The sequence below is a fragment of the Scardinius erythrophthalmus genome (genome assembly GCF_964197995.2).
Source record: "Scardinius erythrophthalmus genome assembly, chromosome: 20".
Lineage (NCBI taxonomy): Eukaryota > Metazoa > Chordata > Actinopteri > Cypriniformes > Leuciscidae > Scardinius > Scardinius erythrophthalmus.
Window position 1 is genome coordinate 10397884 of NC_138240.1, and position 144179 is coordinate 10542062.

Below are 144179 nucleotides of genomic sequence, written 5' to 3' on the forward strand. Positions count from 1 at the left end.
TACTGCTTGACTGTTGTTTTCTTACCAATTAGCAAAGGAGTGATTTATGGTTATGACACAATCCCCAATGGATTTTAAACTACGTTTCCCCAGGCTCTTTCACGCTCCCATGCAAATACACACATATACCAGGGTGCACAGGGGTCAGTGATGAAATAAGACTTTGTAAACCAGTGAATCAAATATTTGATGTTATGAAAACTTTGAAATCCGAGCCAATGTTTCAGAATGCTGAGATGGATTCTGAAAGGCATGCACTGTTATTGATAATAAAAATACAGTTGTTCGTGTTTGTTCATGTTAGTTAACAGTGCGTTACCTGTTGTTAACAAATAGAACTTTTGATTTGAAATTAACATCAATGCTGTAGAAGTATTGTTCATTGTTAGTTCAGCTTAATTAATGTTAACAAATGAAACTGTATTGTAAATTAAGTGTTACATTAATTTACTAGTGTTTTTCAATATGATTATGTAAATATAAAAATGGGAAAATGAGCATGCACAATTAAGTATCCAATATTGGCAGACTTTGGAAAAACAATCTCTAATATTAGCAAATAACCAATATGGTAACAATAAATCACGCATTTCTACTTTTTGGGGGTCCAATCAAAGTAACTGGAAAAATATGAGCTATATGAACACTGCATTCTTCTATTATATTAGAAACTCGTACAAACCCTGCATGCTATATATTAAAACAGCATTGTTTTATGTGAAACCAATTCACTCATTACGCACACAAGGAAAGTGCCATGTGTCATCTTTTCGCAATATCGCCTAACCTCTAAAGCATAGCTCAAGAGTGCTTTGCGGTGAGCCAGCTGTGTGTTTAGTGTGACTTGTGTAAAAAAGACTGAATAGCCATTTGGATATTATTACAAACATCAGCCAAGCATCAGTCACTAATGACAGCTCCAGATGTTAGAGGCCCTACAGGTGGACTGAGTTTCAAGGGTCATTCACAGAAACAACACTGTGCCCAAATCGGTGCTCTCTAAAGACCTCTGTACACAGAAACATGTCAGTCATGAAGATATCTAAAGTTCAATATCAATCAAGTCATTTTTAAACAGTCATGTTTCAATTGCTGCTCTGCACATGCTCTTAAACTGAATGGCGTACACATTTAAGAGATATACAGAGAGACAGAGAACACAGAGCAGTTGCCCGAGAGGTAGATGTCAAGCCATCGTCTGCCTGTTGTCTTTGACTCTGTCGGCCCTCTGTAATGACTATTTAAACCCACATTCTGCCCTTTCTGCCCTCTGCATTTGCTTGACTGATTTGTGGGCTCATGGGACTCGAGATGTGCTGTTTTGTCCTGAGCCAGCAATCGACAATCTTTGCTTCCCTCGCTCCCTCCCCACCTTGGCCTGCCCCATATGCTTCCAGTCTTCCTCCTGTCGGTCTTTGATGTGAGATCAGAGAGGGCCGCTTTGGCACACACAATGCTGGTCACTCAGGTGCAGTGTCAATGTACTTCAGAGCTGTCTATCGCCTAAATAAGTCCAAACTGCTCTTAAACAGCATTTAATTAAGATTTTCTCTTGCCACACCACTATAGCAAAAACACGGGCTGTTAACTCTTTCCCCGATAGCAAAGTTGCCAGCCAGCAGCAGCATTTTTTATTAATCATGGCCCGCAGAATATTTAGTTGTAATGCCTGAACACACAATATATCAAAAGAAATAAGAGAGCCTATGCTTAAAAAAAATTCTAGCTTCATGCTTTCTTCTTTATCAACACTTAAATTTGGGTGAGTTTCATTTAAAAAAGCAACATTTAAAAAAAAGGTGAGAAAATATTTTTTTTCTACAGAGACTATCCAGATTGGATTCAGAATTATGATCAAAACATTGAGTCCATTATCACCCCCAAAGCTTGCACAGTCCTATACCTCTTCGTGGGTTCAACATTTCATTCAGTAACGTTTGGTAGTTTTGATTAATATGCTGATGAATGTTTTATGATCATGTTAGCTTACATGTGCGTAAGCAATGCTTCTATCGTTTATTTCTGCTTCTTCCTAACTTGTTTTTAGATCCAGAGAATCTGTACTCTTTCAGAAGATGCATTATAGCATCTTTATTACATAATGTCCTTGCATTCAAAAACAGATGAAAATAAAACAAACAATATATCGAATATATATATATATATATATATATATTGACTTCATCTGCTGCAATAATGTAATGTCTTATAATTACTTTGGGTTTCGTTTGAACAAATAATGATGGATGCAATTATGCAACTTGATTAATTAATAAGCATATTATTTAATTAAATATAATGCATTCCAAATAAAAATGTAATAGGATTTGCATAGGATTACTTAAAAAAAGTGGAAAGGTGAAGAAATTAGTTTGACGGCAGAAAGCTGTTATCGTAGCTCTGACTGAGCCTCCGGGGCTAAAGCCCCTATTTTATTTGTCTCACGTTCCCAATAACACATAAAAGCCCTGGGTGGAGTAGCGCTGCTTTAACAAGAGCCCCAAGAGTCTGTGAAGCTCTTAGACGACAAGCATACTGATCCTGCCAGTAATGGGCCTACAACTCCCTTGTTTGGCATGTTAATGAATCTGATCTGCAGTCAACAGCCAAAACAAAAAGAGATTTTTTTATGCTAGGTTATGCTTAAAAGGGTACGACTCTTATCTCTAAATGATAAAATGTTTGCGGTAAGGTGTTTGTCTAAGTTGCCAATGAAGAAACTGATGAGTCTCCTATTCTTAAGCAACAGTCTTGACGTATTCACGTTTAATAGCGGAATTGCTGCACAAGCACAAAAGTTTGCACATCTGGTTTCTGTTTGAACATCCGAAACATAGCAATTGAAACAGATTAGGCATTCATAAACCCTGAAACTGAACTGAATTTAAGAGTTATTGAGTTAAATATTTTAATTATCAAATGAACCTTACATCACTAGAAAAAGAAATACAATAACTAAACAGCGACTGAGAAATAACTGAGCTGGGCTGATTGGAGTTTGTTTGAAGACTGCTGTGATGTACAGTATGGGTGGTACACAGACCTCCCCTCTCTTTCACATTCCTTCCATCCGGAGAAGATGAATTAGGAAGAAAACAAGAGAAGAACATCAAGCCCCCCGACCAGGATGAAAGCTCTCCCACTTAAGAGAATATTAGGAGAGTAAACTACTTTAGCAGCGGGAGGTGAAATATCAAATTAGCCTCATTTAACATCAAACAGAATAAGTGAAAGTAAATGGCTACTTTTTTTTTTTTTACAAGATATATCACCTGCAAAAATAAATTCCACATTTGTATACATCATCATGTAATTATTTTATTGTAATTTATAATATAATATAATATAATATAATATAATATAATATAATATAATATAATATAATATATATAATATAATATAATATAATATAATATAATATAATATAATATAATATAATATAATATAATATAATATAATATAATATAACACAAGATTTTTTTGCATTACCTATTGGCCAAAATATATCTTTGTATATTCTCTTCAGAACCAAGCTAAATATCAAAATGCTGCAAACCTCTAAGTTTAAGGACAGAAAAAGGATGAGAGGAACATTGAACAGATCAATACAACACTGTGGCCGCTGGACAAAATCTCCAGATTTATGATCTCTATGGCAGCCAGTTGAATACAGTCCATCTGCAGTTCTCACAATGAGCCACCTTTTATAGCATCTGCCAGCTGTAGCTCATACATATGCTCTTTTTGTCCCTTACAGGCACCCTTAATTAGGCCGCCCAATCACTTTGCTTCATAAGGGCAGTACTGCCATAGAGACAAGAATCAACTTCTCTTGGCACTCTCGGGGAATAGAAGGCAAAGCAGTGATAACATTTTAGGGTCTGGGCAGATTTATAATGTTACCCTCCCCTACCATTCAGGTTTGATCATGGGGATTAGAGATAGAACCTGCTGTGTGATAAGAAACAAAAGACTTAATATTTACAATGGCAAATTCAATTCACCAGCCCAGGCAATAAAGTCAACCCACAACAGGGTAAGGTGATGTACACCTTTACCTTGGCCGTAGATTAGTTGGCTGCTTATTACGGCTCATCTGTACTAATAAGCAGCAATAAACAGGGCGTTTTTCTGGTTATAAATTATTCCGGTCAGTGGCACTGCCACTGTCCCACTGATAAGCTTTATATCTTCTGACTTTTGTTTGCCTCTGTCTCTCTCTGTGAATGAGGTGATCCATGCAATTTCCAACATCAATGAAAACCAGACAGCTTACAGCAGTCTCTGGCACAGAGAGAATACACGACAAATAGCTTAAATGATAAAACTGTCATTCTGACTGTGAATCACCAAATCACTAAACTGCCAGAAGGGTCCAAACAACCAATTAGAAATGAAATTCCAAACACTGACAGCTCTGTCTCCCATGGTTTCCTGGGAAAACCCTCCAAAGTTCAACATATTATGGAATGGCACTCATGCATTTCAAATTGGGAAATTGAACTTAAAGGCCATTTGTTTATTTTAGAACAATTGCCACAGAGCTCAGATGTGTTTCTATCAGTTCTACACATTCGCAGATTGCACGTCTAAGAGAAGGGGCAAATTCACCCAGTCTGACTGGTCCAGATCAACACATAACTTCAACACATGTTCAACTTTGAGGTAATTGATAGCAAGAACGTGAAACTCACGTTGTCAAGCTTATAATACTAAAGGTTTCAGCTAAAAGCCTGCTGATGACTTTGAGAGTTATTGACACAATATATGATCCCAAACTAAACCGGAACATACTGCCATACCGAAAACCTGATGTTTGCCACCATCACTGAAGATTTTTCTCTTGAAACAGACAAACAGATGGATGGATGGATGGATGGATGGATGGATGGATGGATGGATGGATGGATGGATGGATGGATGGATGGATGGATGGATGGATGGATGGATGGATGGATGGATGGATGGATGGATGGATGGATGGATGGATGGATGGATGGATGGATGGATGGATGGATGGATGGATAGATAGATAGATAGATAGATAGATAATGGCATTAATATAGAAAAGTATTGTGAAAACCCAGGCACATCTAAATTTAAACAGTAAAAAGCTACTTGCATTTACATTCTGAGTCTGACAATGCAAATTTCACAAGTACACTGTCTGAGAAAGTTTATGCCAAGCACACACTGCCTAAGCCCAGAAAGCAGCAGGGCACAAGGCATTTACCCACACTTACTGTTACTCTTTCTTTCTCATCAGCTCTTGACCAAAAAAATTTAAAATGCCTCCCGAAGGAAAATAAACACGATTCGGCCCAGTGAAGACATCTGTCCTTTGAAAAGAATATAAAAGATCTAACTGTTTAAACAGCTGTGAGGATACTCTGTCCTTTTGAAATTTTTTGAGAGACAAGCACTGAAATAACACAGTGCTTGGAGTCATGGCTCAAGGGTCAGATATCAGACAAATGACAAATCTCTTTCTGATGACACAACAGCATGTGTGTGAGGTTGTGTACAGGTTATCAGGCCACGTGAATCTAAACTCTGATTTACAGTTCATGAACCTAAATTAGTTCTCAAGAATAACACAAACGTAATAATTATGTTAGAAAAAATGCTTTAAAACATATAGATTCTTTTTAAAATCTTAATACAAATATAAAATAAATCTTAATATATATATATATATACAGTTATTTTATTATTTTATTATTTCATAATATTCTAAAATATTATACAATTTTATATAATATTTCTAAATTTTTCTGAAAGGAAAATGTGGCCAATAGGCAACTGCGTGTGTACACATACACAACCAAGTCTAATTTAGTGTATTGAGGTGTATGGATATGCATCCTATCCTCTGTCAAACGTATGTCGGTAACCCACTTCTAGATGAGGCAAAAACTTTTCTAAAAGAACCTTGATGTGGTGCTCTTTTTCCCAACAATATCTCTTCTACCTGTCAAAGTCAGTCATTATTTTTCCTATTGACATTCATTTCTGATAGTGTGTCTCATCAGCCACCTCTGTCGTGTCTTTCATGTTGCAGGTTCTACCCCTCCGCCCCCATGAGGAGTTCTGATGTCCTACGAATTTAAACTCGAGCGTCTTTTTTCCCCGTCCCGCCGCGCCACACGAACGTGGGGTCCTTCGCCTCGGCGGCCAATTACAGAGCAAGGTAATGAGCAGCCACGTTCTCCTTACAGCCCAGATTGACACTCTCTCCCACTCATTTGTCAACAAATCAGGATGGATGGCGTGGGGGCGATATTGAGCCGGAGGTGTCGCACTCAGAGACGCGCTTGCCGAGCAGCATCTCCTGCTCGTTATCATTGACAAGTTGTCTAGAGCTGAGAGATTTGCGAATCCTTCGCCTTTGTCATCTCAAGATCATTTGTTCGTGATTCGGTACTTATTCCATGCATAGCCTAACGGTTATAGCCTACTAGGTGAGACTAGACCTACTTTTGGCATTTGTCTGTGGACTGCATGGGACTTATATAACAAAATCAGGAGCTGTAAGTCATACTTAACACATACTGTAGAAACAAAACTTAGTTTTATGAAAGTCTTGCTTGTATGAAATATTTGCAGATCTTTGTGTCCTCTCAGGCTGATCTGTATTAACCTGTATATTGTTTACACATTCATAGAACTAATAATTATTATTATTATTATTTTAAAAAGTACATGCCAAGATGTGGAACAGTGGGACATATGCTCAGGATATATAAGGGCTCTTGGCTTTGCCCCAATCCCATTCTCCCCTTCCGTTCTCACCTTTGCTTTTCTTATCTGCACTCTACTGTCCTATAAGAATAAAAGCAAAAAGACCCCTAAATTTATAAAAATAAATGTTTTATTTTATATAATATATTTAATAATTATATATAATTGCATTTACTTTAATATAATATGTATAATGACATATAGTTATTACATAATAAATACTAATAATATATTATAATTATAGATTTAAATGTTTTTTTATCTTTTTTTTTTTTGCAACATTAATAATAATAATAAAGTTTTCCCCCTTTTTTTTGGGGGGGGGGGTCTTTTTGCATATACATATATATTGTGTGTGATACTTACTTGGTTCTTTGTGCTCCTCTGGGCCAGACGAACCCTCCGCCAACAGCCCAGACAAGCCAAAGAGCTTCTTCCCAGCATCCTCAGATACCTTCAGGGCATTTGGAGAGCCAGTAGGGACACGAGCACAAAAGTCAAAATCTTTTCCCTCTACATCAGTGTAGCGGAGGTGGGGTGATGCCTCTGGATCCATACAGCCCTTCATGCGCTTGGCAGGGAGGAAGGCAGACTGGTATACCCCTGGATCACGCTCCTCAGGTGGGGAGGAGAACGGTCGGAAGGCCCCCACCGCTCCATGGTTGAGCATACCCAGTGGGGAGCAGTCAAGATTGGGTGGGGCAAACTGTGGGTGAAGGTGAAGCAGAGGGGTGGGAAAGTCTCGAGTGGGAAAGCCTCCTTGCCGGTGGTACATGGAGGCGAAGGTGTATGAGCCGCTGGAAAACGGGAGGTGCATGTCCTTTTCCAAAGTGACTGGCACTCCAAACGGCCGATGGGGCTGGCAGGGTACAGAGGCATCTCGTCCAGCCTCGGCTGTTGATGCCAGGACCATGAGGGCAGGGGAGGTCAGAGGATTGGGCATGTAGGAGGAGTTCTCTATCTTAAAGGCAGTCCGATGGAGGTCCATTTGAGCAGTGGAGTGTCTACCCAAACTCAGTGTAATGTGATGAAGAGGCCTGAAGGGCACCGGACACAATGCTTATAGACTTAAGCCTTACAGACCAGTCATTCTCTGACAGAAAGCTGTTGGGAAAAAAAGTCAGTATTATGATCTTGAAAACAACTTCAAGTGGTCGAAAGAAAACAGTTATTTAAGAAACAGGCAAAAGGCAGAAATGTAAAACTTCCTTAAAGTCTATATTTCAGAGCATTTTTCTTTCTTTCTTTTTAAAGACGTGTCACTGAGACAGTAACACTAAGTTGCTAGAATAATTAAGAATGAGTCAGGTACAGGTAAATACAGGTACAGGTCGGAGGGATATTATTGTGTGAACTTAAACAATGAGATGTTATTAACAGAAGTAGTCTATCCTTTACTATTACCCTAATGTTGAAAGGTAAACAAAGATTGAGCTACTACTGTAAATAATGTAAAATAAATTTTCATGCAGAAAAATCACTACATATCAAGATTAGTTGTATTACTTTTGTTTAAGTGTACAGTGTATTAGAACTGCCATTCTGCGTTAATTAACACTTATCAATTTAAAAAAAATTGTTTTGTTCACGAAAAAAAAATGTCATATAGAGTTTGTCATGACCTCCGATTTTACTCGTCAATTCCACTTTATAGATTAATGATGATTAGTGAACTTTTCGGATTGCTCATTTTAAAGGAATAAAATAATAATAAAAAAAACACTAGAACTTATTAGTAATTAAACAGTCCTTTAAAAAATGAATAGGCCTACATTTTAAAGACCGAGCTTATTTACGATCTCGGTCATTTGGAAATAATTGCGTATTCAAAGACAACCATAACACCCCGTAATAATAATAATAAAACAAATATAAAATAATAATAAAAAACTTATGAATATTGAGATAAAGTTCATTCAAATGTGAATTAATTAAACAGATGGATGATTGTTTTTATAATAGAAATAAAACTAATAAAAAAATAATTTTTATAACAGTTCGCATATGTTGTGAGTGATTTTCTTTGAGACAGTGAACTAAGCTTTTAAATATTGCTTTTAAGACTTGATGTTGAGTCTCAAATCTGCTTTTAACTCAATTCGATCTAAAGAAAAAAAAAAGGCCTATTTCCTTTCGGTTTCTGCCAGATGTTACATTTATGTAAAAAGTTGAAGTGCAATTTTCTATTTTAAGGCTTTATAACTTGTTCGGGTCACATGTGTTGTTCAGTTCAATGAAAGATGTAGCCTAATTTATGCAGCGGAATGACATATATCTCTCGCAAAAAACGTTTCCTATAGTAAAACTTTCCTTGAACACCGCCTAATAAATTTGATGCATCTTACAATTAAAGTTTCAGTGCACTCTGGTTAATAATAAAGTTACAACAACAAACTGTAACTGATCCTTATAAAACAAAAAATCTAGAATAACACAAGAACACTTGCGAAAACATAATGTCCGCCACATATCACATTAGTAAAATATAACAAAGAAAGACTCATTATAATACTCACAATGTAGTCAAACATCTCTTAATCATCAACTGTTGTTTTATCCAAGCTCAGATGATGTCAGTCAGGAGAGTTTGCAGATGACTGAAAGAAAAAAGCGCGAAAAGACCGTTATAAGTTTTTTTCTTCTTTTTTGTAGATTTATAAAAAATAGTGGATGTTTAAAGAGTTGAGCTGTGTTGCGCGTGCGACCGCTGTGATATAGATTATGCAGATGCGCGTGATGTGTCAACACCCGATCCGCGCGCACTTCTACTAATGCGCGTGAGCCCCTCACTGTACCGCCACGCGCTCGCTCTCTCTCTCTCTCTCTCTCTCCACTCAGCCCGTCCCGCTCTGTTAACTTTAAATTTATCATCTTCCACCTCCCTGTCCGACTTGGATATTTTGTCAAATGTAGATCTCCATTCTGCGCCTCTACAGTGGATGATGTCAGTTCATCTGAGACATAAATTTGAACACCAAAAAATGCAATGCCTCAAACATAGGCTACATTTTTTCTATCTGTCTTAGTACGGACTCGATACGCTACCACGGGTGTCCATCTGCTGGTTAAACATCATATAGCACTTTTAGTGTTAGGGTCAATTCAATTCACTTAATCTGGCATCCTTCACACAATGTAAACAGTGTAAGCGTAACTGTGGCACAAATATAAAGCTGTGACAAAACGTGGCCTGTTGACTGTAAGACTGCAATTATATTATTTTAAAAGATGCTAACATGCTGTGCTCTTTGGCCTCAGAACAAATGACCCAAAGCCACCCAGACTGGTCAGAATCTGATCTGACATGATGTCCACAAGAATTATGCATGCAAACCAGTGCAAATAAGACACACAAACAGCAAGCCAAATTATTATAAAAAAATGTTTTCCTTGTATCAAAAGTTCAATTGTCGAAAGAACAATTCTAAAACTGTCCTGTATCACTTCTGTTTTGGAAAACATTCTCATTTACATAAGCATTATAAATCTAAATATTATAATACTTTATTATTATACAGCAATGATATATATAATTTGGTTAATGTAAACATGTAAAAAAAAAGTTAGCCTTTTTAACATAAAAACAAACACATTTATTGAAGATATTGGCCATTGAGAAACTGTTTGTATAGAGAGGGAAGATTAAATAAAGTTACTCTCTCATAAACAACTAAGGTATTAGCTTGAGTAAATTAAATCACAGTTTAATAGAGGTTCCAGACTGGCTAATTATGACTTCCAAGATCATTAACAAAGTCTTTTAAGTCTCTTGCTTCATAATCCGAGTCCTAAAATGAAAATAAACGAATAAATCAGTATGCTAGAAGGCACGTTTTTGAATATTGAGTCAAACTCTTTCTTTTTGAAATTCATTTATTCAGTGGTGAATCAAATTAGTTCAGTTAATTCTGCAAAGCCATGAACCTAATTGGAGTTTAATTGCTGTTTTTAAGTTTTTGGGACAAGCGAGAGAGCAGTGTGGGTAAAGACGCATCATATAATATCATGCATTGACAAAAAGCTTTATGTCAATATTACATTTTGGAGGAGTTACATATGAAATGTTATTTTCTTTTGTCATATATGTATGTATGTATATGTATGTGTTTGTGTGTGTGTGTGCTTGTTTGCTTTATGAGGACACAAATTTGTATAATGACATGGGTATTACACTGGAATTACAATGTAAACGTGGTTTATGAGAACATTTCCTGAGTCCTCAATTAAAAAAACTTAAAAAACATACTAAACAATGTTTTCTGTGATGGGTAACATTACGAGGTTTAGGGGTAGGGTTAGTGTAGGGGGATATAATCTACAGTTTATACAGTATGAAAATCAATACGCCTATATGGAATGTCCCCAATAATAGGTGCACCAACGTATGTGTGTGTGTGTGTGTGTGTGTGTGTGTGTGTGTGTGTGTGTATATAAATATATATATTATTATTATTCTATTATTGTAAGGTGTCCTTGAGTGTCTTGAAAGGCGCCCACAAAATAAAATGAATTATTATATATATATATATATATATATATATATATATATATATATATATATATATATATATATATATATATATATACATAAAATGAGAAAGACTCAGGATGGAGAACTATAGTGAATGTCAAACTGATGAGCTGTCTGCACTGCCTCACCATCTGTGCATATGTGTGCGTGTGAACTGAAGAACTCCCAAAACAGGCAGAAGGCTTGAGTGTGACAAGGAATACAGCGAGACGCATTATGGTGTCCATCATTGATCGCTTCCTCCCAGGAGTCTTGGCGCCTGCTGCAGGAAACAAAAGGTTAAAATATGATACTCCCCTGTTCTCTCCCTCTCAGTGTCCCATCAGCACCTCTGTTTACAAATTCACAGCGCATTCTCTTTCACTCAGAGTATCCCGCCACCACATTTCCACGACAGGATCGAAACAATATGAATGTTAAAGGTTCTTCATGGAAGCATAGATTCCAATAAAGAACATTTATTTTTAAGAGTGTATTTTCTAAACATGCATAAGGGTTTCTAAAAACAAGGACAAAGACGCAGCAAATCCTCATGTCTTTTTGGTCAAGGAAAACAGCCCGGGCGCACAGAGCTTAGGGGGCTGATCAGGAGTGTATGGGCTGTGAAGTGAGTAACAGTGAGAAGCAATGACAGGCTGAGACCCCCAAACCCACTGCCTCCTCCCTCTGTAAGCTCGCTCTCTCCTCGCCACAGGGCTGACATTGACATGACACTCCCAAAATAATGATCAACAAACGCTCCTTGCCTGAGTGCAAACGGTCTTCTCCCTTCCTCACAGTGTCAACAGTGATTAACAAAGACCCCGGCATCACTACAGACAGAAACAGCAAACGAAGGTCTGAGGTTGAAGATGTAATGCGCCAAACACACACAACGTGAACAACTTTCATAAACCGGGCTACTGTGTTCGTACTGTTACCCGAGGGGCTAAAAGCAAAAATATACAAGACTATATTGCTTTATTTTACAAATGCAGGAGAAGTGTATAGGAAAAGTCATTATCCTCACCCGTATTCATGTCTTCAAATGTCCTACAGACATACCGGGCCACACTTCTGTTCTCTGACTTTACATGTTACCTTTAGGACAAGGAGAAAGAACGATATTATGTCCCTCCACAATTACCAAGCTAAGCGAATATTAAAATGTCTGACTCCATCAGTCGGGGCGATCGTGATTGGTATTTTAACCTTTGACTACAGTACAAAGGAACCAGCTCTTGGAACCAATATTGGAAGGACTGAATCTAATTCTGGAATGATCCTTAGTAATGAGGGGGCTGCCGTGGGGGCTGGATAATGCATATATGAGATATTATTTTGGGGCTGAAAGTGTTGGGGCAGAGGGGGCTCTCTGAGAGTTGAATAATCACAGGCAATGAGGTGTAGCCGGCGTGATAGAAACACCTTAGTGTCTTGCCCGAGGACAGCACTCTTAAATCAAACACGAATGATTTTATCACATGCAAATACCCCTTAGGTTTTTTTGTGCGTGTGTCGTGGGGCTTTATTTTCAGATTTTCAGTGCAGAGTGAATTCCTGTTAGTGGACGGTGTGTCATTGAAGAGCTAAAAATATGAATAAAATCTTAAAGGTATGTGTAACGGTGTTAAATGTAACAATTTCAATGTTAAATACTTTTAACCTTGATTCCTATGAAAAGGATAATGTAGAGATAACAAAACAGTGCACTGTTTGAGCATACCAACCACTCTAATATAAAAATTGGCCTAACCAATGGAGTGGGTTTTGGGAGGGATTTTCTGTTTGTCCAAACAATGGAAGACAGAATTATTTTCGCAGTTCGATTCAGTGTTCTTGTAGTTACCTAAAATCAAAACTATTAAAAATAATTTCCGTTGATAGAAATAAATGAATAAATAAATAAATATATATATAAGATCACAACTTAATCAAAAATATTACAAATGTTGCCTTTGCAACTAACTGAATTAAAATAAGTTTGTTGTACTAAAATAAGTTGAAGTACTAAAACATAGAAATATATATATTTTTTAAACTAATAAACATGACAAAAGCATATAAAATCACTAAAACTTTATTATTAAAACTGAAAATATATAAAAAACCTAATTCTAAATTTTAATAAATACTATAATAGTAGGCCTATTTAAATAATACTAAAATAACAGTTCCATTTGGTGATGCTAATGGCTCAGAAATTACTTTCACCTTTGTTTTGTAATGTTTTGACAAAGTGAGAATGATGTTTGGAGAATAAAAACACTGACATCATTTAATCACCCTCATATAATTCGAAATATATGTATATATGAATGTTTCAGCGTTTTTATTTTATTTTATACTAAATCATTATATTTATATAAGCTTTCTGAAGCGAAATAATCACTTTGTATGTTGAACAGACCTTTATTGCCCCTCAAACAAATCAACAAATGTATACAGACCCTAAATCAAACATAGCAACACGTCAATGCCACAAAACCTCACTGGTTATTGCATGTCATATAACTTATCGTCATGACATAACAAGCATCAACAGAAAAACATATGAATTTAAAAAGACAAGGATGAGTAATTTATGAGAGAATTTTCTTTTTTAAGTGAACTATCCCTTTAAAACTCAAGTCTCCCACGCCCGCTGTCCCAATTAAACAATTCCGGCTGTGTGAGTGACTGGCGGGGGCAGCGGAGACAGGTCTGGCTCTGTTAAAGCCTCACTCGGCTAGTCTACCGTCGCCCAGGACCTTCGTCGACTCCATTCCCGGCCCCTAATCAGTATGTGAGCGTAATATCAGGCTGGGTTAGGTGTCACCATGTTAGAGGCGTTAATGGAAGAGCTCCATCCACTCAGCCGGGGGGACGGCATTACCGCGGGCTGTCACAGTCGGCTGAGGATTGGGACAGTATTACTGCTGGCTTTCATACAACGTTGGTCACTAAACTAATAGGGGCCCCGGCAGAGGAGACGGGGCTGGGAGAGATGGAGATGAGATGGAGAGGCGTGGGGGAGGAGGAGAGGAAATGAGAAGGCGGAGTGGTAAAAGAGAGGGACATGGAAAGGAGGAGAGGGTAGTCTAGCACCTTCTCCTAATTTGCAGGCTCTAATGTATCTGAGAGTGGGAAAGCTCTAGATGCTGAGAGATTCAATCTGATGTGTTTTAAGAGGGTGAATGAATAACTTTCTTGAGAGTGTCGAATCCCTGAAATGATAAATGTTGGGCCGAAGACACTTCAGAACATCCAGCACTTACCCTAACAGTTCACAATTCGGCGGCATCGGCCTCTGTGAAAGATATCTCTATGCAGGGTGCAGATATGCCAATTCATTTTGTGTCCAAAGATTTGACAAGCTAGACTGAGTCTGAACAGCGTCAGTCATACGCTCCGCTGCTGCCAATCTCTCTCTTCTCCTCCTCCTCCTCCTCCTCCTCTTCCAGCATGACTCCTCAATCTTCTTTTCTCCAGAGATCCTTAAGCCTTTCACCAAGAAATCGAAAAGTCAAGGCAGCAACAAAGACTGTGATATCGAAAAAAGAGCTAATACCATTTTAAGTATCTGGAATGAAATGAAAACCTATATATGCAGCTTCGGAGCGAGAGATAACACCTTGAGAATGGGTGACATCAAGTGAAAAAGAACTGAGGTGGCGGGGGGATCAGTGGTCTAGGCTCAGAGTTGAGGAACTGACACTGTCTCTAATACAAGTGTTTAAATATTTGATGCACTGGGATAAAGAGGGCTCCCCTTTGAATGAAATTGAATGTCTTCTGGAGAATCTATTACCTAGAGTCTGATGCAATTTGACAGTGGCAAAGCAGCCTGGGTGTTATTCTTCAATGGCTCCCCAATCTCCTTTCATTACTCCTCTTAAATGTTTCTCTGTCGTGCTTGACTTACTTCTGATTACAGCCTCTTTCAAGGAAGGAAAAGAGGGGGGGGGGGGCATCAGGAGGGGCCTGACCTGCCATACACAGGGCTTGCGATTGCGTAGACTGATTCAGTCAAACAGAAGTGCGGACATTTGTAGCATTATATTTTTGTGCGCAACAGATCTTCTCTGCAGCTGTGTTTTGTTGACTGTATCTATGGGACAACGAGGGGGGTGGGAGGGGTAAATCACACATACTACAATTCAAAAGTTTATTAAAAAAATACATTAAATTGATCAAAAGTGACATTAAATTCATTTGTAATGGTTAAAAGGATTTCTATTTCCAAAAAAACTGTGTATTCACCAAAGATTCCTGAAAAAATGTTTCACGGTTTCCATGAAAACACTCACCTCTTGACTTTCTGATGGCCTTTATGAATCTGTTCTTTTTAGTTGAATGAACTGTCCTTCATCTCGAATCCGTTGAAATGATTACCTTTTGAAAACAGTCACACTGTTACCCGTTTATCTGACCCAACACATCAAGCAAAACCAACTCATTTTATACAAGGACTTCAGAATTTAAAGTATTGTTTTAAATTACAAATGGCATGGCATGTCAATTACATAAATACTCTTAGACTATTCCCTCACATCACATAATTCTTCTTCTGGCTAACACCTTCCCTGAGAAATATCAACCATGCAAAACAGGAGCTGTCTGGTCTATTTGTTTCAAAATATATTCTTAATCCTGCAGTATCTTCATGTTGTGAATCTCTGGTGCTGAGAGTTGTTGTGCACTAACAAGCTGCTGCAATAAACATTACTTTGGATTTCTCCCTATCACCCAGCAGCACCTGCTGTGGCAGTTGGCGTGCAGTCAAGCAGTCTACCCAGGTGTGCATAAAAAGACAACAGCATCCTCCAGGACTGACACTGATGTATGGCTTGTTAACACTGGCGCTTTCTTGTATCCTTCCTGATACCCATTATGGCAGACTTCACCCAGTGCTGGCGCGTGAGTTGCCTTTTCTTCAGCAGATCAATAGTTAATGGCACTTTGTTCCACAAACCAGGAAAAGCAATTAAAAGCCATTGATCATGTGCCACATCACTGTCATTAATATGCATGTCTCCTTAACCTTCCATATGGAGGAGTTTAATCAGCCTCATCCTCCTCTTACCTTAACATGGTGATGCCAAGGACCTCAAAATACGATGATCTCCTTGCAAGAATCCCTTCCTTAATTATAAAGGCAGTTATATTCATTATCACACACACAGATCCATAGCAAAAAAATATTTGTGATAAATACATGTTGTATCATTGTACTAAAGTCAAAGCTAATTATTAAAATATTATCTGCAAAATACTTAATTTCAAAATACTCAGCAATGGTGTTGACTTATTAATTTGCATATTTGTTTTAAAGCATATTAAAAACACCACAGACATATACAGTATACAACATTAAAAACTTGATTTTCTTGAATGCGCAGTAGAGAGATCATGGGATCATCACTTTATAGATTGCATCCAGTTACATCCATACATACCTGTGGTAAATTACATTCTGCCAGCCTCTAAATTCCTTGCTGCTCTGGAGAGAGAGAGAGAGAGAGAGAGAGAGAGAGAGAGAGAGAGAGAGAGAGAGAGAGAGAGAGAGAGAGAGAGAGAGAGAGAGAGAGAGAGAGAGAGAGAGAGAGAGAGAGAGAGAGAGAGAGAGAGAGAGAGAGAGAGAGAGAGAGAGAGAGAGAGAGAGAGAGAGAGAGAGAGAGAGAGAGAGAGAGAGAGAGAGAGAGAGAGGTTAAAGCAGAGACGGCCTCTGAACTGCAACTTGCTACCTCTCAGCTTTGATTTTCTGCCTGGTGTCGCATCTGTTTTTACTGACGACAACGTTGCAGGCGGGAGGTGGCAGGCAATCAGAGAAACGGGGCGAGAGGAGAGTCAGTGGAAGCCAGCAGTATTGCAGGAGGCAGGAAGATCAAATGTGAGGGGATCTAAAAGATTTGAATCCAACGGACCCAAAATATTTGAACTACATGAAAACAGACAAGGCGAATTATACGGTTCATTCAGCCGTGCACAAAACAATGGCCGTGTGCATTATCTCCTTAGTGTGCAAATAGCTTTGGCAGTCCACTCTGATAAGTGAACCCTTAGCATGTTTAATTCATGTATAGAAAGACTGGTGTTGCGGTACGCCGCAGCCATTTTTAACCTTTCCTCTCTTTGTGTGTGACTAATGTAGCAGACATCAGTCTGCTGCTCTTTTTCAGGCTTGTGTAAAATGTTAAGTGGGAGAACGCAGCACCTAAGGGGGAGCTATTCCTGCCTAATTACCGCAGTACTAAGGACATCTGCATGTTAGCACATACAAGCTGCTGTGGCACATCACTTCACTGTCATGATGAAGCCCATGGCCTTTGCCAATGCCTGGCAAGGACAGCCTCATCCCACGTCACCACAAATTAGTAGAGGCAAACTCTGAACCTTAAGGCAATGTGAAAGAAGGGAGGGGGTTAAAAATGAGAACTGTCAGGAACCTTGTGGTGCACGCCATACTGACCTGTTCTTGTGCGAAGATCATGCAAAACCTGGGGTTTGAGGTATAGGTATCAAGACAACCAGGTGTTGAAAAGAGCACATGTAAAATCATGTAGCATATCAAATATAATTCTGACATTTAGTTATTAATACACAACTTTGAACAACAACTAATATTACGTATTAGAAACTGAAAGAAGTCACACTTACCAAATTGTCGTCATGTTCTTCTGCACTATTAGAACTATGAGTTTAATTGGGCTGGAGGTATAGTATATAAGAAAAACAACCTGGGTTCAGTTCCCATTATTGGATAAATTAGTTAATCCTTGTTTAATAATACAATTAAATGTACAATTTTCTCTCTTTAATCATAGCTTATTTTAATTTTAAAAATAGGTTAATATTTCATATTTTATAATATCTAGGCATCAATTGTATGACAAATTTCCATCAAACTAAACTGAGTAATCACAAAAAGGTGAACTTGAATTTATAATTAATGTATTTAATAAAATATTAACTTTTAAAACTTAAATTGCAAAGCAACTACATTTGATTTGCCATTGATAAAACAAATACTTACTAAAGTTAAGAATATTTAAATAAATCTAAATTTACGTTTGACAGGAATGCCATTAAAACCCCTCTGCAACTTTTTCCTGCTACTGTTGAAAAAACACAAGAAATGATTCCTCTTTCTGCCCTGTGGGTGTAATGCAAGTCATAACGGGCACCAAGAAATCCAGAACAGAGAGGACCATAGTGTCTCCTGTAATCCTGTGTCCAAGATAGGCGGCGGTTGAGGGGGAGGGCAGTGAGAGGCAGCGAGGCATCACATCTCCTCCATTTAATTGGCAAGGGAAATGAGTAGGGATATGGTTAGTATGAATCCAGTCAGTCAGTCACATAGTCGGTTACAGGCACACTGGCATTCCAAACTGGCTCTTACTGTCCTGATGGAGGTGTCAGGTCAGTGCCGAGCATGGCCCCCTCTAGCTCTAACGCCTCTGTCCCGCTCTGTGCTGTCCAGGTGACGGTGATTGTCTCCCGGATTCTCATGGCGGGACGACTCACCTGTCACTAACTGGTCACAAAGCATTTACCTAGTGACAGAATTCCAATTAGACTGTGATAGAGGTGACACCGGAGAAAGAAGGGCGGAGGTGAGATGCAAAGACGAATGCAGAAACAGAGTGAGGGATGGAAGAGAGAGAGAGCTTATGTTTACACACTGAAAATGAACGTGACACGTTACCCATTTCGCCAACATAAGCTTTCAAAGAACTAAAGCAAAATATCATGAGCTGAATTGCAGTAATCCTGTGTCTCTCCAAAGTATTGTTGACAGAGCGACTAAATAATCCTTTGGGACTAAAGGTGGCAATGGAGGCAATCCCTGAAGAGTGTTACCTCTATCTTTAATAGGCCTCCAGCGGCAGATGATGTTGATCCTCACCTCTAGAATGTTAAGACGTGTGTTGAGGTTTGTCAGGATATCATCTGGCAGCAAAGTGTCAGAGGTGAGCGTGCCTCTGTGTTGTGGACAACACAGTTCTAATTATATTAGACAGGATGTCATTACCTCACACAGATAGGGTCGTTGCGATGGATCATATGTTGATATAACTGCAACACATCTGTATTCTGTTGACCCAAGGACTTAAATGGACAGTTCACACAATTTCATTTCTGTCATTGTTTACTCACCCTAATTTCATTCCAAAGTGTTTCACTGTCTTTCTTCTGTGGAAGAAAAAAAAGAGAGAAGTTTATCAATATGTTAACATTCAGCTTTTATCCAAAGTGACTTATAAAAGAGGATCAGGAGCATATATATATACTGTATATGAAGAGTTCAGATGCAAAAGCTTCTAAGTGCCATCTGAAATTTTCTTCTAGAATGATCATTTTTATCAAGCTCGTATATTTAAGTTCAATAATTTCACTTAAATGGCAATGCAAATAACCTATTAATTGTCATTTAAGTGAAATTACTGAACTTAAATATACAAGCTTTATAAAAATTATCATTCTAGAAGAAAATTTCAGATGGCACTTAGAGGCTTTTGCATCTGAACTCTTCATATATATACAGTACCTGTACATCGTTCAATTTTTTTTTACGATTTTTAAATGTTTTTGAAAGGTCTATTATGTTCCCCATATCTGTATTTATGTGGTCAAAAATACACTAAAAACAGTAATATTGATTTTTACATTTAAAATGACTTGATTTTAATATATTTTCAAAATGTAATTTATTTATAGCAAAGTTTTTAGCAGTGATTCCCTAAGGTGTCTTAATTGTCACCTGATCCTTCAGATCATACTAATTGTGTGTTCAGGAATTTATATGACATAAATTTATAACATTATTAATTTCTTTACTGTCACTGACCCCAAATTTTTTACATTTGAATACTATTGCAAGCAAAAATACTGAGCTCAGGTGTGAACCGAAGAGTTGGTTAAAAAAAAAAAAAAAAAAACACTTTGAGAGCAGGAGCTACTATGTGGGATACTGTCTCCATCTCTTTTTTTCTGCCCTGGTTCAAGAACTGAACCATAACGGATACTCCATAACAACTGAAGAGAAAGAAGTATCGCTCCATGTCCAGATCGATAGTGAATTAGCCAGTTCGCTCATCTCTTCAGTGGACTGTTTTGGTGGATCGATTTCTGGCTGCGTAGGGCAGCCGAGGTGACGCTGGCCAAGAGCATTGTAAAACTTTCTTGAACAATCCACTGGCTGCATCCTGACCTCACAAGTGAGGGGAGTATGTTTACATCCCATTTCAGTTTGAGGAGAACGAGTTATAACGATTGCATCCGTCTCACCACACATGAATGAGAGCGTGAAAGTGAGCGAGTGTGACATTAAGCAATCCCGGCTTCCTGTGGTTTAGAAGCAAGCCAGGTGCGTGTGTGTTTGTGCTTGCATGTTGGTGGTTTGTGATGGATGAGCAGGACGGGAACTGATGGATGAGTCAGTTCTCTGTTGGGACAATATGATGAAGACTATGAGCCTACATACCCCAAGAAAGAAGTCTCATCTCTGGCCCTTCCCACAGTCCATTACACACAAGCATGCACTCTCTCTGCCCACTGGTGATGGAATAATGATTCACTGAGATGTATTGACAGTATGCTGGTCTGATAAAGAACAAGACCTGTGACTATACTCCTTGTATTAAAAATGCCAAACCAATCATTTTTAATTAATATTAAGTAGTTAGGCCATAAATATTATGGTCAAGTATCCATACATATTTCCAAAATTCTATGCAATTTAGATTCACAAGCTCTCGATTTGATTCATTTGGGTATTTTTCAGTTACAATGTCTATATTTCTTACAAACAAAATACACACACATGTGTAAATGTGTGTGTTCGTATGTGTTTCTGATTCAGATTTTAAAAAGTAACCCACCTATTTAAACAGCTGATTAAAATAACCAGCTCCTAAGAGTCATTTGTTTTCGGAACTGGACAACATTGGTCAAGTTGTAAGTTTTTGATTCACTAAAAATAATCTGTTCATAAGATTCACTTGTTTGTAAATTGGACTACAGGTCACGTTGCTTCCAAGGACAACTTAATAGAAAAGCGTTTCTTGCCATCATTTCATGGTAGTCCTACACGCTTTTTTATTATTATTATCATTATTATTATTATTGCATCACATTCGATTCACGCTTTGAGCTAACATTCACAACTCCGATAAAATATGATTTCTAGTGCTGTACAAATACATTTTCTTGCAGCCACTGAAAATAGAGTAAAAGATCGATCTTGGTATTTTAACAATCAATATCAGGATCATTCAAATGAAAACTGTGATTAATCAGAACATTTATTTTTAGTATTATACACTATCCAGCCCTATAAATACTGCTTGAAATATCAACTATGATATTCTTCCTCTGAATATTGAGATTTTTGACTAGTAAAACAAATCTGTTTTACGCATACAAGCACTGTGCACAAATGCAAAGAGTCAGATAAGCACTTTTATCTATAGTGGTGATAATGGCTTTTACAAAATCCCCCTGTTGCCCTAGATTAGAAATCCCGACAGGGGAAGTGTTTGCTATCTTCCCTTTATCTCAGTCACCTCACTGTGTCTCATGCCATCAGATTTCTCAGTGTCTTGGTGGCATCAGATTCCTCAGCCAATCTATTGTGGCCTCACAAGGGGAAGTGGAGGCCATTGTCCCATGTCGTTCTATCGCAGATTACTCTTCGCGGTATTGATCGAAATGCTGTCGGGTTGCTTGTCACCTTGGTGATAAATTATAAGTGTGTGTGAATATGTGCTATGTGTGTACATGCCCTTTATCTCTCTGAGAATTTGATAAAATGTGATTGATCTCTCTTGATGCTGCCAGAAGCTAAAGAGGCCCTAGGTGCAATTGTTTTATCATCTCATAATCAGATGATTCCCAAAAAGCAAATCAGGGAATCTTTTATCCCTTAAGTAGAAAACTGGATTAGTTAGGGAGAACAAGATAGGAAAGCCATACATTCAGCTATGCGGGACAGACTAAAACCCTTGTGGTTCTCAACCAGGGTACCAGGACCCATCATAGGCCTCAGCACACTTCTAGGGGGCCGCAATATGTCTTAAAATAAGACAAAACAAGCTTTAAAATAAGCTAAAGATGTAAACTAACATCATATTTTTTTTTTTTATTAGTTCCCTCAACAACTTTTTTCAAGTATTTTTGTCAAGCTCTAAAACATTTTATCTTGTATAAACTGCTATATTTGGGAGTTTTTCCCAACAGTTTTTCTAAAATAAAAATAAATAAAAAACTTCAAGAACGACTACAAAAATAAATTAATTTGTTAAAATTCTAAACGCTAAAGAACATTCAATTATTGAAACTTCTGGATTAATGGAATTTTTTATAATTTTCTGTAATCATTTTAATATATTGCTCTCCTAGTTTCTGTAAAGAAATGTCATTAAAACAGGGTATTAATCCAAACTAAATAAAATTGTAGAGGTTACTGTAATGTAATTGTAAAATTCTAAATAAGGCAGCTAAAACAGATTCAGAGCGGCTCAGCGAAGCTAAACTTCACTAAAGTCAAGAGAAACTACACAAATTTGAGATGTCCTGAGCAGAAAACATTTTGTGATGCTCCTTACCACTGACTACCAAAAATAAAAATAGAGCCAATTACTGCAACATCCTCTCTGCGGAATGTCATGATAGGTTGTCAATAGGCAGGCTAAGTGAATGAGTTTGCATTGTCAGTGCAATGCATTCTAATTGACTCCATCTCCTCCTAGTGGCAGTCTGATACTGAAGTGGGCAGACTCGAGTTTCTCATTATAGCGCAAGTAATTGTGGTCTGAGTGGGTCTGTGGATTCAGTCCTGCAGCAGTCTGACAACCTCTGTGCGCGAGAATGAGTGTGTGTGTGTGTTTTGTGGGACAGATTGGCTCTGCTGCAACTGATTGTGGAAGTAAATGAGTCTTCATCTACTCGAGAATGTCTGTCCCTCAGCCAGAGTGATAGAGAAACAAGAATGGTTAACTTTCCTCTTTCTGTTTGTCAAGTTTTAGGGCTCTGCTATGCAAATTGAAGCTTAAAATAAGCCATAGGAGATGTGCAGAACAGTGTAAAAAGTTAACTTTTTCAATATTATGTCATACTTTGTGTGTTTCTGAGTATCTACATGCATCTGTTTGACAAACAAGCACTCAACATGTTTATAAATGAAACAGATTTTTACCTAAAATAGCCATACAGCAATATTCCTCTCCTGAGAAGACAGAGACATTTTTTAACAGTCCTAAATCATAAAAATCCAGCTCAAATGCAGCTATATTTCAATAAACCACAAGCTAGTTTCAGAAAAACACAGAAAAAGCCTTCCCATAAACTCATGGGAGATGACAATGAAGAAATAAATTAAATTCTCTCAAACAGCGTGCAAATGGCATCACACCACGGCATAACAATAAAGCCTGGGCATGGATGTTGTTCAGATGGGAGATGCTTATGGGGTATGGATGTGGGGAGCTTCTCGCTGCTGCCTCACGGCCATGACTGTCATTTGGCTATTATTATGAAGAGTGAATGTAATGCCTGGCTGTATGAATAGGATTGTCGCGCTGATTGTGATGTATAGTTTTTCATTACCATTCCCTGGCCTTTGCCATCCAGCATGTAGGAAATCCTATTTATCCCCTAATTTGTAAGCCCCCCAACCTTGGCTGATAGCAATCAGAGCCTGTAATTGTGTGCGCCGCCAACGGACAACGTAAAGGGTGACAGCGCGAGAAGGCAAGGGAGGGGGCAGTGACAAAGAAATAGAAAAAGTGACAAAGAATGAGAAAAGAGAAGGGAAGCTGACCTATTTTAAAGCACACAAAACACTCTTCAAAAAAAATGGGTCTATTTGTAGCCCCTGTTGCTCACCTCAAGACTGTTAGAATAAATATTAGAGAAATATGACATCACTTTTGCAAAATTCAGTTTATAAATGTATTCATTTTTAATTTTTACTCACCCTTATGTCAATCCAATCCGGTTAGTATTTCTTTTTTTCTGTGGAACACAAAATTACATATTTAAAAACTAAAATAATAATTTTTAAGCCATACAATGGGGTCCAAAACAAATACTTTAGAAAATCTTCTTTTGTGTTGTTTTGTTCAGAAGAAATAAAGTCATACTGGATGAGTAAATGATGACAGAACTTTTATTTTTGGGTAAAATATCTCTATAATTTCCTGAACACACTCAGCCTTTAATACTGCGCACTTAGCCAGTTTAAACGTTTTTTTTATTAGTAGCTTTTTAAGCTATCAAGACAAACACTTTATGCAGTTCACACTGCACTTACAGTCTGCCTTTGCCTCTAATGAATACGTAATTGACTCATTTCTATGCACTGTGCCAAAAGGGATCTTTGCATTAAATGTGTGATTGCCCCTCTATTAGACATCATTAAACTAATTCCAGATCTGTCTTAATAAGACTTTATGAGCCTTTCTTAAAGCTCTAATTCTCCTCTCTGCCCTCATTCAATACAAGTCAAATATTCAAAAATATGAAAATGGCAAATTATATACTTATTTTGTAATCGTTTTTGTAATCGTTTGATAATGGACTGTGAATGTTAAAGTATAAAGATGGTGATATGAGGTTTCCCTGAAAGCCAATTTCTGCCACGTAAGAAAGTCATAATGAAAAAAAAATTAGATAAAAAGTCATAATTATGATAAAAATGTAGATAAGTAAACCTCGGATTTAAATCTCATAATTATGACCTAATGTGTCATCATTTTGATTTACCAAAGCAAGATTTATTTTTTATGTGGCGGAAATGAGCTTCCATGGGTTTATGATGTTATATTAGAAGCATGCTAATACGCTGTCCCAAAGAATCACAAGACTACACCTAATTCAACATGTAAGGTTTGCTTTGTTGACTGTTATAAAGAAACACAACCTTATAAAACCATGCACACACTGAATGAATCCAACCAACTGACGTGCATTCCCATTGCATCTTTTCTTTCTCCAATGCACCCTGAGCTGTAATTAACCTCTCAGCTCAGGATTCCAGCTGAACATATTGATTCTCTCACATAGGGAAGGACTGAAGATTACACTTTAGTGCCTTAAGTGAACTGATAAGTCAGCCCTGCTCACCTAAGGCTATGCCAACAACAATCTCTTTTTAAGAATAGACGGAAAAGCAATTAATATCATTGAATTTAAAAATGGAATTCAAATGATGTTTCAGAGATATGACAAAGTCTTGACAAGAGGTACCAAAGTCTTGCATACTTTATGGCCCAAGCTTTATTCCTGGGTTTAATCTCCTGCTGAAATTGACAGCAGAGGAAGAGGCCTGTCATCCGTGATAGCTCAACAGCATCTTGGGGTTGAATCCTCTAAATCTGCCACTTTCCTTGGGCTTAGCCCTGCGATAACCTCTCAGTGTACACACACAAAGCCAGTTTCAACCGCCAACTAAATTTCCACACACTTTGATGGCAAACGTCACCCTGGCTCAGACATTTTTGGGATTCAGTAATAATGGTTCTTAAAATTAGCAGCCTATAGGTTAGCAACTAGCATGAGTTGTTTTTACCTTCACTTCTTCTCACCGCACTTCAGTGCTCCTCCGCTGTGGCATCAGCTGCAGGAGCTAATGAAACGTCAGTCTGATAATTGAGGCAGTGCTGGTCAAAGGGATGGAGCAGAATAACTTCTCCCTGTCTTGCTCACAGCCATCTGGTTCATTGGCTTGGCTGCTAGATGGGACAGAAACAGCTTTCTCTCAATGAACTAAACAATGTTTTACTTAACAGTCTGAGTAAAAGCTTGTCAATGTCACTTCAAAAGCATTTCATTTATACTGTTAATACTTTCTAATGGTTAAGGCTCTTGTTTACATATATTTAATAGGGATGCACTAGTTATTTTTTAATGTTATGACCGATAGCTGGAAAATGGCCAATATTAAAACTGTAGATAAAATTCTGTTACCTAAAATGAGGTTAATGAGTGAATTTAGGCATAACAGCTTTATTATAAAAACGGATATTTGGTTTGAGATTCTCTGAAGATTACATGTACCTGTTATGAAATGATTAGTGTTTTTTAAGATTAAATTGAAGTGAGTGTAGATTATGGAAAATATAATATAAATATTTCCGCCTAAAAAGGGTAAATGAGCACGTACAAATAAATAAATAAATAAATCTTGTATATAAATAAAATACCCAATATAAATATATCTAATACAGAAAAATGTTGCATCCCTAATATATATCATACAATATACAGACTATGGTTCATAAGTTTGGGGTTGGAAAGATTTTTTAAATGATTTTGAAAGGAATCTCTTATGCTCACCAAGGCTGCATTTTCTATTTTCATATATTTTAAAATGTAATTCATTCCTTTGATGGCAAAACTGAATTTTCAGCATCATTACTCCATTATTCAGTGTCACATGATCCTTCAGAAATCAATTTAATGCTAGTTTGGTGCTCAAGAAACATTTCTTCTTATTATCAATGTTGAAAACAGTTGTAGCCTACTGTTTTCATGAAAAACGTTCTACATTTTTTTCCATGATACTTATAAGCTCAAATGAATAGCATTTATATTAAAACAGAAAACTATTGTAACATTATAAATGTCTTGACAGTGACTTTTGATCAATTTAATTGGCCGTTTCTGATTAAAAATACCTTTAAAAAAAAACATTCTAGGAAAGTGCATTTTGTCTGTCCACAGTTGTTTTCCCCTCATACCAAGGTGTCCTGTGCGAACAAGTTTTCTCCAGAGACACAGTGTGTCCCCATTTAATCACCTTCGTTTCCAACTGTCTTAAGGCCATGGATATGGAAACATTGTGCAAAGCAGACTGGGGTGGTTAAAACTGGCCGAGAGCATGACTAATAACAGGTGACTAGGACAGTAACCTCATCTAATAGGTAAAAAGAAGATGAAATGAGCTACACTGACCTTTCCCTGTAGACGCCCACTATTGCTTCAGTCAGCAAGGTCCACCGTAACCGAGAGAAACTCAAATAAAGCATTTCATTGTCTTTCTTGAAGATGAATTCCCCTAGGTTGATATTCAAAAAAGAAAAAGAAATGTAGCGATCAAACAATGATTTCTAAACGAGTTTCACCCTATCAGAACATGTACTTTGGAGTTCAATGAAAGCTCATTATCATCATCCGACTGTGATTGAGATCTATGCATTTTGATAGAGTGATGAAAACTGTATGAAGCCTCGCTCCCTCGATGACAGACCTCATGTCATCTTTTTCTTGACTAACTCTTCTCCATCATATCCCTAGCACATCTGCTTCTAGGCGTGCTCTCAGACAATGACATATAGCCACAATTAGCCCTGGAAAGACTTCAATTATGATAAAAACCCTTCACCCCTCTTAGGCCATGATTAAAAAGCTCTCCTCCACTCCAGTGCCTCTGATAAAGAGCTCTCGTTTCACACCATCACTTCTTCGTCGGGATAATAAACCACTCCGCCAGGGTTCTGCCCGATGCCTTTTACCTCTTACGTCTGGTGTCCCACTGAGGAGGAATGCTCAGTCATTTACATTTTCACATTTGTAGCATGGAATGGAATGACCCTCCCAAAGACACATTAACGTGAACGTAAGATTTTGTCGGCATTCCAGACAAAAATAAGCGTAAGAGAAAAGACATGAGACTGTTCACATCACCTTCATCCTCATTTGAGAATGACACAAATGTCCATACAAAATTTTGGAATGAGATTTGCTTAGTAACGTTTGATAAATGGATTTGCTGTAATGAGATGGAGCCATCACAAAGTCATGAAAAGAAACCTAGAGGAAGAGAGAGAGTGGAAAAGAGGGATAGTCTTTCGGCTGTGTTCTGTCAAGGGAGAAATTACACACTTACTGATTTTTTTTTCTCCCAAGGATGGCCACCATAGATCATACGTCGGGATTTACGAGCCAATTTCCAACATGAAATATAGACACCAAGAATCAATTTTACCACTGTTTTTCACTTTCTCTCCTCTCAACAGATCACAGCTGCTAGCTTTCCTCACCATTGAAGCTGCTTTATCTACAGTCAGACCAGAAAGATAAAGGGATTAATTCCTTTCCACTGGACACTATCACTTACCTCATATTTAAAATATTTAGTGAGCTTATAAAATAATTAAAACTAAAACATTACCAAATCCAGCTACTCCGCTAATCCGTGCGTAGCTTGGTAACCTCCAACGCCTAGGCTTCTTTATAAACTATTTACATTGACAGAGACTAAAAAAAAATAACTGGATTCATTTTGTCAAACTTTTTACTCCATAATAACTTATTGCGTATTGAACTGATGTATAAAAAAATCATATTGCTAATACGGAGTAACAGCCTTTCTACTTTGTGTGATATTGCTTAAACTATAACTATAAAACTTTAATAACCGAATAGGGAAGTCCACACCACAGCTATAACGATAACGGCACAGAGGAACGATATGGTTGGAATCACTTTTAGAAAAAAAAATAATAATTCCTGCTGATGAACAACAGAAACATCCTTTTACCAGCCTTTTAACTTAGTTACAAACAAGAATATATTTGAATAAAATAGAGATAAACAAGTTAACTTCTAAAATTAAAATGTCTTCTAAAATAAATTACACTATTCTTAATATTAATAAATAATTGTGTTCACAGAGATCTGTTCCAAAGAAAAGGAAACCTTTCAGTCAGAAGGTGTTTCGATGTTACTGCCTCAGTTGAAAGGCTCACTACAGCTCTTTAGGCCCAGGCTACTGCCTGGCATAAATGTATCACGGGTTATGCAGAGTTGACATGTAAATTATAAATGTTTCCTGTCATGTTCAATACTGTAATGAATTTACTGGAGATGTCTTTATCGCGGCGAATTCATGAAGTGGCGATGACGAGCGGCAGAGCTCGCGCTGTTCACGTTATTGATGCGCGCACTTGACAGCTAATTTAAAACGCACCGAGTGCCTCACAAATGCAGAGCAAAATACCCGAATCTCACGGAACAACTCAGCGCACGGATGTGTTTAGTTAATGCTGTCAGCTTCATTGTCGTAGTCAAATGATGCTGAAAATTTGCCCTTGGTTTACGTGTTTTTAAAATTCTAAACCAGTCCCTAACCTAAATATTGACTAGCCTATATTACACCGAATCATGGTCACAATATTTTCTAACTCCTAGATGATAATCAGTGGTGAAATACCAACATTTCCTTTTGTCTCCTTTCATTACACTTTAAAAAAATTAAAAGGAAAACACTTGGGAAAAACATTTATTAAACACAAGGACATTTTACAGGTAACAAGCTCAATGTACAAGAGCATCTATTTGAGATGGATGAGACTGTCTACAACTCTTCAGAGAAAACACAGGATTGCAGGTGAAAAACAGCACATCAGAATGTCAGACGTAAAGATAGCAGTTAGACAGCGACACCTCAAAAAATTGAAACATTTTTCCAGAGCCTGCTGTTTCAAGACGCAGCCAAAAACAAACACAATAATGTTCAATAAATTCCCCATCAGGATCCAGGCTCATACCAGCTGTCCAGCATACGTTCATTTCAGACAGACAAGCAGACATTCTTTTTTTCTCCCTCTACTTGCTTCTGTCTTGTTATGTGCCGATTAGCTCTCTCTGCCAATTTACAGTTCATCTGGGTTTGGGCTGCCTGGTTGGACAGAGGAGGTGGTGTAATGGAATAGGTTGTCAAGGGTGGTCTGTGTCATGGTACAGGTTTGGTCTGGAGAACGAAGAGAGGAGGGAAGCAGGTGGGATTGAGGGGTGGCGGACAGGGAGGGTAGTCATTGTGCTGAAGACATTAACAAAGAGAGCGGTCATCAAAAGAGCAGATAACGGATGACCTACAACCACAAACTCAGCCTCTGACCCCAACCAAAACAGGCAATCACTTAAGAGAGCTCCAGACACCTCTCTCTCCTCTTGTCCAAAATGTCCAATCGAGTTAACAGAGTCATTTATGTCACGGTTTCTTCACCTTCTTGATAGATGAGGAACTCGAAGCAGATTCTCTGCGTTTGCGCTGTACAAAGAGGAACATGAAGAAAACCATATTCAAATAATTATGCTGTCAACAGTGGAATATTATGAAAGATTCATTGAAAAATGCTAGTCAATTTAAAATGTCAATTTTATTAAAATCAATAGCTCAGCAGTTGATGTACAATCAAAGCTAGTATTTATGTGAAAATACATGAAAAAAATTAAGGTTTATAGCTGAATGCGCATTAACTAACGATCTGATAAGCATTATAATATTGGACATTTATAGTGTTACCAGTTACACTATAAATTTCCAGTTATCAGGATTATAAGAAGAATTCATGATAGATTATTTGTTCATAATAGTTTTTCTGTGTTGTCTCGTCATGGCCTAGTCTTGTGGTGGTCTATTACTAAAGTAGGCCTATCATAAATTACCAAGCCAACCATTAATTAAGTCATGGCAATTTACAGTTACGCATTAAAAAAAAAAACTCTGAAACTCACCGAATTTGGAGTGAGTGGAGCTCCAACCACATCAATAATCTGCTCTTTGGCTTCAGTTTTGATGTCATCAGCGCCAAGCCAGGATTGACTGTCAGGGGCTCCTCCGCTCTCGCTCTGTGGTGTGACTGCGCCCCCTGCTTTTAGGAGTGCGTCATAGCGGTGCCGCAGCATCTGCTGTTCGTACTCACAGTTACTGTAGGCCTGCTTCAACTCGTAAACCAGGACCAGGTCGCTGCGGAGTTCATTAAACATGTGCACTATCTCCTCTGTGGGCATAGGGTTGAGGTCTGCCGTGGAACGAGAAGAGATATGTTATAAGACTTTCTAAACTGAACTGTAATTATTACGGTTCATTTGAACAATCCCAATATTGATTTTTAAATTCTCAAGATCAATCGTTTACTCTATGCTAGCATGGCAAAATAAGTCATATTTCACCAAAGTTCAAATTGATTGTTATGAGGTAAAGGTATTGTTCTGTGAAATAATGGACAAGAATAGGTCAGGGTTTGTACACATTTTTACCAATAAATTTCCATTGATTTTGACCCAATATTTACGACCTAAAGTTCCATTTAAGTCTAAGTATACATGTAAAATAAGATTAAAAATTACTTGAGCACATCTTAAAGGATTAGTTCACCCAAAATAAAAATAAAATATTTTGTAAATAAAGTGGTAAATTATGGGGTGTTTTTGAGCAAACAAAGTAGATTGAGGCCACTGGAGTCACATGGATTACTTAAAAGATGTCTTTACTACCCCTCCTGGGGCTTAAAAGTGGTAGTCACTAAAATGAATGACTATTAATGACTATTTTAATGTGTTTGCTTGCTATTTGTTTAAAAAATAAGTACAAGCTGTGACTGTGCCAGCCATTACTCCACGGAGAGAACATAACATCACGTGATTGAATGCCCGAATGCCAAATATTGTAATTTAACCAGCATAATCAATTAAACAAATTCAATTATACAGATATTTGAGAAACAAATTTTCCAAAACTCTTCATTTTTTCAAAACATTTCCAAGGTTGGAAATGGCTTTTTTAGAGTTCCGTGACTTTTCCAGGTTTTTCATGACAGTACGAACCCAGAATAAGACACAGCATGAGGAACTCTGAATCAAATGACTCTTTCAAAGCAGTTCTTTTTAGTGAATCAAAAACATACAGCACAACCAGTGTAATCCGTTTCACAAACAAACAATCTGTTCATACAATGCACATTAATAAATTCCGAATTAATCAAAATCTCAAAAGTCTCAAATCTCTATCCTATTTAATGGTAGTTTATCATTTAAAATACCTTTGTGCATAGTTATTTTTTTTTTTTACAAGAAATACAATTGCAAAAAAATTGAATTAATATGCAAGTAAAATTGACATTACAACTGAAATTAAATTAATTAGAATAGAATTAAAATCAGAACTGAATCAATAGCTTATGAATCAGAATCAGTACCGTTTTTTTCAACTATAGAAATGATATGGTAGGTAGGAGCTCAGAAGTAATGCAACTTAAAGCGTTACTTACCCACTCCTTGCTCTGTCAGGATCTGTTCAATTGCTTTTATTTTCTTCTGTCCAACTGAGCTGGGCAGCTTCATCTAGACACACAAATTCATTAATTAACAAAATATACTACAGCTACAAATAAACTTCAAGTAAACTTAAGTTGTGCTTGTGTACTCATGTCTGAATCCATGAGGTCTGTGGAACTCTAGATGGAACATTAACACCTTTAATCTCAAATGGCTACATGGTAGAAAAAAGTGGGGGCAATGGAATAAAAATGGGGTCATCTTTCATTCATAATACCCCTGAAATGCACTTCAGAGAGGGCAGATCAAAACATGTTTATGCACCCGAGTCTGACTAACAGATGACCAGCCACATCTGAGTCATATACTACCCCAGTACCATCCTTAATGGGTTTTATATAGAGCGACCTCCCTTCATTACTCTTTAAGAGGAATGCCTTCCTGTGGGTAGATTACTCTACCTATGACTGTGTGAATCAATCAACTCCTGGCTAATGAGAGAGAAGTTAAATGCCACAGGCTCCTGTGGAGAGGAGGGATGTATCATAATATTCTGCATAGATCGTACATTAAGAAACGGATCAGGGGTCAGTTTTGTCGAAGCGTGCAAGTTGATCTTACTCTCTGGCTCCGTAGTGAAACACCAGCAGATTTGAAGTCTGGGAATTTGATGCCTGCGGTTTCCGGAACAGCCTGCCATTGGACAGATGAGAGGGCATTAGAGGAGAACGTGATAGCAAGTTTTAAAATTTACAGATGTAAAAAAAAAAAAAAAAAAAAATGAAAACGGTTTAAAAAATGCACACACACACAAAAATCACAGCGCTCATCCTAACTTTGCACTTTCTTTTCTATTGAAAATACCCCCCTCCCATCAAACAACTATTATTATCGCTGGCAGGTTAACTTTGAATTCAGACAGTGTGAATGGTAAATAAAGAGAAAATTACAGGTTTTTCCATCTCTCGTTTCTGAGGCAGCTTCTTCTTGGTGGCTTTGCGTTCAGCTCTGCGCATCTCTGTGGTCGTGTCAGCGGCTGTAATGAGCTTCTGGAGGTCCTGGGCCTTCTTCTCACGCTCCTTCTTGCGTGTCTCAATCTTCCTCAACTCCTGGACCAGGTATTCCTCTTCTGCCACCTAAAGGAAGGAAAAGGTACATATTCATGAAGTAAAAATTCTAAATGAGATAAAGCTTGTACTTAACTCTTTTCCCGCCATTGATGGAATTTTCCGTCATTTATAAAACAGCAGTTCCAGCCATTGACAGAATTTTTTAAACACTGGCGGGGAAAGAGTTAAAGAGACCATTTCATACCCTTTTACAGTATCTTCTTGATTTTGTTTTAGGAGTCTACTAGAAGGTTTCATGTTTGAATGTTCAAAAAAATATTTTTCACATATTTTACACTGTTGCAGCACCTCTCTTCCCAGTCTGTCAATAACGATCAGTCTCTATGAAGCTCCTCCTTCCAAAAGTGCAATGTGCTTTTATAGGTCGGCTGGACCAGTGTGTTGTGATTGGTCAACCGCTTTGAGCGTGTTTCGGAAATGTCACACCTTTTCCATAACTGCGAGTTTCAACACAGTGCTAACGCAACTCAACCAGGCTCCACTCCTCTATTTTGCATATGCCTTGAGTGAAAATAATTGTTAGGAAGATTGTAAAGTCTGAGCAGTCTCACCTGTTCTGGAGTGCGGCTGAAAAGTCTCTCGAGCTGCTCTTTCCTGCGTCTCTCATGACCAGCATCAAAGATGTAGATCTTGGGCTCAGTTCCCGTTCCAGCTCGAACCTTTGTTAGTTTGCCGCAAATGCAGTAATAACGCTCTTTAAGATCCTCCACAGAGCGCTTCTACAATTACATTGAAATCAGTGAAGAAATGTGATTAGAAGGGAGCAAAATGTAACGTGGTAAAATTACTATTTTATGTTCAGTTAGAAGCAGAATCATGAAGAGGAATTTACTCTGTACTGTTGGTGATCATAGCGATCGTGGATAACAATAAACCTCAGGTCGAAACGTTTACACAAGTCAAACAGGTGATCCGTTTCAGCTTTCGTCCATCCGTCGTCATGAAGATACATCTGATACTCCTGCTCAGAGTACACAGGCACCTGCACAGTCTATAAACAGGAATACGATTTTCAATAACATGCAAGGAGAGGAATTTCTATTTTTAAAACAAGAATATAACACAATCTCTTTCCTCTACTAATGTCATTTTAACAATCTTCTCTTTCCAACCTTGTTGAAGCGAGCAAATGGGTAGTCCTTTCCCTCCTCTGCTGCACGTCTCCAGTGATGGAAGATGGCTCCATCTTTTCTGGCTGGATTAGAAAAGGGCATCCACTTCCAGGGCCGCACCTTCTTACAGCCCAGTTTCGCTTTCACGGTCCGGTAGCCTTGCGTAGTATCACTCGGTAACAGGGGAGGGGCATCCCGACTGAAAAAAAGAAAACGTTAATGATATGTTTATATGTTTCAATGTAACAATATCAGCATCCATTGGCAGCATACAGGGCTCAACTACAAGGATTTTTTAATACAGGGCTCAACTATAATAATTTTTAATACAGGGCTCAACTATAAGGATTTTTATGACGGCCTAGTCGGACCAGTAGTTCAGATTTTTACTTGCCCTAGCCAAAATTTTCACTACCACAACAAAACAAAACATATTTAATTTTTAGTAACATATTTTTACGTGCAACTCAAGATATATATATGACATGGCTTGGTTGAATTCTAATGTAGAATGCGGTCTGTTATGTACGGGTTAATGCCCGACGAGGTGTCCATTATCAGGTTTTAATGGACGACGGCGAGGCGTGAATCATTGAAGTCCATTAAAACCTGATAATGGACACCTCGAAGGGTATTAACCCGCTTATACCATGGTTACTTACGAAAGAAAGAAATATTTAATCAATTAATAATACTTTAATGTGTTTTTGTTAGAATTTATTAGGATTAACCCCTTGAGATGTATCATCTCGTTTTCGAGGGGGTCCTTACAATGAAACACAATTACAACTTAGAGAACATAACAAGATTACAAATAACAATACATCAACAAACAGACAACAATAAAACAATAAAACACCACCCAAAAAAAAAAAAAAAAAAAAAAAAAAAAAAGGCAACAGTACACATAACAACAACGACAGTTTCAATGATAGCATGTGCAATCTACTTTAAAATAAGATAATAAAGATTGTTTGAACAACCGAAAAGAAGTAATGGATCTAATATCTACAGGTAAATTATTCCAGTCTAGTACAGCTTTAAACATAAATGCTCTCTTACCAATTGTTTTTTTAACACGAGGAACGAGAAAATAAGTCTGGACAGAATGCCTAACTTGGTAGTTTGAAGAGAAGAGTACAAAGTATTGTTGTAGGTAACTAGGATAATCAAAGTAAATACATTTAAATATAAATTGGAGCCAGTGAGTCTGCCTTCTCACATTCAAAGATGGCCACTGAAGTGCATCATACATTGTACACTGGTGAGTGGAAAAAGAACATCCTAAAACGAATCTACAAATTCTATTATATGCCGAATTAAAAGAGAATTTTAGAGTAAAAATCGTGAGGGTTTTTATTTATTAAGTCGAGCGCACTATTTAATATCTCCCGTATTAAATAGTATAATACTTAATTAATATCTCACGTTGCCAAGCAACGTGGCCACAGCGACCCGACCGCAGCAGTTGATCAGTGAGTTTGAGCCAGCGAGATCATTTAGAACTGTCATCAGGCAAATTGACGGGACGTCTTTCCTAGGTGTCCATTATCACTTTTTAACGGACACCCTGCAGCCAATCAGAATCGAGTATTCACTCAGACCATGGTATAATTCTTGATAACAGACCGCTGCGAAGTATAACAGACCGTTGCCATGAAAAACAGCGCGTTGCTATGGACGCGGAACAGACTATTTTCTTTGGCAGAAGCAATACATTCGTTTTTAAATCAATAAACTCCTTTTTAAATCAATAATTCGTGTCAAATTATTTATTTATTTTGTAGGTAGCCAAGTAATAAGCGGGATAATGTATAGAGAGGCGGTCGTTATAGCGAATAACAACCCCTTCAGGCTGATTCAAGACCCCTCCGCTTTCGCGTCGGGGCCGTTATTCGCTATAACGACCGCCTCTCTATACATTATCCCTTACATATCTATCTATCTATCTATCTATCTATCTATCTATCTATCTATCTATCTATCTATCTATCTATCTATCTATCTATCTATCTATCTGTCTGTCTATCTATCTATCTGTCTATCTATCTGTCTATCTATCTATCTGTCTATCTGTCTGTCTATCTATCTATCTGTCTATCTGTCTGTCTATCTATCTATCTATCTATCTATTGTTCAAAATTTTGGAGTCAGTAAGTTTATTTTTTTCAGCAAGGATGCATTAAACTGATCAAAATTAACAAGATTTTGGTCCCACTTTATATAAGGTGTCTTTAACTAATATGCAATAACATTTAAATGAATCAACTGATTCAATGCACTTATTGTGCACATACAAGTTTTGACATTGTACTTATATATTTTTTTTAAATCCTGCATGTAATTACAGCTGTAATTAACTTCTGTAATTACATCTTTAATTACATTGTTTACCCTTCCCTTATCCCAGCTCAGTAAGTGTTTTGCATGAACACAATAAGTACATTGTAGGTATTTTTGATGCAAGTACAGTAGTTAGACACCTAAACATAAAGTTTAACCAAGATTTCTAATTCAATGCTGTTCTTTGAACATTCTATTAATCAAAGAACCCTGAAAAAAATGTGTCACAGTTTGCACAAAATATTAAGAAGCATAACCAAAACAGTTTTCAACACTGATAAGACATTTTTCTTAAGCAGTAAATCAGAATATTAGAAGGATTTCTGAAGGGTCATGTGACACTGAAGACTGGAGTAATGATGCTGAAATTTCAGCTTTGCAATCAAAGGAATAAAATAAAACGTAAATATTAGTGGTGGGCCGTTATCGGCGTTAACGCGCTGCGTTAACGCGAGACTCTTATCGCGCGATAAAAAAAATATCGCCGTTAATCTATTCTCCAAGTTGGGTTGGGAGTTGGCTCAAGCTACACAAGCTATGATGACGCAATCTAGCCGCGGCCGCGAGGTACACCCGGCTGCAACGCATCATATTCGTCTTAAGTAAACACGGCTGAAAGTTAAAGCTGGTGTAAAAGATCGTGCAACATCCATTATTTGGACTTGGTTCGGATTTAAGCCGTCCGACGTAGACTGTGTGGTGTAACAGTTCGGTAAGTTAACACACGACTAATCCGTTCTACCACCTCAAATTCAAAACGAAACGTATGAATACCAGCGCGCGCGTATTATTCCCAATATATCTGAGTGGTGTAGAACATAATCTCTGTCTGCGCCCGATTTAAAGAATCGTTGTTGTGTTTCTTTTTAACTGAAAAGACATCAGTTAGAATATTCTAATTTTAAATTTGGGGTTTTATAAGCTCCAAGCCATAATAAACATTAGACCTACTTAAGTCTCTGCAGCTAGTGTACTTAAATTTTATTTATCTGCAAAATTATGTTGTATACTTACAGTTTTGCACAATATATGTTCTCAAAACTACATGCACCCTTTATAAAAAAAAAAAAAAAAAACATTTAGCTGTTGTTTAGCAGGGTCTGTGTAACCTGTTCTGAAATGGTTTTATTATAATATCGTTATCGCAAGAGGCTGCAATGTATATCACAATATGGATTTAAGGCCATATCGCCCATCCCTAATTGATAGCCTATAGTAGTTGATAATAACATAGGCCTACCTAATGTTGCCTACGGACGGTAAGAGTACAGTAGTAACTTTTTACAGTCTATGAGTAGAACAGCTTTCTCAAGCAGTTTGTGATGCATTTTGGAAACAGGAGATGAGCCCCTGGTCTAATGCGCCACCTGGCTTGAGAAACCCATTCTCAAAGACTTACTTTTATAGTCATTATTTGGGTAGCACACATTCTGAATGCCTTCAGCAGAATTCAAATGAGCCATTTTAATCTAGATTAATTTCAAAATTAATCTATATTAATCTAGATTAAAAAAATTAATCTATGCCCACCTCTAGTAAATATATATATATATATAAAAAAATATATATTTTAAAATGATATTAACAGTTCACAATATTACTGTTTTTACTGTATTTTCGATCAAATAGATTTAGAAGAGATTAGAAGCAGCCTTGGTGACCATACGAGACTTATTTAAAAAAAAAAACGGGGGAAAAAACATTACAGTACTGTTAAGTCAGTGTTGTATATTTAGCCTACTTCTCAAAAATAAATGTATTTGATTTTTAATTTGCATTTTTCAATAGCTAAAAATTCTGACAACTATAAACTCATACAATCCCTTTTGCTGTACAACTGATATAATATATAACATGTTAGCAACAAGATCAAACAATAAATGATACATTCAAACAGCAACAGAATCTGCCGCTTCTCATGGGAATAATTTTTTTAGAGGGCAATGCAAATAAAATCTCATAATATGGGCAATAAAACATTGAGGTGAAAAGGTTGAGCCGAGACAGCAATCTTACTTTTTGTCTGAATACAGCAAGGCATAAACTTCTCTGTGCATTCCTTCTGGTCTCTTGAAGGTTAATGTCTCTGTTACTTTCTTGGCTTTTTTCTACAAAGATAAACAGAATGAGAATTGTCTCGATACATAGCCAAGACATCTGTCACAGTAACATCCATCTATCTGAATTCAATAGTTTGCTACCTTGTCTGAGTTGATGAAGTCCTTCTTGCTGATGGGTCCTGGATCATTGTCTCCTCCTGTCAGCTCCAGAATATCCCTCACGTCAGCACCGGTAGTCATGATGAAGGACTAATAGTTTAGACAGAATGATTAGCAAAGATATGTATAAAATACTTATACAATGAAATGGTTGGTTTGCTTTTGAAAGCAGACAAATAAGCATAGTTGTTATGAGAACTGAATGAACCACTGGCAGCAGTACATCTGACAACGATAACAACAACAACATCAAACACAGACAATACATCAGGGTTAAATGTTCGAACTTGTTTGCTGGGTCTGTGTGAGCTGGTAGATAAAGAAATAAACTATAACTTAAAAACTGAGCCTGAGCGCTGACTCGTATCTCGGAATCAATGAGCCTACAGGCGGGAACCGCATTGAGCTCATATAGTACTTCCAGAACAGTATTTATGAACAATAAGGGTAATAGAAGTAACGTTTAATCTTACCTGAGAAAAATAAAGGCAGCCTGTGTTTCTAAAATATGTATCTTGTCTTTATTTGCGTGACAGTGTTAGCTGAAATGCTGCATCTAGCGGCGGATGCGATGCAGATCTCCTCTTCGACGGTGAGCTCCTCTGTGCTTCACGACACAGTTGTGTAAATGATCGCCACCTATTGGACAAAAGGATGTAGTGCCTTACAGTTACCTATGGTATATAAATCGCCAATGGATAAATCCAAACTACAAAATCACACGTTTGACAAAACATTTATTTTAGGAGCATGGCATTTTTGGGAATATAATAGAATTATGTGAAACCATTCTAGACACTGCAAAGAGGCAACAGCAATCCCTATTGTCTTTACCACTCTTACAAAATCAACATTTACCAATAAAATCCACATACATAAAGTAAAATTTGCATAAAAATGAGAGAAAATATCTTAAGTGATTAATAAAATACAGCATTTAACCACACAATACGTCATACAAGAAAGTTATCCCTGATAGAGTGGTGGCATACAATTTTATTAACATAAAAACAAAAAAACAAAGAAAACAATATACTGCAATAACAGTGATAACTAGTTCTACATCTTTCATTCATTGATATAGAGACAGACAGACAGACAGACAGTCAGACAGACAGACAGTCAGATAGATAGATAGATAGATAGATAGATAGATAGATAGATAGATAGATAGACAGTCAGATAGATAGATAGACAGACAGACAGACAGTCAGACAGACAGTCAGATAGATAGACAGACAGATAGATAGATAGATAGATAGATAGATAGATAGATAGATAGATAGATAGACAGTCAGATAGATAGATAGACAGACAGACAGTCAGACAGACAGTCAGATAGATAGATAGATAGATAGATAGATAGACAGTCAGATAGATAGATAGACAGACAGACAGTCAGACAGACAGTCAGATAGATAGATAGATAGATAGATAGATAGATAGATAGATAGATAGATAGATAGATAGATAGATAGATAGATAGATAGATAGATAGATAGATAGATAGATAGATAGATAGATAGATAGATAGATAGATAGATAGATAGATAGACAGATAGATAGATAGATAGATAGACAGATAGATAGATATTTTCAGAAATTCAAGGTAAACATCAATGGGCAGCTTGCATACAAAAAGCCATAATATGCAAATATTTACACTATTTTAAAATAGTGTTTAAGTAATGTGTCACTGTTTGAATGATTACAAAGCAATAATCGAAGAACTGTCATGCAGATAGCTGGATTACACCAGTTGAAAATTGTATCTAAAGAAATATAATTGATTATCATTACTGCTAAAACTTTTCATCATAATCTTTCCCCTTGTGGGAGAGCAGCACAAAAAATAAATCTATGCTTAAAAAAACCCCCCTAAAAAACTAAAAGCATTTCACAGTTTCACACATTACTTTCAGCCTCCAAATATGTTCTGTCCCTTGCATTACGAGAGGGGCAGTTGAATTTTTGTGCGGACGTGGTCTCGCTTGAGCTCTCTTTCCCTGAGATAGGCCTGCAGCTTGTCTGTTGAGAAACAGACCACAGAGTCGCTGTGTTTGGAGGGAGGACGGTCTCCTTGTATCCAGGGGTTTTGGAGGGACTCTGCAGCTGTTGGTCTTGCCCTGATGAAACATGGAGCCACATCAAAAACTGCCAACAGTACGTCCACATACTGATTCTGACTATAGTGCAATTTCCATATTTAATTTGACATTAAAATCATAATTTGCCTGAAGTTTAGAAGCAGGATATATTTAACAATTGTTTTTCTTAGGTCTATTGATGGAAAATCATGAATAAATATGATATGAAATCTCATTGTCTGCTATTTGGATATAAAAAATAAGCAGTCTATGAATTTTACCAGGCTTTGTTGCTCATGGTGTTCTTCATGAAGTTGATGGCTCCCTCTGAGAGACCTGGGTAACAACGACTGAACTGGACCTTTCCTTTTTTGATGTTTCGATCCCTCTCCCAATTTAAATCAGCATGAAAGGGACTGTCTGCACTCAACCTACAAGGGGAAAGTAAAGAACATTGAGGAAATCAGTTGACAATGGCTGAACAATAAGGATGCCCTAATGTCCATGTCACTATTCCTTATACGGTTCCAGTTTTACTGAATGAAAGTACTTACATTATGAAAGCCAAAACACCAACAGCCCAGATATCAGTTTCGGGTCCAACTCCTTGTCCGTCTAAGATTTCAGGAGCTTTAGGAAGGACAATATAAACTAACAAACAGAACAGAAAATATTTTTTCATAAACTAAATTGGTTTGTTTTTGATAAGATACTTGACACTTTTTCTTTAAAGACGCCAAGAAGCCGAGAAAATGTATGACACAGATACATTACCACTTTAAAGTTTGAGGGTAGTAAGATTTTTTCAAAGAAAGAAAATAAAATTTGTATTTTTATTCAGCGAGGATGCATTAAATTGATCAAAAGTAAGAGTAAAGACTTTTATCATGCTAAAATATCTATTTCAAATAAATGCTGTTCTTTTGAACGTTCTATTCATCAGAGAATCCTCACAAAAAGGTATCACATTTTCTAACAAAAATATTAAGCAAGTACAACTGTTTTCAACAATGATGATAATAATAAGAAATGTTTCTTGTGCAGCAAATCAGCATATTAGAATGATTTCGTAAGGGTCATGTGACACTGAAGACTGGAGTAATGATGCTAAAAATTCAGCATTGTCATCACAGGAGTAAATTACATTTTAAAATATATTAGAATAGAAAACAGTTATTTGGAACTGTAATAATATTTTACAATATTACTGTTTTTACTGTATAAGTGATCAAATAAATGCAGCCTTGGTGAGAGAAGAAACTTTCAAAAACATTTAATCTTCCCGACCCCGAATCTTTAAATGGTAGTGTATAATGATTGAATCAAGTGACGTGAAAATGTCTAGAAATAGATTTACCTTTATTATCTGTCATTTCTTTGATGTGTTCGATGTTCAGCACCTGTCCTGGAGTGAAGGGCTGAGCGGAGCCCAAATCGACAATCTTCACTACATTTCGGCCTGTCACAAGCATGTTGTCTGACTTTAGGTCCAGGTGTACAATGCGTCGGCTGTGCAGGTAATCCACAGCGCTCAGAATCTGCTCTAGTAGGTCTGTCACATGCGTTTCTGAATATAGATTCCTGTATACCATCAAGAGTAAATGGTAAGGTCATTTTTTTACTGTAAGGACTGTTAAAGATATTGATTTTCACTAGTATCTTTAAATGTGATGATATAATTGACCAGAACACTTGAAATAGTATTATTCCTCTCACCTTTCTGCAAGGTTATAAAGAAGCTCTCGTCCTGAGCACAGCTCCTCTATAAGCACCAGGCAGGTGGGGGTGAGGATGGCCGACTGCAGCTGGACGATCCGAGGGTGACTCAGCCGGCGAAGCAGTTGATATTCCCTCAAAACCAGTTGCCTCTGCTCTGGTCTGTAGTGGGTCATCTTAGCTGCCAACATCTGAGAGCTGCGACTGTCCTCACACTGCGTTACCACACTGAAACGGCCTCTGGCAAATTAAACAAGATTGATTGTGTTTATTTATTTACTTACTTGTTACTTACTTTACTTACCTGATGTCACTGTCTCTTTGGCATCAATAAGTATGTCTTAGTAAATGTAGTTAATGTAAATTTGCAACTTAAAAGGATTGTAAATAATGGCAATTAATGCTCTATAAGCAATACAAATTTGTTTTGCAGAGTTTAAATACTATAAAGGCTTATTCACACTGTCCCATCAAAAACCAACAGGGTTAAAACACACTGATCTAACTAAACCCAACTACAACTTTGGAAGTGTTTGGTGGGTCAGTGTGATCTAGTGGTTCTCAACCAGGGGCCCGGGGCCCACTAGGGGGCCTCAACAAACTTCCAAGAGGGCTTTAAGATGACTTAAAATTGCTTAAGAATTAGTTTGTTGTTTTAGCTCATTTTCATGCTTGTTTTGTCTTATTTTATTTTTTATTATTTGGTTATTTTTAAAATGAATATACATCCTTCTAGTTATGTCAAGCTCCAAAATAATTTATTGGGTAGAAATTGTGAGTGAGGGAGGCCTTCTTGTTATTCCCTTGAAGCCAAAAAGGTTGAGATCATCAAGAAGCTGCAAATGTTTAAATGCATATATGAATATGCAGTCAAGTACAGTACCTGTTGATTTCAGACAGGAATTTATAAGACTTCTCAGTGCCAAGACCTCCAGGTACAGTGACCTTTGACCCAATAGATTCCATTTGAATGAGAGGATTGTGAGACTCTGCAAAAATAAAAGTATTATGCCACCTTGATTTTAATTTCTTAAGTAAACAGTCTAATATGAATCTGTTATAATGCACATTCCATTTATTATAATAGAGAGATTGCATTATATTTAAAGATGTTAATTTACAAACATAAAGGTTGCTGTTTCAATCCAAAGTGACCCAGAAACAGGACGTTTATAGAGATCTCAATTAGGGTGTGTGGTAATAAATTGTAAGTCACTTTGGATAAAAATAAGAATTATTTTCAGAATGTTGTACCTTCATAAGGCGTGGCCATAAAAGCAGGTGGTGAAGGGTCACTGAAAGGTGCCAACCCTGTCTTGGTGTTATATGACACTCTGAATATATATCCCGGTCCTCTAGGAAGGGCATTAGCCGTGAAACAGCTGTCTGTGACATTCTCTGACAATGTTCTCCACTCCCCACCTAATATAAAGTAGAATAAATACTTTAAGAGGATTCATGAAAAAACAAACATGCTGAAACACAATACAAATGTTCATAACGCAAGATGAGTTTGATTTTAATCTCTTTTACAGAGTCTTTAAAATGTATTCTTACCATTTACACTGTACTGAATACAATATTTGACAAGGTCTTTGGACGGCACAGGTTTCCAGAACACAAGAGCTCCACCCACTGCTAGCTGAATGACATCTGGCCTGGATGGTTTGACAGGACTTTCTGGTAGAACATTAAAAAACAATTTTATGAACTTTAAACAACTTTATAAAATACACTTCCATTCAAACTTTTGGAATCAGTATTTTTTACTTTTGAAAGAAAGCATAGAATGATTTCTGAAGGATCATGTGACACTGAACACTGGAGTAATCGCTGCAGTCTAATAAATTACACAAACACAGCATTGGAGAGCATAAGAAACTTCTTTCAAAAACTTTACCACAAACCACAAACTTTTAAATAGTAGTGCATCTACTGTGATATATTTATATGGAAAAGTTTAGTCGTTTTTTTTTTTTTTTTTTACATTGTTGGAATTAATGATACACAACAAATTATTAAATGCAGAGGACCAAATCAGCCCAACAAACATTACCTTTGGTTTTCTTAAATATTGGCACTTTCAGCGAGAACAATTTGGACTTCTTCTGATGACTTTCCGATGAAGTGGCAGCAGGTACTGGGGCAGGGAGAGTAATTTTCTCTGGCACGACAGGTGAAGGGTTCTTCACAATTGGTCCTGCTAGAAAGAGTTTGAGATGTAATTATTATACACAATCAAATGATTTTTTGACAACTGAACAGTGAAGTATCTACTATTCGATATTATAAGTCTGTTAAAGCATTAAAAGTAGCCTACCACCTTTCTTCTTCTCTACGTCATCCTTGCTGCACTGTCGGGTGAACAGTTTCGTAATGCTAGATGCTGAAGCTCGCATCTTCTTCCTCAGGGTTAGAAGAGGGGTCTTGGGCTGTGAGGATGCTCCTTCTGCTTGTTTCTTTTCCAAGCCCTCTAGCTGAGGAGAAGAATGGCTAGCCCACGAGTGCTTGCGGAAGATCTTCATGAATCCAGGCTTGGAAGATTTCCCACTCGGGGGTTTGTCTTGTAGAGCTGGGGCTGAGGCATATCTTTGAAGCACCTCTTTGCTTTCTTGGCCTGCAACTGCAGCCTGGACAGGAACTGCCAAGGAGCTTCTTCTCAGAGGAATGTCACTCTTATGGCGCATCTCATTCAATCCAGAGCTTGAACTGTTGGAGCGCCGTCTTGGCGGGGCTTGCGGGATGTCTTGCCGAAGAGATCTCAGAATGCTCTCCATGTCATCATCCTCAGAGTCCTGTAGAAGAGAGCATGGAGATGTTTTTCCAGAGGATCCAGCGATCAAGATCTCACCGTGGTGGTGTTTGTGAGAGAGTTCTTCATATGAGCCTACCCTGCTAGATGCCTCTGAACCGTGGTCAAGCGAGCATGCTAGCGATGATAGCTGTGAGCCATCCACGCTCTCCTCATCACCTAAATGTGCTGCTTCTGTTTCCATGATCTGCAATTGGATGTCATCCTCACTTGAACTTTTCAAGACTGGCTGATGTCCTTCTTCGAGCTCATTGACCTGCACTCTCACCTTCCTCATAACAACGGGGCTCTTTTTCGACAAAAACGCAGAGCAACGGAAGAGTTTCCTTCTCACTTGGACTTCTTCAGTTTTTGCCTCCTCTTCGTCAGTGGCGTCTGGTTTCTGGCTAACTTCGTCATCAAGCTTGTCTTCTCCCTGCACGATTGAAGCTTGAGAACGTTGCATGCACACATCTAATGATCTGCTTCTTCTCTGGGTGTGTATGTTTGGATGGGCAGCACTCACTCCACTATCAAACGAGCTGGACTTGAGGATAGATGAATGCATTGATGCTCTTCTTTGGTTACGATTACCTTCTAAGTCTGGGGAATCTTCTACATACTCTATTAGGGGCTCGTTCAACCTGCCGGAGAGGCTGGCACGGAGGGGTTTACGGCCACGCTCTTGCTTTTTAGCTTGGATTTTATCCCGAAGTGTCATGTGACGAGCAGATATGGGTGAGAGCTGCTCGGAGCTGCAGTAAAAAGTGCTCTTGATGAGGCTATGACGTGGTATGGGAGGCTCACCAGCCAATACTTCATCTCCCTCAGAGAGGTGAAAAGAGGGGCTTCTGTCCCTTTGCTCCAAGCTTATCGGCTCCGGTGATGGTGTGTTCATGGGAATCACCAGCGGGCCACTGTGAACTCTGTCCTTACCAATAAGCACATCTTCCTCATCCCGTTTTAAAATTGTGGGCGTTTTTGACACATGAGCGTAGGGGTCATATTCATCCTCTTCTTCCAAATCATCTTCATCCTCCTGGCTCGCCTGCTGGAAGAAGTCCCAGGCATCAGCCTCATCATAATCTGAAGAGGATCCACTACTTAGCGAGGTGCTGCTGGGCTCCAGGGACTCCTTTGCAGCTGTAATCGAAACATCACGCAGAGGAGCCTCCAATAACTCTGGGATTGGTCTCAGAGTCAGAACCGAGCCAAGACATGTTAAAGAACGCTGAAAGAAAAGGAAAGAAGCATGGAAAAGAGTAGGAAGACATGAAAGAAGAATATTTTCCTGGACAATCAGTAGCAGAGGAGATGATTTAAAATCGTACCTGCCATTTTCTTCTTGAAATAAAAGATTTTAGATTTTTAGTATTTATGTCCTCTGGTTCTTCATCTTCATAATAGCCCTAAAATAATTACATTTATAATTTAAACTGACACTCAATTTAATTTGTGCACTGATGGTATTTGATGGTCAGATGGTATAGATAAATATGAAACCACCTACCTGAAACCACTCGTGACTCAAACACTCAGATGCAGATGGTCTCATTCTGTGAAGGTGGAACAAAATAACTTTATCAATTGCTGCTCACAAAAACAATTACACCCATGTAAACAGATCTTACTCTGGGTCTGGCTGTAGAACCCTATGTAGGAAGTCCTGTGCCTCCACACTTCTGTTTGTGATCTCAGGAGTGTCCCAGTACAGCAAACCCTCAGCAACTTTCATCAGTGTGGCACGGTCGTTCTCACCAAAGAAAGGACAGTGGCATGTTAAGCTTCCCAAAAAAAACAAAAAAACAACCACATTATTTTCTACCAATTTATATATATATATATTTTATTTTACAGCCACATCAAATTTCAGAAAACCTAAAAGGAAAATATCTGCTGGCTCCATGCCTTCAATGCACTTACCATAAGTAAGTAACCACACCAAGAGACCTGAAATAAATAAAATATCATTCACCAAGAAGTAAAAGACAGAACTGCATTTCTGAACATGACAAATTCTGTTCACCACAATTTGCAACAAGCCATAAAATTTGATACCAGATATCAGTGGCTACTGTCACAGGTTCTTGGTGGACAATTTCTGGAGCAACAAATTCTGGTGTCCCAAACACACTGTACTGATGTCTGGAGTTGTCAATTTCCTGGCAGAATCCAAAGTCACAGATTTTGATGTCTTCTCTAGCAGGGGACAACATTAGGATATTGTCTGTCTGCAGAGAAAAGATTTTGTAAAAGTTAGACAGAATTTAAGAAGGATGACCACAGGTCAGAAGATTTCTTTACCATAGACACCAATTGGTATGTTAGTATCCTATCAGTGAAATTTCTTGTAATATATACAAATTTAAATGAATGCCACTTAAAACAAATATTATAAAGTAAGTATAATAACTTACTTTGATATCAAGATGTAGAATGTTCATACTGTGTATGTATCCAATGCCCTCCAGAACCTGCTGAATATATAACTGAACCTACAAACAATGAATGATCATTATAACTTTTGCTTTATTTCTGTGTGAAAGTGTGACTGAAATTCAATGAATTATCAATATTACCTCCCTCTCTGTAACCGATCCCTTTAAAAACAAATGATCTAGTAACCCCTGTGTAGAACATCTGTTTAAGGGAAAAAAGAATGCTACATATTCCACATATTTGATTCAATTAATGATTTCTAAAAAGCAAAATGCTAATTACTGACTAATTTGAAAAAAGTAAGAAAACTTGAATCCTACAATTCTACAACCAACACCAGGGTGCGTCTTGTGGAGAAAAAGTCCAGGAGGCATGCGAGTCTGCGGTGAGCTAGACGGGACAGCAGGTCTCTCTCCTGGAACGCTCTGGTCCGTGTGCTGCTTCTGAGTGGAAGGAACTTGGCAGCAAAACATTCGCCACTCGCCCTATGTGTTACTTTTTTAACCACTCCAAAGGTGCCCCTGGTTATCCACAAAAAAAGCAGATAAATGTTAATAAGTTCTGTAGCGAATGTCATAAAACAAAATCAAATTATACATTAACCATTACATTCATGTTAGATTACATGAACCTCAGTTCAAGACTGAGTTGGTATTCATCATAAATCAGTGGGCTTTTAATACCTTGATTGAGGATATTACCTTCCTATTTCTTCATAAACTTCATATACAGAATGTAGTTTCCGTCTTTTTCCAAACTCCACTTCTTTCTCCTCCTCAATTTCATCTAGACCTGAAAAGGAAATTTAAATTTCATTTAAATTTACTTAAACACACTATTGGTTCCACATTCCACTACTGCTTCCACATTTCAAAATACGGCAATACATATTTAGGATTTGTAAAGATAAAATGGAAGAAAATAATACAACTCACTTGTATTAACACAGAGTTTAGCGTGGCAAGATGCTTGTCCTGCACTGTTGCTAGCTATGCAGGTGTAGGTGCCACAATCCTCCGTTTGAGTATCCAGCAAAGTGAGAGAGCAACGTGCACCACTTTGGACTATTTCTGTGTACTCATTGGATGAGATTTCCTTGTCATCCTGTAGAAAACCAAATATGTGCATTCTACTGCAGTAAATACAAGTTAAGGTTTATTGTGTTTCCATCCCAAAATAATTATATCAGTATGCATTGTTACCATTTTGTTCTTATAATACCTTAAACCATTGAATGTCTGGGGTGGGTTGGCCAGTAATAATTGCAGAGAACGTCGCAGCCTGACCAGGCCGGACTGCCAGGTTTTCAATGGCCACTTGCACAGCTGGAGGCTCTATGAAAATAAATGATGGATTGACAAATTTCTCTGGTGATAATGTTTCACACAAATTGTTTAAAAACCACATACAGTCTTTACCTGTCAGCAACTCCTCTGTGTTTGAGTAAAAGTGTTCCTCAGGATCCATGGGTCCCTCTAACTGTGCTGCCTGGACTTGCCTCTCTACATCATCCTGTTCTTCAAGAGTGTGTTTATCTTCAACGCCAGCAGCAGGTCTTCAGAAGCACACATTTTACCACAAGACATTAAAACGAGATTATCAATTCACCTGACTTTCACTGCCTTTATGTATAGTTTAAGTATACTGCATACATGCTGTACACTATGGTTCTTTATGCAATGTTTACAGCCCACAGATAACAAAGAGTGTATGCAAACTCACAGTTCAGGGTATCCAGGCTGAAAGAGTATATGAAACAGGTTCTTCACAAAGGAACTGGACCAACCTTCTGATTGGGGCTCTATTTGAGGCAGTTAGGCAGTCAACAATTAGGCAGTCAAACTTACTCTATTTGATTTTACATACACTAACATTCAAAGGTTTGGGGTCAATATGATTTTTTAAAAGAAATTAATACTTTTATTCAGCAAGGAAGCATTAAATTGATCAAAGGTTACATTTAAGACATTTATAATGTTAAAATGTATTTCCACAGTATATCAAATAAATGCTGTTCTTTCGATTAAAGAATCCTAAAAAAATGCACCATGGTTTCCACAAAAAAAAAAACCTGTTTAACACTGATAATAACAGATAATGAACTCCCGCACACTATCGTTACTTGCAATGAATATTTATTAACACAAGTGTGTTAATAAATATTTATTAACACCAAATAAGTAGGTCGTTTTAACAGATAAGGAACTCCCGCACACTATCGTTACTTGCAATGAATATTTATTAACACAAGTGTGTTAATAAATATTCATTGCAAGTAACGATAGTGTGCGGGAGTTCCTTATCTGTTAAAACGACCTACTTATTTGGTCTTGTTATCCTACGCACCTATCACCTGCAGGTGTGCGATGGAGTTTGTTCACTAATTAACACTGATAATAAGAAATGAGTAATACAAGTAAATAAATAATAAAACATAACTGTACTTTTACCAACAATACAACGGTACTTTTATTAATAATGCAACTTAATAATGCAACCTAAAATAATTCTATTATGTAAAATCTTTAAAAAACAAACAGTTAATTAATCACTAAGATCTGTGGTGGAACAGTCAGCTTAAAACAAGGAATGTAGAGGGATATTTGTTTGCAGTTCTTCTCTAAACTCAATTGTGAAATAACAAAATCACTTACCGTGAATATGGCAGGTTTAAAAACAGCGCAAGAAGTGTCATTGCCTTTCCCAACCAGTGTTTTTAAGTCACAGATCATATGTATAGATAGTCACATAGCCTCACAGGAAGTGCAAAGGGCCACTTGGCCCTATCTGCAGCAAGGCTTGAGTCTTAGCACAAAGCCAGCTTTGAAGATGGACGTGGCATGTTAGCGGAGCATGCACTGACGAGGAAACCGTGAGAACATGTATATAAACAGATATGAGGAATGGACAAGGAGAAGAACAGAGACAGAGAGAAAGGAGAAAAGGAGAGGACCATACATGCAAAATGTTGGGGCATCTTTGTGAAGACACTTACATGATGATTTTGATCAGATCTTTAGTCTCCTGCTCTGTGACTAAAAAGGAAATGGGATGGAAAGTGTGGTGTTAAGCAGGATATGGAAATGCACATGACAGACAAGTGTTCAAAAGCTGCTTATGAACCACTTAAAGTATGTGGCATAAATGAAAACATATGACCACATAGGTATGATATAGTAAAGAATGCATTAAAAATGTATGATATATGAAGTAGCATGCAGTTTCATTTAAACTCAAATGAATTAAAGACAACTAAAATTAAACAAACCATACTGTTCAAATTTTGGGGTCAGTAACACTTGTTTTTTATGGTTTTATTTATATATATAAAAAATAAATTAATACTTTTGTTCAGCAAGGACAAATGTAAATGTCTTGACTGTTGACTTGATCAATTTAATATTTTAAATAAATTGTGTTCTTTATACTCATCAATGAATCCTGAAAAAAGTATCAGTGTTTCCACAAAAGTAAAACCGTTTTCAACATTAATGATAAGAAATAATACGAATATTAGATAATAATAATAATAAGAAGAAGAACATTTCTTGAGCACCAAATTTGCATTTTAGTATGATTTTTGCAGGATCATGTGACACTGAAGACTGGAATAATTGTAATACTATTTTAAAATAATACTGTTTTTGCTGCATTTTTGATCAAATAAATATAGCCTTGGTGAGATTAAGAGAATTCAAAAACATTAAAACAAATCTTACCAACCTCAAACTTTTAAATAGTAGTGTATATATACACTAAAAATTGTATATTATAATGTAAGCAGATGTTTCCAATGACGATGGCCAATGATGTTTTTGATAGTTTGAGTGATCCCATTGTTCCAGACCACTGAATATGGGAAACAGCACATTATTATTAAACATATGATTTTACATATGATTCCATTCTACAGAGCTAGTTGTTAGAGTGAAATGGACATTTAGAAGATCTGGAGTTTCAGTGACGAAACATGAGGAATGGGTGGGAACGAGTGCAGTTGGAGGTGACTGTGGTATGTGCTCCTTCAAAGCCTATTAGAGCCCACCAGTTTTAAGTGGGCAAATGCACGCATTCTCTCCCTTAAATAGTAATTGCTGTCCACCTTCTCCTTCGTCCTACCTGGAGCTGGGGTGGTTTGTGATTGTTTTTGGGTGCTGACCGTCACAGCTAATGGAGCTGGAGGGCAGAGTTCAGCTTTACACTTGGCACTGCCCACTTCATTCAGTAGCTGTATCATAAACACAAATAAAGAGTATTGGGATTCATAAATGATACGAATACGTCATTGAAAAGTAGTAAAAGACTCTGGTACCTCACACTGGTATTGACCCAGATCTGCCTCTTCCACTGTCTTTATGGTGAGAGAGAGAATTCCTGTCAGGACATCAGATTGAATCTGATGTTTCCTGGTGTTTTCAAGTTGAACGCCATCCTTAAACCACCTGTACATATAGATTGTGTAGGCTCTTTTATAACCATATACGCCATTACATTAATTTGAGTGGATGAAACCAGTTTTACCTTATGGACGGTAAAGGAGCAGATTGTGTGGAGCACTTGAACTGCATATCTTGTCCCTTTACAAGCACTGAGTTCTGTAGTCTTGTTGTGAAACTTGGAGACACTTTGTGAAACAAAAACAACATGCTTTTTATTTAATTTTTGGTGATCCCAAACTTTTGAACAGTAGTGCATATGCAAGACATATGAATGGAAATACAAGCAAAAACTAGAAAAGCATGGCGTTTCTCAAAAACATACCATCAATCATGATATTAGCCAGAGTGCTTGCGTTCCCTGCAGGATTGGTTGCATAGCACATGTATTGACCTGAGTCCACCACTGTGACGCCAGTCAGTACAAGATAACAAGCACCCAACTGTCCTTCTGATGTAATGTGATGTTCGTCATCCTTCACAGGATGACCATCTGAGGAAAGCACATCAGCAGAACCCATTTATAAATTAAATGTAAACTGCCAATATTTATACACACACATACAGTACATAGTATTATTAACCTTTATACCACTTTATTACTGGTTTTGGTGTGCCAATGACTTTGCAGACCAGTTTTACAGTTTGTCCAAGCTTTGCTGGATAGTTAGTAAGATGTTGCTCAAAGCACGGGGCACCTGCAAATATAAACAAAGAGGTGTGGAAAAAATGCAATCATTTCATGAGGTCAAAACTGATTTATTCATAAGTGTGCTCTCCTGTGTCCTAACTTACTCCAAGCGGGCTGTTTGCTGCGCTGCTGCAGGTCTCTCAGATCTTTGAGCCAAGAGAGGCGGAGGAGGATTGATCGAGCTTGCAGAATGATTTTTCTCAGCATTCCCCGGTGCTCGTGCCAAAGACCAAATGACCTGTCATCTCCTTCCACTGTATCCTTTACATCAATATCACTCAACTGTGAAGAAAGCAAATGTATTTGGAATGGATGTGAAATGGACAGCAGTGATTAGCGCTGCCATGCTATACAAGATATTGCATATGCAGTGTCCTTTACATGAGTCTTCAAATGCAAGGTAAACTTGAAATTTAGCTATGTTTTCATTGGGATAGCATGTAGAAAAGACTGTAAAACTTCTTCACTACTAAAATGCTGTACTAGTAAATGTATAGCTGATTAAACCTTCATTTTATTCTTGAATATGTAGGCCTCGGTGTATGTGCCAAGCTCTCTCTTTGGCTTGCAGAATACAATACAATCTTTGAAGAGAAAGACGTGGCGGTGATGTCCTCTCTGAGAGACTTTGACCTCAGGAATCTCCTCCCATACTGTAAAATGGCCCTGGAAAAAAAACACACATAACACTATCATTAGCAGAATGATACCTTCCAATTCTTACTCACACTTGTCATCTTGTCAACCTGCAAACAAAAAGGTTTCAAATATGATGAGGCAGCACCTGTCTAATGGGTTCTCCAAGCCCCTTGAGAGGTGCCGGGTAATTCTCAATCATGGAAAGATGATGCAAGTTCTCGGCACGCCAAGGCAAGCTGGAAACCATGGCAAATGCATCCTCTAACAGGCAACAGTTCTGTTCGCTCTTTGCTTTGTTCCTGATAAGCTCCTAAAAAGACAAAAATGGAAGAGAATTACATGCTGTATTGAAAGCAATAATTATGGCTGATCTTTTTTGCTGTGTTTATACACACTACCATTCAAAAGTTTGGGGTCAGTAAGAATTTTTTTTTGGGATAGAAATGGATACTTTTATTCAGCAAGGACATTTTAAATTAACAGTAACATTTATAATGTTACTAAAGATTTCTATTTCATATAAATACTTCTCTTTTGAACGTTGCATTCATCAATGTATGTGTGGAAAACACACCTTTTAGGATTCTTTACGTACCATCACTGTTTTCAACATTGATAATAATAAGAATTTTTTTCTTGAGCAGCAAATCATATTAGAATGATTTCTGAAGGATCATGTAACACTGAAGACTGAGTAATGATGCTGAAAATTCAGCTTTGCCAAAGGAACAAATTATATTTAAAAAAAAATATTAAAATAGAAAACACTAATTTTGAATTGTAATAATATTAAACAGTATTATTGTTTTACTGTATTTTTGATCAAATAAATGCAGCCTTGGTGAGTATAAGAGACTTCTTCAAACATTAAAACATTACCAACTTATTTCCAAACATTTGAACGGTTGTAGAATATATATATATATAAATCATTTTATATAATGTGTATAAAAGAAAATGATAAAGCTCTCACACCTTAAGTACATTCTTGTATGTTTGAATTCTTTCCATGGGTTTCTGCAAATACGTGCTGACATCAAAGACCTGGGTATCCAAATGTGCCAACTCTGTGTTTGCATATTGCTGGAACACAGTAGAAGAATTGTTGTTTATTTACTTCACATCATTTAAAACAAGGAGCACTTTCTGCCAGACTGAAAACAGTATTTCCTCTTGCCTTGAAGAAATGCTGTGTGTTTTTGTCTGAGATGCAGGCCTCAGCTTGGGGAAGGCCGGTAATGAACTGGAGATACATCTCAAAGTCTGGTGCATAACTGACAAAACACTGGCCTACATCATCATCTGAGAAGCACATCTCCAGCTTGGGGAGAATACAACTGTGATGGAGGAACAGTGGGACAAATAAGTTAACCCACAATGTTAATGCATATAATATAATATAATATAATATAATATAATATAATATAATATAATATAATATAATATAATATAATATAATATAATATAATATAATATAATATAATATAATATAATATAATATAATATAATATAATATAATATAATATAAAAAAGAGATGTCTTCACCATTCATGGAAATTTGCAATATCCCTGATATTACGGAATATGTACTCTTTTTGACTGAGGATGGTGAGAGGAACTTGAACGCTCGTCTCTAAGTTCTGCAAAAAGTGCTCAACAAAGAAGTTCATCTCCTGCACAAAACTGTTCTCGCCATCAAGGAGTCCCTTGATCAACCGACTAGAAGTAAAAAAAAAAAAAAAAGAAGATAGTCAATTTAGCTTTTCACAAAACCTGCTAATATAGACAATAAAGCCATTGATCTTTGCATGCTTTCCAGTGTTGTTATTGTTAAACAAAAAATATTAAAAATCCTTTTCAGTCATTGAAATGAGGCTGAAATTAATTGATGACCAACCTAAACTTAAAATAGTTTAACAAATTTTAAATGTGTTGTCTTTGCAACTAACTGAAATAAACCTATTTTAAGTTGAAGTACTAAAATTACAACAACTAAAAAAATTAAATAATAAATATTATAAACTAATGAAAATGACAAAAGCACATAAAATTACTAAAACTTAAATGAAAATTTAAAAACTGAGACCTGAAAATATACAAATAATAAAGATGTATGAATACTATAATAGTAGGCAATACTGCTCAAAATATAAAAAATTACTATAATAGTATTTAAATAATACTAGCACTGCACATTCTCAAATTCACACAATTGTAATACTCTCTAGAGGTGTTTGATGAACTTCAGGTTGACATTGCCCCAGCCACATTCTAGAACTTTGTCTTTGTGTATTCTATTCAGTTCAGTTTACCTTTGAATCAAGCCATGCTCATCCTTTGTTAACATTGTTTTGCCTTTCTCAGGGGATTCTGCCTTTTCTGCTTCATGGGCCAATGAAAATATTTCCTTTGAGAAAACAAATCGAAAGATTATTAAAATAAATGTAAAAAACTTTTACACCAATGCATTGCTATTTAAACTATATACACACACACATTCACTCACCTTTGTCTTCTTTTCTAGGTACGCCGGGGATACCCAGCCCTGACGGGATGGTGTGATCTTGGTTGGCTTTGTACGGACAAGCCACCTCACAGGATGGGCTGAGTCCAGGACCTCCACAAACTGGCCTTCCTTTAGTACAAAAGCTTCTTTGTTTCCTCCCAGAGGATTACAATTGGTTTTGGCCACATAAATATCAAATATCTGCAGAATGTACTGTATATCAGTGTTTGTTTGTTGCGTTTACTTTCAACTTTCCACTAGTTTATTATTAAGAAGCTGAGTTAATACCTCTCCTCTGTCATCATCTCCATCTGACTCAGAGAATGACTCAGTATTTGCAGAGGACTTGTAGGAATGTAGGCGTTTGGGAGACGGTGTGTGACTCTGTGAATCGCAACCTATGCCAAATACAAACGCAACAATACAGAAGAGTACAGTATATTAAGCTTTTTAATATGCTCTTGAGTGCATATTATTTCATTATGTCTGGACTTTACTAAATGACTTCCAACGCCAAGAGAACTGACCTTTCCCTTTCAGCTGGTCTGAAGTCTTTCGAGGTTGTAAACTAGCACTTTTTTCTTCTTCAGAAGTCTTAGTAGGAGCCTCATTTTTTGACTTCTCTGCCTCTTTTTCCCTGTTTGAAAACATTCATTTAAATACATTGCAAAGTATCATCCCTGAACTTATAGTCAGGTCCCAAAATAGATAAATAGCCCTGGATAAGATGCAGTAGGCATTTTTGAGGAAAAGTACTTCAAGTGTTGTTTCTATGTGATTTTTAGGTGCTGAATCCATTTCTGCCGTATAACAAGTTGTAAACATCAGTGTTTTGGCATAAACAATAAAAACAAAATGGCTGCCAAAAAAAAAAGTTTTAATGCATTTATTGCACATTAGAACTAAAACTATGCATTCTCAGAATATTTAAACATGTAAACAATGAAAAAACAACATTAACATGAAAGGGATAGTTTTTAATGGCTGCTGGAATTATGCCAAGGAACACTGGGAAGCATATATCAGTGGAAATATGCAATTATGCCCAGCCCGAAGGGGGGGACTTGGAATACACATGACCCCAGGGGGCTGCATATTGAGAATCACTGGGGTGTCCAGCTGCAGGTGGAATATTTCAAACCCAGGGGTGGCAAGGTAGCTTGCCGAGGGAAAGACACATGCTCAGAGAGGCTTACAGTGGACTACACACGTGGGGGTCGCCCAGAGGCCGTGTTAGGTGTCGCCCAGCCTGCAGATCTACATATGTTTGTTAGCGAGGCGCCATGCGCTAGAGCCCAAGAGGATGCCACACTCCGGGTGGAGCAGGCCGTCACATCAAGGGGGCATGGTCGACCTTGCTGCTGGTAAGCCAAAGCAATGGCGTCCACTATCCAGTGAGACAACCTTTGCTTGGAGAGAGCCTTTCCCTTCAGCTTCCCACCATGACAGACAAAGAGCTGGTCTGAAGTCCTGAAACAATGCATCCTGTCTACGTAAGTATGGAGGGTGCGTACTGGACAGAGCAGTGCCAAGGCTGGGTCTGCGTCCTCCAAGGGCAGCGCTTGCAGGTTCACCACCTGGTCTCGAAAGGGTGTGGTGGGAACCTTGGGCACATATCCAGGCCGGGGTCTCAGGATCACGTAAGAGTTAGCCGGTCCAAATTCCAGGCACGCTTCGTCACCCGAAAATGCCTGCAGGTCCCCTACCCTCTTGATGGAGGCCAATGCAACCAGGAGCACTGTCTTCATTGACAGGAACTTAAGCTCCACTGATTGCAAAGGCTCAAAGGGAGCACTCTGCAGAGCAGTTAAAACCACAGAGAGGTCCCAAGAGGGAACGAGAGGAGGGCGAGGAGGATTCAGTCTCCTCGCTCCTCTCAGGAAACTGATGTTCAGGTCGTGCTTTCCAATGCACTTACCATCAACTGCATCATGATGTGTGGCAATGGCGGCACCATACACTTTCAGGGTGGAGGGAGACAACTTTCGCTCCAACCCTTCTTGCAAGAAGGAAAGCACGACACTGATTGGGCCTTTCGTGGGTTCTTTAAGTTTAGAAGAACACCAGTTGACAAAGAGGTTCCACTTCAACGCATAGGCATGTCTCGTGGACGATGCTCTAGTCTAGCGGAAGTGATGGTAGCCACCACCGCTGGTGGTAGGGTACTCAAACCTGCCTCGTCCCGTCCAGGAACCACACATGGAGGTTTCAAAGATCGGGACGAGGGTGCCATAGGGTGCCCCGTCCCTGAGAAAGCAGGTTCTTTCTCAGAGGAATTGGCCAGGGAGGTGCTGTCGCGAAGAGTACTGGTTCTTGGAACCAGGTGCGGTTGAGCCAATACGGGGCAACCTAAATTACCTGCTCCTCGTCCTCCCTGATCTTGCGCAAAGTCTACGTAAGAAGGCTCACTGGGGGCAAAACGCATACTTGCAGAGGCCCCGCGGCCAGCTGTGCGACAGTGCATCCGTGCCGAGCGTGCCCTTGGTCAGAGAATAAAACAGGTCGCAGTGGCAAGAGTCGTGGGAGGCAAACAGATCTACCTGTGCGTCCCCGAACTGATCCCAAATCAGATGAACCGACTGGGGATGGAGTCCCCATTCTCCAGCGAGAGGCCGAAACTGAGACATATCAGCTGCACGGTTCAGGTCTCCCGGGATATAAATGGCTCGAAGCGACCTCAGATGCTTCTGACTCAATATGAGGAGGTGGCAGGCGAGTTGCGACATACGGCGGGAGCGCAGACCACCTTGTCGGTTGATGTACGCTACTGTGGCGGTATTGTCTGATCGGACTAATACGTGCTGACCCCTGAGCAACGCACAGAAGCGGTGCAGGGTGAGACGTACAGCCAGCAACTCGAGGCTATTGACATGCCAAAGGCGCTGGGGTCTTGTCCAGGAGCCTGCGGCAGCATGTCCATTGCACATGGCGTCCTAGCCCATTATGGAGGCATCTGTTGATACAACAACATGCCAGGAAACTCATTCTATGGGCACTCCAGCCCATAGAAAACTGAGGTTCGTCCACGGGGTGAAGGCCATATGCCCCAGGAGCCTCTGAAATTCTTTCAGTGGAACAGCACTCTTGCCCTCGAACTGACGAAGGCAAATTAGCAGTGACTGCGCGCGCACGCTCATAAGCTGCACGCACATGGCGACCGAGTCGATTTCCATACTGAGAAAAGAGATCCTCTGCACGGAGCAGAGTTTGCTCTTCTCCCAGTTGACCCGAAGGCCCAGACAAGCTAGGTGTCGCAGCACTAGGTCCCTGTGTTCACAAACCTTGTCTCGAGAGTGAGCTAGGATCAGCCAGTCGTCGAGAGAAACAAGGGCTACCTCGACAACCTTCGTGAAGACGCGAAGAGACAGGGCTAGCCCGAAAGGGAGAACCGCGCACTGGTATGCCTGCCCCTCGAATTATATATATATATATATACTGGTATGCCTCATTTGCATATGTAAACATGACATTTCAGAAAACTTGTAATACAAAAAATGTCTGTCTCTATGTAAGTGAAAAACTGGAAAGGTTTTATGGTGATATCTATAACTTAAAATTTTTACCCTATCCACCTGTAGTGTTTTGGCTGTGAATAATGCACCTATTGTTTCAATGACAATTACAAGAAAATGGGACCCTTATTTCAATGTTATACGGTGGATCCTTATTCAGGAGACATTGAACTTTCTAAAAATGTGGTATAACAACTTTTCCTCAAAAATGCCTACAGGGTTACACAATCTTGAAGATTCGGACCTGACTATTATTCAAAATCCCTGACACCCCAAAATTATTCTACGCTGCCATCTTTCTTTATAATTAAGAGTCCTTGAAGTGTATTTACAATGTTAAACTTACCTAGATTGGCATTCAGTCTCAACATCAGGGGCTGTGTCATAATCTGAGTAACAGGATACTAGAGAGGGGACAGAATTACAAGAAACAAGCTCATCTACTATTGATGTATACATATATCTGCAGATATCAAAGACTTTATTGGCTTCGGTCAATATTAGCTATATTCCTCTGTTTTTATGTTAATATTACTTTTGCAGTAGTCTAACACTACTTAGTTAATCTTTAAGAAAAACGTTTTTAGCAAATCTGATATACATTTTTCATACTGTAAATTATAATGTTGTAAAGCCTTAATTTACTTACTTTTTTGATTTTTGTTTTTAGTGTTTAACTTTTACTTTATTTAGATTTTTCAATTAGCTGCCATTAATCGGTTATCTATTATGACATAATATTAAATAATTATACTTGTATTGGTCTCAGCCAGAATTTAATATTATTGCAGCCCTACTATTGCTACTATTATCTAGAATGATAAACACAACTCACTGGAGCTGACTGAAATTAGACTTCTCCTTTTCTCCTTGATCTTGCTGTAGGTGTCATCTGGCGGGAGATCATAGACGAGTCTCAATGACTCCTCTTCAGTGTTTAGGACTGGAGCAATCTCTTTCTCAGAGACAATTTCTGTATCTGGTGTTTGTGCAGTCTGAATTGTTTGTGATGGCTTCTGAGGTTTACCCACCATCACATTCCCATTGTAACTAATTGCTCCAAACTTGTTTGCAACTTCACATGTGTAGATGCCAGCATCTTTGTTTGTAACCCTGGAAATTTCCAGAAAACACCTACCATCTGCATTTTGGGTGATTTTGTACCTTTTCCCAGGCCTCAGATCTATTCCATCTTTAAGCCAGCGCATAGTGTCGATTTTACCTTCCACAACACACTCCAGGAATGCAGTGCCACCAAGATCAAGATTCTGGTTCTTGAACACTTCTTTGAAGACAAGACGCATGTCTTTCCTAGTTTTGTAACCTTTGAAAGCAGCTTGTATCTTAATGGCAGCCTCACGTATCTCTGGCTCATCCTCAAAATCTACGTCTATACCAGGGCTGTCAACATTATCGTGCTCAACTCGAGAACACTTCTGTTTGCCAGTATCCACACTTGTGATCTGCTCTAGCGTTGTCCCCTCAGGTTGAATTACAGATTCCCCAGAAACATCTACTTCAATAACGACTTGCTTCACATTTTTCTGATCTCCATTATCCATGTGTGGTAAGTTCGGCTCAACTTTCGGTGACACCTTCTGCACATCCCTAAAGGACACTGTTGTAGCTTCCTCTGCATGAATTATTTCTTCTTTGAATTTCTGGCTTTTAATGGCAATATTTGTTGCTTTTCCTGTAACATGCTTTGCTGCTTTTCCATCCACAACCTGCTTGACATTTTTCAGATCTCCACTATCAATGTCTGGTAAATTCGGTTCACCTACCTGTGAATCTCTCTGCATATCTCTAACGGACATTGTTGTAGCTTTCTCTGCAGAAATAATTTCTTCTTTGAATTTTTGGCTTGCGGTGGCAGTTTTTGTAGCTTTTTCTGTAACATGCTTTGGTACTTTTCCATGATGTTCATCCACAACCTGCTTAATATTTTTCAGATCTCCACAATCAATGTCTGGAAAATTTGGTTCACCTACCTGTGAATCTTTCTGCACATCTCTAACGGACATTGTTGTAGCTTTCTCTGCAGAAATAATTTCTTTTTTGAATTTTTGGCTTGCAATGGCAGTTTTTGTAGCTTTCTCTGTAGAATTCTTTGGTACTTTTCCATGATGTTCATCCACAACCTGCTTGACATTTTTCAGATCTCCACTATCAATGTGTGGTAAATTTGTTTCACCTTCTATTGAATCCCTCTGCACATCCCTAACGGTCAATGTTGTTGTTTTCTGTACAAGACTTATTTGCTCTTTGGGTTTATGGCCTGTAATGGCAATGCTTGGTGCTTTTTCTTTAACATTCTTTGTTATTTTTCCATGATGTTCATCCTGGAAATGAACCTTTTCAATTTCTGGTCCCATTTCAGACAGGACATTTTGCTTCTTGTGCATTTCATTTTCATCCAATGATTTCTTTTTTGGTTCCTTCTTTTCATTCATACTGACGGGATATTCACCAACCTCTGATGGCTTAGATATGGTGTCCACAATTAGCTCTTTTTTTGATTCCCTATTTACACTCGATTCCAATTTGATATACTCCTTCCTTTCATCTAAATTATATGGTTGTTCTTTAGATGCTTCAACGTGTTTGGCCGTTAACTCTTTGAAGACTGGTGGATCTAAGCCATAATCTGATATCTTTAAAGTGGTATCCACAGTTTGTTTTATGTCCATATCTTGATTCTTTGCTTCCAAAACATAGGGTTGCCTTTTGATTTCAACATGTGGCTGGGAAACCTTCTCCTTAGAGAAAGATGGTGTTAGGTCAGCATGTTTTGATGTTATTTTGGTCTCCACAGTGGGCTCCATTACAACATCTTGTTTCTTGCCCTTCTTGTCAACAGTTGGATCTTTAACACTCTGGTTGTTTGCTTCAAAAACACTGTACTGGTCTTGGTGTGAAACATCTGGATGTGTGGCCTTACTCTTTGACCGTGGTGGAGGCTGGGGAACATTTCTGGGTGGTTCCTTGCTCTGATCATTTGTATCTATGCTTGAAGTTTTCTTCTGAACTTGCCCTGAGATCTTTTCATTGTTCTGGTCCACAGAAATCTTAGTAACCTCTTTGGATCCAGTGTCCACCGCTTTTTTTCTTTGTTCTTCAGGTGCATCGGTTGTAAGAGTAGTAATTTCAGGTTCTTCCATGGTGCAACTAGACACGTTAACCATTTTGGAACTAGCATCTTTCCCGTTTTGTCTCACCAATGATTTCCTCTTGACGTCCTGGTCATCTGTCAGTTTCTCACAGAGATCCTGGAAGTGAACCTCTGATGACTCCAAGATAGAGATGTCTGATTCCTCAATGACCACAGCCTGTTTCTTATGCATTAGACCACTGTGTGTTTCTTCCATATTTTTTTGCCCTTTTGATCTTAGTGGGGCTTGAGGGATGTCTTTACTTCTAGGGGAAGCTTTTGGTGTAAATAATGGAAATGCAACATTACTTATTTATTTTGATTTTTAATTTTTAAAATATGGTAATAAATGTACCTTTTATAACAAGAAAAGCTGTTGTCTCCATCCTAGCAGCACAACATTTGTAGACACCACTGTCCTGACATTTTAGATCATGGATTTGAAGGTGTAATTCAGAGCCATCTTGTTTCATCTCATACTTGTTTCCTGGTTTTAGCAACACTGTTCCCTTTTTCCACTGCACAGGAACTCCAGGTTTAGAGAGCTCACAGGTCAAGAACGCCGTTTCACCTTCCTCAGCTTCAAGACTTTGAAGGATCTTGCAGAAGTATATAGGTTGCTCTGTACATGCAGAAGTAAAAATAAAGTTTGGAAGAAGTTCTACATGGACAAAGCATTAGAAACTGCAGATGTTGCACTAAAATAATATCTGTACCTTTCACTGTAATTGAACCATTAGTCACCAGGCTTCCAGCACAACATTTGTAAGTCCCACTGTCCTGAGCTGTTAACTCATGGATCTGAAGTTGTAGTTGATGGCCATCCTGTTTAATCTCATATTTTTTACTAGGCTTGAGTATCACTGCTCCCTTCTTCCACTGCACTGAAACTCCAGGTTTAGAGAGTTCACAGCGCAATATGGCTGTCTTACCCTCCTCTGCTTCTTGGTTTTGGAGCTCCTCAGAGAAGAACAATGGATGTTCTGGTGAGGGAAAACAAAAATGCTTATGTCTTTACACGCTAAACAGAAAAAAAGTACACATGAACAGATTAATGAATTAATTCCTCTATTCAAAAAAGATGGAAAACGACATTTTAATTAATTCCCTTACCCTTTACTACAAGAGAAGCAGTCGTCACCATGTTACCAGCACAACATTTATAAGAGCCACTATCTCCAATTTGCAGGTCATATATTTGAAGCTGCAGCAGACAACCATCTTGTTTCATCTCATACTTGTTTCCAGGTTTCAGCAACACTGTTCCCTTCTTCCACTGCACTGCAACTCCAGGTTTAGAGAGCTCACAGGTCAGGGCAGTCGCTTTACCTTCCTCAGCTTCAAGGCTTTGGAGGTTCTTGCAGAAAAATATAGGTTGCTCTGGATGTGGAGAAATAAAAATACATTTAATGTGTTTAAAATTTGTGGTTTTATTCACAAAAAGTGCTCTTAATGAATTATAAGAATATCCTGGTTCAATAGCAAGCAATGTTGTCAGAATGGTACGAGGAAAGAGTATTAGGTAATTCAGAAGTTTCTCTAAAACACATTCCATACCTTTCACTGTAACAGAGCAAGTAGTTACCAGGCTCCCAGCACAACATTTGTAGGGCCCACTGTCCTGAGCTGTTAGCTCATGTATATGAAGCTGTAGTTGACGGCCATCCTGTTTAATCTCATATTTTTTACTAGGCTTCAAAAGCACTGTGCCCTTTTTCCACTGAACTGAAACTCCAGGTTTAGAGAGCTCACAGTGCAATATGACTGTGTTGCCCTCCTCTGCTGCTTGGTTTTGGAGCTCCTTGGAGAAGAACAATGGCTGTTCTGGAGAGGGAAAACAAAAATATGTATGTCTTTACATGTTCAAAAAAAAAATGGACACATGAACAGATTCATTAAATATTTCCAATGTCATCCGTATGTTTAAGTTCAAAATGTGGAAAAATGCCATTTGAAAAAAATACTTACCTTTTACCTCAAGAGAACCAGTTGTGACCAGGCTTCCAGCACAACATTTGTAGGGCCCACTGTCCTGAGCTGTTAACTCATGGATCTGAAGCTGTAGTTGACAACCATCCTGTTTTATCTCATATTTTTTACTAGTCTTGAGTATCACTGCTCCCTTCTTCCACTGCACTGAAACTCCAGGTTTAGAGAGCTCACAGCGCAATATGACTGTGTTGCCCTCCTCTGCTTGCTGGTTTTGTAGGTCCTCAGAGAAGAACAATGACTTTTCTAGAGAGGGAAAACAAAATCATATATGCTTTTACATGTTCATCAAAAAACAATTGAACACATGAACAGATGGTAACACTTTATTTTACAGTGTCCTTGTTACATATGTTACATGTACTTACCATATTAATAACAGTAAATTATGCATAATTACATGCAACTAACCCTCAACCAAACCCTAATCCTTCCCTTAACCCTATAGTAAATAAATGTAGTTGCTTAATATTACTCAGTACTTAAATATATAATTACACTGTAACAATGACACCTTAAAATTAAGTTTATCCCTTTATCTTAAGTTGACGTAGTTACATTGTCCTTTCAGGTTTAGCTGATTTTAATACATGTTTTGTCTTATTTAAAATCATTTTAAGTCATATTGAGAGCCCCTTGGAAGTTTGTTGAGGCCCCCTAATGAGCCCCAGCCCCTTGGTTAAGAACCACTGACTTACCTTTTACCACAAGGGAAGCAGTTGTAACCAGGCTTCCAGCACAACATTTGTAGGGCCCACTGTCCTGAGCTGTTAACTCATGGATCTGAAGCTGTAGTTGACAACCATCCTGTTTTATCTCATATTTTTTACTAGGCTTGAGTATCACTGCTCCCTTCTTCCACTGCACTGAAACTCCAGGTTTAGAGAGCTCACAGCGCAATATGACTGTGTTGCCCTCCTCTGCTTGCTGGTTTTGTAGGTCCTCAGAGAAGAACAATGCCTTTTCTAGAGAGGGAAAACAAAATCATATATGCTTTTACATGTTCATCAAAAAACAATTGAACACATGAACAGATGGTAACACTTTATTTTACAGTGTCCTTGTTACATGTTACATGTAATTACCATATTAATAACAGTAAATGATGCATAATTACATGCAACTAACCCTCAACCAAACCCTAATCCTTCCCTTAACCCTATAGTAAATAAATGTAGTTGCTTAATATTACTCAGTACTTAAATATATAATTACACTGTAACAATGACACCTTAAAATTAAGTTTATCCCTTTATCTTAAGTTGACGTAGTTACATTGTCCTTTCAGGTTTAGCTGATTTCAATACATGTTTTGTCTTATTTAAAATCATTTTAAGTCATATTGAGAGCCCCTTGGAAGTTTGTTGAGGCCCCCTAATGAGCCCCAGCCCCTTGGTTAAGAACCACTGACTTACCTTTTACCACAAGGGAAGCAGTTGTGACCAGGCTTCCAGCACAACATTTGTAGGGCCCACTGTCCTGAGCTGTTAACTCATGGATCTGAAGCTGTAGTTGACAACCATCCTGTTTTATCTCATATTTTTTACTAGGCTTCAAAAGCACTGTCCCCTTTTTCCACTGCACTGAAACTCCAGGTTTAGAGAGCTCACAGCACAATATTGCTATCCTGCCCTCCTCTGCTTCTTGGTTCTGTAGCTCCTCAGAGAAGAACAATGGTTTTTCTGTAGAGGGAAAAAACATATATGCCTTTATATGTTCATTAAAAATAATTGGAGACATGAACAGATTAATGAATGAATTCTTATGCCAAAGATCAAAATGTTGAAAAATGCCATTTGAATAATTCACTCACCTTTTATCACAAGAGATGATGTTGTAACCAGGCTTCCAGCACAACATTTGTAAGTCCCACTGTCCTGAGCTGTTAACTCATGGATCTGAAGCTGTAGTTGATGGCCATCCTGTTTAATCTCATATTTTTTACTAGGCTTGAGTATCACTGCTCCCTTCTTCCACTGCACTGAAACTCCAGTTTTAGAGAGCTCACAGTGCAATATGACTGTGTTGCCCTCCTCTGCTTCTTGGTTTTGGAGCTCCTCAGAGAAGAACAATGGATGTTCTGGCGAGGGAAAACAAAAATATCTCAATAATGTCCAACTGAAATTTTAACAACTTCATTGCATAAAAATACACACCTTTCACGTCAAGAGAAGCTGTGGTCACCAAGCTACCAGCACAACATTTGTAGATGCCACTGTCCTGACTGTTCAACTCATGTATAAGAAGCTGTAATTTACAGCCATCTTGCTTAGTCTCATATTTGTTTCCTGGTAGAAGCAACAGCATTCCCTTCTTCCAGTGCACTTCCACTTCAGTTTTAGAGATCTCACAGCTCAGTATGGCAGTCTCACCTTCTTCTATTTCTTGTCTTCGGAGCTCCTCACAGAAATACAGAGGTTGTTCTGAATGCAGAAAATAAGAATGTTAATGTTAATTAATGTGTATTCTAGCAACTCGTCTACATTGAATATACTATACCTTTCACTTCCAGAGATGCTGAGGTCACTAGACTACCAACACAGCATGTGTAGACACCACTGTCTTGGCTTGTGAGCTCATGGACCTGAAGTTGCAGTTCACCACCATTCTGCTTTATTTCATACTTTCTTCCAGGCTTTAGCAGCACAGATCCCTTCTTCCAATTTACGGCAGCCCCAGGTTTTGAAAGCTCGCAGCAAAGAAAGGCAGTTTCCCCCTCCTCTGCTTCTTGACACTCAAGCATCTTGATGAAGTACAAAGGTTGCTCTGATGAAAAAAGAAATAAGAAAATATAAATACAGTATGTATTTCATTTTGGTTTTATTTTTTGAATACATATTTAATTGTTGTGCTTTATGTCCATGAACGGTCACTTGAATGCATTCATAGGTTTTGATCAAAGACCTGATGACATCCAGTGTAAAAATACAGAAAATCAGACGAGGACAAATACTTCTTCACAAAACCATAGTATGAGCCTCTAATGTCACGGCTCTCACCTTTGACTACAACTGATGCCGTGGTAACCAAGCTTCCAGAGCAGCACTTGTAAGTGCCACTATCCTGACGTGTCAGGTCATGGATCTGTAGCTGTGCTTTGCAGCCATCTTGTTTCATCTCATATTTGTTTCCTGGTCTCAGTCGTATTGCCCCCTTCTTCCACTGCACTTCAACTCCAGGTTTAGAGAGCTCACAGCAAAGGAAGGCTATCTCACCCTCCTCTGCCTCCTGGTTATGGAGTTCCACACAGAAGAAAAGAGGTTGCTCTGAAAAGGGAGAGTAAATTGATGTTAACTAACTTTGCAGGAAACTGTTTCATTTCGTCTTTTACTAAACATGCAGCATAAAGACAGATGAATTTCCATGCCTTAATTAAAAACCCAGATTATCATTATACAAACACTGTTGCAAACCTTTAAGGATGCACCGATATTAACATTTTGTTCGATACCGACGAACCAATAATCATTTTCATGTTATGGCCAATAAATAAAAACTGACCAGTATTAAAATTCTATACTTTTTTTCACATTAAAAATAAAACATTACAGTTCAAACAATCAAATATTCAATATCGACTGATGCTGATACATTTTTATATAAACCATAACTGTTATGGTATACTGTGCATACCTACCTTTGACAATTATATTAGCCCGTGTTTCTAGATTGCCAGCATAGCATCTGTAGATGCCACTGTCTTGACTTGTGAGGGCATGGATCTGAAGTTGTACTTCATTGCCCTCTTGCATCATTGCATACTTCTGTCCATTCTTCAGGAGCATTGCCCCCTTCTTCCACTGTATTGATACTCCGGGTTTAGAGAGCTCACAGCACAAGAAAGCCGTTTCACCTTCCTCTAATTCTTGGTTTTGAAGCTCTTCACGGAAAAACAAAGGGCACTCTGTGGTATCAGAGGAGAAGAAATAGTGGTAAAATAAATGTTGATTATGCAAATGCTTGTATTTAATGAATGGATCTTATAAAGTGCCACTGAATATTTTCACTAATTTACTGACATTCAGTTTATGCATAGATCAAATCCTCAAAATCAAATACAATATATACAGACAAGCAATTATTTTGGTTCATACCTTTCACAGTAATACTGGCCCTTGTCTCAATGCCATCGGCACAACACCTGTAGGCCCCACTGTCCTGACTTGTGAGGTCATTGATCTGAAGCTGTAGCTCACATCCATCCTGTTTCATCTCATATTTGTTACCCGGTCGAAGCAGAACTGCTCCCTTCTTCCACTCAACTGCAACTCCAGGTTGAGACAGTTCACAGCACAAGAAAGTAGTCTCACCCTCTTCTGCTTCTTGGTTTTGGAGCTCCCCACAGAAAAACAAAGGACGCTCTGAAATTAAGCAAAGAACCCTTAAGTATATGTGTCATTTTCAATAAATATTGTACAAATTCACTTTGTATACTGATTTGTAAAGAGTCGAGTTCTGATAAGAATAAGTAGTAACAATTTACAATAAGGTTAATGCATTAGTTGATGCATTAAATAACATTAACTAACTTTGAGCAATATTTTTTTACAGAGTTTAGAATTTAACTTTATTAATGTTAGTTAATAAAATTACAATTACTCATTTCATGATAGTTCACAGTTCATTAACTAATGTTAACATATACAATTTTAATTTAAAAAATGTACTAGTAAATGTAAAAATTAAGATAACTAAATGCTTCAGAAGTATTTTTCATTGTTAGTTCATGTTAACTAACATAGTTTACTAATGTTAACTAATAAGACCTTACTGTAAAGGGTTACAGAATAAGCATTACAACGGGTAAATCTACCATAACAATTTCCTTATCTGAAACAATACTTTTTTGTGACCGACAACAACTGAAATATGGTGGACTAGGAGTGCGACTTAAAAAATAAAAGTAGGGAACTATAAATGTATTAATTAAAAAATAAATATTTGAATAAATCACATTTTAAAAATATGACAACACATACTAAAATTGATCAATTCATTTATTTTTTTGAATACAGTTAAATGTATCACATGATTACTATTACTATAAATAATAAATATAATAATGATAATAAATTATTGTTAATGTTATTATCAAAGTATGTATAACGTTTAAATGGTGATAAATCAAGTTCAAATTAAATATATATATTTATAGTTATAATTTTCTAGTCTTTATAGTTAGAGCAAATGTGTTTCAAGCTGCTCCTACCTTTGACTGTAAGAGTAGCACTACTCTGCATGTCTCCTGTATCGCACATGTAAATCCCAGCATCCTCTTTTCTGACTTTGTGAATTAGAAGAATATTTCGTTTCCCATGTTTCAGAGGTTCATACTTTTCCCCAGGGAGCAGGGTTACATTATTTCGTTTCCAGGTTATAAGTGTGCAGGAGTCAGAAGTCACACAGCACAGGGTGGCAGAATCTCCCTCAAAAATGGTCATGTCTTTCAGGTTTTCTTCAATGAAAACTATAAAGAGAGAATGCACTTTATAGTGTAAAGTTAAATCAACTCATTGCATTTGGTATACTTTTCTATATTAATACTGTATTTCTGCTGTTTACACTAAAATTAAATGTCTTATAAAAAATAAATTGAATCCTTAAACTCACCTTTAGGTTTGCTGTTTACACGCAGATGAGCAGAAGTCTTTTCATTTCCCACCACAAAGGACACAACACCTGACTCTTCAGGTGTGGTCATAGTGAGCACCAACTGGTGTTCTTTGCCACAGATACTCATCTGGTTCATCTCGTTCTCCTGCAGTACATTGGAACCAAGCCACCAAACCCCGTCAAGGATGTTCTCGTGTGAAAGCTCACACACAAAGCGGGCGCTCTCGCCTGCAGTAACCATCAAGTCACGCAGTCCTTTCACAATCCTCACACGCTCTGTAAAGGTAACATTAATCGAATAAAGGAATGAACAGGAGTCCTTGAAATTCATTGTGTTTGAAAGCAAACTGAATTTTATTGTTGAATTTATGTAGGCTTGTTTTGATTTACTGTACCTATCACTCTGAGGGTTGTAGACGTCTTCTTGCCTCTGACGCTGCATGTATACACGCCAGCGTCCTCCATTCTCAGTTTCCTGATTTCAAGCTCCTGAGTGGCACCTTTACGGTGGAGGGTATATCGCCCACCCTGTGTGATCTGATTTGCATCTTTTCTCCAGGTCACTGGGGCATTGTCGCTAGAGAGTAAACAACTAAAGAGGACAGATTCCCCTTCTATTGCTTCTTGACTCTCAAGCTCTTTCTCAAAGAACACAGAGGCAGCAGCTGTGAGAGGTGTGAGAAGTATGATCTCAACAACAGCTCAAAAGTATCTGGAGTATTTTGCAAATAAGAAATTGTGTATGTTAACTGGTAGAGTTTATGATATGAAATGACACTATGTGTGTATGATGCTGTGATTCATGAAGGGGTATCATACAGGGTTTGTGAAAGGATCATGAGGGCATCAACAGTCGTGGAAATGGCAGAGGTTCAGTTGGGGGACCCTAATTACAGAAACGGGGGGATTTAAAGATTTTTTTTCATCATTCTAGGGGAGTTTTATTTGACCAGATTCTATTCAAATGGAAATACACATACATTACAATTTAAAAGTTTGGTAAGTAAGAAATGTTTTTGAAAGAAGTCTCTTAGGCTCACCAAGGCTGCAATTACCAAAAATACAGTAATATACTGTAGTGAAATATTATTTCAATTTGAAATACTATTTCATTATATTTCATTACTATTTCACTATATTGAAAAAAAACCTGTTAAATGTATAGCTATCTTGAGGCTACTGAATGGAAACTAAATCCTCTTAATTTCCCTTAAAATAAATGTAAACGGTTTGAATGCCCCATGCCCCTGCACCCCATCATTTCCAGCCCTGGGTATCATACATTGTTTACAGCACTGTTAAAATGTTGTCAAGATATTGGGTATAGACACAATGTTACCTTGTGTGAACTCAATGAGAAGGTCATTAAAGCTGCATTGGACCTACCCCTAACATTAACTTCAGCTGTTGTCTTCTGGTCTCCAACAATGCAGCTATATTCCCCAACATCCACAGGAAGGACATTTTTAATGTGTAATTCGGCAACCAATCCCTCCTGCTTGATCTTATATTTAGTTCCATTGCTGAGCTCCTCGTCCCCTCTCAACCATGTTACTGGTACCCCAGCCTTGGACAACTCACAGTGCAGAATAACAACACCTCCCTCAGGAGCCTCTTGGTTCTTCAGGTTTTGTTTGAACGTTACTGGCGTGGCTGAAGAGTAGCACATTAGCATGTTAGCTCATTGTGAGCGTAAGCGACAAAAAAGCTCAATTTTCTTTAAAACCTTTATCCATACCGAACACTCTGACTGTAGATTTGGTATTCTGCTCCCCACAAATGCAACTGTAGATTCCACTGTCTTCAGGGAAGGCTTTCATGATGATCAGCTCCCTTGTAACATCACATTCCCTGATTTGATACTTATACCCAGATCTGAGGAGCTCTTCCCCCTTTCTCCATTCAACAGGACATCCAGCTTTTGAGAGCTCACAGTGTAATACAAGTGTATTTTCTTCTTCAACTTCCTGATTTTTCAACTTGGCTTTAAAAGTGATAGGTGGAACTGGAAGCATCAACCACAAGAGATATGCCTGATTATTTCACAACACAACCATGCAGGCCCTCAAAGCACAGCGAAGCAGAAGACCATAGCACAAGAAGCAATAATAAAAAACAGCAAGCCAAAAAAGACCAAAATGCGCCAAGCCACCTCTGCAAAAAGTCTGCATGCCTTACCCTTATGGGTTAGCTCAGCAGTCGTCTCAGAATTCTTGGTTTTACATGAATGGCTCCCAAGAATAGCAAGCCAAAAAAAGACCAAAATGTGCCAAGCTGCCTCTGCAAAAAGTCTGTATGCCTTACCCTTAACGGTTAGCTCAGCAGTTGTCTCAGAATCCTTGGTTTTACATGAATAGCTCCCAGCATCACTTGCTTCAACATTATGTATGACCAGTTTGGTGAATGTTCCCTCTTGCTTCATTTCATACTTGTCATTGGGTTTAAGAATAATTCTTCCTTTTCTCCAGTCTACTTGAGTGCCGGGTTTAGAGAGCTCACATCTTAACACAGCTTGACCACCTTCTTTAATTACTTCGTTTTGGAGTTCTTGTTTAAAAGTGACGGGTAGAGCTATGAAAACCATGAAAAATGTGTTCAAGTTAAGTTTGAGAATGATTTGAAAGAGGAAAGCTATTACTAAAGAATAACAATATCTGATCTTGCAGTAGTAGAGCGTACCCTTGACTTTAACTTCTGCTGTTGTCTTTTCCTTTCCCGTAGTGCAGCTGTAGGAGCTGACATCTTCAGAGTTGACATTCTTGATAAGTAGTTCAGCAATCCTTCCCTCGGTCCTCATCTGGTACTTTTCTCCAACTCGCAGCATCTCTTCACCCCTCCACCATTTCACAGCGGCGCCCGGTTTGGAAAGCTCGCAACGCAAAGCAACAGTGTTGCCCTCCACCACTTCTTGATTTCTCAAGTTTTGTTTGAACGTGATTGGGAAAGCTAAGAAATCATAAATATATTTGTGTCACCTAAGGAGAATATTTGACAAAATTGGCAATTATAAAATCGTTTGATTGAGTTTTGTACCATTGATTTTAACCGTTGCTTTGGATGTCTGATCAGGGCACACACAAAAGTAGACTCCACTGTCTTCAGGTATGGCTTTCCTGATAACAAGCTCCATTTTAGTTGCAATCTGTCTCATCAGGTACTTTTCTCCAGGCTTAAGTACTTCTTCTCCCTTCAACCACTCCACATCAGCACTGGCTTTTGAGAGTTCACAGCGCAAGGTGACGTTGTTCCCTTCTTCACCCTCTTGATTCATAAGTTCTTGTTTGAAAGTGATGGGGAGAGCTATACAAAGCAGATGTTCCATATCTAATCATGTTTTTGATAAAATCTTTTCATAGAATATTTCTAGCAAAAATTGGCTAATGCTCAATTACAGGAACTTGAAATTGAAAACATCCTGGAACACATTCATACCATTAATTTTGATGGTTGCTTCTGTCTTTTGATCTTCACATACACATCGATAAACTCCACTGTCTTCTGGTTGTGCCTTCCTTATTAGCAGTTCAGCTTTTGCTTCTTTGTGTCTCAATTGATATTTTTCTCCAGTCTTGAGCATTTCTTTTCCTTTCCACCACTCTACTCGAACTCCTGCCTTAGAAAGTTCACAGTGCAAAGTGACACTGTTCCCCTCCTGAGCTTCCTGGTTCTTCAGAGTTGCTTTAAAGGTAGCAGGGAGTCCTTCAGAAAGCCAAGAATTGAAAAAAGCCCGTTTTCATGTATTGAAAGTTATAGGCTCTTCAAAAGTGTGAATGTTGTGTCTTCCCACCAAAGTGTTACAAAAAACTTACCAGTAGACACTTTTTGTGCTCAATCAACTTTAATAACTACATCAGGCAAAGTCCTAAATGATTGGGGTTCATCTATCATCTAAATTAATTGGGGTATATTTTATTTATGCGTTATGTACACCAACACATTATAGCTCTTCATAACCAGCCAATGCTGTAATGAATTGGGCAAAATCCAGACAAAAGCTGCATTTCTATGTTTTTATCAACCAATATTATATGAAGGGATTTGTCATATCAAGACTCTTCTGATGCCAAATATGGAGTGTAATTAGAGGGTATGAATTTAAACATCATGTAATGAAAATCCAACAGTGATTTATATCACTGTTGAGAGATTAATTAAACCTGTGCAGTGGGCTTGTGTAACGCCATGATAACATGCTATAGACTTTAATCAGGGTAGCACCAAATTTAATTTTAGACAGGAATGAAAATAAGGCTGTGAGGGTTAGAACTTAGAAGTGCGTTCAACATGCTGATTGTTCAGTTGACCAAAAGTCTTTTTGACTAACAGTTTTGTAAGTTGTGAGAAACAGTTTTGAAAATGAAGTGATCTAATGCCTTTATATAGTGCCTTCCAAAGTAAAGACTGTAAGTCGATCCCTCACAACCTCGATTTCATCCTTGTTAAATTCAATATCGCATAACCTGACTAGGGTCAATAGCTGTGGTGGAAATGGCCATTTTAAATGAAATGTAAGAACTTGATCACTCAGAATAAAAAAAAAATCACATGGTCATGAAAATGAAATGCATATTAAATCCATAATATCAAAAATTCAGCAGTAATTCGGAATTACCTTGAACCATCAATTTGGCTGTTGATTGTGAATCTTTGGTTTTGCAGGTGTAATTTCCTGCATCATCCTCAACAAGATTATTTATTACCAGTTTGGTTAATCGTCCCTCCAGTTTCGTGTGATATTTGGCTCCAGGTTTCAGAATTACTCTACCTTTCCTCCATTCGACTGGAGCACCAGGCTTTGAAAGCTCACAGGTAAATACTGCACTTTCACCCTCTATAGACACCTGGTCCTGAAGCTCTCGATTGAATGTAATCGGAAGAGCTGCGAAAATATTGACATTTTTGGTCTTTTAATATAAACCATTACCTCACAAGCAGAAATCATGATATATACGCTATCTTTCAAAAGTCTGTAAGATTTATGGTGTGTTCACACTTTTAGTTCAGTTGTCTTGGTTGTTTTGGTCTGGACCAAAAAAGAAAATAAATAATTTAGTTCTGGTTCGCTTAGTGTTCAAACTGTCATTTTTAACACTGAACTTAAAGATACAAAAAAAAAAAAAGCTTTTACAAGGTTTGAATTTGTGACCATTTTGGTGCTGAAGACTGACGCGAAGAGAAATCAGACAAGCCATCAGAGAAAATACTGTACCAGGCACAAAATATATGCGCAAAATATAAGAAGAAATATATAAATATTGAATTAGGGGTTGGGGTTTATATGAATGCATCTCTTAAGGGAACTGATTGTCTTCAGAAAAACTTTGATGCCAATTTCTTTCCCTCATATCTCCATATAAAGTAGTATTTATTAGTGCTTATTTGTGTACAGTTTACTTTAAATCCTATAATTAAATCTAATTTAAATCAAAAACGACTGCTCATGCTACATGTGTGTACCATCTTTATCATCATAATTAAAATGCAGTGGTGCATCTAATTTCAAAAGGCTACAGATATTTTTTAAGACCAGTTTGACCTGTTATATAGCAAATAAACAAAAAAACGAATTTGCTTAAAGAAAAAAAAAGAAAAGAAAATGGCAACCGTTATTGGAATCGGCATGAAAAATCATGATCGGTGCACCACTACTGTTTTTATTTATCTAAAAAAAAAGTTTTTAGCCCTGTTTTATAACATATGTTTTGAGACAGAACTTACTGAACATCCAAAATAAAACTGTGTGCGTGGGCTAAACGCACTTGTTGTATGTCCTTACATATGATGGTATTTTTAGCAGCTGAGAACTCTTGAAGAGCTTATAAAACGTGTTGAGGAGTCAAAACAGCAGCAGGAATTCCTCTGTCACACACACACACACAGATCTGCTGCAGACACTGTTCTGACACCTGTACCATTCTGAGCATTCTGTCCTTTTTTAGAGTCGTATCTTGTGAAATCACGTCCAGTTTTTGTTCAATTTATATGTTGTTGGTCCTTGTTGAGTTCATATTTCAGTCGAACCGCACCAGAGTTCATTTGGAAGTGTTTACACATATTCAAATGAACCGCATTAACAGAGCAATCGCACTAGAGTTAGTTTTAATCAAACCAAAACTGGCAAGTGTGAAAACACCCTAAAATGACTCTTATGCTGATAAAGCCTGCATTTATTCGATCAAAAATAAAGTACATTCTGTAATATTGTGAAATATTATTGCAATTTAAAACAGCTGTTTTCTATTTTTAAAAGTTTTAAAATGTATTACTATGATTTCCAGTGGTGGACGAAGTACACATACCATGTACTTGAGTAAAAGTAAAGATACTCAAGGTAAAATATTACTCAAGTAAAAGTAGAAGTGCTGCCTTTAAACATTCACTTGAGTAAAAGTACAAAAGTATTTGCCTTCAAATGTACTTAAGTATCCAAGTACTATGATTTTTTTATGGCTATAATGTCCTATTATAATTTTTGTCACAAGACTCTTGCTTAACTCAGTCTATGTGAAGACTCCAATGTCACTCTTGGCACATCAATCTATTAATAAAATGACATTAATTAGTCTCTATATATATTTATATTATATATATTTTTGAATTGAATACATTTTTTGTGTGTTTAATTTTGGACGGAAGGGGACTGTTCCCATAAGGTATAATACATTTACAGTATTAATGTATATATATTTTCACGAGCATCTATGGTTATAATAGGCCTATTATAAACATCCTAATGTTATGATACATTCACATAAACCTGCACAATACCATTAAATACACACACACACACACACACACACACACACACATTTATACACATACACATATATATATATATATATATATATATATATATATATATATATATATATATATATATATATTTTTTTATTTTATTTTTTTCTACGTTATGGGAGCAGCCTATTTCCTTCCAAAACACCAAAACGTATTAATGCAGTGTTTCTGCTACTCCCCAGAAAAAAAAATGCTATTATATGCAAGTAATTTTAGTGTCAACGTAATAAGCAATGCTCATTATGCGTCAATATTTACCGATAATTGCTGCAATAATAGTAATTATAATAAAATAATTAAAATAATTGCTCTGCCCCGCTTAAAATCATTGGCAACGCGATTTGTTTGGAACTATTGAGAGCTACACGAATCACGTGACCGCGCGGCGGCGAGATCACAGCGGCTGCACACTGCACAGACCATTCGAATGATATTAAAATACTGCGAGATCGATTAGAGTGTACTAGTGTAGTAGACGGCTCTGTATGCTTTTCAATCACTCTCGCGATGTCATAAACTGATCGGTCTGTGCAGCTCCGGTTCAAGTCGAACAAGCCTAGTGTGTCGCAACCTTATACTGTCTATGGTCGCAACTCTCATATTTAACAGCTCTGGTTCACGCAGAAAGCGCCAAGGCAAGTTCAAAACAAAGCACGCACGTTGTAGGCTAGTGATTGGTGGCTCGTTTGACCAGTTAAGTTTTTATCCACTCATAAATAAAAAGGAACGACTGATTTTGAAAATGTAGTAGAGTAAAAAGTAAGATATTTGACTTCGAAATGTAGTGGAGTTAAAGTAAAAGTCTTCCAAAATTTAAATACTTAAGTAAAGTACAGATACACAAAAAAACTACTTAAGTACAGTAACGAATTACATTTACTTCGTTACTGTCCACCACTGATGATTTCAAAGCTGAAGTTTCAGCTATTACTCCAGTCTTCAGTGTCACATGATCCTTCAGAAACCATTCTTACATGCTGATTTGGTGTTCAAGAAACATTTCTTATTAATATCAAAGTTGAAAACAGTTGTGCTGCTTAAAGGAACACTCCACCGTTTTTTGAAATAGGGCTTATTCACCTTATTTCCTACATTTAGATACGTGGGCAAATGCATTTTTGTCTCAGTGCATGCATTGTTTTAGTTTGACAGGGTCGGCGCTAGCTTAGCTTAGCATAATGAATGGAATCCTTTGTTGCCAGCTAGCATGTCCTGAGTAAAAGTGAAAAAACAAACAAAAAAAAAAACACCTAATTACTTCTTGTGGCCTGTGTATTCACAACAAGTATAAATAGCGATGCAGATTAACACTAGGCGATTTCCTAGGCAGATATTGACTTATATATTAAGGACTATATTAGGGGGAAGCACAGGCGAAGCACTGCTACTTGGGCATGATATCTCTGCGCCCAAGTAGCAGTGCTTCGCCTGTGCTTCCCCCTAATATAGTCCCAAGTCAATATCTGCATAGGAAATCGCCTAGTGTTAATCTGCATCGCTATTTGTACTTGTTGTGAATACGCAGGCCACAAGAAGTAATTAGGTGTTTTTTGGGGGTTTTTTTTACACTTTTACTCAGGACATGCTAGCTGGCAACAAAGGATTCCATTCATTATGCTAAGCTAAGCTAGCACCGACCCTGTCAAACTAAAACAATGCATGCACTGAGACAAAAATGCATTTGCCCACCTATCTAAATGTAGGAAAGAAGGTGAATAAGCCCTATTTAAAAAAACGGTGGAGTGTTCCTTTAATATTTTTGAGTTAAACGTTATAAAAAAAATCAGGATTCTCTGATGAAGAGAAAGTTCAAAAGAACAGAAATCTTATATAATATTATAAATGTCTTTACTGCCACTTTTGATCAATTTAATGCATCTTTGCTATTAAAATGATTAATTCAAAAAAATCTTTAGAGTGGTAGTGTATATATTTTTAACATTCTTCAGACCTTACCTTTGACTTTCACTTCAGCTGTGGTCTTTTGGCCTCCAGTCACACAGCTGTATATTCCAGCATCTTCAGAGAAAATATTAGTTATTTCCAACTCAGCTGTCCTTCCATCCAGCCTCGTCTGGTACCGGGGCCCTGGAAGGAGCGGTTTATCTCCTCTCCACCATTGCACAGGTACTCCAACTTTGGAGAGCTCACAGTGTAAGGTTATAGATTCCCCTTCCAGAGCTTCTTGGTTCGTAAGTTTTTGTTTAAAAGTAGCAGGAGCACCTGGGCAACCAACATATGTGTTTTATAATAACATCAATTTTGTATCAATAACAAAAACTCAATGAAACAAAACCTTACCAACAATTTTGATTGTAGCTTTGGTCTTTTGGTCTCCACAGACACATCTGTAGACTCCACTGTCTTCAGGCACGGCCTCACAGATGATCAGCTCAACTGATGTGTCTCGTTGTTTCATCTTATACTTCTCTCCAGGCTGGAGCAGCTCGTCTCCATTCCACCATTCTACTGGGACACCGGTTTTGGAAAGCTCACAATGCAATTTTATCATCTTCCCTTCCTCGGCTACCAGGTTTTTCAGCTTCTCTTTGAAAGTGACAGGTTGACCTACAGAACAAAAAGAAGCAAGTAAGTACATCCTTATTTACTTTGGCAAACGAACAGGCGAAAATTGAAAACTAGCATTCAACATTAAGTGTGAGAAAGTTTCGGACCAGCTGACTGCAGTCACTTGTCCAAACCAATGCTGAGTTGCTACAATAAATAAATAAATAAAACATTAATTGATTTTGACAACCATTTTTATTCTTAGCAAATTATTAGATATTTATTATTATTATTTGATTTTTATTTAATTATTATTATTTTATCTAGCTGGATAAAGTTTGGGGGGGGGGGGTGACATGATTATACCTGTATCATTTCTAGCTTGTTTCAAAATTGTACATAATATAATTATTTATACACACACATACTGCAAATACATGTACACACACATACATATATTAACACACCTGTATATACTGTGTATAAAATCACTCTTATAAACAGCTTCTTAATAGTTAACACAAACTTTTTATATATGTTCTATATAACATTATATATGTATAATATTAAAAACAATTAAAAAGAAATCAAAGCAGTAAAGAAATTAATTAGTGAACATTTTTGTAAAGTATACTTAATAAATATAAATATATATTTCTACATATATTTTTAGCAAATATAAAAGCATTGTTAAATGATCACTATTTTGTTTTAGTGGCAGTGAAAAATTGGCAGGTCAAGACACAAACCTACTGGGCAAGCATTAAAAAAAATCCTTATTTTGGATGATTGATTGACTTGTGAATTGAACTAGCTTACCACTAACAGTAATGTTGGCTGATGTCTGAGCAGTTTCACTTGCACAGCTATAGACTCCACTATCCTCTTGTGTCAAATTGAAAATCTTCAGCTCTAGCATGCAGCCTCTATGCCTGATCTTGTACTTCTCTCCGGACTTGAGCAGGTTGTTCCCCTTTCTCCACTCAACAGGGGTGTCTTGTTTGGATATCTCACAATGTAAGATTATGCTGTTTCCCTCCTCAGCTATTTGATTTCTTAACTTCTGTTTGAAGGTGATGGGTTGAGCTAAGGAAATATAAAAGAATATATAAGCTCCATTTTCAGCATTCAGAACATTGGAGAAGCAAAGTCTTTATATTCAACATCTTGTCTTACTTCGTATTTTGATAATAGCTTTGGTCCTTTGATCTTCACACACACAGATGTACGTTCCACTGTCCTCAGGCACTGGATTTCTGATTACCAGCTCCAGTATGGTGACTATGTGTCTCATCTGATACTTCTCGCTAGGACAGAGAGTTTGTTCACCTTTCAACCATTCCACAGGGATTCCAGCTTTAGAAAGCTCACAGCGTAATGTCACATTTTTACCCTCCTCTGTCTCTTGGTTCTTGAGCTCTTTAACAAATGATATAAGAACCGCTGGAAAAAAGGGAATGGTATAAATGAAGCTACAAATCAAAGACAAATGTTATGAATTAATTTTCATAGCAATCAGTACCATTGACTGTAACAGTAGCCATAGTTTTTTGGTCTCTGCAAATGCATGTGTAATTCCCAGAGTCTTCCGGCATCAGATTGTGTATTGTAAGAGAAATGCAAGATTTCCTCTGCCTCATGTGGTACTTCTCACTATATTTTAGTGTCTCAGGCCCTTTGCGCCAGACAAACTGGACGCCGGGTATAGAGTATTCGCACGTCAGCGTCACACTCTCTCCCTCTTTGGCATCCTGGTTCTGAAGCGCTTTTGTAAACTCAGCAGGGATAACTAATGTGAAACAAACATAAAGATGATGTAATTTTAGAAAAAGTAGTAAAACTAAAACCTCCCATATGGTAGAATGTGGAAATGAGACATCTGAAATACCTTTAACAGTCACAGTGGCTTTACTGCTAACCGATCCTGCATCACACTCGTACACCCCTGCGTCACTGTCTTTCACATCACGGATGGCCAGCCTGGCCTCATTTCCAGATCGACTAACTAAGTACTTTGAGGAATTCCAGATTAAACAGTCATCTTTGTACCAAACAATATGACATGGCTTTGAGGTCTTGCATAACAGCACCACACTTCCTCCTTCAATTGCTTCTGTGTCCTCCAATGCTTTAGTTATCGTGGGGCGTCTCTCTGTTATTCAAAGAGGTTTATTACAAAGAAATATTTCAGATTTATGTTGTACATTATTCTGATCTGCACTGTTTTTTCTTATGTTTCACATATTTCCTTTTATGATAGACAACATAAAGACAAAAAAGTTTACACATAAGCCTCTTTAAAACTCCTTTTCTGTTCTAAACCTCAAAAATTATATATTATATATAACATTATGTATAATAAATCATATGTATCATGTTCTATTTATAATAACAAAGCAGTAAAAGACATATTGACTAGTAGTCCCAAAATGCCTTCTTATGAGCATTATTAACAGCAATCCGCTATTTCAAGCTAACAGTATATGCCACATGCATCTTGTCAAGTGTCATGATTTATAATAGTTACCCCTGACTAATAGTGACGCATATGATCTTTTGTCCCCAGCCTCGAAGGAGATGGTGCCGGTGTCTTTACGTGCAAGCTGTTTGAAGGTAAGAGTGTGGTAGCCACCAGGCATCATCTTGATCTCGTTAAGATCATTAGTGTAGAGCAAGGTCTCATCCAGGTACCATTTAACGTCAGTGTAGTCACTTGGACAGATCCGACACTTAAAGACGATGGTATCTCCTTCTAGACACTCTTTATCTTCTAGCTCATCCACAATGACCACTTTTTGACCTGAGAGCCAGATGCAATAGAAGCATAAAAACTTTTACAATCCATAAAGTGGCTAAAAAATAGTTTTCCAGCACTTTATTTTTAGTAACCCATCTCAGATTCATTTTTTAAAGGTATATAATTCTGAAAGAATTTTAAAAAATTATGTTGTTTGGCTACCTTGAACTGTAAGTAATGCCCTGCTCTGCATTGTCCCAACGTCACAGGTGTAGACGGCACTGTCACTCTTTTCCAGACTGAAGATGGTCAGAGTGAGGACGACATCCTTTTTCTTCATCATGTACTTTTGTCCCGAGCTGAGCACCATCAAGCCTTTTAGCCAGTTCACAGTAGTGGCGGGCACCCTGGTTTCACACTCCATGATCACTGTGCCCTTTTCCTCTGCGCGCAAATCCTTCAGTTCCTTTGCAAATGTTTGTTGCAAGTCTAAATGCATTACGACAAAAGAGAGAGTAACAGTGTAAATGACATTCAGCCGAATGAAATGAACTTGATCGGTCAATCACTAAAAGAGCAGTTGCACTGGGAAAAATTAATAAGGAAGTGTATAAAATGAGCCAACTCAAATTTATAATAGTGAGTAAGGAAGTATTTACCTCTGACATCTAATCTTGCCCTTGTAGCAATCCCATCAGCCTCACAGCAGTACTCTCCTGAGTCCATTATGGCTGCATTATGGATGATGAGCTTCACCAAATAATCCTTTTGGGTAATTTCATATTTTGGGCTGACTCTAATTAGTCGTCCATTTTTCAGCCATTTAACTGTTGCATCAGGTTTGGTGATCTCACAGCTGAGCTCTGGATCTTCACCGGGTGTCGCTTTAACATTTAGCATTTCCCTAAATACTCTCACAGGCTTCTCTGAGAAAACAGAAGAGACACTGTGTAAGCAATGCTGAACTTGGAAAATTGCATTATTTGCAAATTTAAACAATCACCTTTGACGAACAACATAGTCCTGCAACTGAGATCTTTGATGTTAAAGACCACTTCTCCGGCATCAGATATAATAACTTCCTGAATGCTCATTGTGTATTTGCGCCCCTTGTTAGCGACTATGATCCGTCCATTGCTGACAATCAGTTTGCCATTCAAGATCCACAATGCTTCATCGATAATATCATGGGACAGGATACACTCAAAACTGCAGTTTTCCCCTTCCAGCACAGTTGTTGTCCTTATGCGTTTGGTAATGGTAATGCGCAGGTCTGAAAAAAGTCCCTCGGTTTGAATAAAATGTATATTTTTATTAATTTTTTCAATTAGATGAAATTAGAGATTATGGAACCTACCACGAACTATGACTTTCGCTTTAGTTTGGCTGCAGCCAATATCACAGCTGTACTCCCCTCCATCGTCTTTTCTCAGCTTGCGAATTATAAGAGCCAATGACTTTCCCACATGGAGAATCTCATACTTCTCATTGGCGGTCAGAATATCACCATCTTTCCTCCAGACAGGAGTTACAGATGGCTTGGAAACCTCACACTGCAGAAGGACTTCACCACGCTCCTCACCTGCTACATCCTCCAGTGACCTGAGGAACACTGCTGGCTTCTCTAAGGGACACACATAAATGGCCGATATTAGAAATCTATACCAAAGAAAATGAACGCTCACTTTTGCATGCTAAAGTGAATTTAGGCATCACAACATTATGATAAAAGCTTTCCTGTAGCTCAAACAGTAGAGCGTAGGTGTTTGCAACGCCAATGTCATGGGTTTGATTCCCAAGGAAAGCAAGAACTGATAAGAATGTAAATTTGTACCTTGAAATGCAATGTAAGTTGCTTTGGATAAAAGTGTCTGCCAAATGAATAAATGTAAATGTAATGTACAGTAAGAAAGACTGAAAAATGTATGCTATTGAAACTGTTTGAATTAGAAAAAAAATCATAATAATAAAGGAGGGATGCTAAGGGACATAGTGATGGAAAAAAAACACGAGATGGAAGGAAAAGTTATGTATATATTAAAAATGTATGCTTTTGAATTCTTTCGCAAATGTTTTGCATTCCCCTGAGTAATTTTGCATTCACTCGCAAAACTTTTGAGTTCTTTACGAGTAAAGGCACATTTTCTCAGGGAATGTAAAAGTTGTGCAATGTAACTCAAAGGTTTTGCGAGCAAACACAAAGTTTCTCTGGGGAACGCAAGAGAATGCAAATGCATTGAAATTTCCATCTCATATTTTTTCCATCAGCATGTCCTTTTAGGGGGTTCATAATATGCTGGTTGGATAGTCCCTAAACTATGGTTTAAAAATAGACTGGAGAGTATTATAACCACTGGATTTGAAAGGTTAGTTAATTACAGCTATTAAAGTTGATTATGTTTGTGTGGCCTGAAATGTGTTGTGAAAGTACAACTCATTTTATGCATGAACTTGTAAATGGAAAGAAATAGTGCTCTTATAGGGTTAAATCTCTACCATAATTTATTGCTATTCCTTTACGAATGTGCTGTGCTGGGTATAAACAATTATATATACGATATCTGTTGTAAATTCTTGTACATGTGTCTCTGCTTTGAATGTAGAGACTTTGGACAGCAGATAATTCAAAAGTCATGTTTTCTTAGTCCCACGGTAACTGAAAACCTTACCTCTGACTCTGAGGAACGCAGACTCGCTGATATCAAAGGTTTTGAATGTTACACGGCTCTCTTGAGGAGCGAGTCGCTTTAGAAACAGACTGTACACTTTTCCAGAATTCTGGATTTTGTTTATGTGGTTGGTGTACAGAACTCTGTCATTGAGAAGCCACTGGACACTGGGAGACTCGTGACTTAGTTCACAACTGAATACAGCAGATCCATCTTCCTCAGTTTCTACTTGTTCCAGGTGTCTTATGATCTTCAACCTTTTAACTGCAAGAAAAGAAAAAATATTTCTAATGTACTGAATGTGTCTCATCTGTGCTCTAAAATGCTTCATGAAAAGCTACTCGTGCAAATGGAAGACTATACCAGGGAAGACAATGCAGATTGTGTCTTATTTTGATGATGTGTTTAAAATTTACAGGTACGTTAAACACCATTATACTGTAGCTAAAAGCAGGTACCTTCCACACTGATTCTTCCTCTTGTCTCCGAGCCACCAGCCAGACAGCGATACTCTCCTGAATCTGCTGCTTTAACACCCAGGATGGTCATCTCAACCCGGTTCTTTTCTCGCTTCATTGTGCACTTATTGGAGGCAAACAGGGGGGTCCTACCCTTGAACCAGCGCACCACTCTGGGGGATGGACAGAACTCACAGCTGAGAGTAACTGACCCGTTCTCCTTCACCTCTACATCTGAAATGGGCTGTTTGACGATCAAAGGCCGCTCTATTAGGAAAGTATAGGAAAGCAAGATTTCATAAGGCACATTAATCACAAGCCATATAATACAAATGCATGGCTCTATGCTCTGATATAGGGATGCACTGATATTAAATTCCTGATAAGATAAGCAGATTTTTATTTTATTTTTGGTATGGCCAATTAACGATAAATGGCTAATATTAAAATAAATGACTAGTTTAAACTAAATCAAAATAATGTTGTCAAAAGTACTGACTTCCGACTACCAAGTCGGTACTAAAATGTTTAAAATGTGACTATACCAGCATTTCCCTCTAGCATTTTGAGCGCTGTTGAACGGATTCTTGAACACCTCTGATTGGCCATTGTGTTCACGTGCTCAACATATATGTCTCTGATTGGCTATTGTGTTCACAAGCTCAACATGCATGTCTGTGATTGGCTACAATGATCAACACTTCAATAACATGTTGTAAATAGACGCTCTTCACTGAGAGCTTACACAGATATTACACACATATATTAGAGATCCGCTGATAGACGCCTGCTTTCAAATGCTCCTGTGTGTATGTGTAAGCGTTTGGTGAAGAGCATCAAAGACGTCCATTAACAACATATTACAACGTGCATACAGGCGTGATTTTTGTGTTTACACGCGTGCAACAAATGCCGATGTGTGTCAAATTTTAGTAAAAAATTACATTTTTGGAGCCAGTGCAAACGCGGCCTAAACTCAAAAATAGTTGACATGAGCTTGCACAATTAAATAACCAATACGCTGGTACCAATAATAAAGAAAAAACTTGTCCGATAACTAATATGGCACCAATTTATTGTGTATCCCTACTCTGGATATTTGAGATTGACCAGATAATTACCTGTAACTGTGAGTTGAGCTTCTGACTTGCTCTTCCCTGAGGTGAACTGCACAATGCCACACATGCTGCTGTCAGTTTGGGTGAAAATAAGTCTGTTCGAGGTTCCTTGCCTCTCAATCCTGATTTCTGGACAGGGACATAACATCTGCCCATTTAGGGTCCATTTTGGTGCCCTCTCTAATTTAATACTGGTTTCCACTTTAAAACGAGCCTCTTTAGGCTCCATGACCTCCACAGAACTGAGTCCTTTCAAAATGCTGATGGCCTGCTCTGTAAGATAGATCAAATATCCAGTGCATAAAAGTCTTAGCTAACATTTTGAAAGGATAGACTAACTGACTAAATTAATAAAAGTAGACTAAGAATGAATCTGTTATATCAATGATAATATTGAAACTGGATAAGTAAAATGTATTTAAATTATGATTAAATTTAAGGAAAAAAATGACTTCTCACCCTCTACAAACAGTTGGCAGGATGTCCTCTCATCAACAGCATCACAGATAAAAGTGTCTTCATCTGAGGAGCCCACATCATCTATGATGAGCTGTCTGTACACACCTTCACTGATAGTTTGGTACTTGCCGTTTGGCACAATTTCATGGTTTCTTCTGTACCATTTAACCACAGCATTGTCACGGGAGACCTGACACTCCAGCAAGGCACGGTGTTTGTACATGGCAATCTTCACCCTCAGGGGCTTCAAAAAATGAACTGGAAGCTCTGCAATGATCATCCTTGGTAAATTCAAACACAATTGAAGAAATTTTCAATGCAATGCAAAATCAAATGCGATGCTCTCATTTTTACCTTTAACTCGTAGTGTTGCTGTTGAAGAGACCCTCTCGGCAGTGAATCTGATTTCACCAGCATCTTCTGGTTTGACTGATTTATAGGTCAGGGAGTGTATTTTACCTGTTTGTAAGATTTGATCAAATTTGAAAGAGCTGCTGAAAATTAGATTCTAAAACAAAATATTATCATTTTCAGTTAAAGACCTTTTCGGTCATTCTCAAAAAATTGTCATATTCTGACATACTTTTTTTTTTCTAATTATTTAACACCAGTATCTAATTTAAATTAACTAAATGGAAAATGTAAAGGTAAATAAATTTTTCAACATTGTGCACAGCTACATACACAGCTTTTTGAATTTTAAAAACAATAAAAAATACAAGTTTTTAACATTAAAAACATCAATGGAAAGAAATCAAGGGACAAATTGTTTTTTATATCAAATACTTATTTTTTTTTGCGTTTTTGCAAACTTGTTATAGTGCATTAATGCTTAATTTGTTTTGTCAAATAAATATGCTAGACAAAGGAGATAAAGACTTTTTATGCAATTGACAAGCTCAAATATCTATTTTTTTAACATGCAAACCTATATGGCATAAAACTATGTAATTTAATACATGTTGGGTTAAATTATAGGATTATGCTTTTCATATGAAGTTTGAAATCTAAAAAGTCAGGTGAAATGTTTGTTAGCATATTTTGAGAATGACTCTGTTATGAACATACTGACATCCACCAAAAGTCATAGTGTCGCTAAACTTTTCACACATACCCTCACATCTTATTTTAACATTGTCCCTAGCTCTCAAACGGCTGTCGTCCTTGTACCACATCCCATCCACATCTTCCCAGTTGACCTCACAGATAAATGTCACACTCTCCCTCTCGGTCACACTGGCATTCTGAAGATCCTTCACAATCTTTATATCCCTGGCTGAGAAAAAGGAAACAGGAGAGTAGCAAACTACTATCACAGGCAGCTTGTTTGGCAACATTTAAAATGTCAAAAACACTTCTTCTACTGTAAATGTACATTATAAAAACATTTAAGATCTGAGGCTTCCCTATCACTATCACACAGAGAAATTACTTTATATGGCATTAACCCTCTAAAGCCTACTGTATCATAGTTCATATGCACATTTCTAAGGCCTTTAAATCAACATGATCAAATCTTTGCTAAAAAAAACTCTTTTACACAATCTACATGCCTTCTGTCCTCTTTTTTGGCAATTGAAAGGCCTTTTAGTATAATTCTAAAAAGTCCCCCTTCAGGTTGTGGTAAATGTCTTTTTCTCTGAAATTTTCTTTACTTTTTTTTATATATATATAAAAATATTTATATTTTTATAAAGTAAATTTAAAAATAACTTTTAAATTGTTTGTAATATTTCAAGATGATCACTTGTTGGACTGAAGCAACTTAGGTTTAACTTGATTACCCCATCACTTTTTTTTTTGAAAAATCAAGTTATAACATTAGTATCAAATTCAATACAGTACATCAAATTTGATACTGTACATCTTTTGAGGAATGCTTATTTGTACATTGCTCAATTGTGTTGCATTGCATCGTTTTTTTTTCTCCCCACAATAAAAATACAGAGCTTTGTTAAAAAAAACTAAGTATAATTTTATAAACATAAATAACATCATTATATATATATATATATATATATATATATATATATATATATATATATATATATATATATATATGAGGGATCACAAAGAATGCATGTTATTTTTATTCAGTACTGTCCTGAATAAGATATTTTACATAAAATATGTTTACATATAGTCCACATTACACACAGTATTAAGAATCAAGGGTATATAAACTTTAATTTGAACAGGGTAATTTTTATAAAGTCAGTTTTTTTTTTTTTTGTCTTGTGGACTATATGTAAACATCTTTTATGTAAACTATCTTATTCAGTACTAAATCAAAAATAACATGCATATTGTATTATCCCTCTTATTTTGTTAAAATTAACATTTTGCAGATTCTGCAATGTGTATGTAAACTTATATATTCTAAAGGTTCAATAAACTGTTCCATTTAAAAAAAAAAAAATCTGACCATTAGTATTTCATATGTCAGGCTTTACAGGGTTAAAGACAGGTTGCACATTGGTGGTACCTGTGACTGTCAGCATAGCAGAGCTTTCGAACCCTTCAGCCTTAAAGCTGATGACTCCCATGTCAGAAACCGTGACACGCGTCAGGGTGAGTGTGTGTCTTTTCCCCTGTGTGGCAATTCGACACACAGGCCTGGATTTAAGTGGGAGTCCATTCCTGGTCCATTCACCCTGGACGTACGCATGACTGAGGACCACTTCAAATGTACAGACTTCTTTCTCACACAGCGTCACGTCCTCTAGCCCTTTCACCAATTGAATTCTATTCACTTTAGACAAAAATAGAGGAATTATCAGTGTTTCTTTTTTTGTAACAAATACTGCGTACTACGGATCCCCCAAAGTGACATTTGCGGGGGAATAGCTTTCGCGCGAGCACTCCTGCTCATGCTCTCTAGTGCTGCGTTCCAGTCCAAAATTGTCATGCCCTTCACTTGCTAACTTCCCTTCGTCTCGTTCACTCGGATGTACGTCATTGCGAGTGCCCACTACTGGCGGAAACTGCAATGGGCTGAATTGGAACGTCCTAAGCCCTTGATCACTTGGAATCAGCTGTGGAGTTGATTTATTATTTACATTTTTTCCCTTTAAGAATTTGTTTAATGCAGCATCCAAATGTTTATAGGTGTGTTTGGGTGTTTTAAATTAAAAAAAATATATAATTAATATATCATAGAGTTGTCTGTGTGGTGGTGATTAGACGAGATATGCGGTGACGTCACAATCGTGTTGCATTGTGGGACATATAGGTGCCTGAAGTGTACATTTGAAGCAGACTCGCTCCCTCGGTCATAATCGAGGGAACGAGGGTCTGTGCATATAAACTTCCCTCGTCCACTTCACGAAGTGGAACGCACTTCAAAATGGCGGCAGGGATTCCCCCGAGGGGAAGTGCTTAGGGAAGTTCGCAAGTGCGTGTCTAAAAGTGGACTGGAACGCAGCATGGCTTTCCTTTGATCGTGTTCGCGCCAAAACGAGTCCCGCGAATGTCATTTAGGGTCTTCTTTGCACTGCTAGTATAAAATATATCATGATGATATACAAATATTCAGAATGCTTGATTAAGAAATTATTCTTACATGCCATATTTAGGAACTTCAGTATTAGCCTACTCTCACAAGCCTTTAGGTACGGCCAGCAACTTCAAGTTTTTTACTCCAGGTGAACTCTAAAAAAAAGTGTCTTTTGTTACTCATGAGGACTGAAAAAGAATTGTTGTTATTTCCGCATGTGCATAATTTATGTATTTTTTTATGTTTTTACCTAATTAACAATGCATGTCTAATTTGATGTCTAAACACGCCTGTGACAGAAACAGATCCTAATAGTGAATAGAAAAAACCTGTGGTTGGCTAAGAAATATGAAACAGACAAAAATTTTCTTACACTCTGTGTAGGCTTAATTGGTTAATAACTTGGCATGCACTGATGTCTCTGCCAGTCTATCTTATATGGAGAGGTTATGTCCATATGTGCAGATACAACTGAAGTTTGTCTAAATCAAATAAAGACAGACTAACTCTGCACACTTCTTTCTCACATTACAAACAAACGCCTCTCCCAGTTGTTGCAGTATGTCTCAATTGCTCAATTAATAGTTGGCCTCAAGTGTATATAATGCTTTGAAACATGACACCATCCTTGCATCCTTGAGATTAAAAACATGGAATAAATAATGAATTTCTTAGCTTGTTTGTATTAAATCAGACTATAGTCAAATAAAAAAAAATGGGATCTTATAAAACTGGAGTAATTGCATTACTTTGTTAAGACTTTATCAAATCGTTTGTTGTTGTTGATCATGCACCAGAAAACTAGATATTTAAACAACAATATGAAATCAGTCAACATTCATACAGACCAGACATTATAGGGAAGAACCAACTGATCTTCCATTCCACTCACCATTAGCTGAATTTGACATTTCCCTCACATTAAAGTCCATAAAAGACCCTTCAAACCATAATATTTGAAACTAATAACAAAAATACCAGAAAAAAATCAAAGTCCATCTAGGCTTTTCTGTAGTTCACGTAAATTCCTTCAAGATTATCCTCCAAACTTTGACCAAAGATACCCAGGTCAGTGTGCTATCCACTGTTTCCCTTGGCAGACAAGCAGCTGAAAGTGTTTTTCTTTTTTTTTTCAACTTTCCCAAAGGCTAATACCAAACAGCTGACATATCTCCAAAATAGCTGTGCGTCATTATAGACAAAGATAGAAACATCTTGGCTACATGGAGCAAGTCCTGCCTGTTAGCATTGTTTTCATCCACAGATAACCAACCATCTACCTTTCACAAAGGATGGTTTGGTTCATTAGCCTTTATTATCTCTCTTAATTGACTATATATACCTTAACAAATTCTCAGGCTTTATTCAAAGTTGATTCCCAGTGAATGAATGTTTCCTTTTATTGATTAACGTTGTGCTGACCAGAAGTTATTCACAGTAGCAGGTTCTGAGTTCATGAATCATATTTCTCTGAGAGATGCCAATATAACTGAGTTGGAAAGGTCACGGGAGATTAAAAGTTCCTGTCATTCAGCTGTGAAATCACTTGTTAGATCTGAATGCCCATACTGCAAGACTCTCCAGTCCTGGTAAGTGGCATTCAAGCTGTCATGTTAAAAGAACAGGATTCATTCTGACAACTAAAGAAGTCTCAACATGCATATTCTCAATTGACAATTCAAAAATTATTTGAGACTTAAAACATCTTTTTTTTTTTTTGTCTATTAAGCACATCGCATTATCAAATTTGAACATCTGTCAGCGGACATCTACCCACAAATTTGTCCTGAGTTATCTTGATGCATGATGTTCATACATTTTTATGTTAATAGCAGCATCAAACAGAATTGATTTGATACTCCAACTGGCTGGATAATAATTAGCTCAACCATGGCATGAGTTTGGGTGAGGAACTACCTGTTTCTTCCAACCAATAATAGACAGAAAGTAGGAAGTGTTTGAAAACTGTCATTCTTTTTGCTATTCTGTTTGGCGACGAAAGAAATTATGCACCTCACCTTCAAAACTTAACTTTTACCTGTTTCCACTGAATCAACCTGAAAGCCTGTTGCAGTTTGCCAAAGGAGTCTGTCAAAGGAGTTGCAGACATCCACCATGCATGTGTACAAGTAGTCTCAACTCAAAGTGATGGGGATGCGATATCACTGATGGCCCGAAGACGCCGTATAAATAGTAATTTGTTAAGGAACCAGAACCATGTGAGGATATGTTAGGTGAAATTAGAACTTGACGAAACAGCTGAACACTTCACCTAAGCTCACAGGTCCTTGTTTGGAGCCCATCTCTGCAAGTTTCACATGTCCGTTGGTTTTGTCTCTCTCCACCCTGCTGACAACAGATTTATCGAGAGCCATAAATCAACTCGAAGTCACCTTACTGCTCAGTGCTCACACTACTATATTGCTTTCTTAGCAGTTCAATTTGAACATATCATTTGAATTAATAGAAGTAGATACAATCAATAGACACATAAATCATTTGCAACAGTGTTTTTCAATTATGCTTTAGAAATATAGCGATTTGGCTAAATTCAATCCATAGTACCCATGACACAGTTGGCACGTGAGTTTAGAGAGAGTGAAAACAACATGACCTTCAGAATGTCAAATGACGTTGATGCTATTGTGCAGCTTGTTCCTGCTTTGCTTTACTTATTATAAGTAAAATGAAGCACCAAAACCTCAATCCTAACTTTGTGAAATCACACAAGTTCTACTTTGATGAAATATGCAGATGTACATGTTTACCAGCACTGAGATGTGTTTCTTTGATAGAGTGCCTGTCCATTTGTTGATCTGAGATAATCCTTTAAACCCTAGTCTGGGGGCTGTCTCAGTTTCAGCCCAGACCAATCACAGATCCACATGTCTAACTGGGGCTTCAAAATCCCCTTCTCCCATTAGTTGTCCTTGACACATCTAAAGCACATACTGTCTTTTCACCTCTATGTATGGACCCCAACATCCCACAGCAGACACAGGGAAGAATTCTTATGCAGGGAAACTTGTTAGCTTCACTTCAAAAAAAAATTCACAAATACATTTTTAGCAGACTGGTGCACTTGCGGAGGTCTTGCCAGCAAATTGCAGCTTGAATATCTATACAGTACTTGAATTTGTATGTGCACTACCTTTCAAAAGTAAGTGTGTTTTGTACTTTTATTCATCAAGGATGCATTACATTGAAAGTAAAGAATTTTCAATTGTTACAAATACATTCTATTTCAAATAAATCCTGTTCTTTCTGAACGTTCTATTCATCACAGAATCCTGACAAAATGTATCACGTTTTCCACAAACTATTAAACTGCACAACTGTTTTCAACATTGATGAAATGCTTCTTGGGCATCAAATCAGCTTATTAGTATGATTAGCATGTGACACTGGGGACTGGATAATGGCTGCTGAAACTTTGCCACCACAGGAAATAAATTACATTTTAAAATTCTTAAATAGATTAGAAATAGAAATCGGTTATTAGGGGCCAAGCACCGAAGGTGCGGAGGCACCTATTGTTTTCGTTCCCGTTCTTATTATTAGGGGCCAAGCACCGAAGGTGCGGAGGCACCTATTGTATCTGTTCCCGTTCTTATTATTATTCTTCTTCTTCTTCCGCCATGGGAGTCTATGGCAGCCCATAGAACCGATTGCGGGAAAGTTGTTTTGGTTTGACATTCTGATAGAGGACAGTCCCAACATTAACCCTCATGTGGTGTTCAAAATCCTATAACACCTATGATGTTCCCGGTCAAAAATGACCGGCCTATAAAAAATAGCTTATAAATCACTCATTATACTATATTTTCACCCAATATTGGATTCAATCTTTTTGTCAACTTGTTCTCTTTCAGTTAGGACTGGTTTTATATTTCTATTTGCATCTGATTAATCGTAGGCCTCATTTATTTGATAGTAGGCATCTCATTTTTTGAGTAAAAAAAACATTATTTTTGAATAATTTTGGAAATATTAAATAAAATCTGAAAAAAATTGGCACTGTTGATCACACTAGTCTACTTAAATTTTTCACCTGGAATTTTGTTTTGAATTTTTTTTATTTTGTACAATATGGAACATTGTCACACTTGTGGTGTTCCCGGTCAAAAATGACCGGACTACAAAAAATAGCTTATAAATCACTCATTATGCAATATTATCACCCAATATTGGATTCAATCTTTTTGTCAACTTGTTCTCTTTAAGTTAGGACTGGTTTTATATTTCTATTTGCATCTGATTAATCGTAGGCCTCATTTATTTGATAGTAGGCATCTCATTTTTTGAGTAAAAAAAAACATTATTTTTGAATAATTTTGGAAATATTAAATAAAAAATGAAGAAAATTGGCACTGTTGATCACACTAGTCTACTTTAATTTTTCACTAGGAATTTTGTTTTGAAAAACTTTTATTTTGTACAAAATGGCACAGAGTTACACTTGTGGTGTTCCACTGGGCCATTGAGGGCCATTGTTTCAATTGGCCATTGAAAGTGAATGGGAAAGACATGTGTTAGAAGTCCATGAGGAATATCTTTAGATCTAAGTGATGGATTGTGGTGAGTTTGGGCTCTTTTTAATCTTAACAATCTCATGTAAATAATGATGTGCCATTTTCCACAATTTATGCATGCTTCATTGAGTTATGAGTTAAAACGCGACATTAGTGCTAGGCTACATCTATATTCAAGGCTCTGTGTGCGCCTGATGGGGTTTGTGTGTTACAACTCTATTAGGAATATCTTTAGATCTGAGTGACGGATTATGCTGAGTTTGGGCTCTTTTTAATCGTGATAGTCTGCTGAAAATAATGATGTACAGTTTTCTACGATCTGTGCATGCTTCGTGAAGTTATGAGCAAAAACCATAGCGAGTGCTTCATGAGTATATACTTGGCTAGGTGCGTCTGTGGTATTTTCTGTGTTAGAACGCCATGAGGAATATCTTTAGATCTGATTGATGGAATATATTGTGTTTGGGCTCTTTTTAATCGTGAGCTCCTGCTGTAAATAACGATGTGCCATTTCTCATGATCGATGTATGTTTCATGAAGATACGAGTAAAAAGGCCAAGTCTAAGCTACCTTGCTTGGCTACGTGAGTCTGTGGATTTTTTTGTGTTAGAACTCCATGAGGAATATCTTTAGTTCTGAGTGATGGATTATGTTGAGGACTCATTTTAATTGTAAGCATCTGCTGTAAATAATGATGTGTCATTTTCCACAATTGGAGTATGTTTCATGAAGTTACGCGCTGAAATGTGTCTAAAATTTAGCATCCATATATGGTTTACACATGGGTCTCTTGAAGGGCTTCTTTTACAAAAACCTCACTCGAGTTTAGAAAAAGCCTGAAACAATTATGCTTGTTGTATTCTACTCATTGAGACCTTTCAAATGACATATGACACAGGACTATCTGAGCTGTATGATGTATTTGACATATTGCTGAATGTAATACAAAAAAGTAGTTTATAAATTATGAAATTATTTTTTCTATTTATCAGCAAATAACTCAGCACTACTTATGAGTTTATCAAATTGGCTACATTTATTGTAAACTTCAGACTCCAAGCTTTCAAATGACACCTATTTTAAGTTGATCAAGGTAATATTTTTGAAAAATATTATGATTATATATTTGGCAGCTAGGTGGCGCCTGCGGGGGGGTACACTCCGTTTTAGAGTGATAACTCAGCACTCGTTAGAATTTTATCAAAGTGATTAAATGCATTAAAAAGCTGAGATTCTAAGCTTTAAAATGATACCTATTTTGTGTTGTTCCATTCATTGATTGCATTGGTCTCTCCCATTCACTTTCAATGGCCCATTGAAACAATGGCCCACAATGGCCCTCAATGGCCCAGTGGAAGACCACAAGTGTAACTCTGTGCCATATTGTACAAAATAAAAGTTTTTCAAAACAAATTCCTGGTGAAAAATTAAAGTAGACTAGTGTGATCAACAGTGCCAATTTTCTTCAGATTTTATTTTATTTTTCCAAAATTATTCAAAAATAATGTTTTTTTTACTCAAAAAAAGAGATGCCTACTCTCAAATAAATGAGGCCTACAATTAATCAGATGCAAATAGAAATATAAAACCAGTCCTAACTGAAAGAGAACAAGTGGACAAAAAGATTGAATCCAATATTGGGTGATAATATTGCATAACGAGTGATTTATAAGCTATTTTTGGTAGTCCGGTCATTTTTGACCGGGAACACCACAAGTGTGACAATGTTCCATATTGTACAAAATAAAAGTTTTTCAAAACAAAATTCCAGGTGAAAAATTAAAGTAGACTAGTGTGATGAACACTGCCAATTTTCTTCAGATTTTATTTTATTTTTCCAAAATTATTCAAAAATAATGTTTTTTTTACTCAAAAAATGAGATGCCTACTATCAAATAAATGAGGCCTACGATTAATCAGATGAAAATAGAAATATAAAACCAGTCCTAATTGAAAGAAAACAAGTTGATAAAAAGATTGAATCCAATTTTTGGGGATAATATTGCATAACGAGAGATTTATAAGCTATTTTGTGTAGGCCGGTCATTTTTGACCGGGAACACCATAGGTGTAACAAGGTGAAAAAAACAACACAAAAAAAGTAAAAAAAAATAAAAAAAACATTTTGGACAAGTTGTTATAGTCTCTGTGAACAAAGTCACTAAGTTTCAGTTCAATGCGATAACATTAACTAGTATTTTCAGGAAAAAGAAAATCTTCTACGGTCAAAAATGACCCGAACACCACATGAGGGTTAAATACACCAATTTTTGTGTATCTAAGTCATTCCCTCTAGCGCCACCACCTGTCCAAATTTTCACTTTTATTTTGCTAATAACTTTTGAACCGTAAGGCCAATCAACAAAATTATTTTTTCCTCTGATTCCTGAGCTCATGCCAATTCAATTGCACCCTATGACGTCATTTTCCGTCCTATAAATATGGCCGCCATTTTGAATTTTCTGAAAAAGCTACTTTTTCGAACTCGTCCTAGACGGTTTGTCCGATTTGCACGAAAATTGAATCGGATCATCTTCAGGCAGTGGTGACAAAAAGTTATTAAAATCTTGTTGATTCGTCAAACCGTTTTCGATAAACGCTCGAACAAATTTTACGTAGCGCTTGCAAAAACAGTCGTAAGGCTGTATCTCCGCAACGGTTTATCGTATTCTGGCCAAACTTGGTACAGGTCATCACAAGCATGACCTGAGGCAACATGCTGCGTTTCGGCGCAGCACCACCTACTGGTCCGGAGATATGAAAAATGCCTATTTTTGCTTATAACTTCTGAACAATTTGTTCAAGAATCATAAAATTGGTCTCGTTAGATTCAGGGCAACATGTTGAGTTGACTGATATCCAATTTTGCCATATCGGCCATTTTGACTGTCGGCCATTTTGAATTTTGTGCTAAAAAGCTGTATTTCAAGAATGCATGAACGGATTGTTACGAAACTTGGTATGGGTCATCAGCACAATGTCCTGAAGGAGCTTGAGAAGTTTCGAAACAGCGCCACCTAGTGGTGAAATTTTTTTTTCAAATGCTTATAACTTTGGGTGTGGTTGACTTATTTTCACGAAACTCATCTCATTAGACTCCTGAATCGTTGCCGAGTCCTACGATACCAAACATGCTAGGTTTCACCTTACGGTTTGTGTAGCGTTGTGATTTAGCGCTTAAAAAACATTTGGCTATATCTTCGAAACCGTTTGTCCGATCGAGACGAAACCACCATCAGAAGTTTGAAAACATAGGTCGATAGCTATACGCCAATGCCCAAATGCAAAAATATTGATGTTTAGGGGTAGTAAATTCCAATCAAAGTCATGTGTCAGTCATTTTTTACGTGTTTTTTCATATAAATGTGTATAACTCAGAAGCGAATTGAGATATTTGCACCAAAATTGACACACATGTGTATGGGCTCACTCTGAGGACACATAAAAATAATGGTGGGACTGAGCCTCTTGGTGGCGCTATAATAGAACAAAACATGAAATTCCCATTGACTTCAATACAGTTTTGGCAAATAAAATTATATACTAAACAAATGCATTGGTGTAATATTACAAAACTCAGAATGTGCCATCTGCACCATCCCCTGAAGGTACCCAACATATTTAGAAACAGCACCACCTAGTGGTCAAAAGTTATTTCAAAATTTCCAAAATTGCTAATAATGTTTGAATAAATTGGCCTATTGTAATGCAACTCATCTTAGTAGATTCCTTGGGTCAAGCTGAGAACATAGATACCAAGTTTACCTTATTTGGCCTAACTTCCTGTCCGCCATCTTGATTTTCATTCAAAACCTACTTTTTCGAACTCCTCCTAGACCGTTTGTCCGATTTTCACCAAAATCGAATCGTATCATCTCCAGACCGTGCTGACTAAAAGTTATGGATTTCGTGTCGATTGACGAAACCGTTTTCGTATAGCGCAGCAGCAAAGTTGAGGCATGATGCTAATAGCACTATTCAGGCTTTATCTCTGCAATGCCTTGACATATTGACACCAAACTTTGTATGTGACATTGTCACTTTACTCTGACCACATCACATCAGTTTTGTAACTGCGCCACCTATTGGTCAAAAGTGATAATCCATTAAATCATATTTTTATTTACTGTTTCTCTGATTTTTCAGGCATTTTACCTATAATCCTTTTTAAATGTCTTTAATTGCTCATTGTCGCAGTTGGTCTGACACTTTCAGCAATGTTGGCATGTCTTGTCATCTGATTGTGCTTGGCCCCGGTAATGGCTGCTTGCAGCTATATTTCGGTCTTCTTCTGACTGGGAGTCTATGGCAGCCCATAGAACCGATCGCGGGAAAGTTGTAATGATTTGACATTCTAATAGAGGACAGTCCCAACATTAAATACACCAATTTTGGTGTGTCTAAGTCTTTCCCTCTAGCGCCACCAACTGTCCAAAGTTGCATTCATGTTTATGCTAATAACTTTTGAATCACAAGGGCTAGAAACAAAATTCTTTTTTCCTCTGATTCCTGAGCTCATGACGATTCGATTGCACCCTATGACGTCATTTTCCGTCATTATAATTTTTCCGCCATTTTGAATTTTTCAAAAAACCTACTTTTTCGAACTCCTCCTAGGCCGTTGCTCCAATTTCCACGAAAATTGAACCAGATCATCTTCAGACCATGCCGACAAAAAGTTATGGAATTCGTGTTGATTCGTCAAACCGTTTTCGAATACCGCGCAAACAAATTTTATGTAGCGCTTGCGAAATTTTTTTTTCAAAAAACCTACTTTTTCGAACTCCTCCTAGGCCGTTGCTCCAATTTCCACGAAAATTTAACCAGATCATCTTCAGACCATGCCGACAAAAAGTTATGGAATTCGTGTTGATTCGTCAAACCGTTTTCGAATACCGCGCAAACAAATTTTATGTAGCGCTTGCGAAAACAGACACAAGCCTGTATCTCCGCAACGCTTTATCGTATTCAGACCAAACTAAGCACATATCATCACAAGCATGACCTGAGCCTACATGCTGCGTTTCGTCGCAGTGCCACCCTCTGGTCCGGAGATATGAAAAATGGCTTTTTTTGCTTATAACTTCTGAATGGTTTGTCCAAAAATCATAAAAGTGGTCTCGTTAGATTCAAGGCATCATGCTGAGTCGACTGATATCCAATTTTCCCAGATCAGCCATTTTGGCTGTCGGCCATTTTGAATTATGTGCTAAAATGCTGTATTTTAGGAATGCATGAACGTATCGTTATGAAACTCGGTATGGGTCATCAGCACGATGTCCTGAAGGAGCCTGAGAAGTTTCGAAACAGTGCCATCTAGTGGTGAAATTTTTTCCCCAAATGCTTATAACTTTGGGTGTGGTCAACTTATTTTCACAGGACTCATCTCTTTAGACTCCTGAATTGTTGCCGAGTCCAACGATACCAAACATGTTAGGTTTCGCCTTATGGTTTGTGTAGCGTTGTGATTTAGCGCTTAAAAAACATTTGGCTATATCTTTGAAACCGCTTGTCCGATCGAGACGAAACCACCTTCAGAAGTTTGGAAACATAGGTCGATAGCTATACGCCAATGCCTAAATGCGAAAATATTGATGTTTAGGGGTAGTAATATTCAATCAAAGTCATGTGTCAGTCATTTTTTACGTGTTTTTTCATATAAATGTCTATAACTCCGAAGCAAATTGAGATTTTTGCACCAAAATCGACACATATATGTATGGGCTCACTCTTAGGACACATAAAAAAAATGGTGGGACTGAGCCTCTTGGTGGCGCTATAATAGAACAAAACATGAAATTCCCATTGACTTCAATGCAGTTTTGTGAAATAAAATGCTATACTTAACAAATGCATTGGTGTAATATTACGAAACTCAGAATGTGCCATCAGCACCATCCCCTGAAGGTACATATTTAGAGACAGCGCCACCTAGTGGTCAAAAGTTATAACAACATTTCCAACACTGCTAATAACTTTTGAATACATCGGCCTATGTAAATGCCACTGGTCTTAATAGATTCCTTGGGTCAAGCCGAGAACATAGATACCAAATTTTCCTTATTTGGTCAAACTTCTTGTCCGCCATCTTGATTTTCATTCAAAACCTACTTTTTCGAACTCCTCCTAGACCGTTTGTCCGATTTTCACCAAAATCGAATCGTATCATCTCCAGACTGTGCCGACTAAAAGTTATGGATTTCGTGTCAATTGACGAAACCGTTTTCGTATAGTGCAGCAGCAAATTTGAGGCATGATGCTAATAGCACTATTCAGGCTTTATCTCTGCAATGCCTTGACATATTGACACCAAACTTTGTATGTGTCATTGTCTCCTCACTCTGACCACATCACATCAGTTTTGTAACTGTGCCACCTATTTGTCAAAAGTGATAATCCATTAAATCATATTTTTAATTACTGTTTCTATGATTTTTTAGCCATTTCGTCTAAAAACCTCTTTAAATGTCTTTAATTGCTCATTGTTGCAGTTGGTCTGACACTTTCAGACATGTCGGCATGTCTTGTCGTCTTATTCTGCTTGGCCCCGGTAATTGCTGCTTGCAGCTATATTTTTAAATTGTAATACTTCATAATAATACTATTTTCAATGTATTTTTTATTTAAAATAAATGCAGCCTTAGTGAGCATAAGAGACTTACCGGCCCTAAACGTTTGTACAGTGGGGTATTATCCATTTAGATATAAATTTTCAGGGCAGGTTGTGTTTTAGAACTAATGAAGTGGAGGACCATCAAAATGGGAGCCATGTAAAGGTTTGTAGAGACATTGGCCATTTTCAAGCCACCAGAATAAGAATTTTACTCATTACAATTATTGAACCTAAATTTATCCTGAGATCCCCATTTTAGCTGCCATCATAGCTCTCATTGTTATATCAGATTAAAGTATCATCATTACTTTGCTTATGAGGCTTTCTCGAAAGTTATAAAAAAAGAAAATGTGCAGGCTATATCCCAGTTTGTTAAGGGGAAGTGCAGATACGATGTGATACTCTGTTCATGTTTTTCACACTGTGGTTTACATGCTCTTAAATGGAGATGGTATCTGTGTATTTATAGACCCACAAACCCTTGTCCCACCCCCTCAATTTGGATTTTCATTTACAACTGAACAAAAATATGCATATTATCATAAGATAATGATGGCATGAGCAAATCAATATTTATTGGTCAAAGCAGGGAATCTGCTACTGTGGTTGATCATGTTAACTCTTATCATATTGTTACTTTTTTCCTTTCTTCTTGCCACCTTTGCCTCCTTTTTTTGGGGACTCTTCATCACCCTCTTTCCCTAAGGCAGCTTTAATTCTCTTCTTTCCAAGGGGAGTCTTGGAATACCAGTTCTGTGAAGAAGAAAAAAAAATGAAGACTGGAAATAAAATGAATATCATTAATATCATCTTTTCCCTCTCAGGTTGAGACTATCAACCAAAAACATACTATCTTATTGCCAAGTTTGCTATCAACTTCAATGTGCAGTGGGAAGCCATGCTATCTGACATTTGAGAGATTATACTTACTTTTAGCGACTCTTCTTCTTCCTGAAACACTGGGTCAATTCTAGCAAGTGGAGGCACAAACTCTGAAGCAGTTAGTGGACGTTTAGGCAACTGTTGAATGCGCCGTTCAGTCAAGATGCTACGTACCACCTGCACCATGTGACCCTGTGTGTAGCCATCGGAAATCTTTGCCAGAGAACTGAGGTCCAGGACGCTGGTCAATTCTCCTCCATTCTTTTTTATCAGCTCTTTCCACATGACTGTGAAAATATGCAGACGTATGATTGGAAACACTGACATTTTGCTTATTATTCTTTTATATATACACTATTATTTAGATATACACTTTGGGGTCAGCAAGATCTGTTTTTTAAAGAAATTAATACTTTTATTCACCAAGGATGCATTAAATAGATCAAAAGTGACACTGAATTGATTTCTATTTTAAATAAATGCTGTTCTTTTGAACTTTCTATTCAGAATCCTGAATATATATATTCATGTATATATATATATATATACTGTATACACACACAAAAACATCTCATAATATATAAAGCCTCACTAATGATTTGCTATTTGCTGACAAAAATCTAGAAAATTAGCTTACCATATCTTGATGCATAGTCCGGTCGAGGTATGAGGATGATCTTATTGTAGAATTTGCACAAGGATTTCAGGTCTGCACTGTGTGGATCACTTGTCGTACCTACGATTAAAACACAATCTTCTCCTTTGATGGACTTGAGGATTTTGGGCAAATCTTTCTTCAGACGCTTCGGATCTAACTGTTTATGCAGAATTAAAACATCTCATTAATTTTAATTTCACCGCTAAACAGATCACAAGTAGGTTACACACTTTACCTCCTTCTCATCTTTTGGTACTTTTTTGTAAAACATCTTTTCAGCATCTCCAATCCATATTACAGAGGGCTGCATCAGTCTGGCAACCTGCACCGAATACAGAGTACATCAAATATCAATACTTAGCAGGCCACTTTCACAGATTTAGGCCAATATCAAACTAAAACCTTGTTTCATTCAACCTTTACCTTAAACACCAGATGCAGCATCATCTGCAATCCACTCTTGCCAGGATATTTTCCAGCAATATTTAAAGGTGAAAGGTCGAACAGATTGGCCCCTGTCTCCTGGCAAATGGCATGGACCAACATTTTCTTACCCACCCCTGATGGCCCTACTAGCAAGATGCTCTTTACCAGGGGAGCCTTCTCATGAACTGCTTGGGAACCTAGTATAGAACAATGTTTTTTTATGTTTTTTGTTTAGCTGGCCATATAAATCCAAGACATGAAGAAGTTTACTGTGTGTTGAAGTGGCATTTCTGAAGTAAAAATATGTAAATCCAGAGTGATTAATTTACTCACCTAATGGTAAGACAGCATAAAGGGCTACAACTTGCCGGACATCAGATAATGACGGCATAGGCTCAATATCAGACTGTCGTAGAGTTGTGCCAAGGTAGCTATAGTCCCCTTTAATGAGAGCAGATGTGTCCAGATGTGTTATAATGGTTGTGAGTATGATTAGTAAATTGTATATACATGTATATACATTTATGAACCCATTTAAACTTCTGAAAGGGCCAAACAAACATTACAGAAGAAGTGTTTATTTCTTTTTTTTCAACATAAACTGAAACATTACCAAGATAATCTTTCAGTTTAACATTTTCTGCCTTTTTCAGCAATTCCTGTTCAACCAGCTCTTCAAACAGTGACTCTGTGGTCCTAAAAAAAAAAAAGAAAAAAAAAAAAAAAAAAAAGAGTTAGATTAACATAGTTCAATACACACATTCAAAAGTCTGGTGGCAGTAAGATTTCTTTAAATGTTTTTAAGTGTCGTGCTCACCAAGGCTGCATTTATTTGATCAAAAATACAGTAAAAAAAGGTATTATTACAATTTAAATTAAAAAGCAGCATTTTTCAGCAGCCATTCCTCTAGTCGTAAGTGTCAAAAATCCTCCTAATTTGCTGATTTGTTGCTCAAGAAACATTTCTTATCATTATTATCAATGTTTCTTTGTTATAGTTCAATATACACTCACCTAAAGGATTATTAGGAACACCTGTTCAATTTCTCATTAATGCAATTATCTAATCAACCAATCACATGGCAGTTGCTTCAATGCATTTAGGGGTGTGGTCCTGGTCAAGACAATCTCCTGAACTCCAAACTGAATGTCAGAATGGGAAAGAAAGGTGATTTAAGCAATTTTGAGCGTGGCATGGTTGTTGGTGCCAGACGGGCCGGTCTGAGTATTTCACAATCTGCTCAGTTACTGGGATTTTCACGCACAACCATTTCTAGGGTTTACAAAGAATGTTGTGAAAAGGGAAAAACATCCAGTATGCGGCAGTCCTGTGGGCGAAAATGCCTTGTTGATGCTAGAGGTCAGAGGAGAATGGGCCGGCTGATTCAAGCTGATAGAAGAGCAACTTTGACTGAAATAACCACTCGTTACAACCGAGGTATGTAGCAAAGCATTTGTGAAGCCACAACACGCACAACCTTGAGGCGGATGGGCTACAACAGCAGAAGACCCCACAGGGTACCACTCATCTCCACTACAAATAGGAAAAAGAGGCTACAATTTGCACGAGCTCACCAAAATTGGACAGTTGAAGACTGGAAAAATGTTGCCTGGTCTAATGAGTCTCGATTTCTGTTGAGACATTCAGATGGTAGAGTCAGAATTTGGCGTAAACAGAATGAGAACATGGATCCATCATGCCTTGTTACCATTGTGCAGGCTGGTGGTGGTGCTGTAATGGTGTGGGGGATGTTTTCTTGGCACACTTTAGGCCCCTTAGTGCCAATTGGGCATCATTTAAATGCCACGGCCTACCTGAGCATTGTTTCTGACCATGTCCATCCCTTTATGACCAGCATGTACCCATCCTCTGATGGCTACTTCCAGCAGGATAATGCACCATGTCACAAAGCTCAAATAATTTCAAATTGGTTTCTTGAACATGACAATGAGTTCACTGTACTAAAATGGCCCCCACAGTCACCAGATCTCAACCCAATAGAGCATCTTTGGGATGTGGTGGAACGGGAGCTTCGTGCCCTGGATGTGCATCCCACAAATCTCCATCAACTGCAAGATGCTATCCTATCAGTATGGGCCAACATTTCTAAAGAATGCTTTCAGCACCTTGTTGAATCAATGCCACGTAGAATTAAGGCAGTTCTGAAGGCGAAAGGGGGTAAAACACAGTATTAGTGTGGTGTTCCTAATAATCCTTTAGGTGAGTGTATACTGTAGTTCAAAAGTACATAGGTTTTGTGAAATAGAAATCTTTTGTAATGATTTCAAATATATTTACTGTTACTTTTGATCAATTTAATGAATAAAAGTATTAATTTATTTTAGGAAAATCTGACCGCTAGCTTTTGAACAGTAGTGCATTATTTAACATCTAAAGGGAAAACTTAACACAAAATGAAATTCTCATTTTATACTTATGTACTCATACTCATGTAACCTGTATCTAACCTGTACCTGTACTTTCTTCCTTCTGTGGAACACAACTGGCATTCTTCCGTAATGAAATTGAATGAGAATCATAAAAGTGTGTTATACTGTATATTAAAGTATTTTAAATAAAGTGCAAAAGTCATACAGTATGGACCACTTTTATGATGCTTTTTTGTGTTTTTTGAAGCTTGAGAGTTGAAAGCCTTAGTCATCATATATGGCATGAAAATGAACATCTGATACAATTATTTGAATTTTACCCTTCTGTGTTTCATGTAAGAAAGAAAGTCAAATCAGTTGTGAAAAATGTAGTAATTAAAGGCATGAACTATCCCTTTAATGGTAGAGAATTCCAAACTTCCAAAAGCAAAATTTCAAACAACTAAAACAATAACTAAAAAAAAACCTATCGGCTGTAAGGTCTTTGTCCTTCTTCTTCTTCTTTCCGCTTTTTGATGCCTTCTTTTTCTGTGTAGTCAGAAACAAAATGTACATAAAGACAGTATAATAACTGTGTTGCAAGCAGAGGCAACATCATTTTCAGTTTCTTCATTTACAATGTGTAACATAAGACATCCAGGCAATCTCTCTGATGTTTAATAAATCCATGTAAACAGAAGAGGTTTACTGTACTTTTGCAGCACCCTTGCCCTTTCCGCTTTTTTCTTTATCCACAGCCAGCTTCCAATTAGCCAGCTCCTGTCTCATCAGTTCATCCACCTGAACAAGCAACAAAAACCAACGTCTCTAAAAGCTAGGATTAACATTAAAAAAAATTACAGTAATTGTGAGGAACATGTGGCCTTAAATGTCTGATCATAAGGAAACTTTAAAAAGAAAAACGGCAGCCAGTGAAAAACAGCATATACACAAAGAGCAGTTCAACACTAGTAGGCTAGCCATCTTTTACAACAAGCTATAAGACATTTAATGAACCATCAGTCACCTGTTTTCTTATTTCCACTTCAATCTCTTTTCTCTTCTCTTCTTTTATCAGCTCCAGCTCGTGCCTTTGACTAAAATTCTTGGACTCGTTTCTGTTTTTCCAAACTTCTGCAAATCAGATAAGACAGTCAGTCACACCCTCTCTCTTGACACCGATATGTTGTTATTGTAACACTTCATTCTTCAATTTTCCTTGCCAGAAAATGTCTTGTATTCCCTCTCAAGATCTGCCAGATAGGCAGATGGTAGCATCTTCAGTCCAGGCTCATCCTCCTGTGACAATCCAGTTATATGTAAAATATCAGAAAAAACAAGGAAAACTACTCTCAATGAGAAGTACAGTAGTCATAATTGGTACTCATACTCCCTTCAGTGATGTTCTTTTCAGTGTTTTCCTGTTTACAATTTTTTTCTTTGGTTTTCTGTCACTTTAAGTCCTCTCCTCAATTCTTACCTCGTCTTCTACATTCCCTTTCTTTCCTTTTTCTTTTATCTCCTCCTTGCCCTTTGGCTTTTTGTTGGCATCATCCTCCTCCTTTGCTGCCAGTTCTTCAGCCAGCTTCAATCCAGACATGGACATGACAGATTTTGTCAATGAAAACATGACAAACGCTTCATACTGTATATTCCAAATTCATTTGATCATAATCATAAGAATACTAAACAGGATGGATAAAGAACATCCCAGAAAAATGTTATTATTCTGAGCCTTTTCAATACATCGTTTTTGGTCAAAGATGAACATATATTGACATGTACTAATTATGTGAACATGGTTACCTCCTCAGGTGTTTTTTCTGCAAATATAAGAGCTGAACCTCCATCCTCCTCCTCTGGGTAGTCAGGAAATGAGCCTGTTGCATCACTATTCACAAGTACTCATGTTAAATGTTGTTAAAAGATGCTCAGTAAAACCCTAAGGTAATGGGTGTTATACGCAACCAACTTCCGTATTCTGTACGACAGGTTGCATCGCTTGCGGTTCAGGTCTTTTGTATGTGCTTTGTTAAATAAAGAGCTGTTTTACTCAAGATGACTTCAAAGGAGCAACCATAGATGAGCATAACCGATGTCAATCGCATATGCAGATTGATATCTAAAAGTTTTTATATTTTTCTTCCTCTCACTAAATCGCCAACAAACAAAAAAACTAGATAGGTTACAGTGTTTCCCACAGAATTAGATTCTATTTGCGGTGGTGTGGTATTGGGGACGGGGGGGGGGGGGGGGGTGATTAAGTTAAATATATCATATATATATATATATATAATGTTTATATATATATATATATATATATATATATATAATGTTTATATATACATCATATATATAAACTTTATATATATATATCATATATTTTTATTGACAAGTACACATTCCCATTGCCAACACTTAGTGTCAGATAACTTAAAGACTTTGCCATTGCTACACTTTCTATGCTATGACTGCTCCACAGACTTTTTGTTGCAAATTTTGCTCACACACAAACCTGGAACTGGACACACACACACACACACACACACAAACACAAACTCACAAACTTACTGACACACTCAAACACACACATTCAAAAAGACTCACACACAGATTCAAACACAGACACACACTCACACACACTCAGACCCAAACACATACTCAGACACACACAGGCTCACAAACACACACCAAACTGGACCTGGAGGTGGACACACACAGACTCTGACACACACACACACACACACACACACACACCTGGAGATTGAGGTGGACAAAAACCAACACACACCAACCTGAACCTGGAGATAATAATAATATAATGTCTAGTCTGGTGGCTGTGATATGAACCTACCAACGTCCGTTGCAATGATTTTTGGAATGACTGATCGCGAGAGGAACAAATTACGTTTTAGTTGCATAACATCGGTTAATGGAAACGCCGTCATTTCGCAATAGTTGTAACGGATATTTAGAAAAAAAAATCGCAAAAGTTTTGCGCGAATCTGTAATGAAACGCGACAGCGCTTAACATCTAGACAACTTCTCAGAGTTATGTGGAGCAACAGTGTTCATTATACTAACCATTCAACTCCGGATTGATTCTGGAATCTTCGCTGGGGGAATAAGCATTAAGCACCGGCAACAATCCGCCCTCTACATGCTCATGTTTTGATTCAGATCGTGCGGTAAGAGAAGGAGGGGCTAGTCGTGCCTCCATTGTCAGTTTGTGAGAGAGAGGGGGAGCAAGCAGCGCGAATAAAATACAATTTTACCCATATTAAATAGTTAAAAAATCTGAATCAATCCGTGGCGGTCAGCGTTGATATGTGGCGGGCCGCCACAAATTAATGAATGTATGGGAAACCCTGGGTTAGCTGACTGCCTTAAAGGCACACTATGACGATCTATACGATTTGTACCTTAATACAACAGCTTCAAAATCATTTCGATGGTAAACGAACTCGTAGTAGGGCAAATCATCCTGATAGCAAAGCAGGGGGGGACCAACCACTCAACACTGGCAAAACCAGCAATGCAGGTTTGAGAGGTGGCAGCCCGCCAAATCTCGCAAGAATCACGACTTGCTTTACGGCACGATGTCAAATATATCAACAACATATGAAGCAGCCTCTATGGAAGACACTAGCACGCAATTCAGACATGAATCATGGCAGAGTCGACGAAGAAAACAAAGAAATTACGGTCGGAAGTGTGCAGAGACGGCTCTGCGGGAGTGGTATTTACGACAGTAACGTTAAATACAAGTAATCCACTGTTTGAGAAAAACAACTGCATAGTGTGCCTTTAAAAGTCCATTTACATCACAGTCAGTTCTTACTGTTCATTAACACTTTCTCCGACAAGCAGATGCAATGAGACCTGTTTGTTCATGTGATGTTTGACATAAACCTATATGATTTTATGGTGATTCATGGTTATGTGCAAACACTGGCGAGAGATCCCACTCACCGGCACTCTATGAACCACTGTCTGATCTGATCTTTCATGGTCTCCTTCATTTCTGGGCCTTCCACGTCCCTGAGCTGATAAATAACAGATACGATGGACTTCTGATAGTCATCCTCATGTTCTTCTTGCCTGGTCAGCCTGTTGGCCTTGTTGTTCTGGGCAGCCAGCTCGTTTTGGGATGGATAGGACAGTTTTGGATCCATGGCCTGATGATGGCACAGCCATAGAATCACATGAAACAGTATTAGAGTTCCATCTACTGGTGGCAACATGATGGTGGCATACTCAAAATGTAGACAAGCTGTAGAATCACAATGAATCTTTATTTATGACTATCAATACAAAGCACATACCTTTGTTAATGTGCTTTGCGTGTAATATAAAGTACCATACAATATAAAGGGTAAATACACAACTATTACAAAATATGGGGTCAGTAAGATTAAAAAAAATAAAAATTATTACTTTTATTCAGTAAGGACCCATTGATTTGCTTCTTTCAAAAATATAAAAAAATCTTATCACCCCCAAACTTATTAACAGTAGTGTACACAATATCTTACCATTCCAAGAAATATCATTTCCTCTTCACGCAGCCTTTTTGTCATTTTCCTTTGCATGAAGCCTCTCCACACCTAAATAGAGATTTTAATTATGTACTGCATTCCTAATAGTTATATATATTAACTAAAATATAACTATTTTGTTTTGACACAATAGTATATTGTACCTTCTGGATACAAACTGCAGCCTGGTCAGTGCTTACTGCCTCTTGTTCGTCAGCTTTCTTCTGTCTCTCAGAGTCTTTGTGTATCTCCCTCATGAATTTTGCCCTCAGTCGGCCTTGCCGTGCTCTTTCAGCCACTTGGATGACTTTAATGGCCCTCTCCAGAGTCAATATACGCATTACATTAGGCTGGGAGAGGCAAGAGAAGTCATGTTAGAGAATGAAACAATCCAATTATTTTTGTTTATGATTAAACAAGCAATTTAACTTACTTCTGTCTTTTCTGTAACATCCATTTGGTTTAATATAGCAGCAAACAATCTTTCTCTGTCCTGCAGCACTTTGTTTCGCTCGTGAATGAAATACCTGGGAATTGGAATCTCAAGGTCCTCCTTTGACAAATGTGAGATTGAAATGATGATTTATAGATTAAATACACTTATAAAGTTGTTTATACCCATAAGTGACACTCTAGTCAAACTCACAGGGGTTAATTTCAGGTCTTGAATGATGTCATCCATATAGTGGTACTCTGAAAATTCCTTATCCACCATTTCGTTCTTGATCTCTAGAACACGACCCATCACACCCTCCAGCACCTGCCTAATCGCACGCCTCTTTTGGGGGTGAACACTTTGGTCGTAGGCCTCGTCCAGCTTCCTGAAGATCTGAGCATAGCAGACATACAAGGTGGCAATCCTCTGGAAGAACACCACTCTGTCTCTCTCAGGGCGGAGATGTTCTTCTGGGAGTTCTTGGTCCAGCAAACAGCTGAGCTCCTCATGAGCTTCAGACCAGAGTTTATTGTATGTGCTGCTGGAGGTAAACTGTGTCTTACTCATTGGATTGTTGTGAACAAGCTAAGGTATTAATCATTTAATAAAGTTAAACATTATCTGAAACTTAGATAAAACATAATATTTATATTTAAAAATATTAAGAATTACTGACAGAGATTTTACAAAATATAGGCTAGTGCTAAATCCATAGCAAGACTGCGAGAATTTCATTTTTTGAGACAATATTTCCTTGAAATCACATTTGAAAGCACATTTACTGTGTCTTTAGCCTACAAACCTGTGGGACATCGTTTGATAAAACTCGCTAACGTTAAACGGTTCCTTCGAATCGCAGGATGTTCAAGTCTGACTGTAGCTTGTTAAAACATTCACTTTTCTCATATAAAGATGAAGTTAACAGCTAGAAGAACACTTCCGAAAACAAGTAAAGTGAATCTTGAAATAAACACATTTCTACTGCAGACATTCGTGTGCACGTCTGACTAACTTGGCTGAAAGTTGTTGTCAACTTGTTTCTACGGTAACGCTTACGCAGAACGGAAGAAGATCAAATGTCGAACAACGTTTTATGCGTTTTACCCGTGGTTTTACCTAACAGGCGTCATTCCTATACACAAATAAACAAATATATAAGATCAGATCAAATATAATTTGTATAGTTTGCTGTATGCGTATTTATTCCATTCCCTTTATTATAATATAATATAATATAATCAGAGGTTAAATTGGGCAGGAGCGCACCGGAGCGCAGCTCCGCCTCGTCAGGTCCACAACACACCCTGACAGAGCTCAGCTCCGTCTCCTTCAGCACCAAATATTGTTTTTCCACTTGAATTATTTTTCATCTCCTGGCAAATACATGGCATATATGAGACTGCATAATTAGCAAGACTACACAGAGACAACCAGGCTGCATGGAATTATCAGACATCATAATGCATTAATCTCGGCGTTCTCTGGTTCAGCACACCGCCCAAAGCCAGAGCCCGTCTACGGAGAGCCTTAGCACTTCCTATTAGCCCCATTGATGGTTGGTTGCAGTTCCATTAGAATTCCACTGGAGGTGATCGCGGGCGAGTGCAGACTGAATGGGAGTCAATGGGGCTAGACGGCTAAATGTGTCTCTTTCACCCGATTGCCTTTGAGAAATCTCAGATTTTATTGTAGATTTTGCAAGTTCAACATGGGTTATAGGTCGAAAGTTGAATCAACGAGTACTTATTTCTTTTCGATTTCTTACAGGTTGAGTTGTTGTTGCCCATAACACGCTAGCATTCTGCTAATGACGTCATCATTCTGACGTCATTGACATTTTAAAAGACTTTTTAAACCAAATAAGTGACTCTAAAAAATCTACCACCCAGCAATGTGTAGTTTCTTTGCATCTCCTTTCGAATACAACATTCAAATTACTAGACAAAAAATGATATCCAGAGAAAAGTGGATTTTGAGGGTTTTTCGCCATAGACCTCCATTCATTCTGCACTCGCCTGCGAGCGCCCCCGCATGGACAGAGACGTGTTACTGCAGCCAGTCCAGAAACCGGAAATAAGCAGAGAGTGCCAATAGGGGTTATGCGGAACGCCCAACGTTCGAACCGGAAAACGGGTATAAACATTTCCGGTTTGCATTACCGTACGCATCTGCAGCGGTAGGTGATCTCTGAGGTAACTTATTTTGCGCTTTTTTTAGAATACAATTCTTATTTCTGTTTTAGTTAAAAAGTCACGAATGCTTAAGTATCAGAAATTTTTTTTTTATAAAAAAATAAAACGCAGTCTTCATTTGATTGTTTTAATCGTCTGCAAGCAAATATAAAAGGTTAAACTACTATGATAGCATACAAGTCTAAACGAACTTACTGATAGTTAGCTAACTCTACATCGGGTGCCATTACCAAAAGCTACATATACTAACTTACATACCTTCATAATCATGAATAAATGAGGAGGCTTAAAAACTTAAATCCTTTATTTAACGGAGTACTCGGGGCTCTGGAAGTCCGTTTGGCAATACGATGTACATCTGATATGGATAGAATGGGTAGCTCCTGTAAACACCTGCTATAAAAGGTCACCATTCCTACGCTGTGTTTACCTCAGTAGCTGACGACCGGAAGTAGTTATACCCGTTTTGTAGAACCCGGAAGTATGTTGCGCATAACCCCTATTCTCTTCCTTCTCTGCCACAGCCATCAAAGGAAAACTGTCACAATTGACCTTTCGCCGGCCCCTCCCCCAAAACGGCCATTGTCCAATCACACATCATAGCAACCGTTACTATGTGAGCAGGTCCGACAAACATTAGCAAGATGGTGAAGCGTGCGCCCATGGCGTTTGTAAATCGGACACTACTGTAAGAAAAAATGATGTGGACATCGAAGATCTCAAAAATGAAGTTTATTGCAGCTTAGCAGTGGCAAGGTACACAAAGCACCTTGGGTTCACCGGCGTCAGAATGAACCCCGAACATACCCAATCCTAAACCTTTTATCCTCTATTTCGTTTGTCTTCCCCCTCTACATGTAAATGAAGCTCTGTTTTTAAGTGTAATTTAAGAATAACAGATTTGTCTTCCCTCTCAGCATGAGGCTGAAACACTGTCTTAAATGTAAATTGAGGATCTTTCCTCTGTGCCCACATCTTTGATGTTCTGTGAAATCAGAACAGCAAAGGTTAAGGTGATAAAATCTATCTGAAGTGGATCTTCTGTTAAAACAAGACGGTCAAATGTTTAAGGTGACAAGCTATTTGAAGTCCCTGTAATCAAGATGGTTGTTGGTTGCCCTCTGTGATACTATTTACATATTACTGAGATTGGATGTAATTTTCTCCATATGATAATTAAACTCTTTTAAGTGAAGGAACATTTTGATATATATATATATATATATATATATTGGAGTGGAAGTTTTTGGGAACAGAACATAATTTCTTACACTACATACCCCGAGAGATTGTCTGGAGGAGTTGTGTTCTTTCCATTCCCAAAGCCGAAAACACAAACAGTGTGGACGGCACTCCCAGTTAAATGTGTCGAACATTACGAAGCATAAATACGTCTGCTGGCTGTGGTATCGATATACTTAAAGTTTTTTTTTTTTTTCTGATCTGAAATACTATCCTATCTGTAACTCAAAAAACATAATATTGTCTGAACCGCGAGTTTTAAGATCCGTTGCCCCACTAATAAATATTGTGGTAAGTGCATTATGAAAGACAATCAAGGAAAGTTATTTAGATGCAAATTAAGGCTATGTCTGGTTAAACAGTTATTGTGTGATTTCGTTTATTGTGCTTTGTCAGAGTGGCACTGACCCAGGGAGACAGAGTGGCACTGACCCAGGGAGACCCAGCTTTCAGAGAGTTTTTTTCTTTCACACAAAAACACAACAGTAAGTGTCTTTCAATGCTTTTAAACACTTGATTCCTCGTTCTTTGTCATATCACAAATGTGTGGACAGACTGGACACCAGTAAGCAAGCCTCGATAGAGACGTAGTAGTTGTGTCTCCTTCATTGCGTATTTTTATATTTTAAATATATCCCTCCACTGCATACTGTAACCCCTTTTGCCTCGATCTGGAGGATATCGCGGAGATATTGCTCCAAAAATGATCTCTGACCATAGACTGTAAAAAATAGTCTCTGACACTCACGGGTATACCTCTTTCCGTCATGGCAATCTGTCGCGCTGGTCGTGTTTGACCATTTGTGGCGCCATGATACAATCCTGACGAAACTGGCCAAGATCCTGGAGGGCTGTAGGGTGGCAGCAAACCAGTCACCGGCAACAAGAGAGCATGCCCTGACAGGATTTGTAAAGCCCGGCGGTATACATCTATTTCCTGAGAAGAAGAGCAGCATGCTCGCACCTGGTAAAGAGTGGCAGATGCTGGCAGATCTTAGGAAACAGCTGGTCTTTCCAAAAGAGATCATGACTACCACTCTCCGACCAGACATAGTATTGTGGTCTACAGTGGCGAAGCGAGCCCTCCTCATTGAGTTAACCATCCCCTGGGAGGAGAATATGGCAGCAGCCCACGAAAGGAAGCACCAGAAGTACGCCGAGTTAGCAGCAGAGTGCCAAGATGCTGGCTGGAAAGCAACGGTTCACCCTGTGGAGATTGGCTGTCGAGGCTTCGTGGGCAAAGCAGCAGTCCAGCTGCTACACGGAGTGGGCGTAACAGGCTCAAGGCTGAGGAAAGCCACGGGGGTGCTGGGAGAGGAAGCGGAGAAAGGGAGCTACTGGCTTTGGTTGAGGAGGAAAGAAATGGGGTGGGGAGTATCACCCCAGTGTAGGCAGCTGCAGGGGGTGGTGGGGAGACGTCCCCAGCATGCCACCGGCCCCCCCGCCTGGAGATGTACTGGTCATGGGGGCGAAACATCTATGAACGGCGGTGTCCAGCTGATGACCCTGCAGCTGTCCCAATGGCACCGGAGGAGGTGCGACAGGCTGGAAAGCCAGAGCAGGTAATGCCAACTCACCTGTACAACAAACTGTCAACTTGAAGCATGAATTTGAGAAAGAAAATCATTTTTGGAAGAAAATGCACCACATACTTTTGTCAGTTATATAAGTTATAGCTAAAAGATTGTAAAAGCTTTCAGTTCACCCTGCTGTAGTTGAAAAGTCAAATTAAGCTTGATTAATGATATAGTGACTGATCAAATAAACTACAGCATTGGGAATATAAAAACACACATAAGAAATTATTGCTGACAGCACTTTTATTTTCAGAGAGTTTTTTTCTTTCACACAAAAACACAACAGTAAGTGTCTTTCAATGCTTTTAAACACTTGATTCCTCGTTCTTTGTCATATCACAAATGATGTGTGGACAGACTGGACACCAGTAAGCAAGCCTCGATAGAGACGTAGTAGTTGTGTCTCCTTCATTGCGTATTTTTATATTTTAAATATATCCCTCCACTGCATACTGTAACCCCTTTTGCCTCGATCTGGAGGATATCGCGGAGATATTGCTCCAAAAATGATCTCTGACCATAGACTGTAAAAAATAGTCTCTGACACTCACGGGTATACCTCTTTCCGTCATGGCAATCTGTCGCGCTGGTCGTGTTTGACCATTTGTTTGTCGGACGTAGCAACTAAGGGGGGCGGGGCTCGGCGAAAGGTCGTAACAGCGACATTACCATGGAAACGTACTCGGTTACTAACGTAACCTCGGTTCTCTCTAGAAGAGGGAACGAGTACTGCGTTTGAATAAACGCTGCGGGAAAAGTCTCTTTTCACGAAATACTGAAGCAAAATTATCCTTAATTTTCATATTTGTAAAACGCATTGCAGCAGTGCACAGCCATGGCGAGACGGCTCGCTCACTCATTGGCTGTTCTGCGGCAACTGCATGAGCCTATCGAGCGAGGGCTGATGCAACATCAGACCAATGAGAGCGCTTCGCGCGCTCCTCGTCACATCCCGCCGAAACGGGTGTGGCCATCCCCTATAAAAGGAGCTCGAGTAGGCTGATTCAACTGGTTTTCATCGCCGAAGCGAACCAGAGCGAACCGCGCGCACGGCAGGGAACGCAGTACTCGTTCCCTCTTCTAGAGAGAACCGAGGTTACGTTAGTAACCGAGTACGTTCTCTTACGAGAGTTCTCTCGTACTGCGTTTGAATAAACGCTGCGGGAACCACTTGTAAGACGCCGTGCGTGCTGGGATGAGAAAACACCGACCACTGGAAGCTAGTCCAGGTATACAGTGCATAATCACCCGGTAGACTCGGAGAGTCTGGAGGGGGGGGGGGACAACCACCCTCAGATAGCTGCGTCCTAAGACGCGATATACCATCACATAGGCAGGGGAAGGCCTGGCTAATGTGGGAAATGTGGGTCTTACGCAAATTTGCCCAGATATATGCGCCCTTAGGCGCAAAACAGCGCCACATAGGCAGGGGAAAAACCTGGCTGATGTGGGAGATGTGGGTCTTACGTAATTTCGCCCAAATGGATGCGCCCTTAAGCGCGATACAACGTCACATAGGCAGGGAGAGCCTGGCTGATGTGGGAAATGTGGGACTTACACACTTTCGCCCAAATAGGTGCGTTCTAGACGCGATATAACATCACATAGGCAGGAGGGAGCCTGGCTAATGTGGGAAGAACATGGGTCTTACACAATTCTGCCCGAAAACTTCGGCGGCGCTGTGCGTCTGCGATATCAGTGCCGTGTTTAGACAGCTGACTCGAATACACCGAAAATACTTGGCTTGCAAGTGCGGTGAAGTCTTCGGTGGCGTTGTGCGCCTGCGAAATCAGTGTTGTGGTAGACAGCTGATACGGCTAAACCGAAAACAACCTGGCCTGCAAGGCGGGAACTTCTAGGTTGTAGAACCTTATGAATGTAGACGGCGAGGCCCAGCCCGCCGCCGTACATATTTCCTGTAAGGAAATCCCGCTAGACCAGGCCCACGATGAGGCAACGCCTCTTGTGGAATGCGCTCTAATGCCCAACGGGCACTGAAGGCCCTTGGTAGTATAAGCCATTGTTATGGCGTCAACCACCCACCTGGACAGGCTTTGTTTCGAAACAGCCGTTCCCTTGGAACGTCCACTGAACGAGACAAAGAGCTGCTCCGTCTGTCTGAAGGCAGCGGAGCGGGACACATAAGCTCTTAAAGCCCTAACGGGGCAAAGACAGCTCGAGTCCCCTTCCTCGTTTGATCCCGGCAGGGCAGACAGGGAAATAACCTGAGCCCTAAACGGAGTGTTGAGGGATTTCGGCACGTAGCCGTGCTTAGGTTTGAGTATGACTTTGGAGTCATTGGGCCCAAACTCCAAGCACGTTGGACTCACAGAGAGCGCGTGCAGATCGCCTATGCGCTTCACCGAAGCGAGGGCCATCAAAAACACCGTTTTGAAAGACAGATGTTTGAGGCTAACAGATTGGATAGGCTCAAAGGGGGGACCTTTCATGGCTGCCAAGACCGTAGAAAGGTCCCACACCGGGACTGAGGGAGGTCTGGGGGGATTCAGCCTCCTAGCTCCCCTGAGGAAGCGGATGACTAAATCGTTCCTTCCCAGTGACTGGCCTGGCGTTGCTGTCGAGCACGCTGCGATAGCCGCCACATAGACTTTGAGCGTGGAAGGGGATCTGCCCTTGTCCAACAGCTCTTGTAGGAAGGAGAGAACCTCCGTCACCTCACAATCGAGGGGTGACAGGCCCCGAGCTGTACACCAGCTGGAGAAAACCGACCACTTCGAGGCATAAAGCCGCCTGGTGGAAGGCGCTCTAGCCTGAGTGATGGTGTTCAGCACTCCATCCGTGAGGCCAACGGGTAACCGTTGAGCGTCCACGCATGAAGGGACCACAGCTCTGGGTGTGGGTGCCAAATCGAGCCCCTGGCCTGCGAGAGGAGATCTCTCCTCAATGGCACTGGCCATGGAGCGGAGTCTGCTAACTGCATCAGGACTGGAAACCAGGCTTGGTTGTCCCAGAACGGTGCTATAAGCAGTACTGGGCATTTCACTTCCCTGACTCGCTCCAGCACCTGAGGTAGGAGGGAGACTGGGGGAAACGCGTATAGCGGGCAGTGCGGCCACTTGTGGGACAACGCGCTGTCGTTCTTTGAAAAGAACACGGGGCAATGAGCGTTTTCTGGGGACGCGAATAGGTCCACCTCCGCCCTGCCGAATCTCTGCCACAACAGCCGGACTGTTTGTGGGTGTAGAGACCATTCGCCCGTGGGAACATTGTTCCTGGACAGCCTGTCTGGACCCAGGTTGAGTGTCCCGGGCACATGCACCGCTCTCAGCGAGCTCAGGTTGCGCTGAGCCCATATTAGGAGGCGCTCGGCCAGCCTGTAAAGGGAACTGGATCCGAGACCGCCCTGGCGATTTATGTAGGACACCACGGCCGTGTTGTCCGAGCGGACTACGACGTGTTGGTCCTTGATGTGGGGACAAAAGCGCGTCAGCGCGTTGTGAACTGCTAGCATTTCCAGGCAGTTGATATGATGGAGCTTTTCTCGTTCTGACCAAAGGCCAAAGAACGGCCTGCCCTCGAGCAGCGCTCCCCATCCCGAGGTGGATGCGTCCGTAGACACCACTTTCACTCTCGAGGAAGTCCCCAGGCTTACACCTGAACGGTACCAATCGCCCGCCGCCCATGGTCTCAGGGCTGCTGCGCAGTCTTGATCGACTTTGAGGCGCAATCGGCTGAGTGCCCACGCTCCGCGTGGCACTCGCGCTTTCAACCAGAACTGCAGAGGGCGCATGCGAAGCAGGCCCAGCTGGAGAACTGATGATGCTGAGGCCATGAGGCCCAGCATCCTCTGAAACCGTTTGAGCGGGATAATCGCACCGCAGCGGAAGGATCTCGCTGCGTGCTGTATGCGCAGCGCGCGCTGTTGCGACAGCCGCGCCGTCATAGAACGAGAGTCCAGAACGATGCCCAGAAACGATATAGTTTGACTGGGGTTCAGGGAGCTCTTCGTCCAATTGATCGTGATACCAAGATTCTCGAGGTGATCGAGTAACATGGTTCTGTGCTCCACGAGCTGAGATCGTGATTGAGCTATGATCAGCCAGTCGTCCAAATAGTTCAGCACTCGCATGCCCCTGAGTCTGAGGGGGGCGAGCGCTGCGTCCATGCACTTCGTAAATGTACGGGGTGCCAGGGACAAGCCGAATGGCAGGACTGTATACTGGTATGCCCGACCCTCGAAGGCGAATCTCAAGAATCGCCTGTGGCGTGACGCTATCTGTATTTGGAAATACGCGTCCTTTAGATCTATCGACATAAACCAGTCTTCTCGGCGAATGTGCGCGAGGATTTTGCTGGTCGTGAGCATTTTGAAACTGCGTTTCACTAAAGCTCTGTTTAGTCTAGTATGGGTCTGATACCACCGTCCTTTTTGGGGACTAGGAAGTATCTGCTGTATAGCCCCCCTTCGCTTTGAGCTTGGGATACATGTTGTATCGCCCCTTTGCTCAACAGTTTTGATATTTCGGCGCGAAGTAGGTGTGCTACTTCTGAATTCACCGTAGTTTCGACGCGCACTGTGAAGCGTGGAGGGCGCCGACAAAACTGTAGCGAGAAGCCTTTCTTTATAATGTCTAGCACCCAGTCCGAAACCCCTGGAAGCGCGGCCCATGCGTCTGCATGGCCGGCTAGGGGTTGGATGCGAAGCGCGCTCTGTTCGCTGTGCGACGGCGGCGCTTCGGGGCGCGCTAGCATAGGCGTTACGCCTGTGACATTTGAGGCGGGGAGCGCGCGTAATACAGCGGGCAAAACGCTCATCCTCGACCCCGCTACAGTGTTTATCTGAACGAGGGAGGTCTGAGAAGGTCTCATGGGACTCATGCAGCCTACAAGTGAACGTGGGCGGGGACCGGGCACGTTTACTGCTTTGGCCGCGCTGTCTGCTTGAACAGAGCGGGCGCGCACAGGTCCCGTTTTTACAGGGAGCCTGTGGCTTGCCAGACATAGCGTTTGTGGGCACTGGGAAGTGGGCACTTTGACTATGTTTGTGGCGCGATCGAACTGCGTCGATCTTATGAGTACGGGCCCTGTGTGCAGGGCTGTGCTTGTGTGTAGGGATGGGCACAGGGAAGTGGGCATCAACACTACATTTATAGCACCATCGGCCTTGGCCGGGACACCAGAAAATACACTCTTTTCGGGATTTATCTGGGTAGCCGTAAAAACGGCTTTTGTGTGCAGGCAAGCGGGCAGCTGTGCGGGCTTGTGCTCTGCTGAGAACGCTGAAGCAGTCGCAATTCCTGGGACTGAGACAGCGGTGCGCTTTGGTGAGGGCCCGGTCGCAACGGGGCTTACACACCTGCGCTTTCCTAGGCGTGCTAGGACTTCTTTGGGGCTTCCGGCTTCAACACAACCCTTGGTCGCGGCCCGCGGTGAGTGGGGCGGCGGCTGGTAGAGCGAGAGCGAGGGCGTGAGCTGCGCTGCTGTCGCTGAGAGGGGGCGGCCGGAGGCTGAGGCTGTGAGCTCCGAGGGGCCTGTTTCTCACGGCCCGCTGCGGAACTGGAGCGCTTCGGCAGGAAGTGCTTGAATGCCTGTGACGCTTTCTGGGCTTCGGAAAATCTCTCCACGAACTCGGAGAGAGAAGATCCAAAGAGGCCAGCGGAGGATAGCGGGGCGTCGAGGAACGCGTTGCGCTCTGCATCAGCCATCTCCGTGAGCGTCAGCCACAAATGCCTCTCGGCTACGGTAGCGGAAGCCATACAGCGTCCCATGGCTTGTGCTGCAGCCTTGGTAGCGCGGAGGGAAAGATCCGACGCGCTTCTCAGGTCCGTGATGCAGATAGCTTCAGGTCCTATCTCGTCCAGTTTGCGGAGGAGATCGCCTTGGAACACCTGAAGCGTGGCCATGGTGTGCAGGGCCGATGCCGCCTGCCCAGCGGCGGAGAAGATCCGCGCGAGCAGCGACGACGTCATGCGGCAGGCTTTCGACGGCAGCACTGGCTTAGTCCGCCGTCCAGCAGAGGGCGGGCAAAGGTGGGCTGCTATCGCCTGTTCCACCGGCGGCAGAGTGAGGTAGCCTCGATCCTGAGCATTATCCAGGGAGGAAAATGCTGGGGATACAGACGAACGTGTTCGTGCAGAAAAGGGAGTGTTCCAGGCCTTCGCCACTTCTTCATGAAGCTCAGGAAGAAACGGAGCGGGCTTAGACACAGGAGAAGAACGCTCACCAGGGAGGAAGCTACCATCAAGCCGGGTGCGCGAGGGGAGTTCCGGTGCAGACCACTCGAGGCCGAGGCTCGCCGCGGCCAACGCGAGTACTCGCATGAGCTCCCTCTCGATGCTAGCTCTAGCCGACGGCTTTCGGGCAGGAGGCGTGAGATCCGCAGAGCTCGCCCAGTCCTCACTGCCTGAAGCTAGCAGAGAGCAGGAATCCTTATCGACCGACTCGGCTTCAGAAACAACTTCCTCAGATGAAGCGGCGGCAGACTGCGGGCGCTGAGCATCGGGAAGTGCTTCGGGGGAAGCCGGCGAAGCTGGCGGGCGAGCCGGCGAGCTTTGTCGGGAAGAGGTGGGTTCCGGGGCCCGCTGCGAGCGGCGCTTCTTGCGGCGCGGCACCGCGGCGGGGGGCGCAGGCTCGGAGAAATGTGCCAGGCGAGTCCGCAGAGTCACCATCGGCAAAAGCTCGCAGTGAGGGCAGCCGCCGTCAGCGAGCGCGAGCGCTGCGTGATCTTCGCCCAGGCAGGAGACGCAAATAACGTGGCGGTCTCCCTCGGTGAGCGGGGCTCGGCACGAGCCACAGGATGGCATCTTGATAAAGACGCGGCTCTTTTAGGGGTGAGTGTTCGGGGAACACTGCACACACACACACAGAACAGAGCAGGTAAAGGATATGAAGCGCCGGAAAGCGCAGCAGGTACGGCAGTAGAGGCGGCGAAGGCCAGCGGCTTCAAGGGCTCGTCCCGCTGAAAAGCTTGCCTCGACGACGCTTGCTTCTCCGTGATCCAGCGATGCGTGAGCTTCGCTGAAGAGATGAAAATCAGTTGAATCAGCCTACTCGAGCTCCTTTTATAGGGGATGGCCACACCCGTTTCGGCGGGATGTGACGAGGAGCGCGCGAAGCGCTCTCATTGGTCTGATGTTGCATCAGCCCTCGCTCGATAGGCTCATGCAGTTGCCGCAGAACAGCCAATGAGTGAGCGAGCCGTCTCGCCATGGCTGTGCACTGCTGCAATGCGTTTTACAAATATGAAAATTAAGGATAATTTTGCTTCAGTATTTCGTGAAAAGAGACTTTTCCCGCAGCGTTTATTCAAACGCAGTACGAGAGAACTCTCGTAAGAGAACCCGCAAACAGCTAGAGAGATCGAGCAGCTACCACTGAAGTCCTCTGTTTTACAGTCTTGAATTATTATTATTTTTTGCCGTTTTCAAAAGTTTTTTTTTTTTTTTTTGTCCGAATCAAATGTTTTATGGTTACGATTCATCTCGTAGCTGGCTGCCTTGGTTTCAGACTTAAAACTCTTTATATCAGCAGTTTAATGAAACGTCAACAGAGATATTGAACGGGGGAAATCACTTCGGAAACAGAGCCGTTAAAAAATGGATGTCACTGTTGATATCTGGGTCAAATGAAAGCTAATTTATAAAAAGCTCATAATAATAATAATAATAATAATCATTTGTTACATTTTAATAGCGCTTTTCTAGGTAGCCTACTCAAAGTGCTTTTTCATGGAAGGGGGAACCTCCTCAACCACCACCAATGTGCAGCATCCACCTGGATGATGTGACAGCAGGCATATTGTGCCAGAACGCCCACCACACAACAGCTTACTGGTAGAGAGGAGACAGTGATAAAGCCAATCAGTATACAGTATGGGGATGATTAGGAGGCCATGATGGACAGGCCAAGAGGTAAATTTGGCTAGGATGCCGGGGTTACACCCCTTCTTTTTTTCGAAGGACATCCTGGTATTTTTAATGACCACAGAGAGTCAGGAGTCAGGAACTCGGTTTAACATCTCATCCGAAGGACATAATATAGGTATAGTTAAACAATGTATTATTACACTGTAATAAAAGTATAATTACATTGCAATAAAGGTATAATTACACATTTATTATTACACTGTAATAAAAGTATAATTAGATATTTATTATAAAATTGTAATAAAGGTATAATTACACAATGCATTATTACACTGTAATACATGTATACTTACACTGTAATAAAGTAATTACACATTCATTATTACATCATAATAAAGGCATTGTTACACAATGTATTATTACACTGTAATCACTGATCTATATCAAAGAGTATAGAAGCCCAAGAGGCGAAACTCTGTTGTGTTATGGGTAACAGTCTGTAGATGGCGCTGCGGAGGCGCGTCCGCCATTATGGACTGAAAGCTGCTGAAATCGTTATCGCCAGTCAATGGCAAAATCCATTTTAGTAGTTGTTTATAGTTCATGTGTGCACTTGCTAGATTGCACATCTTTTTTGTACCTTTCCGCCTGTAATAGGACATTCACAGATTGTTTTTGTTCTTCCCATTGAAACGTTCACTGTGTGCACTTTCACTGAAGATGTTGAAAAAACAAGTTGTTAATATTTTTGTGATATTCTATGTAAAATATTAACTGTCTTTAGAAATGTTCATTTATAATTTTATTTATGTATTTATTTTTCCAAATCATATATATGGTGATGTTCACTAATTTCAAAATCAACATTTGAATAAATATCTTATTACTTATATCTTATTACTGTGTCTGCCTATAGCCTATATTATTTCATGAATTTCTGTTAGTCATATAACAAGGAAAATGCATAATAGAACATAAATATTGATAGATTAAAGTTTTGCAGTAATTTTATAATTGTATCTTTGCAAACCGTAAGTGGTAGGCTAATGAAGCCGATTCGGTGGGGGACATACCCTTACTAAAAAGTACTATAGGAATCTTATAGTTGGCCTATTTTGGGACAAAATATTATAGTAATCTTATAGGAATACTAGGCTATAGTAATTTGGGACATACTACAGAAGTACGATAAGACTAGTACTATATTATACTATAGCAGCTTTAAAATATTATAGAGGTATTACAGAAAATCACAGAAGTATGTTATGTTCTGTAATACCTCTATAATATCCTAGAGCCGCTATAGTATTTCTATGGTAGTCTTATAGTACTTCTATAGTAATATTTTGTCCCAAAATACTATTTTCCAAAGCAAAGGGTAATTATTTAGGCCATGCATAACCAACACATAGACGTATATTTTCTGCCATTTAACGTCATTTAACGTCGGTCATCCTCATTAATGTATTTTAAATTGTTTTCATATTTAGATATGACGGCCAGAAAAAAATTAAGTTATGTTAAGTTTTTGTTATGTTACGTTTTTCAGTGCCATTGACTCCCATTATTTTTCGGCGTTTTCCTTCAGTTTTCAGTCCATAATGGCGGCCGCGCCGTCACGTCATGGGGGCAACTGTTGCTATGGAGCGTTCCCCCTTTGCGCCGACGTCACAGTTACGTCACGGCGCTAGCTGGAGGCAAAACAAACGGAAAACTGGAGGCGGCCAATACAAACCAGCACAGATTCGGCTACATAATAAGGAGCTTAAATTATTATTTTTATTATTGAAAGTCATCTTGTTGTGTTCTTGGGTGCAAGAATCAATGAAAAATGAGTATGCTGTATCTGGAATTTTTATTTCTAGAAAATATTCATATCATTCAAATTGCACCGTAGTGTCACTCTTTACATTGTCGTCTTGGCGCTGGCTAGGCAGAACTGCGGATTGAACCACACAAGTCTTTACATGACCATTCAGCACATAGTTATATTATAGGCATCTAAATATATTTATATGTCCTCAGTTTCTCTTTACCCTCGGTTTCTCTATCGGGTAGGTGTAGAAGTCAGGCCACTCAACCGGAGGAAGCGTTAACGTTAATCCTGTCAGTTCGTCCATTGACTGAGCGTGCACGGTCATCTGGTTCCGTCCGTTAAAATTAACTTTTGCAAATAACAATCGGCGTCCTGGACAGTGAGTGACCTTGCACATTAAGACAAAATCGGATTTTCTCCAGTCATTGATAAAAAACAAGCTAACAAAACTTGCAAACTAACGTTAGTGAAGCGGCCAGAGAGATCTTTCTGCCTCCAGCAAAGTTCCGCCCACACAAATACGTCACCGTGTTTACCAACTGTAAAAGGGTCAGCTCATGACGTCATAAACAGTGAAGCCACCGCGCCGCCATATTGGTATTCCCTAGTGAGCTCACACGTTCTATTGAATCAATAGGAAATTTTATGATTTGACTGAAAAAACATTGCCTAAAGAGACACAGTTTTTAAATCTAAAATCTCCCTGTACATTTTCACAACGCAAACATCCTAAGCATTTAAATGGGTATTTGTTTAAAGTCGGAAATTTTTCCTGGTTATTAAAAAACGGCAATTTCTTTGCAAAAGGAATAAAAAGCTGTACAAGAACAGCTTTTTTTATTTGACTGAAAAAACATTGCCTAACGAGACGCAGTTTTTAAATCTAAAGTCTTCCTGTACATTTTCACAACGCAAACATCCTAAGCATTTAAATGGGTATTTGTTTAAAGTTGGAAATTTTTCCTGCAAAAAAATGTCAATTTCATTGCAAAAGGAATAATAAGCTGTACGAGAACACTAGTCGGCCCTTACTGAAAAGCTATCTTCACAGGTAAGAAAAACAGTTTGATACTATTAATTAAATAGTGAAAGGTAAAGACCTATATTTTTGTGAATTGGTGAATATTCAGGTGAATATTTCGTAGCCACGAATTAATAATAATAATAGCCTACCTCAGCACGTTATACTAATTTGTTCCCTCGTTTTATTATATTGTAGCCACGTTGTAATTCGTTAAATCAAAATGGGGGGGGGGGAATTAGTTCATCGTTCAAGTCGTCGCAACAACAAATTATTTAGATCAGTGGACAGGGCGCATAAGAACAAGCAGAGAGCGAGAGCCCCGGTCGCGCGCGCGCACTCTCATCGCCTTCAAACAACACGGGCGCTGTATTGCTCTCTCTCCCTCGCGCATATCAACATCAATTGACAATACAGTAAAAGGTTGGTAGACCGATTGTGTTTTATAGATTAGTAGTTTGTTCATAAAGTGTTTGATTAGCAAACATGTTCAGGAAATGCATAATACAAATTGTATGGGTTAATGTAACGGTAAACGGACTCTCTACGAAGCTCTTTTGAAGCTGTCAAATGGTGTCGCTGTTGGACACTTGTGATTATTGCTGCTCTGAGGTTTCTTATAGGCTACTGTTGACTGTTTTATCGTTGTTTTTTTTGAAGAAGCGGCAGCTCTTGCCTCGGAGAAAACAACACGGGCATAGCGACAATTTTGCATATAAATTACTACTTATTGGGCTTAAATTACAACCTGTGGGCAATTTTTCCTACATCCTTTTGTGAACGTCGTTTTACACATGCTGCACAGCGGGTCATCTGGGCTTCTTCGCCCGAAAACGGGCGAAAAATTTAACGTTTCGAATTGTTTAATTTTTTTGCTTCATCGGATGGGGGTGAAACTTGGTGACTTTTGTTTTATTACCTATATGAACAGACAAAAAAATCAAGGAGATGATTCTGATATGTTAAAGGGTCGTAAAAAAAAAAGTCACACTTAGCTTCCTCCGGCCCGAAAACGGGCGACATTGGAAATGAATGGGAAATACGAAAAAATAGGAAAACTCAGAGAAACTTTTGGTGGTACAAGCTACAGATCAGCCACTGCTGAAAAAAAGTGTACAGCAATGAAGGGGTGACACTCTAGAACATCAAGAGTGCAAATAAGACACCCCCCCCACACACACACACACACACCCACACACACAAACACACACACACACAGAGAGAAATGAACTGGTAAGACTGAAACAGCCAATTTTGCCCCAAACTATATAAAAATTATATAATCATAATAACAAAACTATAGCAAGGAGAGTCAAAAGGTAGGTATCGTTTGAAAGAACTCTTTTTAAATTTTTTGAAAATATAAATTACATTACATTTGGACATTGTCCTGCCAAGAAACAGCGGATAAAAGACAATATATATATATATATAATTTTTATTATGATTTTGCATATCTTTCTTATTTGTCATGGAATAACTCAGGAAGGAAATAAGGTAGGAGGAAAATTCTTTTTTAGTGAAGTCCCCCTACAGCTGCATTAGCTGCATCTGGATAAAAAAATTATAATTTTTGGATAAAGGAATCAAAAGTTACAGCATTTGGAAAAGAGATAGCCTTTTGGTACAGTCTTTGACACCCTCTCATGGGCAATATTTTCTCCATGAAGAATATCTTGTCATAAAAGCAATAGATTATGTTAATTTTGGGCTCATTTTAATTGTAATAATATGCTGTAAAAAATGAAGTGCCATTTTCAATTATCTGAGAATGTTTCATGAGCTGTATGATGTTTTTGACACATTGCCGTACATTATTTTATAGATTATGAAAAAAAGGAAATTCTATTTATCAGCAAATAACTCAGCAATACTTAAGAGTTTTTCAAAGTGGATACATTCACTGTAAAGTTCAGACTCTAAGCTTTCAAATTACATCAATTTTGTGTTAATCAAGGCAAGATTTTTTAAAAAATATGGTAAAGAATATTTGTGCAGCTAGGTGGCGCCTGCTGGCGGTACACTTGGGCTACTTTCACACTGCAGGGCTTAATGCTCAATTCCGATTTTTTGAAAAAATTCGATTTTTTTGCAAGGCCGTTCACATTTCCAATTAAATGCGACCTTTTGTGATCTCCTGTGTGAACGTGAAATGACCCAGAAGTGACCCGCATGCGCAGAAGAGTACTCAACGGTCAACGACGTCACTTGTTGTTTGCGGAAGTAGCTAAACTTGAACTAACTGTGATTCCCTCACACACACACACACACGAGCGCGCGCAGCGACCGTTACACAAGAGCCAGACAGCAGCCGCTGACCTATCTAATATCAGATTCAGGACAAATAAGTTAACATAACGTGTATATATAATGGCCGTGGGCTTTTTTTTTTTTTTTTAATTAACGGGCTCGTCGAGGTCGACCCGTTCGGCAGATTTACCTCAGCTCGACGAATATGCAGTCCGTTTTCAAATCGACGACTACAGAATTATGACGTTTTTCGCGTATCAATGACGTGCGGGTCGGATACATGCGACCTGGCCGTTCAGACTGAAGTCGCATTTCAAAAGATCGGATATGTATCGGATTTGGGACCACATACCCAAGTGGCCTGGGTCGCATAGGGGCAAAAAAATCGGAATTGGGTCGTTTCAGCCTGCAGTGTGAACGTAGCCTTGGTTTTAGAGGGATTACCCAGCACTCGTTAGGAATTAATAAATGTAATTATATGCATTAAAAAGCTGAGATCCTAAGCTTTAAAATTATATATAATTTGTGTTGTTCCATTCAGTGGTTGCTTAGTAATAAAAAAAAATCTTTCCGAATGGGAATAAATCAAATAAATAAATAAAAAAGCTATAGGCCGCCTATAGGCGGATCTTTTGTGACGTCAATGTTTATGTTTGCCGCGTTGCATCACGGGAATCGTGTGGCAGGAAACACCGCTAGATACCTGTAATTTGATTGTTTTGCACGTTTGGAGGAGGATTTAGAGAAGAGGATGGTTCACTCTTGCTGTGTGGTCGATTGTACGGCTCGTTGGGGGCCTGATAAAAAGTTTTTTCGAATTAGCTCCGAAAAGGATCGCGAAAAACGAAAGAAATGGTTGCGTGCAATTAGGCGATTGAACCTGGACGCTCCGAAGCCTGGATTCCTAACGTTCCTGATCGAGTTTGTGAGGCTCATTCATTTTGTTCATGGTAGGCCTAAGTCTTAGTGACTATGTATTTATAGAGGATTGAATAAAATAAAAAATAATAAAACTGAGTCAAATCAACCGAGTCATATGTTTTCGCGTTCTGATTCAGGTGTCCCAAACCGCGATCCACAGCACCCAGACTACCGTATTTTCCGCACTATAAGCAGAGGCGCACCTTCAATGAATGGCCTATTTTATAACTGTTTTCATATATAGGGCGCACCGGATTATAAGGCGCATAGAATAGAAGATAATGCAGTCAAACGTTTGACTGGGTTTGCGTTATGCAGTGGTCACCAACCCTTTCAAGCCTATAAGATCACATCCAAGTCCAAATGTAAACCAAGATCTTCCACTTGCAAAAAAATATGAAAAAAAAAACAAGTGGCTGAGCTGTAAAACCTTGTTTATACTCGACGCGTCCGCATGAGCGCGAAGGTAATAAAAAAACTAATATCCGTCTGCTCGGGCAGATTCGGCTTAACAGCGCGCGCGCCTCCGCATCAGAAGATGCACGACTTTGAGCCGAATCTGCCCGAGCAGACGGATATTAGTACATCTCATCATAACCCAGTTTGCGCGTCTAAATCAGTTGTATGGTCTGGTGTTCAATCTAAAACAAAACAGTTGCGTCAAGTATCTGTTTGGGGAGATGCACGCACAGTCAGCGGAGATCTCATATGGGCTTTGAATAACTTCGATTTTGTCACCAATACAAATTTTGAGCTTCTCTCCAAACCTCCTCCGGTCTTCAGATGTTAAAGTGCTTATATATTGTGGATTTTGCCCGCTAACTCTCTTGAAAGTGCTCGTCGCGTCTTTACAGCCCGCAATACTGTTTGATTTGTTGCCACACAACCACTCGCGCATGCGTACAAAGATGTCAACAAAGATCCTCCTATAGGCGGTTATAGGACATGACACAAATTAATACATTTTGAAGCCACTAGATGGCGCTCTTCTCAGTTGAAATTTTTTTTTTTTAGGCCTGCACTCTTGTAATGAGGAGTCACCGGATTGAGGATCCATCTGCAACTTTATTAATACAGAGTCGAAAACAGGTACAAGCAAGGTCGAGACAGGCAGCAAACATTCACAAAACAAAGGACAGGCAAGAGGTCTGGGCAGGTAGATGACAATCGTAATCCAAAAGACAAGCAAAGGTCGAGGCAGGCAGCAAAACATTCACAGAAGAAAGGACAGGCAATAGGTCTGGGCAGGCAGCTGACAATCGTAATCCAAAAGACAGGCAAAGGTCGAGGCAGGCGGCAAAGAATCCAACAACGAGAAACAGTCCAAAATCAAACACAGAAAATAATCCACAGTAGAAAACGCTCAGAAATGATCACCACAGCAAATCAAGACTTCGCAATGGTTGTGTGTGTGTGGACTGCTTAAATAGTGTTTGTGAAATGAGTCGCAGGTGTGTGTGTAATCAGTCCCAGGTATAAGGGCCTATGGGACTTGTAGTCCAAATAGCAACAGTCAATATTCTGGTGATAGCTCCCTCTGGTGACCTAGAGGAGGCGGAGAGGAAGCCTCTCCTGTAACAGAGCCCCCCCCCTGCGAGCGGCTCCTGACGCGAGGAGGCAGACGACGCCGGGGTCTTCCACGCGGTCGAGGGGCCGGTTTCTCCGGGTGCATCCTATGGAACTCCTCTGTGAGGGTAGGGTCGAGGATATCATCCATGTTGACCCAGGATCGCTCTTCCGGACCGTACCCCTCCCAATCCACCAGGTATTGTAGAGTAGCGCCCCGGCGTCTGGAGTCGAGTAACTCACGAACTTGGTACGCCTCCTCGCCTTCAACCAGGATAGGCGGGGGGACCTGACCCTCGGCTCTGCTCTCCGACTCTTCTCCCGGAACACCAGCGGGTTTAAGCAGCGAAACATGAAATGTGGGAGAGATACGATAGTTAGCAGGTAACTCTTAACGAAATGAAACTGGAGTAATTTGTCTAAGAATTTTGAAAGGACCCACATACCTAGGACTGAGTTTTCTGCATGGGTGTCTAAGGCGGAGGTCCCTTGTGGAAAGCCAAACCCATTGCCCTGGAGTGTACTCTGGACCTGGACGGCGGTGACGATTGGCCTGTTGTTCTTGTCTGTGTACTGCATGAAGTAAATGAGTGTGTGCTCGGTTCCAGACTTCCTCGCTATGCTGAAGCCAGTCAGTGACAGATGGTAGATCGGACGGTTCACCGGACCAAGGAAACAAGGGTGGTTGGTAGCCCAAGATGCATTTGAAGGGGGTCATCCCCGTGGCAGGTTTCTGCAGTGAATTTTGTGCGTATTCTGCCCACATTAAGTATCTACTCCAATCAGATTGGTTGTGTTGGCAATATGACCTGAGAAAACGGGTGAGTTCTTGATTTAATCGTTCGGTTTGCCCGTTGGACTGCGGATGATAACCAGAGGTGAGACTGATGTTTACGTTGAGCTGTTTAAAGAAAGCCGACCATACTCTGGAGGTAAACTGTGGACCTCTGTCTGACACAATGTCCTCAGGTAACCCATAGAAGCGGAAGCTGTAGTTGCATAGTACCTCGGCTGTTTCAAAAGCAGTGGGAAGTTTAGGCAAAGGAATGAGACGACAAGCTTTGGAGAAACGGTCAATAACTGTCAGGATGGTGGTGTTGCCCTTGGAGTTGGGTAGGTCAGTCACAAAATCAATGGCGATGTGGGACCAGGGACGCTGTGGAATCGGCAGGGGTTGAAGTAGACCAGCGGGTAATTGTTGAGGGCTCTTGGATGTGTTACATATGGTACAGTTCTTTACAAAGGTTGTGGTGTCTGTGGACATTGTGGGCCACCAAAACCGGTTAGTGAGGAGATGATGCGTTGCTGTGATTCCAGGATGCCCTGAGCTTGGAGTCGAGTGGACCTGCTGAAGGAGTTTAATCCTTAGTTGTTCGGGGACAAAGGTGAGATTGTGTGGGCAGTTTGATGGTGGAGGATTTTGGGTGTTGTATTGGTTAATCTCTGTCATGATGTCCCACTGAACTGGAGCAACGAGCAGTGTTTCGGGGATAATGTTCTCGTCAGGGTTATAATGAACTGGGTTTTCAAGTTGTCGTGACAGTGCATTAGCTTTGGTATTCTTGGAACCAGGTCTGTAGGTGACAATGAAATTGAAGCGAGTGAAAAACATGGCCCACCTTGCTTGACGAGGATTTAGTCGTTTAGCTGAACATAGATATTCCAGGTTCTTGTGATCAGTGATTACTGTAAATGGATGCTGTGCCCCCTCTAACCAGTGACGCCATTCTTCTAGGGCGGCTTTCATGGCCAAGAGTTCACGATTGCCGACATCATAGTTTCTCTCTGCAGCGGATCATTTCCTGGAGAAGAAGGCGCATGGAAACATCTTTGCTGGGGATCCATGGCGTGAGAGAGTATGGCCCCTATGCCTGTGTTGGAGGCATCCACCTCCACGATAAACGGAAGATCTGGATCAGGATGATGGAGAATGGGCGCAGAGGTGAAGCGTGTCTTGAGATCCTTGAATGCTTGCTGAGCATCAGGTGACCAGGAAAGGCGTGACGTGGAGCGTTTGGTCATGGCAGTTAGCGGAGCAGCGATCGTGCTGTAATCTCTTATGAATCTTCTATAGAAGTTGGCAAATCCAAGAAATCTCTGCAGTTCCTTCACTGTGCGTGGTTGAGGCCAGTCGAGCACTGATTTTACCTTGTTCTCATCCATTGCAACTCCCTCTCGACTGATGATGTATCCCAGGAAGGTTGTTGCTGTTTCTCTGCCTTGGCGTACAGTTGATGCTGGATTAGGCGTTGGAGTACTGATCTTACATGCTGGATGTGTTCTTCTAGAGAATTGGAGTAAATCAGGATTTCATCTATGTACACTATTACCCATCTGTCGAGCATGTCACGGAAGACATCATTGATGAATGATTGGAAAACAGAAGGACTATTTGCCAGGCCGAATGGCATGACCAAATATTCGTAGTGCCCCGAGGATGTTGAAAAAGCCGTTTTCCACTCGTCTCCTTCTCTAATACGGATTAGATTATATGCGCTGCGCAGGTCGAGTTTAGTGAAGTATCTAGCTTGACGGAGTTGTTCGAGTGCAGTAGGAACCAATGGCAAGGGATATCGAAATGTAATGGTGATGTCATTAAGGCCACGATAATCAATGCAAGGTCTCAAACCACCATCTTTTTTCTTGACCAGGAAGAACCCAGCTGATGCTGGGGATGTAGAGGGTCTGATGAAGCCTTTAGCCAGTTCTTCCTTGATGTAAGATTTCATGGATTCTGATTCGGGTTGTGACAATGGAAATATTCTTCCCCTAGGGGGAGTTGCGCCAGGTAACAGATCAATGGCACAGTCACTGGAACGATGAGGTGGCAATTGTGATGCTTTAGTTTTACTGAATGCTTCATTTAAATCGGAGTATTCGGCAGGCAAGCCTTGAAGTACAGGAGTTTGTTTATTAACTTCCATTTCGTGCATCGGCGATGGATTACTGCGGGTGAGACAATGTTCATGGCAGGCAGGATCCCACTGGATGATTTGTTCCTCCTTCCAGGAAATATGAGGATTGTGTTGACGCAACCATGGCAGACCAAGAATAATGGAATTGTGGGGGGAATGAATTATATAGAATCTAATAGCCTCTCTGTGTAAAACTCCAACTTGCATGCAGACCTCCTCGGCGATGTATGTTATCTTCCACTCTCCAATGGGACGACCATCTAGCGCCTCCACTGCCAGACAAGAGTTACATCGTGTTAGAGTGAGTTTATGTTGTTGGGCAAATTCATGTGACATAAAGTTGCCAGCAGCACCTGAGTCTAACAAGGCAAACGTGGAGATAGTTCTATCTTGAACCATTATATTCACTGGGGTTTTAACACATGAAGAGGAATAATTTAACTGTCCGCTCTCACTCACCGCTTTGGAGCTAGAAGAATTGGGGCGAATGGGGCATGATGTCTTCAGATGTCCGGCTTGGCCACAGTACAAGCACAGATGGTGTTGAATTCGCCGCTCCCGTTCCTCAGGGGTTAAATGAGTGTAACCAAGCTGCATTGGTTCTGCAGGGGGTGCTTCTCTCTCAGTGAACAGGTTGCGAGCAGGACGACGTGAGCGAATTAAATTGTCAATTTGAATTGTTAGTTCAATGAACTCATTAAGTGATCTTCCCTCATCGCGGCACGCTAATTCAGCTTGGATTTCCAGATTTAACCCCTTTCTGAACAGCAGTTTTAACGGATCTTCTCCCCAGTTGGTTTGTGCCGCGAGAGTGCGAAATGACAATGCATATTCTGCCGCCGTTCTTCTCCCTTGACTAAGAGCGAGCAACTGATCACCAGCACTTTTACCTCCAACCGGATGTTCAAATACTTCTCAGAAGCGCTGAAGAAATACATTGAAGGAAGGGAAAGCGGTTCCGTCATCTCTCCATACTGCGGTAGCCCAGTCTAATGCCCTTCCGGTTAGCAATGAGTAATAATACATTGTGTAATTATAGATTTATTACAATGTAAGAATACTTTGTGCTATTATACCTTTATGCCAATGAAATACATTGTGCTATTATACATTTATCACAGTGTAATAATACATTGTGTAATTATACCTTTATTACAGTGCCATAATACATTGTGTAATTATACCTTTATTACAGTGTAATAATACATTGTGTTATTATACCTTTATTACAGTGTAATGATACATTGTTCTATTGTACCTTTATTACACTGTAATAATACATTGAGTTATTATACATTTATTACAATGTAATAATACATTGTGAAATTATACCTTTATTACAGTGTAATAATACACTGTGCTATTATACATTTATTACAGTGTAATAACACATTGTGGTATTATACCTTTATTACAGTGTAATAATACATTGTCTTATTATACATTTATTACAGTGTAATGATACATTGTCTTATTATACCTTTATTACAGTGTAATAATAAACTGTGTTATTATACCTTTATTACAGTGTAGTAATACATTCTTATTATACATTTATTGCAGTCCCATAATACACTGTGCTATTATACCTTTATTACAGTGTAATAACACATTGTGGTATTATACCTTTATTACAGTGTAATAATACATTGTGTTATTATACATTTATTACAATGTAATAATACATTGTGCTATTATACATTTATCACAGTGTAATAATACATTGTGTAATTAAACCTTCATTACAGTCCCATAATACATTGTGTGATTCTACTTTTTTACAGTGCCATAATACATAGTGAAATTATACCTTTATTACAGTGTAATAATACACTGTTATTATACCTTTATTACAGTGTAATAACACATTGTGTGATTCTACCTTTTTACAGTGTAATAACACATTGTGGTATTATACCTTTATTACAGTGTAATAATACACTGTGTTATTATACATTTATTACAATGTAATAATACATTGTGTTATTATACATTACAATGTAATAATACATTGTGAAATTATACCTTTATTACAGTGTAATAACACATTGTGTGATTCTACCTTTTTACAGTGTAATAACACATTGTGGTATTATACATTTATTACAGTGTAATAACACATTGTGGTATTATACCTTTATTACAGTGTAATAATACATTGTCTTATTATACATTTATTACAGTGTAATAATTCATTGTCTTATCATACATTTATTACAGTGTAATAATACATTGTGTTATTATACCTTTATTACAGTGAAATAATACACTGTGCTATTATACCTTTATTACAGTGTGATAACACATTGTGTTATTATACATTTATTACAATGTAATAATACATTGTGTTATTATACATTTATTACAATGTAATAATACATTGTGTTATTATACACTGTAAAAAATGATCGTAATTTTAACGGTAAAAGACTGTAAAAATGCTACAGTGAGAAACTGTTAATTGGTTAACAGAAAGTTTCCGTACTATATACGGTAAATAACTGTGATAGATCTAAACGGTACATTTAATGTAATTTTACTGTAACATACCGTTAAATTTACAGTTTTTGAAAGTGAAAACAACTCATTGTATAATTTACAGTGAAAAAACGTAAATTGACATTCCCACAATTCCCTATGACACTTCACATTTGATGTATTTTTGTTGAAATGACTATGTTTGTTTCTTCATAGTTTTCTTCGTTTTTTCTAATCAGTTATGTACATTAGGGGTTTATGTTACATTTAATGTTGTTAAATTAATGTTTATTGCATTTTTAAAATTTCATGTGTTACCATGATGGTGTTTAATGTTTGTGTGAATGACACTGTGCAGCTTCTATATATTAGTATTAACTTTCTTGTGGAAGAACTGCTTGTGTAGAGCTTTGATTGATCATGTGACTCTCATCACTGCTGTGATTGGTGGTTATCAGTGTACAAAACAGATATTAATACTTCAATAGGACGGTAAATTAACATTATATCATATTACTGAAATTTACTGTTATATTTACTGGATTAAACTGTAAAATTGACATGTTGTTCAGAATAGCACGTACATTTTACAGTTTAAACCAGTAAATATAACAGAACTCCAGTGTGTTATATGCTGGTTTAAACTGTAAAATGTACATGTTATTCGGTAAAAGCAATTACTGTTTTGTTGTATATTTTACGGAATTGTTCTGGTAACCCCAGCTGCCAGTTTTTTTCCGTAAAAACGACGGGATTTTTTTTACAGTGTACCTTTATTACAGTGTAATAATACATTCTTATTATACATTTATTACAGTCCCATAATACATTGTTTGATTCTACTTTATTACAGTGTAATAATACACTGTGCTATTATACCTTTATTACAGTGTAATAACACATTGTGGTATTATACCTTTATTACAGTGTAATAATACATTGTGTTATTATATATTTATTACAATGTAATAATACATAGTGAAATTATACCTTTATTACAATGTAATAATACACTGTGCTATTATACCTTTATTACAGTCTAATGATACAGTGTTATTATACCTTTATTACAGTGTAATAATACATTCTTATTATACATTTATTACAGTCCCATAATACATTGTGTAATTCTAGCTTTTTACAGTGCCATATTACATTGTGAAATTATACCTTTATTACAGTGTAATAATACATTCTTATTATACATTTATTACAGTGCCATAATACATTTTGTGATTCTACCTTTTTACAGTGCCATAATACATTGTGAAATTATACCTTTATTACAGTGTAATAATACACTGTGCTATTATACCTTTATTACAGTGTAATAATACATTGTCTTATCATACATTTATTACAGTGTAATAATACATTGTCTTATTATACATTTATTACAGTGTAATAATACATAGTGAAATTATACCTTTATTACAGTGTAATAATACATTCTTATTATACATTTATTACAGTCCCATAATACATTTTGTGATTCTACCTTTTTACAGTGCCATAATACATTGTGAAATTATACCTTTATACACAGTGTAATAACACATTGTGGTATTATACCTTTATTACAGTGTAATAATCCATTGTGTTATTATACATTTATTACAATGTAATAATACACTGTGCTAGTATACCTTTATTACAGTGTAATAACACATTGTGGTATTATACCTTTATTACAGTGTAATGATACATTGTCTTATTATACCTTTATTACAGTTCAATAATACATTGTGTTATTATACCTTTATTACAGTGTAATAATATATTGTCTTATAATACCTTTATTACAATGTAATAATACATTGTGTTATTATACCTTTATTAGTGTAATGATACATTGTGCTATTGTACCTTTATTACAGTGTAATAATACATTGTGTTATTATACATTTATTACAGTGTAATAATACACTGTGCTATTATACCTTTATTACAGTGTAATAACACATTGTCTTATTATAAATTTATTACAATGTAATAATACATTGTGTTATTATACCTTTATTACAGTGTAATAATACATTCTTATTATATATTTATTGCAGTCCCATAATACATTGTGAAATTATACCTTTATTACAGTGTAATAACACATTGTGGTATTATACCTTTATTACAGTGTAATAACACATTGTGGTATTATACCTTTATTACAGTGTAATAATACATTATTATTATTACATTTATTACAATGTAATAATACATTGTGGTATTATACCTTTATTACTGAGTAATGATACATTGTCTTATTATACATTTATTACAGTCCCATAATACATTGTGTGATTCTACCTTTTTACAGTGCCATAATACATTGTGAAATTATACCTTTATTACAGTGTAATAACACATTGTGGTATTATACCTTTATTACAGTCAAGTCAAGTCAAGTTTATTTATATAGCGCTTTTCACAACACAGGCTGTATCAAAGCAGCTTCACAGCAATAAATTAGAACAATACATCAATGTTTGTTTCTAGTGGAACGTCTACGTTTGGTAATGCTGATCAATAGTATCGTTGATTGATTAATTAAATTAAATATCCCCAACTGAGCAAGCCAAAGGCAACAGTGGCAAGGAACCGAAAAACTCCATCAGGTGACCTAATGGAGAAAAAAAAAACCTTGGGAGAACCCGGGCTCAGTCGGGGGCCAGTTCTCCTCTGGCGTTTATAAGCTAGAGGTCGGATTTAACTGTAAGATTAAAAGTATTATATGAATGCCTGGCTGAAGAGATGCGTCTTTAATCTAGTTTTAAACTGGAAGAGCGAGTCTGAGCAACGAACAGTATCAGGAAGGCTATTCCAGAGTTTTGGTGCTAAATGTGAAAATGCTCTCCCTCCGTTGGTGGATCTGGATATCCTAGGTATGACCAAAAGCCTCGAATTTAGTGACCTTAAAGAGCGCGATGGATTATAGGGCGATAGAAGATCCGTTAAATAGACTGGAGCTAAGCCGTTTAGGGTTTTATAAGTCAGTAGCAATACCTTGTAATTAATACGGGACTTTATAGGTAACCAATGTAGTGATGATAAAATCGGTGTTATATGATCATATTTTCTTGATCTAGTTAGAACTCTAGCGGCGGCATTTTGGACTAACTGTAGCTTGTTTATTGAGGATGCAGGACAACCGGCTAATAACGCATTACAGTAATCTAGTCTCGAAGTCATGAATGCATGAACTAACTTTTCTGCATCAGAAACAGATAGCATATTACGTAGCTTAGCAATGTTTCTAAGGTGGAAAAAGGCTGTTCTTGTTACATACGAAATATGATTTTCAAAAGACAGGTTGCAGTCTAATATAACACCCAGGTCTTTTACTGTAGAGGATGAAGTAACAGGACATCCTACTATGTTAAAGTTGTATTGTGAGAGGTTTTGTGGGTGGTTTTTTGAACCGATAAGTAGTACCTCTGTCTTGTCTGGATTTAATAAAAGAAAATTACGCGTCATCCAATCTTTTATATCTTTAACACTCTCTGTCAATTTGGATAATTTAGCGTTTTCATCCGGCCATGATGAAATATAGATTTGAGTGTCATCAGCATAACAATGGAAACTAATTCCATGTTTCCTTATAATATTTCCAAGTGGCAGCATATATATTGAGAATAATAGAGGGCCTAACACAGATCCCTGCGGCACTCCATAGTTTACTGGAGTTATGATAGATTTTTCTCCATTTAAATAAACAAAATGGTAGCGGTCAGATAAATACGATCTAAACCAGCTTAATGCTTGTCCTTGAACACCAGTATAATTTTGTAATCGATCTAAGAGTATTGTATGATCTATAGTATCGAACGCAGCACTAAGATCAAGTAAAACTAATATTGAGATACAGCCTTGGTCAGAAGCTAAAAGTAAATCATTTGTGATTTTAACGAGCGCAGTTTCAGTGCTATGATGCGGCCTGAACCCAGACTGAAACTTTTCATAGACGTCATTTTCTTGTAAGAAAGAGCCCAGTTGAGCGGACACAACTTTTTCTAGTATTTTAGACATAAAAGGTAGATTTGAAATGGGTCTATAATTTACTAGATTATTAGGATCTAATTGTGGTTTCTTAATGAGAGGTTTTATAACTGCCAGTTTAAATGTTTTTGGAACATAACCTAAAGATAAAGACGAGTTAATAATATTGAGGAGAGGCTCTTCCACTACAGGTAACACTTCTTTCAATAGTTTAGTTGGTATAGGATCTAGTAAACATGTTGTTGTTTTAGATGAAGTAAAAAGTTTATTTAACTCTTTTTGTTCTATAGTTGAAAAGCACTGTAATTGTTCTTGCGGCGTGATAATTGAGGCTGAATTATAAGGCGCGATTGAGGATTGAACGTTTACAATTGTGGTTCTGATGTTTTCTATTTTTTCAGTGAAGAACTTCATGAAATCATTACTACTAAACTGTAATGGAATATTTTGTTCAGGAGTCATCTGTTTATTTGTTGGTCTCGCCACGGTGTTAAATAAGAACTTTGGATTGTTATGGTTGTTTTCTATTAGTTTGCGGAGATGCTCAGCCCTGGCCGCTTTTAGGGCCTTTTTATAACGTGACATACTGTCTTTCCATTCGATTCTAAAGACCTCTAAGTTAGTTTGTTTCCATTTACGCTCTAAATTACGGGTTTCTCTCTTTAGAACACGCGTAGTATTGTTGTACCATGGTGCTTTACTTTTCTCTCTGACCTTTTTTAATCTAATGGGCGCAACAATATCCAATGATCCAGAGAGAATGGTGCTCATAGTGCTAGTTAATTCCTCAAGTTCATCTGTTTGTTTGGGTTCACTGAGCAGCTGAGACAGATCCAATAAGCTATTTGAAAAATGATCTATGGTGGATGGAAGGATTGTTCTGCCTAATCGATAACGCGGCGCAGCATGATATATTACCGGGGTACGTAATATGCAAGTTACCATGTAATGGTCAGTGACATCGTCACTTTGTGGAATGATATCTATATCGGTTGGATCGGTTCCATGTGATATAATTAAATCGAGTGTATGATTAAATCGATGAGTTGGTCCGGTAACGTTTTGCTTGACCCCAAAGGAGTTTAATAAATCTGTAAACGCAGCCCCTAACGCATCATTTTGATTATCTACATCAGTGGTTCTCAACCTCTCCTGCAGGGACCCCCTGACAGGCCATGTTTTTGTTTTAACCCTGAAATGGCACACCTGATTCAATTAATGAGTAGTTATTAGAGTAGGAAGAGTAGGAATTAGTCAATTAATCAATTAGTCAACTACTCATTAAGCCTTTAATTAACTGAATCAGGTGTGCCATTTCAGGTTTAAACAGAAACATGGCCTGTCAGGGGGTCCCTGCAGGAGAGGTTGAGAACCACTGATCTACATGGATATTAAAGTCTCCAACAATTAATGCTTTATCGAAGTTAACTAATAGGTCTGAGAGAAGATCTGCAAACTCTTTTAGGAAATCAGCGTAAGGCCCAGGCGGTCTATATACGGTAGCCAAGGCTAGAGATAATAGTGATGTTTTTCGAACATCTAAGAGCGTAACATTTAGTACAAGTACTTCAAATGAAATAAACTTATAACCCGTTTTCTGAGTAACATTGAGAAAATCTCTATAGATTGTTGCAACACCGCCGCCACGACCATTCAGAGGGGATTCGTGCTTATAGGAGTATCCTGATGGAGTAGACTCATTTAGACCGAAATAATCATTTGGTTTAAGCCAGGTTTCAGTAAGGCAAAGTACATCGAAGCTATTATCTGTGACTATTTCATTTACAATAACTGCCTTAGGTGTGAGTGATCTAATGTTTAGAAGACCTAGCTTTAGAAATTGTTTTTGATTACCAATAGCAACATTTTCTGGTTTAATAACAATTAGATTTTTTCTAGATCCTGCAGTAGATTTATTATTTGATCTCACTAAACGAGGAATAGACACAGTTTCTATGCAATGTTCTACACTATTTATATCAGTTAAATTGGTGCAGCAGAGACTATGATTTGGACTTTTGGTTACTAGTCAAAAGGTATTTAACATTTTGGAGATGTTATCTGACAGAAGATCCGATCCGAATCTGCTTGGGTGTAAGCCATCAGCACTGTAAAGCCTAGGACGCTCCCAAAACAGATTCCAATTATTTACAAAGAGCAGTTTCTGCTCATTGCACCATGACATTAACCATTCATTTAGCGCGAATAATCTACTAAACTTTTCATGACCTAGTCGGTACGTGGGAAGCGGTCCTGACACAATAATCGTTATATCAGGCGATGTGCTGCGTACCGTATCGATCAGATTCCTGAAGTCTTTCTTCAGAACTTCCGTCTGGCGCAGTCTGATGTCTGCCCCTCCCGCGTGCAGGACCACAGTTCCGACACGCTCGTTCAGAATCTCGGGAACGTGAGCAGCGATTTCAGAAACGCGAGCACCAGGAAAGCAGTGATTATGCACCTTACTTTTATTTAACGTAGCGTGTACGTGTCGAACGATGGAATCTCCGATGATCACAGCATCGCGTTCTGTTTCGCGAAGAGGGGAGAAACGGTTTTGTGTGGATATCTCGAAAACCGGGAGGGTCGGAGAGAGTTTTCTTGGTCTAGACCAAGCGTGCCGCACAAGCCCTGAAAAGTGAAGCCAAAACGTCTCGATCGCCCCCCGGTGGCTGGTCCTAGTATAGGTCATAAGTCCCGCCTCCCCGTGTTATTCAACGGGACGTGAGACCAACTAAACAATTAAATTACACTTCAAATATCTTTTTTCCAAATGCGGTTTCTTTCATTTGCTGTCGTTTTTATCACGCTGATGTAAGTTCAAGTGTCTGTTTCAAAAATAAGTTGTTTTTTAGTTAGTTACGTGATGCGGTGGTGTAACGTCATGATTGACAGCTGTGATTGACAGGTTCTCTGAGCGAAGTAGTCACTGAAGCACCAACGGACATTTTTTTCGGGATCTTCGGAGGACTGAGGAGATTGTATTTAATTTATTTTAACAAGCCTCTTGTCGT

At 38.7% G+C, this 144179-nt stretch overlaps 4 protein-coding genes across 5 annotated transcripts in view; all 4 read right to left on the reverse strand.

Moving 5' to 3' along the window:
• Positions 1-7729, reverse strand: part of rnf220b (ring finger protein 220b) — a gene marked incomplete at its 5' end in the record, with an annotated part of 32057 nt that extends 24328 nt beyond the window's left edge. The window contains one exon of the mRNA XM_081349174.1: positions 7108-7729. Coding sequence (XP_081205300.1) covers positions 7108-7729 — 622 coding nt within the window. The remainder of the gene's footprint in view (positions 1-7107) is intronic.
• A 21769-nt stretch (positions 7730-29498) lies between these two features.
• dmap1 (DNA methyltransferase 1 associated protein 1) lies at positions 29499-39714 on the reverse strand. 2 transcript variants are annotated; one of them, XR_014028954.1, is made up of 12 exons: positions 39574-39714; positions 39083-39190; positions 38898-38989; positions 34539-34737; positions 34259-34417; positions 33978-34145; positions 33247-33432; positions 32918-32989; positions 32290-32362; positions 30755-31041; positions 30176-30287; positions 29499-29987 (listed from the first exon to the last, which is right to left on the reverse strand). XR_014028954.1 is itself a non-coding variant. In XM_081349148.1 (11 exons), the coding sequence occupies exons 2-11, from the start codon at positions 39179-39181 to the stop codon at positions 30228-30230; spliced, it is 1395 nt and encodes a 464-aa protein (XP_081205274.1). In that variant the 5' UTR covers positions 39182-39190; positions 39574-39714; the 3' UTR covers positions 29499-30227. The 2 variants fall into 2 exon arrangements, 1 of the variants encoding a protein (XP_081205274.1); XM_081349148.1 differs by having other exon boundaries at positions 29499-30287.
• Positions 39715-41048: 1334 nt separating this feature from the next.
• Positions 41049-93285, reverse strand: obscna (obscurin, cytoskeletal calmodulin and titin-interacting RhoGEF a; the record flags this gene model as incomplete). The annotated part of the gene is made up of 81 exons (XM_081348590.1): positions 41049-41226; positions 41469-41618; positions 41742-41838; positions 42545-42768; positions 42904-43143; positions 43787-43892; positions 44158-44325; positions 44461-44583; positions 44960-45106; positions 45224-46925; positions 47026-47103; positions 47205-47250; positions 47326-47478; positions 47618-47644; positions 47753-47925; positions 48112-48189; positions 48274-48334; positions 48454-48654; positions 48835-48925; positions 49069-49237; positions 49355-49467; positions 49552-49688; positions 49856-49934; positions 52253-52361; positions 52446-52575; positions 52655-52757; positions 52895-53062; positions 53154-53267; positions 53365-53542; positions 53768-53926; positions 54045-54209; positions 54875-54982; positions 55077-55236; positions 55445-55618; positions 56212-56306; positions 56406-56606; positions 56694-56803; positions 56933-57042; positions 60264-60321; positions 60753-63344; positions 63493-63690; positions 63785-64051; positions 64182-64448; positions 64626-64892; positions 65037-65303; positions 65756-66022; positions 66473-66739; positions 66871-67137; positions 67214-67480; positions 67557-67823; positions 68057-68323; positions 68695-68961; positions 69152-69418; positions 70267-70524; positions 70668-70946; positions 71066-71335; positions 72057-72323; positions 72409-72675; positions 72975-73241; positions 73350-73616; positions 73704-73970; positions 75283-75549; positions 79422-79688; positions 79767-80033; positions 80793-81059; positions 81150-81416; positions 81496-81762; positions 81862-82125; positions 82501-82773; positions 82933-83199; positions 83370-83636; positions 83714-83983; positions 84068-84334; positions 85380-85643; positions 85838-86104; positions 86959-87228; positions 87415-87681; positions 87769-87873; positions 88529-88690; positions 89900-90166; positions 93183-93285. The coding sequence occupies 81 exons, from the start codon at positions 93283-93285 to the stop codon at positions 41049-41051; spliced, it is 19734 nt and encodes a 6577-aa protein (XP_081204716.1).
• Positions 93286-102595: 9310 nt separating this feature from the next.
• Positions 102596-112431, reverse strand: LOC308680798 (dynein regulatory complex protein 11). Its single transcript, XM_081349140.1, has 19 exons — positions 112168-112431; positions 111576-111903; positions 111363-111482; positions 111094-111279; positions 110927-110998; positions 110364-110569; positions 108198-108282; positions 107872-107976; positions 107615-107690; positions 107419-107525; positions 107106-107192; positions 106879-106940; positions 104635-104717; positions 104355-104462; positions 104019-104218; positions 103831-103917; positions 103575-103752; positions 102986-103224; positions 102596-102808 (listed from the first exon to the last, which is right to left on the reverse strand). Exons 1-19 carry the CDS (start codon positions 112176-112178, stop codon positions 102689-102691), a joined length of 2460 nt encoding a protein of 819 aa, XP_081205266.1. The 5' UTR covers positions 112179-112431; the 3' UTR covers positions 102596-102688.
• Positions 112432-144179: the final 31748 nt, after the last annotated feature.

Bases quoted from the DNA above. Each gene is read 5' to 3' on its own strand.
- LOC308680798 (XM_081349140.1), bottom strand. The intron at 110,570-110,926 runs GTAAGATATTGT...TGCCATCATCAG, and splicing joins AAATGATATTTCTTGGAATG to GCCATGGATCCAAAACTGTC. The intron at 107,526-107,614 runs GCAAGGAAAATT...TCTGATTTGCAG, and splicing joins GGAATACAAGACATTTTCTG to AAGTTTGGAAAAACAGAAAC.
- dmap1 (XM_081349148.1), bottom strand. From the start codon at position 39,181: ATGACTACCGGTGCTGACGTGAGGGATATTCTGGAGCTGACAGGAGGA. The intron at 34,146-34,258 runs GTAAATTCCTCT...ATGTAATTGTAG, and splicing joins ATGATCACCAACAGTACAGA to AAGCGCTCTGTGGAGGATCT. The intron at 32,990-33,246 runs GTAATTTTCTCT...GTCCAATGGCAG, and splicing joins AACGAGAGATGGAAAAACCT to GCTGTTCCGGAAACCGCAGG.